Genomic DNA, 144,179 nt, shown 5'->3' with positions numbered 1-144,179 from the left:
ATGCGAAACGAACGTTCTGCACGCGTGTTTTCGTGATGTTAGTGACGTAGTGACGTTAGTAACGTCAGTGACTGTGGCTAGCAAATTAGCCACCGTTAGCTTCACTTTTCGCCACAAAAACTTAACTTGAGCCTAAACCATGCAACGGAACGTAAATAAAAATACAAGCAACTCAATCGCTACCAAGACGAAACTTGACACCTAGGTTGTCTATGTAGGCCAAATATTGACGAAGATGTAGGGGGGCAAAAAGAAATACAAATAATAATAATATATATGTGAGAGAACAAAGGTTGTGCCCTTGCCGAAGGCAAAGCACACCCAATGATAACGTCAGTTGTTTCCACTTCTGTTGTCGAAGCAAACTGGATTGACTTAGGTGGGTAGAACGTTACATCTTATAGCAACCAAACTATATCGTGATTCAACTCAGCTTAAGTTAGCTAGCTCTAGACATCTTGCTGAAAAATAACCTGACAAAGATCTGGACAAGCATGCATCGTGAATTGTAGATTTACATAACAACACGGGTTATTTATTTGAATGAAAGTCAGGAACATGAAACAACGTTAGCCCCATTGCCAATAAACTAGGCTAAATCATCACACATTCTACCTATGCTCTTGCGTTAGCAAGCTAAACTAGTTTACAGTACATGCCTACAGTCTAGGTGTTTTCGCTATCTAGCTGTTCTTGCATTCCTTGCAAATCAGCATTAATAAAAAGCAGATGAGCTAGAGTCTAGCTAACATTGACTAGACGGGCATGGCTGATGTTTGTCTATACTGTAGCGTAGAAGATCCCTGTGCAGTTCGACCCTCGACACATTTGCGCGAACCATTTCACCAAGGACGGTTTTGAAAACCTGGGACAATGTAGCTAAAGCAGGATTTGCTATGAAGCTGTTGCTGAAAAGAGGTGCGTTCCGACCTTACGTTCATCACAACCGCAAGCTGTAGTATGATTTTGTCAGTAACAGTTATTAGCAATGCTAACGTATCCTGTATCTAGCACCTGCCTTTCTACAGTTCTTTCAAATAGATAATCTAGACAGGCGTCTAGATTAGCAATAGGCCAGACTGCTATTTGTTTTTTGGCAATTTTTTCGGAAGCTTCCCTTCTAATGCCGACTACAGCTAGTCTAGCTAGAGTCATTTGCTAAGTAAGCTAAATACGTTTCTAAATACGTAGAAAGCTGAATACGTTTCTAAACACATCAACATACTGATGTGTTTAGAAACGTATTTAGCTTTCTACCTATGCTAGATACAGCAGACGTTAGCATTGCTAATAACTGTTACCGACAAAATCATACCTACTTGCGGTTGCAATGAGCGTACGGTCGGAACAGCACATCTTTTCAGGTTCAGCTTCTTAGCAAATCCTGCTTGAAATTGTCCAAGGTTGTCAAAACTGTCTTGGGTGAAATGTTCAGAGCAAATGAATAATTGAGTGTCGAACTTCGCCGGGATCTTTTCATAGACAAACAGCAGCCATGCCTGTCGAATGTTTGGCTCCTTGGGAAGACTATGAGTGTTAGCCTTCCCTGTACAGCCTGGAACACAACGACCGTGGTCCATTTTCAATATCCTTGTTATACTTCAAAACGTTATTTTTTGTAATTGCTTAGAAGTAGCCTACACAGAGCAGCGCGCAGCTAAACTAGCATCGGAGATCTACGCTACCTCGGACTGGGCAAGAACACCAGTGAGTGGGCTGGTCTGGATGTAAATTTTGGGGCGTGACAAAGATACAGACCAGAGCCAAAAAAGGCGGTCCCCGGACTGACGTCAGTCCGGTGGCTTTGTTGAAAAGCTAGCGTTTTACAGCCACATTTTTTCAATTTGAGATTTGCATAGGAAAGAGGTGTCAATGGACTTTGAGGTTCACTGTATGTTCATTTTACCCACCGAACTGTCGTTATTCAACTATGACAAGGTAAAATCGTTTTTGCAATCAATCACCCCTTTAAAGGTGATGATGTAAAAAGACAATGAAGTTGTCGGCTCTATACCATGTTTTGTTTAGCATGAGAATTCCTTGAGTCTTTCAGCCACTCCTCCAACTCCTCCACTTCAAACATGGTGGCCAGTGGGAAACTCATACTTTCCGGCATCTCAGCCACTGGAGTTTCTGTACCCACTCTTGCAGCAAGACTGTTGACAGCAGCAGCAACTGTGTTCCAGCAGGGTCAGGATGTGCAGCTGAGCCGCTACAGAAACAATTAAAAGTGTTGTTACTTTTAGCTGTTACATGCTATTCCTGCTATCTGTCTATCTCTCTATATCTCTCTATCTATCTTATGGAGTATGATATAGTTTCAAAGACCACATAATGTAAGTACAAATATTTGTTCATGTTGACTCTGTGCTTCACGGAGACATGGCTGTGCGATTTGATCCCGGACACCGCATTACATCTGGCAGGCTTTCAACTCGTGAGAGCTGACCGGGACACTGCACTCTCCGGCAAAACCAAAGGCGATGGTATTTGTTTCTACATCAACAGTGGCTGGTGTGTAGATGTAACAGTGATTCTGCAACATTGTTCTCCGGATCTGGAATAATTTTTTATAAACTGTAAACCTTTTTACTCGCCAAGAGAATTTGCGTCACTCATTTTGGTCGGAGTCTACATGGCGCCGGGTCCACAGGTTAAAGAGGCCCAACGCATGCTCGCCGACCAGATTCTGAGTGTGGAGCAAGCAAACCCGGATTCCCTTGTTATCGTACTCGGCGACTTTAACAAAGGTTATCTCAGCCACGAACTCCCTAAATACAGACAATTCATCAAATGCCTAACCAGAGAAGAGAACACTTTGGATCACTGCTACACTACAGTCAGTAGAGCCTACCATGCCGTCCCTCGTGCAGCACTGGGTCACTCTGACCATACCATGGTCCATCTGATTCCTGCATACAGGCAGAAATTAAAGCTCTGTAAACCTGTTGTGAGGACATCAAAACAGTGGACCAGTGAGGCTATGGAGGATCTGCGGGCGTGCTTGGACTGTACTGACTGGGATATGTTCACGACTGCTACCAATAGTCTGGATGAACTCACAGAGGCTGTGACATCATACATCAGCTTCTGTGAGGACTGCTGTATTCCAACACGCACCAGGGTGAACTTCAACAACGACAAGCCCTGGTTCTCAGCAGAGCTCAGAAGGTTGAGGTCAGAGGAAGCATTTAGGAGTGGGGATAGAGACAGATTCAAGGAGTCGAAGAACAGGTTTAGCAAGGCGGTGAGAGAGGCTAAACGACTGTACTCAGAGAGACTGAAGTGCCAGTTCTCTGCTAACGACTCTGCTTCTGTCTGGAGAGGGCTCAGGCAGATTACCAACTACAAGCCCAGAGCCCCCCACTCCACTAACGACTCCCGCCTGGCCAACGACCTGAACGAGTTCTACTGTAGATTTGAAAGACAATTGGACTGTCCTGATCTACCCCCTCCCACCTAAGAGGCCTCCTCCCTCCCCCCCTCTACAGTGACGACTCTCTCCATTCTAGGGGTGTCACGATACCAAAAATTCAGTAGTCGGTGCCAATACCAGTAAAATAACACGATTCTCGATGCTGATTTCGATACCACGTTAAAAAAACGTTTTTCTAAGATTCCATGCACTTGAACTTCTTTATTAACCCGTAAAGGAGTAGCGTCGCACATATGTGATCGTTCGAATGCGGGTCTCACATATGCGATTTCAAACATTCCAACTGAATATTTTCCGATTGACAAAAACTATGCGACAAACGCTTTGGCTTCAAAATGTACTAATGAGAAGGCAAATTCAACCAATCCATCCGTCTGTCCGTAACGGAGTCGGAGAAGTATAATTCGGCATTAACAAGTAACACTAGCATGGTAGTAGAATTGCTACGAGTATTATGCTAGCTAATTTAGCCAGGAAGCTAACGAAAGCTAGCTAGCTACTGTACCGTTTCGGATAAATAACTTGTGCTGTGTGGACCGTCGGAAATATTTAGAACTCACGTCTAAAATACTTGAAAAATATCAAAATGTCATAACAATACATAAAAACATGTGCAATATAGCATAGAACAACATAATAAAGTGCAATTAATGCTTATAGTGCAACAAATACTGGAACACTGAATCGTATGCTGCCCCCATCAGTTCCGGAACCGATGCTGCTAACACTGGTCGTCGCTAACGGTGCCTACGGTGCTTCAAAAAAATGGGCATCGTCGGTGTTTTGACACTTTAGAACCGGAAGGTATCGGTAGTATCGGTTCTCGTGACATCCCTACTCCATTCAGGAGAGTGAAGTTAACAGACTTTTCAAGAGGCAGAACCCCCGCAAAGCAGCTGGGCCGGACTCTGTCTCTCCTGCCACCCTCAAGCACTGCGCTGACCAGCTGTCTCCGGTGTTTACCAACATCTTTAACACCTCCCTAGAGACATGCCATGTGCCAGCCTGTCTCAAGTCCTCCACCATCATCCCTGTGCCCAAAAAGCCAAGGCCAACAGGACTCAATGACTACAGACCCGTCGCCCTGACCTCTGTGGTTATGAAGTCTTTTGAGCGCCTTGTGCTGGCACACCTCAAATCCATCACCGACCCTTTCAGAGCCAACAGGTCGGTGGATGACGCCGTTAACATGGCCCTCCACTTCACCCTACAGCACCTGGACTCCCCAGCATCCTACGCCAGGATCCTGTTTGTGGATTTCAGCTCTGCCTTCAACACCATCATCCCCGCCCTGCTTCAGGACAAGCTCTCCCAGTTGAACGTGCCTGACTCCACCTGCAGGTGGATCACAGACTTCCTGTCTGACAGGATGCAGTGCGTTAAGCTGGGAACACAAGTCTCTGACTCCCGGTCCATCAGCACCGGATCTCCTCAGGGCTGCGTCCTTTCCCCTCTGCTCTTCTCCCTGTACACCAACAGTTGCACCTCCAGTCATCCGTCTGTCAAACTTCTGAAGTTTGCGGACGACACCACCCTCACTAGCCTCATCTCTGACAGGGACGAGTCTGATTATAGGTGGGAAGCTGACAACCTGGTGACTTGATGCAGCCAGAACAACTTAGAGCTCAATGCTCTTAAGACAGTGGAGATGGTTGTGGACTTCAGGAAGAATACAGCCCCACTCACCCCCATCACCCTGTGCGACTCCCCAGTCAACGCTGTGGAGTCCTTCCGCTTCCTGGGCACCATCCTCTCCCAGGACCTCAAGTGGGAACTTAACATCAGCTTTCTCACCAAGAAAGCACAACAGAGGATGTACTTCCTACGGCAGCTGAAGAAATTCAACCTGCCAAAGACAATGATGGTGCACTTCTACACAGCCATCATTGAGTCCATCCTCACCTCTTCCATCACCATCTGGTACGCTGCTGCCACTGCCAAGGACAAGAGCAGACTGCAGCGTATCATCCGCACTGCTGAGAAGGTGATCGGCTGCAATCTGCCTACCCTCGAGGACCTGCACACTTCGAGGACCCTGAGGCGAGCGAGGAAGATTGTGGCCGACCCCTCCCACCCTGGCCACTCCCTGTTCCAGCTACTCCCCTCCGGCAGAAGGCTGCGGTCCATCAGGACCAAAACCTCACGCCATAAGAACAGTTTCTTTCCATCTTCTACTGGCCTCTTCAACAAGGCCAAGGACTCCCATTGACATTCATTCATTATTTAACCCAGTATCTGATTGCACTATTGCACTATGTTGACCACTCATGCTGCTCATTCTTATTCTTATTTTTATATATATTTTATTTTATATTTAAATTGTTTTATTCTTAGATTGTTTAGTTCTTAGGAATAGTTAAACTTACTACCTTTACTTAATTTAAGATTCGTTTATGTTTAGTGTTTGCACCTCCCTGCCACAGTAAATTCCGTGTTTGTATAACATACATGACGAATAAACCGAATTCTGATTCTGATTAACCTCTTTTTATGGTCACAGTCTGTTTTAAAATGACTGTACCAGAGCAAGGAACAGATCCAGTGCCGGTCTTACCCAGTCTAAAGCTTGTAGGGCTGAACGATTTCGGAAAATAACATAATCGCAATTAATTTGCAATTGCGATTTAATATGTGATTATTATATGATGTAGGCCTATTATTAATATAGATATATACTAGCCTACGGATCTCCAGTCAGCAACATAACACACAAAGTTCAGAAAAACTAAGGAGAACATACCATCTATAGCCTACCTCCATAGAAAATATTTTGGTAAATCAAAGCTAAACTAGAAACGTATACGCTTTAGTTGCAGTTTCTTAACTACAGCTAGCTAGCTAGCTACCGTTTCGGAAAAATAACTTGCTCTGTGGAGACAGTCGGAAATATTTAGAACTCACGCATCTAAAGGTTAAATCTTAGAAGAAAAAGAAACATTGTCTGAACATTTCTGATCCAGTCAGTAGCCTAACAGAAACAGTATGGCACGGTCAGCCATAGTGATCCTACTGTTTGTGTATCACCGAGGGGCATCATATCTTTTGTGATGAACGCTGTTACTGCTTGAGTAATTTAGTAGTACATTAATATGGAGTTAGGCCTTGAAACATTTCGATCAGTGATCCTGTCGGGTATTATTAGGCTTATTTGACACACTGGTGTTCAGCATTTTAGCTATGCATCGTACATGGCTTTGTGGTGGGGTTTTTTGGGCCGAATTAGGTTGGTAGTGTTGCCCCGTGAGGTAGCAACGTTAGCCAGGCAAGTTTTGCACAATACTTTTTTAAAGGGCAAAATTGGCAAAGTGTCTGTAGTGTCAGGTTCTGTCGAGCCTGAGGCCATCGTACAGGTCAAGGTAAAGTGTAACGTGCAAAGTTGATCCTTCGTCTGCAAACTGCGTTACTCTCGCATGTCACGTGACCAAAGGTTGTGACAAAATCTTGTTTTGTCACAACGCGATATTATCGCAAATGCAATTAATCGTTCAGCCCTAAAAGCTAGGGACGAAAAGGTGGTCTTGGCAATCATCTGACAGCGGGGTGGCAGACATCCGGCACACAGGACTACTGTCAGAGTCTGTATCACCAAAAATGATCCTAACAAGCAAAGCAAAACAGCTAACAATCTGGTATGTGCAACATAAAAGCTAGTCATTGGCTCAATAATTATCCTAATTAAAAACATCATGCTACAGATTAAAATTAGCATTATTTCAAACTCGTTTTAGTACTTTCCAGGCTCATAATTTCTTTGAAAATAATAGCCCTAAATGTTTTCCATTCATTAATTGTCTGTCTTTGTAGTAGTTTGTATTGTTGTTATAGTCTGCCTTTCAACACGTAATTCGCTATCCCTGGCAATTGGATGCTGATTGACATTTAGTTTATCTTGTTAAAAGAAGCGTTTCTTTTGACCTATGGCAGCGCATTTTTTCAATCGAGGATATTTCCACAGTTCACCAATCAGTCCCAAATCACTACACCAGCGTCTGATACAGCGCCAGCGACGGAAGACAAGAGCATCATATTAGTTATCGTTTTAAGGTTTAGCATTGGGTTTGAGGCTTCCTGAACAAAATGTTATAAAAGTTGGGTTGCTGGGCCGCAGAGCCATAGAAAAAGATTCATATTGGCAATTAGGTTCCATAACAGATTTAGATAAGAGAAATGCCTCTGTTTTTGTTTAGCACTTAGCACTACCTTAGTATTCAGGATTATAGGGGCCAAAACTAAATAAATAAATACTTGGATAAATAAATAATTATATAACACAAAGCTTAAATAAATTACTAATTATTAGGGCTGTCCCCACTCAGTCGACTAGTCGATTTTCTGGTCGATATGCTCTTGGTCGACTAAGATTTTTTCAGTCAAGCTGCCGTATGGCATTGTGAGATCTGATTCCCGCTTGTGTCATCATTGCTGAATTAACTAAATGTTCTACAGAAATTGTAGATTATATTATTTAAGACAAATAAAGCAACTCTAAAAATATATAATTTAAAAGAAAAGGTGTTACTGTTTTCCCTTTCGTTAATCTGCGCTTTGTTTTGTTTTGGTATTTTGCACACGGCACGAACACAATTGGCTGCCGAACTACAAACTCTGCCATAGCCTACTTTGTCTGTGTTATTAGTCAAAATGGCAAATAAATCTGTGGTATGGCAGCATTTCATTAAAGTACATTTACATTTACAAAGTACCGGGTGACTCGAAAAACGTTGAATGCAAACTCTGCCAACAACGGTTTATTTTTCATAGTTCGACGTCGAATATGATGTAGCCTACCACCTGAAAAACGTAAGTTGGCATCGTCGTAAGTTAAAAAAACAAAAAACAAATTTCGATTAGTCGATTTTCAGACGTTTTAGTCTTGGTTTTAGTCTTGGTCGACCAAAGAAAATCTTAGTCGGGGACAGCCCTACTAATTATATAATGAAATTCCTAATTGACATATAAAATATATAAATTACAAATTAAATGAGACACTAAATATATAAATGTTACATGTATTTGTGTGTATATATATATATATTTACGTTTTAATGTGTTCACATTTATTTATTTATACTTACATTTATTTATTTATCCTTACATTTATCCACGGTGTAACTTGCTGCAGCAAAATAAATCCGTCGTCTACGTCACCAAGTAAAGGTGCGGGTTAAAGCCTCTGATTGGTGGTTCAACTTGAATCAACTGCTTTTGACTCATTCAAGATGGCAGCACCTAGTGTGGATTCAATGAATGAAATATTGCATGCTACAGTGGTCGAAATGTTGTCGGTAGCTGAAGAGATGGAGGCAACTGCCAATTGTGGGCGAATTGTGGGGTGGGCGAATCTATCTCAAGACCGATAGTATCGATACCAACGTTGGTATCAGTAGCCTATTGATTGATACTGGCGTGATAAGATCGATACTTAAGTTTCAATTTCTGTTCTCTACATTCAGTACACATTTACATTTAGTCATTTAGCAGATGCTCTTATCCAGAGCGACTTACAGTAAGTACAGGGACATTCCCCCGAGGCAAGTAGGGTGAAGTGCCTTGCCCAAGGACACAACGTCAGTTGGCATGACCGGGAATCGAACTGGCAACCTTTGGATTACTAGCCCGATTCCCTCACCGCTCAGCCACCTGACAAATACACAATTCCCTTTACATCATAGTGGTTGTAACTTGTGCAAACGCCGTCTAACTTCGCTCAAGCTCACTTTGCCCCTCCCCTGCTAGGCTGTGAGTTGTTGCCGGCGTGTACGTGCAGTAACACGACTCAGCGGCACACACTAACAGTATTTTTGACAAAACTCTTTGTCCTGTGTTTTATTATGATCATTATCACGAACAAGTAATTAAAGGAAAAATCATTAAATGAATATGTAAATTCAAATTGTAAATTTTAATTCACATTTTCATATTGATGTTGCATTCACAATTATGAGGCATTGCGCCCTCGACCCGAAAGTAGATAAACTGCTTTTCTAAGTAAAAAGTAATATTGCAAATCAGCAGTATTGGCAGGGGCGCCGTATGGCCCTGTATTTACTCCTTGGTATCGGATCAATACCACATTTTGCAGTATCGCACAGCTGCAGAGTGAGGCGATAGAGGATCCATCGAAGAGAGCTTGATCGACTGGTTGAGCCTGCCTGGTGTGTAATACTGTTCATTCACCAATCAGAGGCTTAAACCCGCCTCCTGACTTGGTGACCTAGACGACGGATTTATTTTGCTGCAGCAAGTTACACTGTGGATAAATGTAAGGATAAATAAATAAATGTAAGTATAAATAAATAAATGTGAACACATTAAAACGTATATATATATACACACAAATACATGTAACATTTATATATTTAGTGTCTCATTTAATTTGTAATTTATATATTTTGTATGTCAATTAAGCATTTCATTATATAATTAGTCATTTATTTAAGCTTTGTGTTATATAATTATTTATTTATCCAAGTATTTATTTATTTAGTTTTGGCCCCTATAATCCTCCATACCTTAGTAGCTAACAGCGCAGTTCCTACTGTGACGTAGTTGATTCAATTTCATTTTCATTTATATAGCACACTTTTAAAACAACAACAGAATCATTTAGCCATTTAAGGAACAATCGTCCAGGCATAAGATGAAGTTCCCAAATTGCCGTTTATTAAACACACGGTACACAGGCTACTAGTAAGCCAAACAGCTGTTTGGCCCTAGCCCACGCTAAATAAAATAAAGGTAGCCCACAAAACAATAGTGAACGTCTCTTGTGAAACCCAGACGTAACAGAAAGAACAGACGCTAAACCTGGTCTAAACTTCGAATGCGCCATCCCCCCTCAATGCACTTTCCCCGACCACCAAGATGCCCGGCATTCGAACATTCCGGGCATTCCCGTGATTGGAAGACAGCAGGTTGATTGGCATGTCGGACCCCGTGAACAGTACTGGTAAACAACCAACTAACAGCCTAACATATAACACACGTCTTTCTGTGTGGGTCGCTACACTATTTTTGTACTTTAACTGCTAAGATTCCTTGATGAAATGCCTTATCAATCTATTCTATCTAATACCATTTCACCAACATACCATCATGCGCTGCAAGAGAAGCCGTGTGTTGGTGAACCCCGTCTGTCTCTGGTCCATGTTAAAACTGTCCGCCGTGAAATGGTCAGTGGCGCAGAGGCGGCTGTTGGAGTTTATCCGAAGCTTTCCATGAGCGTGGCTCTTCACAAAATCTATCCACCTATTTTTCCTTTCATTATCAACAGGGAACTTAACCCTCGTGCTGCCTTCGGGTCACATGACCCAAAGGTTCATAACGAACCATCGTTGTGTTTACCCAATTTTACCCAATACAAAAACAAATACAAATAATTTTCTTTTAACCATTCCAATGTGGGGGGTCTGAGACAGCCCGACAGTTAAAAGAAAATGCTTCACTTTGTTTTTGTATGAGGTAAATTTGTCGCAATACGACGGTGGGTCACAATGACTGATGGGTCAGAATGACCCGAAGATAACACAAGGGTTAAATGGCGTTGCAGCGCAGCTGGAGTTCTTGTATCCAGGGAAGATGCAGTTGTGGGTGTTGGGAGACATCATGAAGCTAGCTAGCTAGCTGATGTAAGCTACAATAACAGTACAGCAGGAGAAGCCATTCAGTGATCTGATGTAGATGGGGCGAAATGACGTAGATAGGGCATTTTTTGGCTCCGCCCATTAAAACTTGATCTGAAAACGGAAGAGAAACTGTTCTTCGGTCTAACTCCACATTTCAGTGCGACAAAGTTTTAGCGCTTTGCACATGCTTTCAGGAACTCATTTCACACGTATATAATGTACTTAAAACAAAAACATGGAATTTACTTTACAGGATCTTTAACATGTTTAACCATTTATTAAACACATCCTGGATATAAAAAGAACAAAAATGAAATCACATTTCTAGTGATAAAAAATTAAAAAGTAATAGTCAGCAAAACAATTGACTTTTAACCTCAAACATGACGTGCTCTCTTCCCTGCTGACAGCCATCTCTGCACTGAACTCTGTCCTGCTGAAACCTCTGGTCCCTCAATCCTAATATATAAAAGCTTCCATAGCATTTCATCAGTATGATACTAAGTACCCAAGTCGACACCATTCTTCTGCTGCAGTTCAATAGCCTGGGGGAACGAGGCAAACGGCTGGCCCGTCTTAATTACGTGATATGCGGTTGTTATAAGTCGTGCAATAACACGATGGGCATCTACATTTAAATTCCTGACCAGCATGGTCAGCGACCTGGAAGATGGATTGTCAACCATCCGCTTAGCTGTCAAGCAAACCAGGTGCCTGTCTGCTAGCATGGCTGGTCAGGGATTGTTTTTGAAAATTGTCGGTGCCTGTGTAAAAAGATCCACTTTTGTCTGCTTTAGACGGGAACATACGACAGACGACACAGTGCATCTTCGTTCCATAAAAAAAAGTTGCTTCTGTTTGAGCTCGTAGCTCTACTTTGCTGCCATCTTCACTTTATTGTCTCGCGCCAGTTGTTAAAAAATGTATCGAGATTAGAGAATTACAATTTGACAACCACTCGTCACTCACTACTCAACTCTTGATTTGCCAACTGTGCGCCCCACAAGCTGCAAAGTTATTTATGCATTTAGCAGATAGCAAAACATATGAAGGATGTTAACTTTTACAATGCAATTTTTTTTTTCAATCAATAATTTGCAGTGGCCCGATCGGCCAGTGAGTTGCTAGTTTAACTGTCCCGACGTTACTTTTTACTGGCCCCGGGCCATCGGGCCATCGTTATTGTTGAGCCCTGTCATCAGCAATCATATGAATAATTTACGCTTCTTAGATGCCAGGCTAACATTCTAAAATGTTTTGCTTTTCTTAACAGATGTATTTTCCGTATAAATCCAGATAAGGGGACCAAAGTGGAGAAGGGATCCAAGAAGGCGGTCAATGCCAAAGTTCTCTCCCTGATCCAAAAGATTTCAGATTATGAATGGAGGGAGTAGGAAACTGTAGTTTATAGGATGAGGCTAAATGTGATTTTAAAATTTATTGTAGCTATGTTTCTGTTAAAGAGCATGACCTATGCTATATGTTGTGCACACGACTTGTTTTAAATAAACACGTTAAATCGTGATATCTTGTTTTGGTTTTATTGTATTTTAAGGCTGAAGTGTTTTATTCGGGTACATTTCCAAAATTATACCACAGTTTCCAAACTATAGGATATATTACTATAGTAATACTGAAATACTCTGTGGAAAATATATATTTCATTAAATGAAGCAGTTATTACTGTTTTTAAAGATGGTCAGTGACCTTAACATGTCATTTCCAGATTATGAAAGAGAGAAAACCCTATTTTGTTATGTTTACTTAGTTTTAGGGGAACATATTTTTGTTGTTAATGTGTGTTATAACATGGGTTTATAATGTTAATGTACACAACTTGCATATATTTTTTTTTACAATTACAATTCGTTTTTTTCTAAATATCTGGTTCATTCAGGATAATATTACACATTTAAAATGTGTTTAATTAATAAAAGTAATATTTACCGGCAAAGAACAGCATGTAATGTAACAGTTGAATTTTTGGGGGGGATTAACATTGATTAGCCGTAAAATAAATTGTGATTTTCCAGTACCAAATATCTTGGAAAATTACAATTTATTTTACGGCTAATCAATGTTAATCAATAAAAAATAATCTACTGTAATTTAATGTTTTTTTTCTGGCATCCCAGCTGCCAGATGGTTTTTTTTTTACCAGAAGGACAAATGAAACATCAAAGGGCCCATGAATTGTCACGCCCGTGTGTGATTGTGTGTCTTGGGTTTTTATAATCCATGAGAAAGGGGGGGTATCTTTCTGAAGGTGAATCCTTGGTCAGTTAATCCAGCTGGAAGTCATCCTGAGATTCGCGTATTTGCAGGTAGACGCCCTTTCCAGCCGGACCGCTCAAAATATGGGAATTTATATTCCCATCCTGCCTTAAAATCTTCGCCGTCCAATCACCTATTTTATTTCTGAAAACTGCCAGATACTCATACATGACAACATAAGCTAAAAGCACATCTAATTTGGTTAAGGAGTCAGGTGGCTGAGCGGTTAAGGAAGCGGGCTAGTAATCTGAAGGTTGCCAGTTCGATTCCCGGCCGTGCCAAATGACGTTATGTCCTTGGGCAAGGCACTTCACCCTACTTGCCTCGGGGAGAATGTCCCTGTACTTACTGTAGGTCGCTCTGGATAAGAGCGTCTGCTAAATGACTAAATGACTAAATGTTAAGGGGTTACTGGGCGTGAATTAATTCATGTATCGTCGTCATCATCGAGGGTTAAGGAAATTTTTCAAATGTTAAATCATAAATAATTATAAATGTAAAAAAGTATCAGAATCTGTTCCTAAAATGGGCCAGTTCCGTATAATGACACTGAGAATGCGTACTTGTACTTGCACTTGTACCAAATCTGGAACAGATCCGCAAAACGGATGCGACTGTTACGCGGATCGGCCGGAACTTAGCCGGATCCGACCCGGAGTCAGTTGCTATCTGGGTGATTATGTACTAGTAGCACCAATTGTCCCTAGCTAGCTATCTGAGTGATTATCCACCAGATTAGCAGGCCTCATAACCTCTTTGAGACAAGCGAACTAACGTCCAGTACAGTAGAGCTAAAATCAAAAGAAAAGATCTACAATGTTCAATCCCTGGTTTAGGCAAGGATTGAATGGAGAATAGGTTATGATATAATTACTCGAGTGATATATTAAAAAGTGTTAATCTATCAGTCTTTAAGGTTGTAATTAATCTTCTAACTAGTAGCCCTCTTATGCACACATGCGTAGAATGCAGTCAATTGTCTATGAACCAAACGTTTAATAAACCAAAATACATTCATTTGTCCAAAGCTACATACATATGGCAAAGTAACCACATCTTAGTGCCCAGGCATGGTGAACAATAATAATAGTCCAGTGGCATGCAAAGGTTTTGGCATCCATGGTCAAAATTTCGGTTGCTATAAATAGCTAAGCGAGTAAAAGATGACCTGATTTCCAAAAGGCATAAAGTTAAAGATCATGACACATTTCTTTCATATTATTTTTTTTCACAGTTTTAAAATAACAGGAAAAGGGCCTACATTTTGTGCACCCTGCATGTTCAGTTTTCAGTAACACCCCCTATATTCAGTCAATAGGGTCAACAAGAGATTTCTCCACAGCAAACAGGTTCCAATCATAGTTCAGAGTGTAGATGATGCTTGTGGCCTGCAGACACTAATTGAAAGCAGTGGTGTCACTGTTGATAAAGAATTGAAACCAAAGGAGATCTGGCATCAGTCCTGGATAGGGAAGTGGATACAAAAATGTAATGAACCTACTTCTATGAATCTGAATCTGCTATGAATAATTACAAACGTCACGTATAAGCTTCTCAGAAGGCAGATAAATGTTCAGACAAGTCATGACATCAGAACTACCAGTTATATAATGTGCTGTAAACAATAGTGGTGGTGAAATTGACTGTGAAGTCTTAATATCTGGGTTGGGTGGAGTGTTCCCTATTTGGACACCATCCCATAGACCCCATGCTGATATCGCCATCTACATACTTTAGTTTTAATTGGTCTCTTTAGCTGTCAATCTAGGTTGCAGAATAATGAAGCAGGCCAGATCTAACTGTTGTCTTGCCTCTCCTTCCCCCCAGATGTGCAGCAGCTCTCTCTCCCGGAGACCCCACAGATTAAAGAGGAACAGGAGCTGTGGACCAGTCAGGAGGAAGAGCAGCTCCAAGGACTGCAGTCTGAAACTACAGACTCCATGTTCACTTCTTCCAGTGTGAAACATGACTCTGATCAGGAGGGCTTTTCTGAATGTTCACATCTTGACAAAACTGTTAAAGTGGAGAACAGAGAAGGAGACTCTCTACCCACCAACACAACTGAGGAGCAAATCAAAGCAGAGCCTGATGGACAAGACTATACAGCGCCAGAACCAGGCAGTGACTCTCAGCCCCTCTCTGTTGTAGCTCCAGACTGTCCTACAGCTCAGAGTTTGGAGGAGGAGGAGCTGCTTTTTCAGAACAGAACACAAAACAATGAGGCTCTGCCAAGGGAAAATATGCCACAGAGACGTCACACAGGAAAAACAATACATCAGTGTCAACAATGTAACAACACTTTTAGTCAGAAAAGTAATTTGGTTTCTCATATGAGGACACACACAGAAGGGACATTTTATCAATGTCAACAATGTAACAAACGGTATTCTCAAAAGGGTCATCTGGTTATTCATATGAGGACACACACAGGAGAGAAACCATATAAATGTCAGGAATGTAGCAAACTATTTGGTCGAAGTGGTACTCTGGCTGAACACATGAGGACACACACAAGAGAGAAACCTTATCAATGTCAGGAATGTAACAAAAGATTTTGTATTAAGTCAGATTTGGTTGTGCACATGAGGACACACACAGGAGAGAAACCATATCAATGTCAGGAATGTAGCAAACTATTTGCTCGAAGTGGTACTCTAGCTGAACACATGAGGACACACACAAGAGAGAAACCTTATCAATGTCAGGAATGTAGCAAACTATTTGCTCGAAGTGGTACTCTGGCTGAGCACATGAGGACACACACAGGAGAAAAACCTTTTCAATGTCAGGAATGTAGCAAACAATTTGCTCGAAGTGGTACTCTGGCTGAACACATGAGAACACACACAGGAGAGAAACCATATCAGTGTCATCAATGTAACAAATCGTTTCATCGTCCGTCTGTTTTCGTTGAACACATGAGGAAACATACAGGAGAGAAACCTTTTCAATGTCAGGAATGTAGCAAACTATTTGCCCGAAGTGGTTCTCTGGCTGAACACATGAAGAAACACAGGTGAAAAACCGTATCAATGTCAACAATGTAATAGATCTTTTGCTGTGAGGCTGAGGCCTATACTATGAAGCTCTTCTCCTGTCTGGCCCCCCACTGGTGGAATCATCTCACTACCTCCATCAGAGATACTGACTGTCTCTCCACCTTCAAGAAAAGGCTAAAGACGCACTTGTTCCTGGAGTACAACGGCATTTAGGAAAGATCAGATGTTAGTTGATTTCCTCCAGGAACACAATGACTCCTATTGAGGGACCTGTTGGTTATTTGTACTGATTTAACTACTTGTACTCGCTGTGAATTATATTATTGTTGCTTGCTTTCCTCCAGCACACTCTAGCACATGGGTCCCCAAACTACGGCCCACCAGCGCATTTGGACCAGCCCTCTGAACAATGCCAGACTTTTTTATTTTTTATTTAAAAAATTAAAATAAATCTGTTTACACTGATTAGTATGCATAAGTAAGTAAATGTTTTGATTTTAATAGCAATGAATATAAAAAATCAAATCAGTTTACACTGATTAATATGCATAAGTAAGTAAATGATTTGATTTCAATAGCAATGAATATGAAAAAAGGTCATTACGATAGTAATAATGCTCTTTTAATAGGCTATATATCCCTTGATATGTACGGATGTATGGTGCATAACAAAATAATAAACTAATCTAGCATAATTAATACATTTAAAATCATAATAAAATCTGAACAATAATACTGGTAGTCACTCCAGCCCATGTAATCTTCTGTTACAGACCGACCCGGCCCCACATTAAAGAAAGGAAATATTATCTGGCCCTCGCAGACAAAAAGTTTGGGGACCCCTGCTCTAGCACTTTCGAGGATCATGTTGTTTAATCGTAACTTGTTTAACTACATGCTCTTCTGGTTCTACCCATTGGCTCTCATTTGCTTTTCACAATGTATGCTTCATGTTTTAGCTACCCACATTGTTTTGGGGCTATCTCGTTGTTTATGATCATGGACCTATGCTCCTTTTGCTCTTTCTTGTAAGTCGCTTTGGATAAAAGCGTCTGCTAAATGTAAATGTATGAAGCAAGTTCAATATACCTGGTATATATTGTAGTTGGCTGTCTTCACTAAGCTTAACAACAGCAAACTATAACATTACACAAGTATAATTTTAAAAATATAATTACGGCTATTAGCAACACCATTGCTTTTGCCAAAAGCAAAAAGGCAAAAAGTTAACATGAGGACCCACACGAGAGAGAAGCCCTACAGCTGTGACCTCTGTGATCGAACCTTTAGCCAGGCTGGCAATTTCAGAGCTCACTGCAGGACCCACACAGGAGAGAAACCCTACTGCTGCCCACACTGTGACTATCTATGTGAAACAAATAGCAAATTAAACATTCACCTGCGTATCCACAATAGAGAAACTTCAAAGCAGTGATGTCTGGGGCCAAGCTGTCCCAGCAGTCACCACCTGAGAGAACTTCTATATGACCCACGGCTGGAAGAACTACTGGCCTACACCTACTGGGACAGCACATGCATTAACACCAGTTCTACAGTCCAACATGACAGGACACAGGGAAGATACTTTACCCCTGTAGTGATGTAGGAAAGCTGTGTCATACTGCATAGAATGTTGGTAAAACTATGACACTTTCAAATTTTAAACTACATGGATTTGTTTTGTTAAAAGTTGCTGGTAATGTTATTACAGGAGCTCTTGAAGGACATGTGTGTTGTTCTAAACACACCCTGAAAATGTATTAGCATTTCCAGGGACACCAGACTTGGTGGTTCTGATGCAGAGGGTTACTGTGTCTCACAAAGGGATCACTTGCTTTTGGTTTTCAGACTGTACTGATTATATTTCAGATGACACTGACTCCTGAATATGTTCAATCTGTCTATATTGACTTGGATCACCTACATACTGTTGTATACTATTCATGCTGTACTTTCTATATACAGAATTGATTCACGTTGATAGTGTTGTCTTCATAATCACTCGGTTTCAGTCTGTTGGCTTTGTTGAATTAGATAAATGCAAAGCCCTTTTGTAAGAATGTTTGTAAAGGTGATATACAAATACATTTGTGACCTACTCTCTCTGTCTTAGTTGAACAATGATTTGTGATGATTCACCTACATTGGGAAGAATTTTTCCAAGATACTTGTCAGCATGGAAAGGAAGTTTGTACATTTAAGTTACAATTGTGAGTATGATCCTGACATTGGAATTGAAAACAAATAGCTATTTTGGTGAAAATTCAATAAAACAACATATAGTCAGGCATAGGGTTGCACGATATTGACAAAATGTGATATTGCGATAATCAGCATGAATATTGTGACATCGATATTCATTTCGATATTCTTAAACATGTATAAAAACACAAAAGATACGGGAAAACACATCAAAATAGATTAATAGAATATCAAAACAAGTTTTCGTACATACAACACAAGGGTTTATTTAAACTGACAGTACAACCTGAATAAATAAAGACCATGTCTACAAAACACCGCCTTTCTGCACTGTTCGTATAACTGCGGGATAGCTACCTGTGAGAAATAAGTGCGGGATGGGATTGGTATCTTTTATCCAGTTCATTCAGAAGCTTCTTGAAGCCTTCTTATCATGTCTTTGGCCAAATAGTATGTTACAGCATTGGTGATTTCGTTATGTCTCTTGGAGCTCTTGTCGTAGCCTACTTAGTACTACTAGCAAAAGCACTCACTAGCAATGTTTTCTTTGCTAGCTCTGGCGTATTAACTGTGTCAGATTTTTTATGGGATATTACTGTGCACTCATCGTACAGTGTCTTTTGGTGGGTTTTTGATGTGAGAAAAAAGGTTGGTTGCATTGCCTCTTACTCGCTGTACCATACGGCACATTTACATAGTAGTACTTCCACGCTGGAGAGGAGGCATTATTTTTGGCTACTAACGTTTCCTCTTCAATCTCCATAATTTAGTCGTCTCCCTGAGCCACACTCATATTCTTACTTTTCTGTCTCTTCTTTCCTTTTTCCTGTCTCTATCTCCCTCTTCTGCTGTCGAAGTGTGCATGTGTGACAGGGCAACTGGCCAATGAAATATGCGGGCTCTAAATTGATCACAACACACAGCCCCCAGCGCATCTCTCCACAAAATAAACATAATATCGTATACTTTTCGGGAAATTTTCGATTTTGATATTGCACAACGTGATATTCCAAAAACGATATTGAGTCGATATATCGTGCACTAGTGCCCTAGTCAGGCAGCACATTCACAAGTTAACAAGCTAGTTCTTTCTCTGTATTGATGTATTTAACTACTTATTCATAAATTAACAAATACAATTGTGTTCAACTGCCAATTTAGCTAATTGTTGCTAAAATATTATATTTATTAATTTTTCTTTTATGGTTGAAAGGGTTATGAGACAGTTTCTAACCTCAACGTTTTCATAATGCTTTTAGGTTAGGCTAACATTTTATTTAGAAATACCTCCTATGAGTTAAATATATGCAATACCTGTGTAGTGCCAGTCAAATAGATTGAATACAAATTGACATGCATAAATTACATAAATATCTAGGCTATGATGCAATTGAAAGAAGAAGGATTCCTGGTGGAATCTTTAATTTGCCATTTTTGTTGTGCACATGAGGCACATGATGACGAAGCTTCCCTCTTCTCATGCATAACACACACACACGCAGACCTTCTTGCCGTGAGGCAACAGTGTTAACCTCACCTCTCAAGTAAACCTTTCACATTCTTCAATCGATTAAAAAGGTTGATCATTATCTACTCAATCATATTACTAGGCTATATGTTGGTTTATAAACTTGGTGAAGGTCCACAATGTGTCACAGCCTTCACATACTGACTGTGTGTGGTTTGGTTTCGCAGCCTAGTGTCTCCAGGTTTGAACATAACACTTTCCCATTTCCCAATATGCCTCATCCAGTCCTATCACCAGAGGGTGTTATAGTCCAACACGAGGCCCCTAACCCCTCACCAGAGGGTGCCATAGTCCAACACTGTTGCTGGTTATCTTCTGGGCTATACCACACAGGAAGCGCAGGAACATCACGTATGGCGTATGGGCTGAAAGGAGCAGTCATTGACAAACAGTTTGCTCACAAGGGTAATCTGGTTGGACACATAAGGAGGCACACAGGAGAGAAACCTTATCAGTGTCAGAAATGTAACAAACTATTTGCTCAAAGTAGTAATCTGGTTGAACACATGAGGACACACAGTAAAGAAACTGTATAAGTGTCAACCATGTAACATGAGGACACACAGGAGAGGAAGCTCCTGTGATATACCTGTGATATCTAGTAGTTACCTGGCTTCACTAAGCCTAACCAGGGTTTCTCCTGGCTCAGAATGAACCTTTGAGGAGTGATATGAAGCATGATCGCTCACCGGTTCTGTTAAACGTTCGTGTGGGCTCACAACGAGTATGTGTGTGCGGCGCTGACCGGCTTTCGGGCCAGCCCCTCAACTGTCTCGCCTATGACCCAAGTCACGCTCTGGGTCTCACGGTTTCCATAGGTTGCGTGCGCGGAGATCACACGTTTAGTTTTGGGTTGGCTAGAGACTCCCTTGCGAGAATCCAACTACACCCAACCAACCGGTGTCGCAACGTCACTGGGCTTTTAATATAACATTAAGGGATCTTTTATAGCAGCATTAATGTTTTTGGCCTTTTATGACATTATAATTTATCGATCCCTTATATGCTTTCCTTATCTAGGTCATGCAGGGCACCTGTTCCTATGCACAGGAAACCTAGAGACTACTTCTCCAAATTTGGACAATGGACATGACGCATGTAGCCAACTGTCACGTATACTTCTATGTGGTCAGTCTCTAACATATCCTGTGTTCTAAGAAACCTATAGCTCCCTGTGTTCTCTCTATGCAAGACGTTTTCTAACCACATCCTATGCAGGCAGTTTCTAATAAATCCTACGCAAAAAAATTCTAGCTGTCATACAGAGGCCTCCTGTCTGAAACTTTACACAAGACGTTTTAACACATCCTATCTAAAATGCACATCAGCAAGCAGTTTCGGATCCATAACAGAATGGAAAAGAGTTCTAAAACATATTGCAAGCTATTGCTAATCCATCCTGTCTAAATACACATATGGAAGCAATTTCTAACACATCCTATGCAAATACACATTTTATCTAGTAAGCATTTGTATTCATTATTTCTCCAAGGAGCATTCAAACGAAGGATCCTTAAGGATCCTTTGACAGTTCCATTATGGAAGAAATCTATGCATGTTCTATTTCTGACCATTTGATAAACAAAAATTGATATCTTTCTTGAATAAACAAAACCACAAACAAAACCATTAGAGCTGGCTCTGCTACAGCTGGTCGGAGATGGAGAGAGAGAGAGTGGTAGGGGTGAATGAGCAAGGGAAACCTTAACTATACGTTGACTTAGTACAAGAGTGTGTGTATGCGTGCGTGTGAGAGAGTTACTTCCTGATAGGATGAATCTTTCTGTCAGAAGGCAGGCCAGAAGGAGGCACGACAATGAAAAAGGGTTCACTTTGTTTTAATAGACGAGCTCGGATCATGTGAGTGCAGAGTGGTCAGCATGAGTGGGGCAACAGGTCTCCCAGACGTTCTATATACATTAGCTGGGCATGTTCAAACATAGACTGTACAGAATCGTTTCCTTACATGGTCTAGCATGGTCAGTACATTGATACGGTAGAACAGGCAAACAGGTGATGGCATCGTAACTCATGTAAGCTCTGTTTATACATGTTTCCTCCTTCCTGTCTCCCAAGAGTCTGGACACATGTTCATTCCACGTCTATATTCGTTCTGTAAGGGGCCTCACTGTATTACCTCTTGACCTCACCAAGAGACAGTCTCTGATGTAGGAAAACTCTGCATATCAACGACTGCTACCAATGATCTGGATTAACTCACAGAGGCTGTGACGTCAGAGACACTGACAGTCTCCCAACCTTCAAGAAAAGGCCAAAGACACACTTGTTCTGGGAGTACAACGGAATGATTTGCTGGATCTGATGTTAGTTTAGTTTATTCCCTCCAGGAACACAATGAATCTTATTGAGGGACTTGCTCTTGTTGGTTAGTTGTAACTGATTTAACTTCTTGTACTTGCTCTGAATTATATTATTGTTGCTTGCTTTCCTACAGGTACACTCTTGCACTTTTGAGGTTCATGTTGTTTAATTGTAACTTGACTGCATGCTCTTATGTTTCTTACCATTGGCACTTATTTGCTTTTCACAATGTATGCTTCATGTTTTGGCTACCCGCAATGTTTTTGGGGCTATCTCGTTGTTATGATCAGTGACCTATGCACTTTTGTAATGCTCTCTCTTGGAAGTCTCTGTGGTAATTAAGTCTTTTGAGCGTCTGGTGCTGGCACACCTCAAAGTCATCACAGACCCTCTCCTGGACCCCCTGCAGTTTGCCTACAGAGCCAACAGGTCTGTGGACGATGCAGTTAACATGGCCCTCCACTTCACCCTTCAGCACCTGGACTCCCCAGCATCCTACGCCAGGATCCTGTTTGTGGATTTCAGCTCTGCCTTCAACATCATCATCCCCGCCCTGCTTCAGGACAAGCTCTCCCAGCTGAACGTGCCCAACTCCACCTGCAGATGGATCACAGACTTCCTGTCTGACAGGAAGCAGTGCTTTAAGCTGGGAACACAAGTCTCTGACTCCCGGTCCATCAGCACCGGATCTCCTCAGGGCTGCGTCCTTTCCCCTCTGCTCTTCTCCCTGTACACCAACAGCTGCACCTCCAGTCATCCGTCCATCAAACTCTTGAAGTTTGCAGACGACACCACCCTCATTGGGCTCATCTCTGGTGGGGATGAGTCTGACTATAGGTGGGAAGCTGACAACTTGGTGACCGGGTGCAGCCAGAACAACTTAGAGCTCAATGCTCTTAAGACAGTGGAGATGGTTGTGGACTCCAGGAAGAATACAGCCCCACTCACCCCCATAGCCCTGTGCGACTCCCCAGTCAACACTGTGGAGTCCTTCCGCTTCCTGGGCACTATCCTCTCCCAGGACCTCAAGTGGGAATCAGCTCCCTCACCAAGAAAGCACAACAGAGGATGTACTTCCTACGGCAGCTGAAGAAAAACCTGCCAAAGACAATAATGGTGCACTTCTACACAGCCATCATTGAGTCCATCCTCACCTCCTCCATCACCATCTGGTACGCTGCTGCCACTGCCAAGGACAAGAGCAGACTGCAGCGGATCATCCGCACTGCTTAGAAGGTGATCGGCTGCAATCTTCCTGCCCTCGAGGACCTGCACACCTTGAGGTCCCTGAGGTGAGTGAGGAAGATTGTGGCCGACTCCTCCCACCCTGGTCACTCTCTGTTCCAGCTACTCCCCTCCGGCAGGAGGCTGCGGTTCATCAGGACCAAAACCTCACGCCACAACAAAATTTTCTTTCCATCTGCTACTGGCCTCTTCAACAAGACCAAGGACTCCCACTGACATTTATCTAATATCTTATATCTATAATTGTTCTACAGGTACACATGAGTGTGTGTGTGCTGCCGTTCCTCTGTCTAACGCCTGGGACACACTGCCTGCGATCTGCTGCGACGCGCCTGGAAGCGCCTCCTTTTTTCTTTCAGCGCCCATGTTATCAAATGGGACCGACCACACTGGCTGCGAAGCGCTGCGATTGCCTGCGATCGCCTGCGATCTGCAGCGATCGTTTCGGCAGATGGTCGAATTTTTCCGCGAGACGCTTGCGAAATTGGCTGCAGGATGATGAAATACACCATATTAGTGGATATATTTGAATAAAAAACATGTTATTAAGATTTTACTCCATTAATTGTAGACTACGGTGAACATTTGTAAAGTTGTAGACTTTATAATTACACAATGTTGGTAACGAACGTCCTTTACATGTGGTTACCCTGATGAAAACGAATGAAAATAAACTGATTGATCCGTTGAGCTAGCATGCCCGTAGTTGTTTTGTTTGTTTGAGAGAAACGAGTTGTCACGCGTTGCACACAACACACACGCAGACATAGCCTACCGAGAGAGAACCCCCAAGTCGATTTCTAAAATCAGCGTCAAATGAATTCTCGAAGTTGAAAAGCACAGGGAGTTGTTGTATGTCAGCAACAATTTTACAAGGACAACGTAGATAAGGATCAATGCTGGGATATTGCCAATGCCATGTTTATTACATTTACATTTACATTTAGCAGACGCTCTTATCCAGAGCGACTTACAGTAAGTACAGGGACATTCCCCCAGAAGCAAGTAGGGTGAAGTGCCTTGCCCAAGGACACAACGTCATTTTGCACGGCTGGGAATCGAACTGGCAACCTTCAGATTACTAGCCTGACTCCCTCTCCGCTCAGCCATCTGACTCTGGGGTTTATGTACCATGTCAGCATAAAGGAAAGCTCAGAGTAGCTGAAAGGCTTGGTGACCGGCGCGGAGAAATGCGCGTCTGGTGTGAACAGCTTTTGCTCAGTCGTAGCCGATCGTAGCCGATCGTGGCGCTGCGCGGCGCGTCCAGGCGCTTCGCAGCCAATGTGTCCCAGGCGTAACAGTCCTGATCTGGAGGAGGGATGAGTACTTATGCTGGGTACTGAAGGATTGAAAATCTTTGTGTCTATTCCAATATGTAATGATGGTATTCAATGACACAAATCTGTGTTCTAGAAAGAGCGGTCTGGAGTCGCAGAGGTCCGATAATATCAGCTTTAATGCAGCAGTTGGAAATCAACAAGTACAGAGCTCTGGGGTTGTCTAAGTTTCCCTACCCGCAACAGAGTTTGGGCTGGTTCACAAAGTCCAACTGGCTATCTTTCCCTGCCCCAGCATATCATATACAATGCAATTGACACACAAGTATCAAAAAGGGTTCAGCTTGTTCTCTCGTGCGTCAGGGAGTTGTTCTTGCCTACGCGCGTCCCACCTGCTCGGGTGCCATCTCCACCCAGTTTCAAGGTTGTTTCTGAAAATGAAGAGATAGAGACACAAAGAACAGCCTGCTTCCCACACTCAGTGTGAGACCCTGTGTTTAAGCCTGAGCACACTTCTAAGTTTCATAAGACATAACTTTAATAAGCACAATACATAACTTTAAGACATGCATCCTTCATAAAGTCGTACGAACATTGTTCCTGTTGTTATATCCACTTGTGCACAGTGCCCGTGATGCATTCAGTGATTAAAATGCCACACATATTAATAACTGGGATTATAGATAGTGCCGTGCCCGATATGCAGCTGGTGATTACAGTTCTAGAATTGTGCTGTAATGTATTATACATTCTTTAGTACACACAAAAATATTTTTTTAATCTTTTAAGATTTTCTAAAATGTGAGAGACCACAAACATGAGGACAAAAAAAATCCTAGATTTAATCGTTTTGCTCCTGTGGTGTTTGTCCTCGGGGTTCCCCCAACACATAAGGATTTCTGATCGTAAATATTCAACATGTTTAATATTTACGATTTGCTATTGGCGCGGCTCCGACGTTCTTCCGAGCAAGTTCGGTCACTCTTAACACACCTCACACCTAGGGGAAATCTGATCAAATAATCTGTAGATAATCTGGACATTACCTAGGATTGTCGGATATATATATATATATATATATTGTGGTGTGTACATGAGCCACTCTCTCCAGTGATCTACAATGGCCACAGGTAATGAAGAACACCTGTTGGGAACTCAGGAGAAGCTCGGGGAAGACAATCTGAAGACGTTTCAGTGGTTCCTGCAGAAGGAAGTTCTGGATGGGTTTGATCCCATCCCAAAGAGCAGGCTGGAGGGAGCTGCCAGAACAGACACAGTGGATAGGATGGTGGAGACATACAGACTTGAAGGAGCTCTGAAGATCACTGTGGAGATTCTGGGAAAGATGCATCAGAATAATCTTGCTAAGTGGCTGATGAGTAAGTGTTCTATGTAGGGCTGCACGATTAATCAAATTTTAATCCCGATCACGATTTCGGCTTCCCACGATCAAATTCGCGTGATCGAGCGATATTTAAAATGCGTCATTCTGTTCATAGAACGCTCCGTACCAAAGTTGTTGTTAATTCTTTTTGCAAAGCCAATTTAGCTCTCCTTAAACCAATAGGTGCGTTTGACATTGACTGTTGCTGCTTGCAGTTGGGGAGGAGTTATAAACGGCTCCGTAAAGTCGAAAATGTTGTCATGTATTGGGCTATGTTAAACTCTTTCTACAACCTGCAGGCAGACGGCTGCGGCGCTGCATTGAGTCGAATACACCTACTGTCAGATCACGTGCCTCCATGAGCCAGTCGGTCAGACGGTCACAACAGAGTAACGTGAGAAAAATTCCACAACAGATAGTAGTTGGTCAAAAGGCTATAAACTATCATAACAAAGAAAACAAAAGAATGTCTAACGAGAATCGGATCGTCGTCCGTTGTGTGGAAGCATTTTGGGTTCAAGGCAAGTGACACAAAACAAGAACAGGTCATATGCAAAGTGACGTAAAGTTGCCACTCAAACAAACACCATAACGTTGTAGATGAATTTATGAGGGCCAAGAAATGCGTTGCAAAGACTAATCTAAACACAATATCAACTCAGGCATCCATCGAACGAGCCTCTTTAGCGCATCACCATACCCATCCACCTCCCAAAGACACAGTGAAATAACGAATGCAGTTGCATTACATTTGGCCAAAGACATGTGCCCAATAAACACGGTGACAAACGAAGGTTTCAAATTCTTGATAAACGATACGTGATCCCCTCGCGCAATTATTTTTCCAACCTGCGATGTAAAACGCAGAGGGGAAATAAAGAGTGAATCTTTCTAAAAACCTGTAAACTAGTATTTTCTGCATAGTTCTGAAACATTCTCATTTGGTTACATTCTGTTATGGGAATATTTGTTTTTTATTGATTGTATATTTTGAGTTTTATTCACATCCATTATGCAGGTACAATGCATTAAGACAATAACATTTGTTTAGCTTAAAATCAACAAATAATCGTGATAATTAATCGTGATCTCAATATTGATCAAAATAATCGTGATTATCATTTTGGCCATAATCGTGCAGCCCTAGTTCTATGGGTATTATTATTATTTAATCCCAAATTGGAAACAAAAACAACATTGAAGTGATAATGCTGCAATGTCATAAGGTGGTATACATTATATTTACATTTACATTTAGTCATTTAGCAGACGCTCTTATCCAGAGCGACTTACAGTAAGTACAGGGACATTCCCCCCGAGGCAAGTAGGGTGAAGTGCCTTGCCCAAGGACACAACGTCATTTTGCAGAGCCGGGAATCAAACCGGTAACCTTCAGATTACTAGCCCGACTCCCTAACCGCTCAGCCACCTGACTCCCTCGACTACGAGACAGCTTCTATCTCCAGGCCATCAGGCTCCTGAACAGATAACTCCCCACCCCCCCACCCCCCCACCTCCCTTCTGAAACAGACTGTTATTACCCCGCACCTTCTTCCTGCAAATCACGATTTTACAGTCTGAGTACTGCACTGCCCAGCAAAGACTTTGCACATTTGCACTTATTATAACCACCTTGCAACTGTTTCATTACATTGGTGATAGTAGAATTTTTCTTTCGAATATTTCTTTTAGCTCTACTGTACTACATCATTCGCTTGTCTCAAAGAGAAGGTTATGAGGTCTGCTATTCTGGTGGATATCACAGTAGGGGCTAACTCACAGTAGGGGCACAGTAGAGTCTTCGCATGGACGGACAGCGATGACAGAGATGTTGAGGGCCATCCCTGATTAGCATGGACGTCTGTCGCTAGGGGGAGCCAAGAGCATGGACGGACGGTGATGGCAGGGCCGTCCCTGTTTTCCATGGAGGGACGGCGCTAGCACCTGAATGGTTGTTATATCTAGAACTAGAGAGGGTACAATTTCTGGGGAAATTGTAGGGTGTGCTTGCATCGGTTGCAGAGGGGTCCGTTTTTAATGACATTTTTACCACTGATATTTCTGTATATTTTATATAAAAATGCATACTTATTATTTATAAAGATGACATAGATTTAAAAGCATATTTTTTTTGCTGCTCATTTACAACTCAAAATACGAGTGAAGTGTAGAATGAAATAGATGTCTTCTCATTTGCAAGAGGCAGCCTCATAGTTGAATCAAAACGAATACATTTGGCAGACCGGTGTAAAAATGTACCTAATCTCTATGACTTAAACGTCCTTTTAAGTTTTTCCCTTCTCGTGATATTTTCAGGCATTTAGCCTACTCATATTGCATTCATTCATTAATAAATAACCCCCTTTGAAGATTTTTCTACGACGTTACCGGCAGTAGAAGATGGAATCGCGATTCAAACAGTACCATCTGCTAACTGAAAATATGCCCCCAAAAACGTAAATAAGCTTGACATTTATTTAGTGGAAAATCGCTCATTCAAAAAAAGCTCACTGGTAGCGATCATTGTCAGTAACAACGCAAAATGCGATATAGCCCTGTGTGGAGAAGCTGCCCCGGTAAATTGTACTACTACAGTACAGTAGCCTACTAGTGGATCTCATCCTACCTGTCGGGAAGATCCTACCAGGTCTCCTGGGGAGGCAAAGTGTCAGGACTCCGCCAGCTCTCCACTGGTGTCCCATAGGGCTCTGTCCTTGGACCCCTCCTCTTCTCCCTGTACACCACCTCACTTGGACCAATCATCACCTCCCATGGTTTCTCCTACCACTGCTACGCTGACGACACGCAGCTGTACCTGTCGTTCCTCCCGACTGATCCGGGGATCTCAGCTTAAGGCGCTGAATTTAAAAGACCCACCGAAGTTTCCTTTTGTCTGCTCGTATCACTTGCAACATCAAGTGTGTAATAAGAGATAAACTAGCTAGGTTATATTTTAGTATGTTTTAGTATTCTCGATGTATGATATTAGTAGATACAAGATTATAACCAAATGTATGGGCATGGCTGTGAGCAAAACAACTGCTGCAGTGCATCTAAATGTAATGTAAAGCTTTTGAAACAACGCAGCATTAAAATTATTTAATAGTATTTCTAATTGCCATTAGATAGGAGGGAAGATTACTAGTGCACACCCTATATCGTGTAAGTTTTAACACCTTGCATAAAGCTTGTACCAAAGACCCTTGATGAAAAAGTTGTTACTATTTATTATTACAGCATAATTTGTATAATTTGTCAATCATACATTTGCAGTTTATGGCTAATAGCAGAGACCTGATGTAAAAACTAGAGCCTCAAGTAGATAAACAAGAAGCTAACGTTCTACTGCTAACAATGTTAGCTGGTCGGTTTTGCGGGGGAATCTCAAATACATGTACTGACTGTAAAATTAATCAAACGACTGAATTCTAGAGGACCTAAGCTTTCAAACAAAGTATAGCAAATGCATATGCCCTGGGCCCTAACCCTAACCCTGCAGTGAAATCTTTAGAACATCTTATGTTTGTGGCTAATGTAACTTATCGCAGCGATCTGAACGGGCAAACAAATTATTTAAACACTTAAAAGTCGTTTTCAAGCCATCCGGTGAAAGGGTGTATTGCTGACTTGTTGTAGCACACGAACACAGCACATCTGGCACAAATCGACCTAATTATTTAATATTTTAGCAGCGGGACTTCTCGGCAGTTCTCCATTGAATTGAATGATATCCCCGGTAAACAGGAAGTGCCAATACAACGGAAGTGCAACAAGATGAAAACAGTGGGCGGGGCGAAATAAGATCAATACAGTCTGGTCCACAGTAGCCTATATCTGAGAATAGGTGTGTTCGACAAGGACTGCGGCTGCATGAAACGACCGGCGAGAGTAGCCGCTTGCAGTCGGGGAGGAGTTGAAAACGGCTCTGTAAAGTCAGACATTCCAGCTTCTCGTGGTTTGACGTCAGTCATGGCCGATCAAGCGCTGTTTGCTTACTTTACTTTATTTATAATTAAACGTAGTCTTTCCGTTAGTGAAGAGGCGGACTAAAACCCTTTCTTCAACACATTTTTTATTCAATTAAACTGTTTGGTCCGGATTTGAGCGTTGGCGAAACTGAAGGTGTCAGAATAATTACAAAACACACGTCAAAGTTGTCGTGTGTGAGTCTGGCCAATCATGAAATATCTGTGTCGTCATTAGAACCCTTGCAGTTGCTCTTGAGAAAATGCGCTCGGCTACACAGCCGGCAGTTCTCGAACCGATCTCACGGTACTTTGATGGCTACGTCACAGTGACCTAGCCTCGGCGCCGTCTCAAGTCGGACAAAAATTCTAACCAGAATTCACTGTTTCAAGTCAGCCGCCTGCAGCCGCCTGCAGCCGGCTGCAGCGCTGCAAAACAAATACACACTGCTGGGTGTTAGATTTTTTTAAAGTCGCCTTTCTGTTCTAAAAAGCCTTTTAAAATGTCATTGACGTCATACACATCGTACGACCAGAGATATTGTTTTACGGCAAGCTCTAGTCACTTCCTTTGTTCTCTCAAGCTATCGACAACACAGTTGACAGGTTAGGCTTTCCTTGTCAATAAACATGCTAGAAAGAGTTTTGGGTTGCTAATGTTGTTGCTAATGTTGCTAATGCTCTGACATTCTGTTTCGGATGCCATCAAGCGGGATCTCTGGTCGTAGTCAGTCCTTCACTAACCAATCAGCATTCATTAGCAGAATGCAAGCGTGTTATGGGCACCAACGACTCACCCTGTAAGAAATAGAAAGGACATAAGTGCTCGTTCATTCAATTTTCGACCTATAATCCATGTTGAACATGGAAACTACAATAAAATCTGAGATTTCTCAACGACAATCAGGTGAAAGAGACAAATTTAGCTGTTTAACTCCATAGACTCCCTTTCATTCTGCACTCGACCGCGATCACTCCCAGTGGAACTGGTGGAACTGCAACAAAATTCGGTACAATGGGGCTTAATAGGGAGTGGCCAGGCTCTCCTTAAACGAGTAGCATGTACCTGCAGAGCTGGAGAGCTGCAGTTTCAGGACCGCAGTTTCAGGACCGCAGTTCTAGGACCCTCGTTTTATCTGACAGCGCCATCTAGCGAATTGGATAACCATGGACCGGAACAAGATAATCAATATTTTCTTGCAGTAGTGAATGCAGGTTACGGCTCGACATTAAATTATAACAAGAAGAAGAGGAAGTGATGTAACGTTAGCTTGTTTCATGACAAGATGGACGAGAATCAGAGTGTAAGTAGCTAATTTGAATCATGTGTGGTTATGTATAAAACAATTCTGGTGTCTTGAATTGGACAATAAAGTTAACGTTAGCTAGCTAACTTCAACTTTGCTGTCGAAATCATTTCAAGACACCGGAGTGGTTTTATACATAACCACACCTGATTCACATTAGCTACTTTTACCTATGAGCTACACTGATTGCCAAACATACAACTGTTAACAACCAAGTTGAAGACAGAAATTACTGTTTGTGGGGAATACTGCTTTGGTCGCACTCTTTTTGGTATTTTGGTGGTCGCGAAAATCTAGAAATCCTTCAAAATGTTGCTGGTTGATGGGGTGGAGGGAATTATGAAGAGTTGGATGGAGCGATGCAGGTGTATTTAGTGGAGGGTGGATGGATGTGATACTGCGATTGTTATTGTTTATTATTGTATATATATTTTAAATATATGCATATCTGAATAATCAAATTCCCCAGTTTTCCTTGTTTCTTGCCTCTCTCAAACCATTCAAATAGCCTACCTTGTTGTGATCTAGTGACACGTACTCAATAGTATATTTCGTCATCCAATTCGCTAGGTGGCGCTGTCAGATAAAACGAGGGTCCTAGAACTGCGGTCCTGAAACTGCGGTCCTGAAACTGCAGCTCTCCGGGTCTCCGGCTCTGCAGGTTCATACTATTGCCTTAAACAGGCTCGAATGATCAAACTCCACCACAGCAGATGGCGCGAAGGTTCGAAGAAGCCGGTGAACTGATCACCGGAACAGCTTGAGTTGTTTACATCCGGCTAGAAAGAGCTTGAAGAAAAAAGCTAACTTGCTCGAGCTACAATTTCGTAAACTATTCGAGTTCTTCACCATCAAAATGTCCAAACTAGAGGTGTTCAGGGATTTTATCACTGAGCGATTAACAACGGCAGTTTTTGAGATATTTAGGGCAGCTGAAAATGCGTTTGCCGAGTTTGAAGAGGAGATTTCTCGTTCGAAGGAGGAGAGCGCGCGACTGCAACGGCTGTTGGACATTGTCATTCAACCTGAAATCAAGATTCACCGAGCAGGTTCGATATAAGAACTACAGTTGATTATAATCTTTTTTGATGTTGCACAGTCAGACCCAGATGTCTTGTCAAAATTGGGGTCGTAAACAGATACAGTTACAATCTGAATGTAGTGAGTCCCATTTATTTTGTGAATGGATGTTATGTAGAGCTACTAGTAACAGTTGTCCGTAGACTCACGGTGTTCCGTACAAACTCGGACGTATAGCGACTTTAAATGAGCCTGCAACGGTCAAAAATAAGGCTACAGCTGATCTGATAGCATCGTAGTTGCCGGTGTTACGTCCCAACTGGTTCCCAATTTAACTGGTTCCCCAGCTGTGCGTGCACCTATCAGTCTGCCTCTATCACCAGATTCGTCACAAATTCACAAACATATTACTGGCGATTTTCAAGTCGGATCTCATTTGCTGCGGCAAATATGAAAGTAGGCCTATAGGCTACGTGCGCACTACGTTAGGCTACCATTCGCGACAAAATAAATGGAGACAAAATAAAACATTTGCAGGCTCGCATGAAGTGGGATTCGATGGCACTAGAGCAAAAACACGTGCGCACCATAGTCCATTGATTTACACAGCGAGCTATACAAGCTCATAAGTTTTGGCTAAATCGTTACGTATTTGTTAACTACGTTGGCCTTCAGGTAACACTTTGATTTGGCTTCTTCTGAATCAACTGGTTCCCATAGACACTACCCGAATGTAAGCTACTATGCACGTATTTGGGGTTGTTTTCGAGGCAATAGCCGTATTTTCCACGACATCACAGCTCCTTCTGACACCACATATTAAAAATTCATACTAAGAACGTCGCTGCAGGGGCGGTTTTAGCTAGTTGGAGGCCCAGGGCAAAGAACAATTTTGAGGCCCCCCCCCCCACAAAAAACAAAAATGCTCCTCAATGGAAATACCCACATTTTCTTCACAGTTTACAATGCGCATTACAAGGGATAGCTGTTCAGTATGGCTGTTGTCTGGTGTACAGTCCATTATGACAGCAAAGTACTTGGCTCTCTTTATCAGAGATACAACAGCATCTGTGGTCTTTTGTGCTATTACAGATATGATCTCATTTTGTATCTGTTTGCTGAGGTAATGATCTTTGCATTGCTGGCTTTGGATTCTTCTCAAGTGTTCATTCATTACTGGGTCGAATTGGGCCATTAATTCAACCTGACCCAGGAAGTTCCCATTTCTGGGTTGGTACAGGTGTTCAGTGTGTCCTCGAAATGCTAAATTTCGTTCAGCCAAATGGCATACAATGGCAAAGAGTCTCCTCAGCACCATTTTCCAGTGGGCAATTTCTTTATTTATCAACTCTTGGTTCACGGAGTCAATTGTGGTGTTTAGTTTCAATCTTGCCACTAGTTGGCGCCAATTCTCCATATTATCGACATGCTCCCTGCTGCGCTCATGACTTATGAGATGTTCTCCGATACGTTTCCATGCACTAAATCCATTGTTGGTGAGTGCGATTTTGTATTTTCCAAAGATGCGGCATGCAAAACAATAAACTGCATCTGCACTGGTTGAGTAGACTAGCCACTTCCTTGTAATTTGTTCCCCGTTTTTCATTTTCATTTCAAAGTTTTCAACCGTGAATCTCCTTGGCGGGTTATCTGTGTTTTGGGGGAATCTAAAGTTCCGAATTTGTACTGGTCCTGTTCTAACAATTTCAATTCTCTCACTATCTGTTATTATGTCACGCCATAATGCTGGGTCTTCACTGATCACTGTGTCATTAGGGTTATTTACATTGCTGACATCATCCAGCTGTGCTTGTGTTTGAGCAGGGACGATGACCATGGCAGTATCATGTGCCTCCTCAATGCAGGTGTCAGCTTCAGGGATATGGGCAGATGTGGTACATGATGGCTCATCGTTTTTAGAAGAAAGGCCGGCAAGGCTAGTTGGTGTTGAAATGGCTGTGGCTGTTTGTTTGCTGCTGCTAGCAATAGGTCTACCTGAACTTGGCCCAGCAGCACTTGAAACGTCTTCATCTTCAACGGACGCATTATTTGATTTGAAAAACTGCGTTAGCTTAGGTATTTTCTCAATTAACATCTCCTCCCCCCTTTTCTTATTTCTTTTTTGACTGCCACTTTGAAATCGTTTCATGTTTCGGCCATATGACGTTTCTGCCGGGAGAATTTGTTGTGTGGTGGAGTATGTATGATCGCGGAAATTCACACTCTCCCGACAGAAACGTCGTATTGAATTATGTTCCATGATGAATTAGAGAAACATTTAGCGTGGCAGAAACAGCAGAAACTATTCGATGACATTGCATCAAGGCCCAATTGGAGCAGAAGTCATAGGATATTTACAATTGTAGTAGGCCAATAGATCTGTTTTAAAAGTTCAGGGGTGTAATTTGTTGGATATAAAAGGTAAAGCACAGACAAAAGGGAAATCAGATTTTCCTGGCGTACAACAGAACTGAAAGCGTAATTTAGGTGGGGGGAGGGAGGGTTGGGGCGTGGAGTGTTACTTGCACGGGTGTGATTGATACCGTCTGGCACTTTTGGCCTTGTTTGAACACACACTGGAGCCCCGTCTTGTAATGTTTCTAATATATTTTAAAGAAACTTCATATATATTAAAGAAACTTGTGTTCATCGAAGATTTATTAACTAAGTAGCAACTAGCAAACGTGGTCAACATGTGCCTTCAGTTTGGTGTGTGTGTCTTCTCAGGGCTCTAGAGTGCGACCAATTTGATCGCACAATGCGACCAAAATGTGTACGGGTGCGACTAAATTTTTTCCTAGGTCGCACCGGTGCACCTAACCTCCTCGCATCCGCTGTCTCTCCACAAACGAAGCGTTTGTTATCCTAAGACGGAACTGACACTCATGGTTGGATCATATCGTGGTCTAAACCAATCAGAGACAGAGATGGGGCGGGTCTTTGCCTCTGATTGGCTGTGGTCCAGATATTCCTGTAGCTCCGTGCTGTGTGATTGAAATTACGACTTGAGCACCAGAGTCAGTATAGCAGACCTGGGCATTGTATGGCCCGCGGGCCATAACCGGCCACAGGCTGTCTCAATCCGGCCAGCGTGAGGTAAATCAAAAATTTAAAATAAATAAATGTGTTGAGCGGTAGTAAATATGTAGTCCTGAAAGACTACAGTGATCAAGCGATTTACATATGTGCGCTTGCGCAACCTCACCGACAGGAGAGTTAGCTGTTGGTTAGCCCTCGAAAATGAAAAACTTTGACACTGATTAACTTTTAACAAGACATGGACTTCTAAGTATCTGTTTACTGAGGTCAAAGTGAAAGCTGTGAAGAAAAAAAAACTAACGCGGACATAATAAGAACTTGACTGATTCAGTGGGCGCGGGCTGATGGTTTGCTAGTTGAACTGCAGACCCTGATCATTACCTGTCAGCTGTCCTTCGCATATCCACCTCAGACATTCAGACAGATTTCGATGCACTTGTTCAAGCCCACTGGATTTCTCTCACAGAACAAAATGAACTGAAAAAACGTATAGCTTTTTGTATAAAGTTGATCAATTCCACATCTTTAACATACTGCAAAACAACTGTTCAGTGTTTGTGAAGATTAACTGGTTACAAATAAAATGAAACACTGTTGTTGTCGTTTATACTGTTTATTACTTCTATAATCTTTCCTATTTGACCTACACCAAAATCTAAAATATTTAGATAAATATTTACAGAATATCCTTATTCTTCTGATAACCAGTAGCAGCTAATCAAAATATATACTTTACTGCTTTTTACAATGGGAGAAAATGAATAGTGAGCAAATTGATGAGGCCCTCCAACACATTTCAGGTTTCTCATGTGGCCCCTTGTAAAAATGAATTGTGGACCCCTGAGTTACGAAGCTGGGCCATGGAGCTAACCCATGGAGCTAGGATTTTGATGCTAGGGAGAGTGTGGCAAGATGATTTAGCCAAGGCCATAGGGCAAGAAGGCCAAATTACAGGCGTTGGCCATCTGAAGGGCATGCGACAGCAAGGTGGGACCCGCTATAAGACTTTGAGCCATGAAATGTTAGGTCTCAGTTCAGGGAAGCACTTTTAAACAGTAGCACTTTCTATTTTGAAATGTTTTATTTTGCTTAAAATGTTTTAGTTTGGTAGCTCAGTGAAGCACTTAAAATATATTTTTTTATATATACAGTATGATTGTGCTTCAAATAAAAAATATATTTACCTACACCTTATTCTTGTTTAAGATCATTTACATAATATATATGAATGTATATGGAGCGTGATAAAAAGGTGACCTTGAAATTGTGGCGACGCAAGGAAAAATTTTGGTGCACCTAAATTTTGTGCTGGTGCACCTAAATAAAAAAGTTAGGCGCACCAGTGCAACCAAGGCAACAAGTTAGTCTGGAGCCCTGCTTCTACTAAAGAACCTGCTGCCATGTCTTCAAGATTGTAGGCCTGCAGATCACAGGAACATTTTTTTTAAAGCTAGTCGTTGCTCCCCTCTGGTGTTCGCAAGTAATAACACCCCCAATAGTTTCACATTTCTCCCCCTCTCTCTTTTTCACTTGTGCCAGTATGCATAATACGGCCGATCAAACAAATGAGTAAATGGCTCGTTATACCGTTTGTGTTATATGGTTATTCCGTTATTCCAAAATAAAACAAAACAACGGAAACCACGCATTTCCCCATCATCTGGTTCTGACTTCCGAAATGGACAAATCGATATTACGAGCCTATTTTTCATCTTTTGCAGATATCAGCATAAAGGATATGGAATAATCAAAACAACGATTAATGGCTCGTTATACCATTTGTGTTATATGGTTATATCATTATTCCAAAAAAAACGAAACAACCAAAAACAAGCCATTTCATTAAATGTGTGTTCGATTTACTAAAGTGACAAAACGATATTACGGCCCTATTTTGCGTTTGTCAACACGGGTTGCAAATTAGAAAAACCAATGGCCACAAGGTACACGGAACCTGTGTACCTTGCAGTGGGAGTTTTGTTTAACTACAGCAAGCTACCGGAACCACGTGACAAAAAAGCTCTAGCATTTTTCCTGTGTTTCACTGGCAGTGAGTGTTCACAATGTTGTATTTCACTCCATTCTACACCAAACACGTCAGGGAGGACTGCCTTTTGTATTTACGAGTCTGCTGAAGATAGCCAGAATATCTGATTTATTTAACCGAGCCTGTTTCATTCATCATTTTCCTGAGAAAGTGACTTCCGTTGGCCAGCTTCATTGAAAACCATTCAAACCGGTTGACAGCAGTGGGGTTTTTTGGAACTACAGCGAGCTACATGAACCACGTGATCACGTGTCGGCGAGATCAAAGCGTGTCGCAACTCTCTTTTTCTATGGCTCTGATCATGACTAGCTCACGGTGTTCCGTTTTCCGATATTATTTAACTCATGGTGTAACGTTTGCTTCTTTCCACCAGGGGTCCAACAGATAGAAACATTTTTAACTGACAACCACAACGATAAAACATTTAAAGACACTTGTTAGACACATAAGAAACTTATATGTGTTTATACTCACAATATAATATACACAATATGCATATGTATAATATGGATAATATTATATGGATGATAATAATATGTATAATAACCTAATATACATTATACTATCCATATAAATTACATTAAGTATGTATATTACCGACCATTCTAATTGCCCATTATTGTAATAACCAAATAAGTCACTTAGATTTGCTTTTGCTTCTGAAAGGCAACACATTACACTTTCTTTCATCGCAAGAAAGTTGTAATAGGAGATAGTATTTGTGTGGTTGTATCAGTTATTCGCTAGCACACAGGTTTTCAGGGATACTTTATGGGCACACAGTGGAAGCTCCTGTGATTCTAGAGGTTACCCCTTACCTTGAATATGAGTGTCAAAATGAAAGCTGGTGGAAAGTTGGCGTCCGTCACAGGGTTCTCAATATTTCTCAAAAGTTTGGCGTGAGATTACCATTGGCTATCCATCAACTATTGTAGCGGGACAAGTTATTCCTTAGGCAAGGCTACTTCTCAGCATTAGAAATACAAGGTGTTGTGAAATGGACAAATTATATGTGGACAAAGCGGCCCTCCATAATTGCATTCACTCTTTATTTCCATAGTTATTGTGGTCTCAAACTAGCATAACTACATATCCTACACATACATATAGAATTGTAAATCAATTGGAGCCCTGCCTTCAACTGGTAGCCGCTGGTCTTGGCGGTTGGCCATCACTGGGGGCATTAAAATGTCTCCCCACTTGGCTGAGACCAGACCTGCTCTCACTAAAGGATTGGATTGAGCAGGTCGATGGCAGGTGCAGGTTGGGCAGCAAGGGGCTGGGCCGGGGCTGGGCCGGTGGAGGGGGCTGGGCCAGTGGTGGGGGCTGGGCCAGTGGTGGGGGCTGGGCCAGTGGTGGTCGCCATGGTGGGGACTGGGCCGGTGGTGGTCGCCGTGGACGGGGCTGGGCCGGTGGTGGTCGCCGTGGAGGGGGCTGGGCCGGTGGTGGTCGCCGTGGAGGGGGCTGGGCCGGTGGTGGTCGCCGTGGTGGGTGCAGGTCTGACTTTGGTCAGCTGGGTCTTATCATACCCTCCCCTGTTGCAGGGGAAGAGGCCTGTCCTCCTGAAGGCTGCCCTGATGTTCTCAGGCTTGGCAGCCTTAGGCCAAGCCTCCTTAAGGAGGGGGGAAACTTTTTTCCCCCCCAAAAAAAACATCTCCCCTCACCAGGCCAAGGCGGGCAGCATCCCGGTCAAAAATCCTCTTCAGAGGACCAATCACCCCCACATCCAGCGGCTGCATCACGTGAGTGGTGTGCGCAGGGAGGCACACAACCACCACCATGTTCTCCCTGCAGAACCGGATGGCTTCCCTGTTCTTGTGGGGTCCGCTGCTCCTTGTGGTCCGCCACAAGGAGCAGAGGCCTCTCTGGGGGGGCATGTTTGATAAAGTGGCCTAGTCACTTCAGCCACAGGCCACTGTCCATATAGCCCTTTTCGGACCTGCCATAGATGGCACCAGGGGGGCCTTCCAGGGCATATGGAGCACTTGGGAGGCAGCCAGTGAAGATGACAAAGGGGGGTATGTCTGCCCCTGCAGCACTGATGCAGCAGTGCACAGTGATGTGCTCCCGGGTGGTGACTTGCTGCCTGTATATGTGCTTTTTGCCTTTCGGCGCAAGCACCCGCTCCCTGGACTTGGGTTTGTCCCCAAACCCCGTCTCATCGGCATTGTAAACCAAGTGCGGTTTCATGTGGAAGCCATGCTGTTGGAAGATTGGCTCGTATAGATCAAAAAAGCCATCGATGGCTTCTTCCGTGGCCGCAAATACCCTGGCCCTGTCGATATGGCTGGGGATCCTGGTAGACAGCTCCGGGTGGCGAGCCCGGAACCATGACCACCAGTTGTCGCTCAGGCCCCGCTCCAGATTAAGGAGAGATGCCCTCCCTGAGGTTCTGACCATCTCCAGCGCGTACACCTTTATGGTGGCCCGGCTCAAAGGCCACCCATGGTCTGCCATCCACAGGGAGTACCTGATGAGCTCCTCTTCCTCATCCGGAGTGATGGCCAGGTTGGTGTGGGGCCCATGGGTGTACTTACCAGTCACCCAATCCTGGAGGGTTGTGGCAGGCTAGGGCTGGGCGGTATGGCCTAAAATGTTTATCACGGTATAATTCGTAAGCACTGACGGTAACGGTATATATCATGATATATTAGTTATTCTTAAAATGTCATGACAATCCACACCGCACCGCAGCAGCTAATCTACCGCACTCGAACGGATTTGGATTGGGTAACTCCGGTGTGTCGCATGAGTTGAATTTTCCAAATGTTGCAATGTTTAATTGCCATGCAGACCGACTTCTCAGTAGCCTACGCGTTCAACAGTAGCCTACGTTTATGGGATCGCAAGAAAACTCTGTAAAATATTTGTTGTGAGTTAGCTCGAGCTATAAACAATTATTACATGGCTGAAGAGGACACTTCGTCGCGTCACCGGGGGGGGGGGGCTGGTCATGTAATGCATGCCGCACTATCTGATCAAAATGACATTTCTCTCTACAGTCAGAGCTCGCGCAAGAAGGTGGAACGTAAGGGAGATACCCTTTCCAAAACTTATAAGGGCGTAATAGTTTGTGAAAGACCCAGAGAAACACAAATATCTGACGAGGCAAAATCCCGGACAGTTTTGGAATCCCTGCCCGACGCATTTTTTAGGTCTCGAAAAGAGGACATGTCCGGTTAAAAGAGGACGTCTGGTCACCCTAGCTGAATGGCTACAATAAACATTTCACGATTCTAACCAACCTGGCATTGGATTTGTCAAATGCATTCTGGTAGATTGTTCATATTCGCGCACATGCATGGCTTTGAGGTAGTGAAAAAGATAGTGTTTCCACCTTTGGATAGCACAATTCGACGACACAAATTACAGAGCCTATAGGCTACTGTTTGTTGGTCGATGTCGGATAACCGGTGAGAACTATCACTTGACTTATATTTTATACCAAACAGAAACACTTAACTTAATACATTTATTAATATATCGTGATATCCATGATATGGCAAAATCCATATCATGGCACAACGCAATACCGGTATTCGCGTTCATACCGGTATACCGCCCACCCCTATGGCAGGCATGCCACTTTCCTTGGCCACTTCCCTCACACTCCTCCCCCCCCTCACCTCTGCCACCCTTACCTCCATCTCCTGAGGGATGTAGGTCCTCCTCCTCTTGGACTCTTTTGATGTCATAGCTGTAGAAATAGACACAGAAAACGACAATCCTTTATTTTTAGGCCTATCTCACACATTGTGAACACACGTGTGGATAGTGGTGGAGAACACCAGGGGACCAGACCTAGTGCTTCACATGTCCTGACAAGGGACACAGGCAGGAGAGCAATCTGAGAATGTTGGAATGTTTAGAACTACAGTACTGTACAATAATTAGTCCAATGCAAAGATTTTCGGTGGCGTAGCCGGTACTGTAGGGTAATTAGTCGCGCTTGTAAATGGGAGTTCTCGCCTCAATCTCTCTGCTCGGAGAGATTGAGCGGAGAGATTAAACTGAGACCAACGATTCACAGGCGCAACTACTTACAGTTGCATTAGATATGTGTGTGATTCCGACGAGCAGTGCAGCTGCCTGTTAAACTTGCATTATCATTTGTGGAATAATAGATGAAGCTCGAGTTCTTCTAGATATTGTTTTTGCTGGTGCACCACGGTTAGGCTATAATACAGTATATTGAGGATCATATATATTGATCATGTTAAGTCTACTAATAAAGGCAAAAGACACCACAGGGATTTGAACCCCGTCCTGACAAAGCAGGAGTGCCACCACTGGAGTCAAAGCCACACAGTATTAGACCCTACTGTACCTGTTTTCTATTTCATAATATATTAAATAAGGTTGACTATCTCATAAGTAATAACTGTTCAGTAATTTTATTTGAAGTAAGAGAAATATCACGTCCTAACAGTAGTGTTCAGTCGAATGATTTTAGGTTGCGGCTGCATAAGACGCAACATGACAGTTAATGTCTTATTGGGTAGTTTTGATAATGATTGTAAAGGAATACATTGGCATTAAATAAAATAAGATCAGTTTGACGTAATTCAATAAATAGTAATACGTTTATATTGGTTTCGCTCAAAAAAGACGCGTCATGACAGTCAATTTTCATGCCGTGATTCTAGCATTAAACCATCGCGTAATCAAGACTGTAAAAAGTCATTTTAAAACAACAAAATTGTATGAAATGATATGTCAAAACATACTTTAATATGTTTTTGTTTAATGTAGACATTTGTAAGTTGATAAAACAAGGCTTAGAGAGCAGTTTCCCTTACGGAGATATGGCTCCACCTAGCTAATTGCTATGCAAATTCCTCTCCCGGCACCATTTTTAAAGCCAATGATTCAACGGTAGGCGGAGCTTGGCTACGTACTGTGCTCTTGTTGACAGGAGAAGTCCAACTGATGTCAATTTGACTTTGCTGGAAGCGGGAGAAAATTAACTTTGTAACAGTATCGATTACACATTTTTCCAGGAAGTATTTTTTATTGGCTGGCGTGTTCTATGTGACGTGTACGGAACACCGTGAGTCTACATTAGCTCTATCTATCGTGAAATGAATTACTGTTTCCGAAAAAGAAAATTTTATAATAATATCAGCGTACATCGTAGGCCTACTGTACATTACATCTCACTATTGTGTTTATTATCATAATGTTAAATGAGCAAAACGTTCAGTTTTGCATTTGTTGACGCTTGGAACTCTCCGTTGTGATTACATTGCGAGCAGAACGTTTGTCCTCTCTGTTAAAGCCGAAATATACTACTCCGTTTTCACGGAGTAGTATATTATTTGCTACATGGTTCGATAGCCAAACACATGTCCTGGTGCACGTAACTCTGTCAGGCAATTGCATTTTGTACTTCTGTCGATCAATTTCTTGTTAGTTACTGCATCCATTCAGTGACAAAGTGTAGTACCAACCCTTTCCGTTTTGAGTTAATGTATTGTGTTTTTGAGTTAATGTAATGTTGTTTCCCATTTGGGGGAGCGTGTCCTTGTATTGGGGGGAGTTGAGCAAGTCATCCTATTTGGGTGGAGTTGACTCGTATTTGGGGGGAGTGTTTTCATTTGGGGGATGCACTCATGTTAGTGGTTGTGATTTGCACTTCAGGGCCACCGTACGTACTGCCTGTGGCCTGTCTGTCAGGAAGTTCAATATCCAGCTGCACATGGAGGGACTGATGTTCAGGTTTTGTAGTTTCATGATGAGCCTGGATGGTACTATGGTGTTAAAGGCAGAGCATAAGTCGATGAAGAGCATCCGCACGTACGTGTTGTTCTGATCCAGGTGAGAGAGAGCAGTGTTCAAGGCCAAAGCTACAGCATCATCTGTAGACCTGTTCGGCCTATATGCAAACTGGAGTGGGTCTAATGCAGGTGACAGGCAGGATGTAATGTGGTCTTTGATTAACCTCTCAAAACATTTCATCACAACAGAGGTGAGTGAGACAGGGTGGTAATCATTGAGACAGCTCACAGATGGTTTCTTAGGGACTGGGATGATGGTGGCCCTCTTGAAGCTATTGGGGATGACAGACTGGGACAGGGAGAGGTTAAAGATGTCAGTGAACACCTCTGCCAGTTCAGGAGCACAGGCCTTGAGAACACGGCCAGGGATGTTGTCAGGTCCTGGAGCTTTATACACATTCACTCTCCTGAATGACTTGCACATGTAGCCGGTGTGTGGTGAAACTCACTCCTCAATTATGTAACAGGCCACCCACGTAAAAGAATTGCTAGCTTTTCGTTGGCGTAGTTGGTAGTGGTGGCGCTTGGGAAGTCAGAGGTGGTCGGTTCGACTCCTGGTCGGAGCGGACAGTGGCCCGTATACCTCTGACGGAGCTTGCAAGACCACGTCTGTTACACACACATCAGTCACAGATACCTGGAGAGGGCAGCTGTCTTTCTCCAGCAGTACCTCTGACCTGGTGTGAGACTCAAATCAAGCATAAAAGGTGTTCAGCTCTTCTGCAAGAGAAACAGAGACCTCTGCTTGATGGCTCTTTCCTTTATAATCTGTGATAGTCTTCAACCCACTCCACATGTCTCTGGTGTTGGATCCTGTGTAATAAGACTTCACTTTCTCTCTGTACTGTCTCTTTGCCAGCTTGATGGTTTTTCTGAGTTCATATCGGGCTATTTTGTACTCACATAGGTCTCCAGAATGATAGGGCATATCGGGCTTTGAGTGCTGAAGACACTTCTCCATTCACCCATGGCTTCTGGTTTGGAAAAGTTCTGACATTCATTTGCTGTACAACGTCATCAATGCACTTATAGCCTAATACAAACTCAGTTGATCAGACTATTGATATCTGGTCAGATGATATGAGGATATTTTGAAGTGTAGCCTACACGGCAACCACAAATTCTGATCAATTTAGCAAGCTCTAGCTAGCAGCGGCGAGTGTGTCAGACGGGTCAAACTAAGGAACTTGTGTAAATGAATGTAGACGTAGCTCTAATCATTTAAATTTTAATCCAGTGTTGTAACATTACATAAGTAGCCGGGTAACTAACCTAGCAGGTCACAAATACATTATGTAGATTGCATATCATTGAAATGGTGCGGTCTAGTTTAGAAGCATGGTTATACTACTGTAATACTCTGCAGTTAGACCGACACAGGTGAATCTCAGTAAATTAGAATATCATGGAAAGGTTGGTTTATTTCGATAAGTAAATTCAAAAGGTGAAACTCATATATTATACAGAGGCATTACACACAGAGTGAAACATTTGAAGTGTTTATTTCTTTTAATTTGGATGATTATGGCTTACAGCTAATGAAAACCCAAATTTCAGTATCCTAGAACATTTGACTGAAAAAGTTAAATATTGTAGACTCATGATGTCCCACTGTAATCAGATGATTATCTACAAAACACCTGTTAAGGTTTCCTAAGCCTTTAACCCTTGTGCTGCCTTCGGGTCACATGACCCAAAGGTTCATAACGAACCATCGTTGTGTTTACCCAATTTTACCCAATACAAAAACAAATACAAAATATAGCTTCAAGCAGCAATGGAGGGGCCAAGCAGTCCAGAGCAGGACATGGCCTCCATAGCACTTGTGCAACAATTAAGTCACAACAACCTGTTGCACTCATGCAACACACCAAGTTTGGTTAAAATATATGTTTGCGTTCAAGAGTACTGAGAGTTCAAAGTTATTTTTCTGGTATAACACTGCAGGCCTCCTCTGCTCCTCATGGGAACGATGGAACCCAAGTCTGGTGACAATCGCGCAAATGGTTGCTGAGATATGCTCTTGCGCCTCGTTTGGCGGCTTTGCCACCGCTTTTGATCGTCTCTACCGAACAAACGTTTTTGGAAATTGAAAATTCATCTTATTCCTTTTGTGAAACTAGGTCTAAAGATCATCTTTGCCAAATTTGGTAAACATTGGACAAAAATTGGGGCGTGCAAAAGGTTTTTACACTTTTCCATGAAATCCAAAATGGCGGCCACGTCCATTCGAATTTCATGAAAAGTTATTAATAGTCAGGCTTGATATCTCACAAGACATCAACAGACAAAGAAATTACTTTAGTAAGGTAAAAACTTAAACAGTTATTAGCCAAAACACGTTTATGCTTCCGGCCACGCCCCCTTTTAGTCACATGACACAATTCTTGGAGGACATCCTTAGAATAAAGTTCCGAGTAGGCGTACCAACTTTGGTGTCACTGCCTCAAAGAACTGCTGAGATATGGTTTCGCTTCCTGTTTGGCGGCTTTTCTGCAGAATTTGATTGGCTGTACCGGAAACACGGTTGTGAGGATCAAAATTCTTTTCGATAACTTTTGTGAGGCTTGGTCTGAAGATCATATCTGGTAATTTTGAAGAAGATTTGACAAAATTTCTAGGAGGAGTAGGCTTTCAAAGGTTTTTGATAAAACCGGAAATAGCGGAAAATCTATATAACCGGAAATTGACGTCATAGGGTGTGTTGAACTCGGCTTGATCCAGGGAATCCAATGGTACCTCATTTTTGAAAATGGGTCATACGGTTCAAAAGTTGCGTGTGTAAACACAACTCCAACTTTGACCCATTGGTGGCGCTAGAGTGCCAAAGTATGGGACATGAAACTTTGTGAATTGGACCAGGGGACTGTCCCCAATGAGTGTGCCAAATTTCACAACGTTCGACCAAGTGCTTCTAGGGCCTGCCATAGACACCCAGTCTTAAGAAGTATAATAATAAATATAGCTGCAGGCAGCAATGGCGGGTTCCTCCTCAGCATTGCAAACCATTACAAAATTGACATGACACAGACATGTATTTCATACATGTACACAACATTTCAATACAATTGGATCAATGGCTGATTTGAAGTCATTTTTTGAAATTCTTCACAAATTGTCACTGTAGAGAAATATCCATGCTGCCGACATTATGGGTTCTTGAGACTTCTTTGTTCCCCATTGGCAATAAGGCATGCGTACCAACTTTTAGACATTTTGGACTGACAGGGTTAAAATGCCACCCTTTTGAAAGTGACAACTTTGAAGCGTGTTCTGTCAGGCCACCTGTGCTCTGGTCAGGCCCATCATGCAGAGATCCATTCTTTAAAAGCTTTGATTACAACAATAACTTTATGAAAGTCAGAATACACTTTAGTAAAGGACGTGTGTAGTTTATGTACTACTACTGCTTGCTCTGCCCACACACTTTCCCCATCCATGCTGTTTCCCTCTTTGCCAGTGCGGGTGGTGCGGTGGCCGCATGAGGTTTAGGTGTAGTCCAAAAGTTGCCTCCCACAATCAAAACATATTAACCGCAACATTGTTTTCAAACTTTCTCAAAGATGGCTTGAAAACCACAGATATTGACTCTCTTCTTGAGTAGATCTCTTTCCAGAATCTCAGTCAATCCAGAATCAAGATTAGCCTCATAGGCAATTGGTCTGGTCTAGGGCACAGCCCACGTTCAGCTCCTTGCAAGTATAGCCTGTGATAGTAAAATGGCCGACTCTCTGTTCCCATTAAACTACACAGCATGCACACTCAAGGTGACCAACAAGATTATATTAACTAACAAACAATGGCCGGGTTTCCCAGATTCGTTAAGAAGCTCTTAACGCTAAGAGCTTCTTAAGAGCGTTCTAAGAACGCTCTAGAACGCTCTTAGAACGCTCCTAAGAAGCTCTTAGCGTTAAGAGCTTCTTAACGAATCTGGGAAACCCGGCCAATAACATTACAAACATCTAACTGAACGAACACAACAACTGAAATCCCTTGCGTAGCTGTTGTTTTTTTAACATGCCGCACTGCATGCTGGGTACCCAAGAGCGCTGACGCTGATTATCTAGCTGTGCTCCGACTGCGTGATATGACGAGATGCTAGTGGTGCGCTGAGGTCTCAGAGTCTCCTGCCCGAGTTCAAGTTCTGCCCGATTAGCAAGCTATTTTTACTAATGTTTTGTTAGCAATTGAATGGTAATGCAAGCTAGCTAAAAACAATGTTAGTTAGCTTGGCTAAACTGGTTTTCATAGCAACAGAAATCAACAAATCAGATCAGTCGAACTTTATTCAGAAATGGGGGGATGGCGGGAACATTAAAGGTGTAGGTACAGTAAAAGTGAAATGGAACGCGTCTTTCTGCCTTGAAGCTGCGTGCGCATCAACAAGACCCCATCTATATGTAAAGATAACATCCAAGCTAACAATTTCGCCAAATCTGACTGCAGCATTGTATACCATATGTACCGTGTTATGGTTGTTTGAGTTAAACAACTTGCTAAATGAATTAAATGTCAAATCCAACTATAAATGTATAAAAGAGAGTTCCAATCAAATCTGAATTTGTTTTAAACCTAGAGGTTTAAAAGGTTACCTTTGCCTAAACTGACATGCACCAACTCAGTTTCAACAGCCATTTACACATTTAGTCTCTATTTGTTACTCTATTCTTAAGGCATGTTTAACTTAATGTCTGCACCTCTCTGTCACCAACTGTCTCTGCAGTGGGGGCTTCACAGGGTGTCTACAGGTATAAACAAGTTAAATGTAAGACCTTTTAATACCACTTCCAAATGAAATTAAAGACCAAACTTACGATGGAAATACAAATCAAAAGTGGAAATATACAGTCATCTTCCCAAGTAAACACTGATGTCTGTTCAATATGAACAGTATGGTAAAATGACAATAATCGGTTGAGTTTAAGAACATTGACTAAATGTGTGTAATGCGGAAGGATAACACAAAAATGTAATTGCTGTCCTAAATTATACTTATTATTACACTAGGGTGGAAATGGTGGAGCAGAAACTAACAATTCCATGAATCCCATGGAAACAAAGGCAAATGTGTGAGATGTACTGATGTGGAGCACAAATGCTCCAAGAAGCAGTACTTCTCTTGAGTGGTTTTTATTCAGATGAATAATCATTGGATTCAGGTCAAAAGTCTATCACTTGAACTAGTTTCATCACTTAAGACACAAAGTCAGCAGCTTGGCATACTGGCACATGGAAAGGATTAAACATTTAGACTTTCATCAAAGTAATGCTGGCTTGTCCTTTTTCATCAATGTCCTCAAAAAAGCAGGCTGCAGAGCTACTGTGTCTGTGGGGTGACTGTCTCTGGAGGGCTGGCAGGCAGGGGCAAGCAGGGCCTGCAGGCAGGCAGGCCAGCTGGATCAAGCTGTTCTGGGGTCAGGGCTGAAGAGAAGCTGTCCAGCTAGAGAGGGGTAGTCCAGCAAGGGGTCTGTGTGGATCTCACCATCCTCGAGTCTGTTGCATCCTCTGTTGAACTCTGTTGAGCAGGCCTCTGCATGACCCTCCAGACCTGTCAAAGTGAAGAAAGGGTCCATGTCAGTTGTGAAAAATGAAGCTTTTCCCATCTACACTTGATACAGACTTCAGTTTTGACTGTGAAATGCAGTGTCATTACTTGAACTTGAATCCAAATGTGTTGACGTCATGGAGACCCATGCAGTCACTCAAAACACAGGTTCGATTCCAGGCTCTGGCAAGAGTATTTACCTCTAAACTGGTCAATATATACACATCTGACAAAAGACCAGCTCGACCTTTGCTTGTAAACAGTGATTCTGACTGTAAGAGACCTTTAAATAGCCTGACTTACCGAAATTGGCAAAACTAGCCTGGCTAACGTAGGTCGCTTTCTCAGGGCATATGACGAATGAAACAGGCTCGCCTTGAAAAAGTCTCCCTGCCGCATAGGCTTATTACAAAGACTTTCACGCCAAAAATCACCATTATGAGCCGACAGGTCTGTGGGGAATTGCTTTTTCTCCTAAAGGCTGCTCTCCTCGACTTTTTTGATGAACAATTCGCCGAGATGCAAAATGACTCACTAATTAAAAACACAGAGGAAAAAAGCTAGAGCTACAGTAGCTACTTTTCGAGTTTGGTTTTCCGTCACTTCAGAATCACGATCTATAAGGTCTAAAAGTGCTAAACCTTCACCATAATTCAAGAGTAGTGTACTTTCACAAACCCAATCATTAATTCTAGCTTAAAATGTGTAAAACCAGGACTTACCGAAAGTGGCTGCCTCCAACACGGCTTTCACGGGAGACGACTTTCACGGGACACGGGAAACAACAATGGCCGCCGAAAAATAATTTGTATTCGTAACAGCGAGCTGCGATTGGAAGCGAAATGAAACAGGGGCTAAAAAACGAGGGTGGGGGCTTGGTCAGCACACATTTTCAAGAAAGCATGCGTGTGTCAAGGGGCTCTGGCCCCTTGTGTGTGAGAGAATGTGGAGCACGCGCGCACAGGAGCAAAGGGAGAGAGGATTTGGGGAAACAGCCCTAGAAATTAGCCAAGCATGCATGTTTCAAATATTCACTAAAAATCGAGTTTTCATGTTACAGTCAACTTTTTCTCAGATTTGTGTACTCAACATTCTCAAGAGTCTTCATATGAACTAGTGATTGAATCAGAGTATCAGTTTTTGGCCGGCGGATGTGTAAAGCATTATTTTAGCATTAGCAATAAATTCAATTTGCTTTATATCAATCATTTTTAGAGGTATGAAGTTGCCTTTGCACATGGTAACATGTTGTAGTGTCTTCCACGTGACATACCAAGTTTGGTGTTGATATCTCAAAGATTTGCTGAGATTTGACCAAACGTCCTGTTTGGTTGCTTTGTTGCAGATTTTGATTGGCTCTACCGGACAAACGGTTTTGAAAATCAGAAATCCCTACGATAACTTTTGTGAGGCTCAGTCTGGATATCATCTATGGCAATTTTGAAGAAAATTCGACCAAAAATGTAGGAGGAGTAGGGAAAAAACGTGTTTCCTTAATCTTTATTGTACAGACAAATCCAATATGGTGGCCGTTATAGCTTCTTGAGGCTTTTTTATTCCTCATGAGAAATAAGGCATATGTAATGAATTTCAGAATTTTGGGACTTATGGCCTGCAAATGGCATCAATTTGAAAATTGACATATTGGGGCGTGGCCTGTAGCGTCACCTATTGTCTCACATGGCCCATGTTTGGTATGGTAGTTACTAATGGTCTGCAGTTTCAACATGCCAAATTTCACAACTTTTTACGGTACTGGTCTAGGGGCTGCCATTGACTCCCATGGGTAAAAAATAATAATACCACCAATAACAATAGGGTTCTCCTACCGGAGGAACCCTAAATATAGCTGCAAGCAGCAATGAGGTGGCCAAGCAGTCGAATGACCCATAAAACATGTTGTACATCCTCAGAAGAGGGTTACGAGTACACGCAACAAGTTTGGTGTGAATCCATCAAAGATTTGCTGAGATACGACCCAACTTCCTGTTTGCTGGCTTAACGGCACATTTTGATTGGCCGTACCGGGCAAACGGTTTTGAAAATCCAAAAAACATATGATGGCTTTTGTGAGGCTTGGTCTGAAGATGATCTCTGCCAAATTTGGTGAAGATTGGAAAACATTTGTAGGAGGAGTACAGAAAAAACGTTTTTTCAGTAATTCAAAATGGCGGCCGCATCAATTCGGCTGTTATCACAAGTTATCATGTGTCACACACGGGATGTCCCAAGATATCATGAGACAAAGGAATCACTTAATAATGGCAAACGAATCAACAGTTATTGGCCAAAACACATTTTTGCATCCTGCGGCCACGCCCAGTGATCACATGACACCAAATTGTTTGGACATCCTCAGATGAGGGTTCCGAGTCATCATACCAAGTTTGGTGTTGATTTCTCAAGGATTGGCTGAGATATGACCCAACTTCCTGTTTGGTGTCTTTGCTGCCGATTTTGATTGGCTGTACCGGACAAACGGTTTTGAAAATCAAAAATCTTTGGATAACTTCTGTGAGGGTTGCTCTGACGATGATGTGTGCCAATTCTGGGGAAGATTAAAGAAAAATTGTAGGAGGAGTAGGCTTTCAAAGGTTTTCGATAAAACCGGAAATGGCGGAAAATCAATATAACCGGAAATTGACGTCATAGGGTGTGTTGAACTCGTCTTGACCCAGGGAATCCAAAGGTACCTCATTTTTGAAATCGGTCATACGGTTCAAAAGTTACGTGTGTAAACACAAGTCCAACTTTGACCCGTTGGTGGCGCTAGAGTGCTCCAATGGGAGACATGAAACTTGGTGAATATAAAGAGGGGACTGTGCTTAATGAGTGTGCCAAATTTCACAACTTTTTACCATACGGTTCTAGGGGCTGCCATAGACTCCAATGGCAGAAGAAGTGTAACTAGAGAGGGTACAATTTCTGGGGAAATTGTAGGGTGTGCTTGCTTGCGTCGGTTGCACAGGGGTCCGTTTTTGAATGACATTTTTACAACTGATATTTCTGTATATGTTATATAAAAATGCATACTTATTATTTATAAAGATTACATAGATTTAAAAGCATTTTTTTTTGCTGCTCATTTACAACTGAAAATATGAGTGAAGTGTAGAATGAAATAGATGTCTTCTCATTTCCCCTGCAAGAGGCAGCCTCATCGTTGAATCAAAACTAATAAATTTGGCAGACCGGTGTAAAAATTGACCTAATCTCTATGATTTAAACGTCATTTTAAGTTTTTCCCTTCTCATGATATTTTCAGGCATTTAGCCTACTCATTGCATTCATTCATTAATAAAGAACCCCCTTTGAAGATTATTCTACGACGTTACCCGGCAGTAGAAGATGGAATCGCGATTCAAACAGTACCATCTGCTAACTGAAAATATGCCCCCAAAACGTAAATAAGCTTGACATTTATTTAGTGGAAAATCGCTCATTTATAAAAAGCTCACTGGTAGCGATCATTGTCAGTAACAACGCAAAATGCGATATAGCCCTGTGTGGAGAAGCTGCCCCGGTAAATTCTACTACTACAGTACAGTACTAGACTACTGCTGTGTTCGTCTTGGTACTGTAGCGATTGCGTTGGTTGAATTGGATTTAACGTTCCGTTGTACGGTTTAAGATTAAATTAATTATTTTCATGAACAGATTGACAACGTTTAGGCTGTGGCAATGAAGTTCAGGTTAGTAGTTAGATAGACTTTTGATTTAAGTAAGGGGAGTGCCGAACATGTTCTGTCGCCGTTTGACTTCCTAAACAGCTGTGTAAGTTAGATGTTTTTGTCGTGTGTCTCGCGTAAGCTACAGCGTTGCAGTGAGCTACACTGGTTTGAAACCACAGGTAATGGTAATTTCACCAACAAATCGTTTACTAATGTCAGAATAAATCCTACAACGAAAATGTATATGTGAGGAATGTTTATTTTAACGATTGAAAACAGATAACGCTACATCATAGACCACTGTAGTATGTGTTGCCGGGCAACACAGGCTAATGTCATGATGCTAATACTTCAGTAAAATAGTAGACTACTGTTTCCGAAAGTAGATGTACTTCCTTAATAATATCAGCTTATACTGTACATTACACATCACAATTGTGTGTCATATCACAAAGTAAAATGAGTAAATAGTTATCACCCTGGCCTCTTTGCTTGTGGCGTTTCTGCAGCTGCCTTGCAGTAAAGCTATAGTTAGCCTAGCTATCCCCCAAGTTAACAGATGCGAAACGAATGTTCTGCCAAAGGTAGTCACGCGTGTTTTCGTGACGTTAGTGACGTTAGTAACGTCAGTGACTGTGGCTAGCAAATTAGCCACCGTTAGCTTCACTTTTCGCCACAAAAACTTAACTTCAGCCTAAACCATGCAACGGAACGTAAATTCCAATAGAAGCAACTCAATCGCTACCAAGACGAAACTTTTGACACCTACGTTGTCTATGTAGGCCAAATATTGACTGAGTTTTAGGGGGGCAAAAAGAAATAAAAATAATAATAATAATAATATATATGTGAGAGAACAAAGGTTGTGCTCTCGCCGAAGGCTTGAGCACACCCAATAATAAATACAGCTGCAAGCAGCAATGAGGTGGCCAAGCAATCGAATGACCCATAAAACATGTTTTACATCCTCAGAAGAGGGTTACGAGTACACGCAACAAGTTTGGTGCGAATCCATCAAAGATTTGCTGAGATACGACCCAACTTCCTGTTTGCTGGCTTAACGGCACATTTTGATTGGCCGTACCGGGCAAACGGTTTTGAAAATCCAAAAAACATATGATGGCTTTTGTGAGGCTTGGTCTGAAGATGATCTCTGCCAAATTTGGTGAAGATTGGAAAACATTTGTAGGAGGAGTACAGAAAAAACGTTTTTTCAGTAATTCAAAATGGCGGCCGCATCAATTCGGCTGTTATCACAAGTTATCATGTGTCACACACGGGATGTCCCAAGATATCATGAGACAAAGGAATCACTTAATACTTCTGTGAGGGTTGCTCTGACGATGATGTGTGCCAATTCTGGGGAAGATTAAAGAAGAATTGTAGGAGGAGTAGGCTTTCAAAAGTTTTCGATAAAACCGGAAATGGCGGAAAATCTATATAACCGGAAATTGACGTCATAGGGTGTGTTGAACTCGTCTTGACCCAGGGAATCCAATGGTACCTCATTTTTGAAAATGGGTCATACGGTTTAAAAGTTGCGTGTGTAAACACAACTCCAACTTTGACCCATTGGTGGCGCTAGAGTGCCCGAGTATGGGACATGAAACTTTGTGAATTGGACCAAGGGACTGTCCCCAATGAGTGTGCCAAATTTCACAACTTTCGACCAAGCGCTTCTAGGGCCTGCCATAGACACCCAGTCTTAAGAAGTATAATAATAATAATAATAAATATAGCTGCAAGCAGCAATGGAGGGGCCAAGCAGTCCAGAGCAGGACATGGCCTCCATAGCACTTGTGCAACAATTAAGTCACAACAACCTGTTGCACTCATGCAACACACCAAGTTTGGTTGAAATATATGTTTGTGTTCAAGAGTACTGAGAGTTCAAAGTTATTTTTCTGGTATAACACTGCAGGCCTCCTCTGCTCCTCATGGGAACGATGAAACCCAAGTTTGGTGACAATCGCGCAAATGGTTGCTGAGATATGCTCTTGCGCCTCGTTTGGCGGCTTCGCCACCGCTTTTGATCGTCTCTACCGAACAAACGTTTTTGAAAATTGAAAATTCATCTGATTGCTTTTGTGAAACTGGGTCTAAAGATCATCTTTGCCAAATTTGGTAAACATTGGACAAAAATTGTGGCGTGCAAAAGGTTTTTACACTTTTCCATGAAATCCAAAATGGCGGCCACGTCCGTTCGAATTTTATGAAAAGTTATTAATAGTCAGGCTTGATATCTCACAAGACATCAACAGACAAAGAAATTACTTTATTAAGGTAAACACTTCAACAGTTATTAGCGTAAACACGTTTATGCTTCCGGCCACGCCCCCTTTTAGTCACATGACACAATCTTTGGAGGACATCCTCAGAATAAGGTTCCGAGGCGGCGTACCAAATTTAGTTTCACTGCCTCAAAGAACTGCTGAGATATGACTTCACTTCCTGTTTGGTGGCTTTTCTGCTGATTTTGATTGGCTGTCACGGACAAATGTTTGTGGGTATCAAAATGCTCTACCATAACTTTTGTGCGGCTTGGTCTGAAGAGCATATCTGGTAATTTTGAAGAAGATTTGACAAAGATTGTAGGAGGAGTAGGCTTTCAAAGGTTTTTGATAAAACCGGAAATAGCGGAAAATCTATAAACCGGAAATTGACGCCATGGTGTGCATTGAATTCGGCTTGATCCAGGGAATCCAATGGTACCTCATTTTTGAAAATGGGTCATACGGTTTAAAAGTTGCGTGTGTAAACACAACTCCAACTTTGACCCATTGGTGGCGCTAGAGTGCCCGAGTATGGGACATGAAACTTTGTGAATTGGACCAGGGGACTGTCCCCAATGAGTGTGCCAAATTTCACAACTTTCGACTAAGCGCTTCTAGGGCCTGCCATAGACACCCAGTCTTAAGAAGTATAATAATAATAATAAATATAGCTGCAGGCAGCAATGGCGGGTTCCTCCTCAGCATTGCAAACCATTACAAAATTGACATGACACAGACATGTATTTCATACATGTACACAACATTTCAATACAATTGGATCAATGGCTGATTTGAAGTCATTTTTTGAAATTCTTCACAAATTGTCACTGTAGAGAAATATCCATGCTGCCGACATTATGGGTTCTTGAGACTTCTTTGTTCCCCATTGGCAATAAGGCATGCGTACCAACTTTTAGACATGTTGGACTGACAGGGTTAAAATGCCACCCTTTTGAAAGTGACAACTTTGAAGCGTGTTCTGTCAGGCCACCTGTGCTCTGGTCAGGCCCATCATGCAGAGATCCATTCTTTAAAAGCTTTGATTACAACAATAACTTTATGAAAGTCAGAATACACTTTAGTAAAGGACGTGTGTAGTTTATGTACTACTACTGCTTGCTCTGCCCACACACTTTCCCCATCCATGCTGTTTCCCTCTTTGCCAGTGCGGGTGGTGCGGTGGCCGCATGAGGTTTAGGTGTAGTCCAAAAGTTGCCTCCCACAATCAAAACATATTAACCGCAACATTGTTTTCAAACTTTCTCAAAGATGGCTTGAAAACCACAGATATTGACTCTCTTCTTGAGTAGATCTCTTTCCAGAATCTCAGTCAATCCAGAATCAAGATTAGCCTCATAGGCAATTGGTCTGGTCTAGGGCACAGCCCACGTTCAGCTCCTTGCAAGTATAGCCTGTGATAGTAAAATGGCCGACTCTCTGTTCCCATTAAACTACACAGCATGCACACTCAAGGTGACCAACAAGATTATATTAACTAACAAACAATGGCCGGGTTTCCCAGATTCGTTAAGAAGCTCTTAACGCTAAGAGCTTCTTAAGAGCGTTCTAAGAACGCTCTAGAACGCTCTTAGAACGCTCCTAAGAATCTCTTAGCGTTAAGAGCTTCTTAACGAATCTGGGAAACCCGGCCAATAACATTACAAACATCTAACTGAACGAACACAACAACTGAAATCCCTTGCGTAGCTGTTGTTTTTTTAACATGCCGCACTGCATGCTGGGTACCCAAGAGCGCTGACGCTGATTATCTAGCTGTGCTCCGACTGCGTGATATGACGAGATGCTAGTGGTGCGCTGAGGTCTCAGAGTCTCCTGCCCGAGTTCAAGTTCTGCCCGATTAGCAAGCTATTTTTACTAATGTTTTGTTAGCAATTGAATGGTAATGCAAGCTAGCTAAAAACAATGTTAGTTAGCTTGGCTAAACTGGTTTTCATAGCAACAGAAATCAACAAATCAGATCAGTCGAACTTTATTCAGAAATGGGGGGATGGCGGGAACATTAAAGGTGTAGGTACAGTAAAAGTGAAATGGAACGCGTCTTTCTGCCTTGAAGCTGCGTGCGCATCAACAAGACCCCATCTATATGTAAAGATAACATCCAAGCTAACAATTTCGCCAAATCTGACTGCAGCATTGTATACCATATGTACCGTGTTATGGTTGTTTGAGTTAAACAACTTGCTAAATGAATTAAATGTCAAATCCAACTATAAATGTATAAAAGAGAGTTCCAATCAAATCTGAATTTGTTTTAAACCTAGAGGTTTAAAAGGTTACCTTTGCCTAAACTGACATGCACCAACTCAGTTTCAACAGCCATTTACACATTTAGTCTCTATTTGTTACTCTATTCTTAAGGCATGTTTAACTTAATGTCTGCACCTCTCTGTCACCAACTGTCTCTGCAGTGGGGGCTTCACAGGGTGTCTACAGGTATAAACAAGTTAAATGTAAGACCTTTTAATACCACTTCCAAATGAAATTAAAGACCAAACTTACGATGGAAATACAAATCAAAAGTGGAAATATACAGTCATCTTTCCAAGTAAACACTGATGTCTGTTCAATATGAACAGTATGGTAAAATGACAATAATCGGTTGAGTTTAAGAACATTGACTAAATGTGTGTAATGCGGAAGGATAACACAAAAATGTAATTGCTGTCCTAAATTATACTTATTATTACACTAGGGTGGAAATGGTGGAGCAGAAACTAACAATTCCATGAATCCCATGGAAACAAAGGCAAATGTGTGAGATGTACTGATGTGGAGCACAAATGCTCCAAGAAGCAGTACTTCTCTTGAGTGGTTTTTATTCAGATGAATAATCATTGGATTCAGGTCAAAAGTCTATCACTTGAACTAGTTTCATCACTTAAGACACAAAGTCAGCAGCTTGGCATACTGGCACATGGAAAGGATTAAACATTTAGACTTTCATCAAAGTAATGCTGGCTTGTCCTTTTTCATCAATGTCCTCAAAAAAGCAGGCTGCAGAGCTACTGTGTCTGTGGGGTGACTGTCTCTGGAGGGCTGGCAGGCAGGGGCAAGCAGGGCCTGCAGGCAGGCAGGCCAGCTGGATCAAGCTGTTCTGGGGTCAGGGCTGAAGAGAAGCTGTCCAGCTAGAGAGGGGTAGTCCAGCAAGGGGTCTGTGTGGATCTCACCATCCTCGAGTCTGTTGCATCCTCTGTTGAACTTTGTTGAGCAGGCCTCTGCATGACCCTCCAGACCTGTCAAAGTGAAGAAAGGGTCCATGTCAGTTGTGAAAAATGAAGCTTTTCCCATCTACACTTGATACAGACTTCAGTTTTGACTGTGAAATGCAGTGTCATTACTTGAACTTGAATCCAAATGTGTTGACCTCATGGAGACCCATGCAGTCACTCGAAACACGGGTTCGATTCCAGGCTCTGGCAAGAGTATTTACCTCTAAACTGGTCAATATATACACATCTGACAAAAGACCAGCTCGACCTTTGCTTGTAAACAGTGATTCTGACTGTAAGAGACCTTTAAATAGCCTGACTTACCGAAATTGGCAAAACTAGCCTGGCTAACGTAGGTCGCTTTCTCAGGGCATATGACGAATGAAACAGGCTCGCCTTGAAAAAGTCTCCCTGCCGCATAGGCTTATTACAAAGACTTTCACGCCAAAAATCACCATTATGAGCCTACAGGTCTGTGGGGAATTGCTTTTTCTCCTAAAGGCTGCTCTCCTCGACCTTTTTGATGAACAATTCGCCGAGATGCAAAATGACTCACTAATTAAAAACACAGAGGAAAAAAGCTAGAGCTACAGTAGCTACTTTTCGAGTTCGGTTTTCCGTCACTTCAGAATCACGATCTAAAAGGTCTAAAAGTGCTAAACCTTCACCATAATTCAAGAGTAGTGTACTTTCACAAACCCAATCATTAATTCTAGCTTAAAATGTGTAAAACCAGGACTTACCGAAAGTGGCTGCCTCCAACACGGCTTTCACGGGACACGACTTTCACGGGACACGGGAAACAACAATGGCCGCCGAAAAATAATTTATATTCGTAACAGCGAGCTGCGATTGGAAGCGAAATGAAACAGGGGCTAAAAAACGAGGGTGGGGGCTTGGTCAGCACACATTTTCAAGAAAGCATGCGTGTGTCAAGGGGCTCTGGCCCCTTGTGTGTGTGAGAATGTGGAGCACGCGCGCACAGGAGCAAAGGGAGAGAGGATTTGGGGAAACAGCCCTAGAAATTAGCCAAGCATGCATGTTTCAAATATTCACTATAAATCGAGTTTTCATGTTACAGTCAACTTTTTCTCAGATTTGTGTACTCAACATTCTCAAGAGTCTTCATATGAACTAGTGATTGAATCAGAGTATCAGTTTTTGGCCGGCGGATGTGTAAAGCATTATTTTAGCATTAGCAATAAATTCAATTTGCTTCATATCAATCATTTTTTGAGGTATGAAGTTGCCTTTGCACATGGTAACATGTTGTAGTGTCTTCCACGTGACATACCAAGTTTGGTGTTGATATCTCAAAGATTTGCTGAGATTTGACCAAACGTCCTGTTTGGTTGCTTTGTTGCAGATTTTGATTGGCTCTACCGGACAAACGGTTTTGAAAATCAGAAATCCCTACGATAACTTTTGTGAGGCTCAGTCTGGATATTATCTATGGCAATTTTGAAGAAAATTCGACCAAAAATGTAGGAGGAGTAGGGAAAAAACGCGTTTCCTTAATCTTTATTGTACAGACAAATTCAATATGGCGGCCGTTATAGCTTCTTGAGGCTTTTTTATTCCTCATGAGAAATAAGGCATATGTAATGAATTTCAGAATTTTGGGACTTATGGCCTGCAAATGGCATCAATTTGAAAATTGACATATTGGGGCGTGGCCTGTAGCGCCACCTATTGTCTCACATGGCCCATGTTTGGTATGGTAGTTATTAATGGTCTGCAGTTTCAACATGCCAAATTTCACAACTTTTTACGGTACTGGTCTAGGGGCTGCCATTGACTCCCATGGGTAAAACATAATAATAATACCACCAATAACAATAGGGTTCTCCTACCGGAGGAACCCTAAATATAGCTGCAAGCAGCAATGGCGGATTCCTCCAAAACATTGCGAACCATTGAAAAATGTATATTCTTCACAAATTGTCACTGTATAGAAAAATCCATGCTGCAGACTTACCAATGGGATACCAAATCTGACCAAATCCAAATATAGCTGCAAGCAGCAATGAGGTGGCCAAGCAGTCAAATGACCCAGAAAACATTTTAGACATCCTCAGAAGAGAGCAACGAGTACACACAGCAAGTTTGGTGTGAATCCATCAAAGATTTGCTGAGATACGACCCAACTTCCTGTTTGCTGGCTTAACGGCACATTTTGATTGTCTGTACCGGGCAAAGGGTTTTGAAAATTAAAAAACCATGTAATGGGCTTCGATAACTGACAAGAGTCATGCGGGCAACTGGACCACGGTAGAGCTAATGTCTATCTATATGTAAAGATAACATCAACTCTGGAGTTGGAGGTGGGGCTTCTTATCCAACAAATTACACCCCTGAACATATTAATGGCCTACTACAATTGTAAATATCCTTTGGACCTCTTTTGCAATTGGGCCTTGATACTATCTAATGTAAAATCTAATATTTTCTGGCCATTCTGCAGTTTGTAGGGACTTTCCACACCAGCACACTGTTCCTTTCCTGTATTCTGCATTATTACACTTTTTCTTTGAAACTTTCATATAGGCCCATACTATAGCAGTTACGGATATACATAGAGGAAACTCAGGAGAGTGAATTTGAGATAATGGTAGTGGGAGGATGTTGTACCTTTGTGCTTCTCTTTTTTGCCAGTCCTATGAAACATATCTGGGCACCACTGCTTTTGCCTGCTAGTGTTTGCAATGCTGGGAAGAAAACTACAGTTTTTATTTGATTATACGTTGCCCTGGAATAAACGCTGCACCAAAAATGAACATTATGTAATAAATGGCACCCTCGATTAAACGCCTCCCCCCAAAAATCAGAAAACGGTTATTTAATTGGTTTAAATTAAAACACAGTATTTATTACACAAGTAATTCACAAGTGTAGTGTACTATAATTCCCATGAAGCACTGGCAGGCACAAGTGTCTTACTTGCTACAGGTTTATTTGAAGCTTCTTCTCCAAATCCAACGTTAAAACTAAACTCACGCTGTAATGAGAAAATAAAGACCACATTAGCTTAATATGAACATACAATGACATGTGCAGCATGTAAATAACGTTCACCAAAGTAAAATACAGACACAAAACAACATACTTTGTTTGCTGGATGCTGTAGTGTACACAAGGGAATAGAGGTTTCCTTAGATTTCTAACAACCTCTATAACAACCTTAAACTTATCACTTAGAGTGAATGTGCATAAAGCTCCAGGACCTGACAACATCCCTGGCTGTGTTCTCAAGGCCTGTGCTCCTGATCTGGCAGGGGTGTTCACTGACATCTTTAACCTCTCCCTGTCGCAGTATGTCGTCCCCAATAGCTTCAAGGGGGCCACCATCATCCCAGTCCCTAAGAAACCATCAGTGAGCTGTCTCAATGATTACCGCCCTGTTGTACTCACTTCTGTTGTCAATGCTTTGAGAGGTTAGTCAAAGACCACATTACATCCTGCCTGTCACCTGCATTAGACCTACTCCAGTTTGCATATAGGCCGAACAGGTCTACAGATGATGCTGTAGCTTTGGCCTTGAACACTGCTCTCTTTCACCTGGATCAGAACAACATATACGTGCGGATGCTCTTCATTGACTTCAGCTCCGCCTTCAACACCATAGTACCATCCAGGCTTATCGTGAAACTACAGGACCTGAACATCAGTCCTTCCATGTGCAGCTGGATATTGAACTTCCTGACAGACAGGCCACAGGCAGTACGGCTAGGTAACATCACCTCAACCAGTCTAACACTCAGCACTGGTGCCCCACAGGGTTGTGTGTTAAGCCCACTGTTGTACTCTCTGTTCACCTATGATTGTGCAGCCACTAACAGCTCCAACACCATCATTAAGTTTGCTGATGACACCACCATTATCGGCTGCATCAAGAATGGTGATGAGTCTGCCTACAGAGCAGAGGTGGCAACAATGACATCCTGGTGTCAGCATAACAGCCTGTTGCTCAATGTAGCAAAAACCAAGGAGTTGATAGTGGACTACAGGCGGCTGCAGGGAGAACATGCACCCATTCACATCGAGGGCACAGCTGTGGAGAGAGTCAAAAGTTTCTGATTTTTTGGTATCAACTTCAGCGAGGACCTGAGTTGGACCACCATATTGGTGTGGTTACAAGGACAGCGAAACAGAGGCTCTTTTTTCTGCGGTGACAGCGGAAACTTGGCACGGATTGCACTATACTGACCAATTTTTACCACTGGACCATTGAGAGCATACTGACTGGTGGCATTACAACATGGTTTGGCAACAGCACTGCCTAGGACAGGAAGACACTACAAGAGTGGTCAAATCTGCACAGCGTATTACAAGGACTGCATTCAGGACCTTTACAGCCAGCACTGCAGGAGAAAGGCCAAGTGAATCATTTTTTGACCCTAGTCATCCCTGCCACAGTCTTTTCTCCCTCCTGCCTTTTGGATGGCGATAGAAGAGCATAAGGACTTGTACCAGCAGATACAGGGATCGTTTTTACCCACATGCCATCTGGATGCTGAACTGTCCTTGAAATATCTTTTTGCACTACAATTTTTCTTATTTTTTTATTATCAAACGCTGCACCACAAATGATAATTGTGTAATAAACGCTGCAGCGTTTAATCAAAGGAACATGGTATATGACAGCAATAATGTTTAATGTAACTGGCCTTTCTAACATTACAAGTGGCCCCAGCATTGCCCCTTATGGTCTAGGTGCATTGCAAATGAAGACAAGAGCCTTTTCTTGAGGTTGTCAAATCTCCCATGCAAAGTCACTCAAAACACAGGTTCGATTCCAGGCTCTGGCAAGAGTTTTTACCTCTAAACTGGTCAATATATACACATCTGACAAAAGACCAGCTCGACCTTTGCCTGTAAACAGTGATTCTGACTGTCAGAGACCTTTAAATAGCCTGACTTACTGAAATTGGCAAAACTAGCCTGGCTAACGTAGGTCGCTTTCTCAGGGCATATGACGAATGAAACAGGCTCGCCTTGAAAAATCAGATGTACTGGCTATCTTTAGCAGGCCCTCGTCTACAAAAAGATGTCCTCCCTGAGGTTTTTGGAGTAGAATTGAGTGAAATACAAAATTGTTTACACACTGCCAGTGGGCGAGCCGATCCTGACTCTGAGGCTAACGTCAAAACCCAGTACCCCCGGTCCACAAATCACAAAAATAATCGGAGCATCTGGCTAAAAGCACAATTCCCACATCTCCTAACGGCTTCCCTCCTCGACCTTTAACGTGTACACGTAACTGTAAAAAGGTTGAACTTATGAACATGATGCGCCCAAGGAATGGCTGCCGCCTATGCGGTCTCCCTGCCGCATAGGCTTATTACAAAGACTTTCACGCCCCAAATCAAAATTATGAGCCGACAGGTCTGTGGGGAATTACTTTTTCTCCTAAAGGCTGCTCTCCTCGACCTTTTTGATGAACAATTCGCCGAGATTCAAAATGACTCACTAATTAAAAACACAGAGGAAAAAAGCTAGAGCTACAGTAGCTACTTTTCTAGTTCGGTTTTCTGTCACTTCAGAATCACGATCTAAAAGGTCTAAAAGTGCTAAACCTTCACCATAATTCAAGAGTAGTGTACTTTCACAAACCCAATCATTAATTCTAGCTTAAAATGTGTAAAAACAGGACTTACCGAAAGTGGCTGCCTCCAACAGGGCTTTCACGGGACCCAGTTGAAAACAACAATGGCCGCCGAAAAAGAATTTATATTCGTAACGGCGAGCTGCGATTGGAAGCGAAATGAAACGGGCTAAAAAACGAGGGTGGGGGCTTGGTCAGCACACAATTTCAATAAAGCATGCCAAGGGGCTCTGGCCCCTTGTGTGTGTGAGAATGTGGAGCACGCGCGCACAGGAGCAAAGGGAGAGAGGATTTGGGGAAACAGCCCTAGAAATTAGCCAAGCATGCATGTTTCAAATATTCACAAAAAATCGAGTTTTCATGTTACAGTCAACTTTTTCTCAGATTTGTGTACTCAACATTCTCAAGAGTCTTCATATGAACTAGTGATTGAATCAGAGTATCAGTTTTTGGCCGGCGGATGTGTAAAGCATTATTTTAGCATTAGCAATAAATTCAATTTGATTTATATCAATCATTTTTTGAGGTATGAAGTTGCCTTTGCACATGGTAACATGTTGTAGTGTCTTCCACGTGACATACCAAGTTTGGTGTTGATATCTCAAAGATTTGCTGAGATTTGACCAAACGTCCTGTTTGGTTGCTTTGTTGCAGATTTTGATTGGCTCTACCGGACAAACGGTTTTGAAAATCAGAAATCCCTACGATAACTTTTGTGAGGCTCAGTCTGGATATCATCTATGGAAATTTTGAAGAAAATTAGACCATAAATGTAGGAGGAGTAGGGAAAAAACGTGTTTCCTTAATCTTTATTGTACAGAAAAATCCAATATGGCGGCCGTTATAGCTTCTTGAGGCTTTTTTATTCCTCATGAGAAATAAGGCATATGTAATGAATTTCTGAATTTTGGGACTTATGGCCTGCAAATGGCATCAATTTGAAAATTGAGATATTGGGGCGTGGCCTGTAGCGCCACCTATTGTCTCACATGGCCCATGTTTGGTATGGTAGTTACTAATGGTCTGCAGTTTCAACATGCCAAATTTCACAACTTTTTACGGTACTGGTCTAGGGGCTGCCATTGACTCCCATGGGTAAAAAATAATAATACCACCAATAACAATAGGGTTCTCCTACCGGAGGAACCCTAAATATAGCTGCAGGCAGCAATGGCGGGTTCCTCCTCAGCATTGCAAACCATTACAAAATTGACATGACACAGACATGTATTTCATACATGTACACAACATTTCAAGACAATTGGATCAATGGCTGATTTGAAGTCATTTTTTGAAATTCTTCACAAATTGTCACTGTAGAGAAATATCCATGCTGCCGACATTATGGGTTCTTGAGACTTATTTGTTCCCCATTGGCAATAAGGCATGCGTACCAACTTTTAGACATGTTGGACTGACAGGGTTAAAATGCCACCCTTTTGAAAGTGACAACTTTGAAGCGTGTTGTGTCAGGCCACCTGTGCTCTGGTCAGGCCCATCATGCAGAGATCCATTCTTTAAAAGCTTTGATTACAACAATAACTTTATGAAAGTGAGGATACACTTCACTAAAGGAAGTGTGTAGGTTATGTACTACTACTGCTTGCTCTGCCCACACACTTTCCCCATCCATGCGGTTTCCCTCTATCCCAGCGCAGGTCATGCCAAGGCATAAATGCGGCAGCCGTATGAGTATTAGAAGTAGCCCAAAAAACATACCATACACAGTCACACTGTTTTCAAAACTGAAACTGGTTACAAGACCATGGCTATTAGAACTCTACCTGAATTGAGCTCTCTCTAGAGTCTCAGTCAAACAACTGTCAAGAGTCATGTAGGGAACTGGACCAAGGTATAGCTAATGTCCAGCTGTTAGCAAGTGTACCTTGTGATGGTACAGCAGCTTAACAATACTTTGTCATGGTCAGACTCTCTGATCCCATTAAACTACACAACATGCACAATCAGGGTGACCAACAGTATTATCTTAAGTAAAAAACAATAACATTACACACATTTAAGTGAACGAACACAACAACTGAAATCCCTTGCACAGCTGTTGTAACCAAACTATTTTCCACAGCTATTTGCGTTTTTGGTGTGCACTGCATGCTGGGTACCCAAGGGCGCTGACGCTACAATATTTATTATCTAGCTGTCTTCCGGCTGTGTAATATGACGAGATGCTAGCGATGCAAACATGAAAGCTTGTCTCGGGGGGTCATGCATGTGATCTCACTACAAGCTTTTGATTACACGTGAGGACTGTTAGCAAAGTATTTCTATTCGTGTTTTGTTAGTGATTGAATGGTAATGTCAGCTAGCTAAAAACAATGTTAGTTAGCTTGGCTAAAATGGTTTTCATAGCAACAGATATCAACAAATCAGATCTATCTAACTTTATTCAGAAGGGGGGGGGGGGGTGGGAACATATAAACTAGAGGTGAAATGGTAGGCATTGTTCTGCCTTGAAGCTGCGTGCGCATCCTCATTGTTTGTAACCACCAACCCATCTATATGTAAAGATAACATCCAAGCTAGCAATTTCGCCAAATTTGACTGCAGATTTTTTACACCATATGTACTTCGTTATGGTTTTTGAGTCAAACAACTTGCTAAATGATTAAATGTCTGTTAAATGTCAAATCCAACTTTAAATGTATAAAAGAGAGAATTAAACCTAGAGGTTGAAAAGGCTACGTTTGTCTAAACTGACATGCACAAACTCAGAGCACTGAGTTTCAACATCCATGTACACATTTTGTCTCTATTTTTTACTCTACTCTTTAACGCATGACTATGTTTAACTTAATGTCAGCACCTCTCTGTCATCAATTGTCTCTGGAGTGGGGGATGGGGGCTTCTTATCCAACAAATTACATCCCTGAACTTTTAAAACATATCAATGGCCTACTACAATTGTAAACATCCTTTGGCCTTCCCATGCTGGGAAGAAAACTACAGTTTTTCTTTGATTAAACGTTGACCTTGAATAAACGCTGCACCAAAAATGAACATTGTGTAATAAATGGCACCTTCGATTAAACGCCTCCCCCAAAAAATCAGAAAACGGTTATTTAATTGGTTAAATTAAAACACAGTATTTATTACACAAGTAATTTACAAGTGTAGCATACTATTATCCCATGAAACACTGGCAGGCACAAGTGTCTTTCTTGCTACAGATTTATTTGAAGCTTTTTCTCCAAATCCACCGTTAAAACTAAACTCACGCTGTAATGAGAAAATAAAGACCACATTAGCTTAATATGAACATGCAATGACATGCGCAGCATGTAAATAACATTCACCAAAGTCAAATACAGACACAAAACAACATACTTTGTTGGCTGCATGCTGTAGCCTACACAAGGGAATAGAGGTTTCCTTAGATTGCTAACAACCTCTATAACAACCTTAAACTTATCACTTACAGTGAATGTGCATAAAGCTCCAGGACCTGACAACATCCCTGGCTGTGTTCTCAAGGCCTGTGCTCCTGAACTGGCAGAGGTGTTCACTGACATCTTTAACCTCTCCCTGTCGCAGTCTGTCGTCCCCAATAGGTTCAAGGGGGCCACCATCATCCCAGTCTCTAAGAAACCATCAGTGAGCTGTCTCAATGATTACCGCCCTGTTGCCCTGTTGTGATGAAATGCTTTGAGACGTTAGTCAAAGACCACATTACATCCTGCCTGTCACCTGCATTAGACCCACTCCAGTTTGCATATAGGCCGAACAGGTCTACAGATGATGTTGTAGCTTTGGCCTTGACCACTGCTCTCTTTCACTTGGATCAGAACAACATATACGTGCGGATGCTCTTCATCGACTTCAGCTCCGTTTTCAACACCATAGTACCATCCAGGCTCATCATAAAACTACAGGACCGAACATCAGTCCTTCCATGTGCAGCTGGACAGGACACAGGCAGTACGGTTAGGTAACATCACCCCACCAGTCTAACACTCAGCACTGGTGCCCCACAGAGTTGTGTGTTAAGCCCACTGTTGTACTCTCTGTTCACCTATGGTTGTGCAGCCACAAAAAGGTCCAACACTATTATTATGTTTGCTGATGACACCACCATTATCGGCTGCATCAAGAATGGTGATGAGTCTGCCTACAGAGCAGAGTTGGCAACAATGACATCCTGGTGTCAGCATAACAGCCTGTTGCTTAATGTAGCAAAAACCAAGGAGTTGATAGTGGACTACTGGCGGCTGCAGGGAGAACATGCACCCATTCACATCGCGGGCACAGCTGTGGAGAGTCAAAAGTTTCAGATTTTTTGGTATCAACATCAGTGAGGATCTGAGCTGGACACCATATTGGTGTGGTTACAAGGACAGCGAAACAGAGGCTCTTTTTTCAGCGGCGACTGTGGAAATTTGGCATGGACTGCACTATACTGACCAATTTTTACCGGTGCACCATTGAGAGCATACTGACTGGTGGCATTACAACATGGTTTGGCAACAGCACTGCCCAGGACAGGAAGACACTACAAAGAGTGGTCAAATCTGCACAGCGTATTACAAGGACTGCATTACCATCCATTCAGGACCTTTACAGCCAGCGGTGCAGGAGAAAGGCCAAGTGGATCATTTCTGACCCTAGTCATCCCTGACACAGTCTTTTCTCCCTCCTGCCTTCTGGAAGGCGATACAAGAGTATAAGGTCCTGTACCAGCAGATACAGGGATAGTTTTCTCACACATGCCATCAGGATGCTGAACTGTCCTTGAAATATCTTTTTGTACTACAATTTTTCTTATTTTTTCTACCCTTTTTCTCCATTCTTTAGTATTGAATTTTTTTATTCTGCAAGTTGAACGGACATTGAGCACAAAGAATTTCATTACTTATAAATTCTGTTTATGAGTATATGATAATAAACTTGAACTTGAAACTTTTATCAGAGCTTTAAATTGTCTGTGCTTCGCTTGCTGTTGTCGACTCTCTCACTCATGAGCGTCCCAAAAGGCCTTCAAAATAAAGTCACGTAATAATTCTGAATACAATTATATAATTCTAAATTAAGACATTGCTTGAAAAAAAATTATACATTATTATAATGCAATTGCGACAATTGCATTCAGGCCTATAGATAGTTATACATATTGTATACAATATGGCGAGGTAGCTGACTTAACCATTCCTGAATGTGCTTTTCATCAACACCAAGTTTGCGTGCTATAGATCTGTTGCTGGTGGTGAGTGCTTTCTGCACAGGTTTCTGTTTGAAAGCTGTAAGAATGTTACGGCATGCTGCGTCAGATTTGTACACAAAGTAGAGACACGCGCGGCATACATTTTACACTGGGCTTTTGTTTGACTTCCTTGTCTATTCTGTATTTGTCTATGGCTGCACTGCAGCTACAATTCACTGAATCTCTCTTACCAATTAAACGTTGCCCTTGAATGAACGCCACCCTCGAATAAACGCTGCACCACTAACTGCTCTATTAAAAGGGTTCACTATGAAGCAAACCATTCTAACAAAATAATAACATTTACAATGATTTCAACAAGAAGTCTCTCTGACTTGACAACTCTCTAAACAAGCAACTTTCCAAAGCAAAAAGCAATCTCTGACCAGTGTGGTAATTTTATGTTGACAACTAAACCGCTGATTGGAAGTGCGCAGCTGATTGCCAATCACGAGATAGGGAGACTGATAGCCAACCGCCAACAAACGCTGACTAGACCATACCTGCATGCAGCGAATAGAAAGAAAGAAGGGAGAAAAGAAAAAACACACAACCACAACTATACAGACTGAATTAGGACATTTTAAACATGGGTCCGTAACAAAGACATTGTTAAAAATGCTCATTCACATTCATTTTTCTCAATTAATCTTATCACTTAAACACACTGGTTTAGCATTTTTTCCCACAAGGAAGTCTAACCTCAACAGTGGATCCTTGGTCCCTGGATCTCTTGCTGGAACATGGCATCTAAAAAACACATAGAAAAACCATCAAAAACTATGAAATGTAACATACCACACTACTGCTTAACAATTTCATAGTCTTACATTATCATAACTTCATACTCAACAGTTCTAGTATACAGACCTTTAAGAAAATATTGAAATGGTTAGGATTCTCAAAACACCAATCTCTGTACTTAAAAATATTTAGACATCCATTATTTACCTTTATTCAATTTACACTGTCTACATTCAAATTTAAGTCTGTAAAATGTAAACAGAGAAACGGACTCGACTATAAATACAAATTAAGACCAATTGAGAACAATTTATCTTGCAAATGGTTTTTACTTTAAATTCATGTTTCACCAAAAGAATCATCACAGTTTAACACAAATAACCAAACCTTACTGTTAAAATACTGCCAAGCCACTGACTCACATTAGAAAATTAAAACAAATAAACATAGCCTAGAAGATGTACCTGTAGGTCAATTACATAATCAAGAGCATGGAGTAGGAATGGATGGATGACAAAATACCCCGCCGAGCCCAATCCATTAAATATTTCCTACCCATAAGTTAATTTCCTGAAATGCAATAATTCACCAACATTTTGACAATTTCATGCTCCAAACTTTGTGGGAACAGTTTGGAGATGGCCCCTTCCTGTTCTAACATGACTGTGCAACAGTGCACAAAGCAAGGCCCATAAACACATGGATGAGCGAGATTGGTGTGGACGAACTTGAGTGGCCTGCACACAGTCCTGACCTCAACCCAATACAACACCTTTGGGATGAATTAGAGCAGGGACTGCGAGCCAAACCTTCTTGTTCCACATCAATGTTGGACCTCACAAATGCACTTCTGGAAGAATGGTAAAACATTTCCATAAACCTCTTAAACCTTGTGGAAAGCCTTCCTAGACGAGTTGAAACTATTACAAAGGGTGGTCCGACATCATATCCTATGGTTTAAGAATGAGATGTCACTCACGTTCATGAGCGTGTAAAGGCAACCGAGCGAATACTTTGGCAATTTAGTGTATAAAATTGATACAAATATAAAATGTTATCAAGAGATAGGAAATCGTGCAGCATGGTACAAAATGCCGATTACAAACGTATTGTAGGTCTATAGGCTTTCAATGGAACTCCTAAACGATCAAACCATGAACCCAAACAAAGCTAGCAAGCAAAACAACCATGGTACCATTGCTACTTGCTTATGCTAGGTAGCTCTAACTGTGCAGCAAACTAGGCTACCTAGCTACAGTTTCAAAAAGAATAACTTACAATGTGAAGACCGTCAGAAAAACTTGGAACGAACAAACAAAATTACATCAACAATGACATGTAGCTAAAGATAGAATAACCCAACCGTAGGTAGGTACAGTACATAAATTTGAAACGCCGTCCACAAAAGCAAAAACTAGCCTTAAGGGTTATAGCTTGCTCGGCATTTATCTGACCTCCTTGTCTATTTGTTTGTGTATGGCCGCACTGCAACTACAATTCACTGAATCTGTCTTACTAATTAAACGTTGCCTTCGAATAAAAGCCGCACCACAAATGATCATTGTGTAATACACGCTGCAGTGTTTAATCGAAAGACACATTTGGAACTCACCGTACTAATTTAAATTACATCAACAATGACATGTAAAAATAGAACAACCCAACCGCATAGTCACGCACAGTATACAAATTTCAAACGCGTCTCACAGAAGCAAGTATAATGTTAAAGATTTTACGACTTGCTAGCCTGTAATACTGTCTGTACAAAGAGATATTCTTAGCTCAGCTAGCCTACAGTAGATAGATTAGCTGCTATCCTGTTTACGACAGTATAAAAGTCTTCAAGTTATCATACGAATACAAACGCTAAAATACATGTTTTGTACTGCCATTGTAGGATCTTATTACTCACTGTCAAATGTAACAATGAAAATCTCTGAGGGCTGCAGGAGTTCTCCAACGATAAAATAAAATGGTCGTCTTCTTGTGCGTGTACCAAGCTCGCGCGTGTGTCAAGGGGCTCTGGCCCCTTGTGTGTGAGAATGTTGAGCACGCGCGCACAGGAGCAAAGGGAGAGAGGATTTGGGGAAACAGCCCTAGAAATTAGCCAAGCATGCATGTTTCAAATATTCACTAAAAATCGAGTTTTCATGTTACAGTCAACTTTTTCTCAGATTTGTGTACTCAACATTCTCAAGAGTCTTCATATGAACTAGTGATTGAATCAGAGTATAGTTTTTTGGCCGGCGGATGTGTAAAGCATTATTTTAGCATTAGCAATAAATTCAATTTGCTTTATATCAATCATTTTTAGAGGTATGAAGTTGCCTTTGCACATGGTAACATGTTGTAGTGTCTTCCACGTGACATACCAAGTTTGGTGTTGATATCTCAAAGATTTGCTGAGATTTGACCAAACGTCCTGTTTGGTTGCTTTGTTGCAGATTTTGATTGGCTCTACCGGACAAACGGTTTTGAAAATCAGAAATCCCTACGATAACTTTTGTGAGGCTCAGTCTGGATATCATCTATGGCAATTTTGAAGAAAATTCGACCAAAAATGTAGGAGGAGTAGGGAAAAAACGCGTTTCCTTAATCTTTATTGTACAGACAAATTCAATATGGCGGCCGTTATAGCTTCTTGAGGCTTTTTTATTCCTCATGAGAAATAAGGCATATGTAATGAATTTCAGAATTTTGGGACTTATGGCCTGCAAATGGCATCAATTTGAAAATTGACATATTGGGGCGTGGCCTGTAGCGCCACCTATTGTCTCACATGGCCCATGTTTGGTATGGTAGTTACTAATGGTCTGCAGTTTCAACATGCCAAATTTCACAACTTTTTACGGTACTGGTCTAGGGGCTGCCATTGACTCCCATGGGTAAAACATAATAATAATACCACCAATAACAATAGGGTTCTCCTACCGGAGGAACCCTAAATATAGCTGCAGGCAGCAATGGCGGGTTCCTCCTCAGCATTGCAAACCATTACAAAATTGACATGACACAGACATGTATTTCATACATGTACACAACATTTCAATACAATTGGATCAACGGCTGATTTGAAGTCATTTTTTGAAATTCTTCACAAATTGTCACTGTAGAGAAATATCCATGCTGCCGACATTATGGGTTCTTGAGACTTCTTTGTTCCCCATTGGCAATAAGGCATGCGTACCAACTTTTAGACATTTTGGACTGACAGGGTTAAAATGCCACCCTTTTGAAAGTGACAACTTTGAAGCGTGTTCTGTCAGGCCACCTGTGCTCTGGTCAGGCCCATCATGCAGATATCCATTCTTTAAAAGCTTTGATTACAACAATAACTTTATGAAAGTCAGAATACACTTTAGTAAAGGACGTGTGTAGTTTATGTACTACTACTGCTTGCTCTGCCCACACACTTTCCCCATCCATGCTGTTTCCCTCTTTGCCAGTGCGGGTGGTGCGGTGGCCGCATGAGGTTTAGGTGTAGTCCAAAAGTTGCCTCCCACAATCAAAACATATTAACCGCAACATTGTTTTCAAACTTTCTCAAAGATGGCTTGAAAACCACAGATATTGACTCTCTTCTTGAGTAGATCTCTTTCCAGAATCTCAGTCAATCCAGAATCAAGATTAGCCTCATAGGCAATTGGTCTGGTCTAGGGCACAGCCCACGTTCAGCTCCTTGCAAGTATAGCCTGTGATAGTAAAATGGCCGACTCTCTGTTCCCATTAAACTACACAGCATGCACACTCAAGGTGACCAACAAGATTATATTAACTAACAAACAATGGCCGGGTTTCCCAGATTCGTTAAGAAGCTCTTAACGCTAAGAGCTTCTTAAGAGCGTTCTAAGAACGCTCTAGAACGCTCTTAGAACGCTCCTAAGAAGCTCTTAGCGTTAAGAGCTTCTTAACGAATCTGGGAAACCCGGCCAATAACATTACAAACATCTAACTGAACGAACACAACAACTGAAATCCCTTGCGTAGCTGTTGTTTTTTTAACATGCCGCACTGCATGCTTGGGTACCCAAGAGCGCTGACGCTGATTATCTAGCTGTGCTCCGACTGCGTGATATGACGAGATGCTAGTGGTGCGCTGAGGTCTCAGAGTCTCCTGCCCGAGTTCAAGTTCTGCCCGATTAGCAAGCTATTTTTACTAATGTTTTGTTAGCAATTGAATGGTAATGCAAGCTAGCTAAAAACAATGTTAGTTAGCTTGGCTAAACTGGTTTTCATAGCAACAGAAATCAACAAATCAGATCAGTCGAACTTTATTCAGAAATGGGGGGATGGCGGGAACATTAAAGGTGTAGGTACAGTAAAAGTGAAATGGAACGCGTCTTTCTGCCTTGAAGCTGCGTGCGCATCAACAAGACCCCATCTATATGTAAAGATAACATCCAAGCTAACAATTTCGCCAAATCTGACTGCAGCATTGTATACCATATGTACCGTGTTATGGTTGTTTGAGTTAAACAACTTGCTAAATGAATTAAATGTCAAATCCAACTATAAATGTATAAAAGAGAGTTCCAATCAAATCTGAATTTGTTTTAAACCTAGAGGTTTAAAAGGTTACCTTTGCCTAAACTGACATGCACCAACTCAGTTTCAACAGCCATTTACACATTTAGTCTCTATTTGTTACTCTATTCTTAAGGCATGTTTAACTTAATGTCTGCACCTCTCTGTCACCAACTGTCTCTGCAGTGGGGGCTTCACAGGGTGTCTACAGGTATAAACAAGTTAAATGTAAGACCTTTTAATACCACTTCCAAATGAAATTAAAGACCAAACTTACGATGGAAATACAAATCAAAAGTGGAAATATACAGTCATCTTTCCAAGTAAACACTGATGTCTGTTCAATATGAACAGTATGGTAAAATGACAATAATCGGTTGAGTTTAAGAACATTGACTAAATGTGTGTAATGCGGAAGGATAACACAAAAATGTAATTGCTGTCCTAAATTATACTTATTATTACACTAGGGTGGAAATGGTGGAGCAGAAACTAACAATTCCATGAATCCCATGGAAACAAAGGCAAATGTGTGAGATGTACTGATGTGGAGCACAAATGCTCCAAGAAGCAGTACTTCTCTTGAGTGGTTTTTATTCAGATGAATAATCATTGGATTCAGGTCAAAAGTCTATCACTTGAACTAGTTTCATCACTTAAGACACAAAGTCAGCAGCTTGGCATACTGGCACATGGAAAGGATTAAACATTTAGACTTTCATCAAAGTAATGCTGGCTTGTCCTTTTTCATCAATGTCCTCAAAAAAGCAGGCTGCAGAGCTACTGTGTCTGTGGGGTGACTGTCTCTGGAGGGCTGGCAGGCAGGGGCAAGCAGGGCCTGCAGGCAGGCAGGCAGGCAGGCCAGCTGGATCAAGCTGTTCTGGGGTCAGGGCTGAAGAGAAGCTGTCCAGCTAGAGAGGGGTAGTCCAGCAAGGGGTCTGTGTGGATCTCACCATCCTCGAGTCTGTTGCATCCTCTGTTGAACTCTGTTGAGCAGGCCTCTGCATGACCCTCCAGACCTGTCAAAGTGAAGAAAGGGTCCATGTCAGTTGTGAAAAATGAAGCTTTTCCCATCTACACTTGATACAGACTTCAGTTTTGACTGTGAAATGCAGTGTCATTACTTGAACTTGAATCCAAATGTGTTGACGTCATGGAGACCCATGCAGTCACTCAAAACACAGGTTCGATTCCAGGCTCTGGCAAGAGTATTTACCTCTAAACTGGTCAATATATACACATCTGACAAAAGACCAGCTCGACCTTTGCTTGTAAACAGTGATTCTGACTGTAAGAGACCTTTAAATAGCCTGACTTACCGAAATTGGCAAAACTAGCCTGGCTAACGTAGGTCGCTTTCTCAGGGCATATGACGAATGAAACAGGCTCGCCTTGAAAAAGTCTCCCTGCCGCATAGGCTTATTACAAAGACTTTCACGCCAAAAATCACCATTATGAGCCGACAGGTCTGTGGGGAATTGCTTTTTCTCCTAAAGGCTGCTCTCCTCGACCTTTTTGATGAACAATTCGCCGAGATGCAAAATGACTCACTAATTAAAAACACAGAGGAAAAAAGCTAGAGCTACAGTAGCTACTTTTCGAGTTTGGTTTTCCGTCACTTCAGAATCACGATCTATAAGGTCTAAAAGTGCTAAACCTTCACCATAATTCAAGAGTAGTGTACTTTCACAAACCCAATCATTAATTCTAGCTTAAAATGTGTAAAACCAGGACTTACCGAAAGTGGCTGCCTCCAACACGGCTTTCACGGGAGACGACTTTCACGGGACACGGGAAACAACAATGGCCGCCGAAAAATAATTTGTATTCGTAACAGCGAGCTGCGATTGGAAGCGAAATGAAACAGGGGCTAAAAAACGAGGGTGGGGGCTTGGTCAGCACACATTTTCAAGAAAGCATGCGTGTGTCAAGGGGCTCTGGCCCCTTGTGTGTGAGAGAATGTGGAGCACGCGCGCACAGGAGCAAAGGGAGAGAGGATTTGGGGAAACAGCCCTAGAAATTAGCCAAGCATGCATGTTTCAAATATTCACTAAAAATCGAGTTTTCATGTTACAGTCAACTTTTTCTCAGATTTGTGTACTCAACATTCTCAAGAGTCTTCATATGAACTAGTGATTGAATCAGAGTATCAGTTTTTGGCCGGCGGATGTGTAAAGCATTATTTTAGCATTAGCAATAAATTCAATTTGCTTTATATCAATCATTTTTAGAGGTATGAAGTTGCCTTTGCACATGGTAACATGTTGTAGTGTCTTCCACGTGACATACCAAGTTTGGTGTTGATATCTCAAAGATTTGCTGAGATTTGACCAAACGTCCTGTTTGGTTGCTTTGTTGCAGATTTTGATTGGCTCTACCGGACAAACGGTTTTGAAAATCAGAAATCCCTACGATAACTTTTGTGAGGCTCAGTCTGGATATCATCTATGGCAATTTTGAAGAAAATTCGACCAAAAATGTAGGAGGGGTAGGGAAAAAACGCGTTTCCTTAATCTTTATTGTACAGACAAATCCAATATGGTGGCCGTTATAGCTTCTTGAGGCTTTTTTATTCCTCATGAGAAATAAGGCATATGTAATGAATTTCAGAATTTTGGGACTTATGGCCTGCAAATGGCATCAATTTGAAAATTGACATATTGGGGCGTGGCCTGTAGCGCCACCTATTGTCTCACATGGCCCATGTTTGGTATGGTAGTTACTAATGGTCTGCAGTTTCAACATGCCAAATTTCACAACTTTTTACGGTACTGGTCTAGGGGCTGCCATTGACTCCCATGGGTAAAACATAATAATAATACCACCAATAACAATAGGGTTCTCCTACCGGAGGAACCCTAATAATACTAACAATAACAATAGGTGCCTCGCAGCTTCGCTGCTTGGCCCCTAAATATAGCTGCAAGCAGCAATGGAGGGGCCAAGCAGTCCAGAGCAGGACATGGCCTCCATAGCACTTGTGCAACAATTAAGTCACAACAACCTGTTGCACTCATGCAACACACCAAGTTTGGTTAAAATATATGTTTGCGTTCAAGAGTACTGATAGTTCAAAGTTATTTTTCTGGTATAACACTGCAGGCCTCCTCTGCTCCTCATGGGAACAATGGAACCCAAGTTTGGTGACAATCGCGCAAATGGTTGCTGAGATATGCTCTTGCGCCTCGTTTGGCGGCTTCGCCACCGCTTTTGATCGTCTCTACCGAACAAACGTTTTTGAAAATTGAAAATTCATCAATAATAATAATAATAATAAAACTAACAATAACAATAGGTTTCCTCCTTACGGAGGAATCCTAATAATAATACCACCAATAACAATAGGGTTCTCCTACCGGAGGAACCCTAATAATAAAACTAACAATAACAATAGGTTTCCTCCTTACGGAGGAATCCTAATAATAATACTAACAATAACAATAGGTGCCTCGCAGCTTCGCTGCTTGGCCCCTAATAATCTTTGTATTTGTTTTTTTTTTAAAGCCAGGTAAAAAAAGAAAGATCTGTTACTTCATAAATCACTTCATATGTTTTCTCAAAAGGCCTGAATCTTTCAGGTAAAAATTTGGGTTGTAATTTCGGGAAAATATAACAATATGAGTCCAACGTAATGTTTATATTACATAAAGCTCAAAAAACTATTTTGCACTGAATCTAATGCAAAAAATCTCGTCTGGTTTTGGCCATTACACTCCCGGGCTGAAAATGGGTCCCATTCTGTCCCTGATAGTATTTATATATATAAACTTTATTACAGGCTCAAGGCCCACATGGTAAAAAAAAAAATAAGAAAAAAAGAAAACACAAAAAACAATAAATACATACAAATAATTCATTAAATAGAAATATGCACGGAAAGAAGGGCTAAAAAAGGCACTCATGCCAGTGTTCCCAGATCTTAGAGGTGTACTTGACAGAGCTACGGCCAGGGTCTGTCATCAGATCAATTATAAAATGAGCAGAGCGGTCAAGCCGACTCATAAACTTAAAAGTAAGATTCCTCAACAAGGCCACGAAGGTGGTTAGACCCACATTGCAGAACAGCTCTAGTACTCCTGGGTTTCTTCAGGAGTATCCTAAGACAGTCATTATAGGCTACTTTCAATTTACGCAAGCTCTCTTTCTTGTAATTCACCCAGAGTGGAGCTGTATAGAGAGGGGTGCAGTAGGCTCTAAACAAATGAATTTTAACGTCAAGTGTACAGTGGTGGAATTTTCTAACCAGCATGTTAGCTTGGACATAGAGCAATCTCCTCTGTTTTATATATATAAATATATATTAATAATTGCGCAGCTCCCCCTGTCAATGATCTAGCACCCCCTCAGCACATGCATCAAAAATTCTCTGCCGCCGCCCCGGGTATAACAACACTAGCTCTATCCGTAGCCAGCTATCTGAGTGGTGTCCACCAGAATAGCAGACCTCATAGACTCTTTGACAAGTGAACGAATGTCCAGTACAGTAGAGTTGAAAGCAAAATTCAAAAGAAAAGATCTACAATGAGTGATATATTAAAAAGTGTTAATCTATCAGTCTTTAAGGTTATAATTCAATTTCTAACAAGTAGACCTCCTATGCACACATGCATAGGCTGCAGTCAATTGTCTATGACAGTGGTTCTCAAAGTGGAGTCCCCGGACCCCTAGGGGTCCGCGAGCCATAGCCAGGGGGTCCGCGAAATAATTTGCCATAAATTATAAAATTGTAGAATTGTGGCATATCATTAAAAAGTGAAAACATTTATAATAATCAACAGATGGGTGACCATTGCACCAATAAAATAAGCATATTGTGTCCATTTAAGAGCAAAGGCAAGCCTCTACAGTGCGCGAATGTGTGCGAGCATGGAAAAGTATTTGGGCGCACGGGTGCGAGCGAGTTTTAACCATAGACATACAGACTGTTTTTAACATATTGCAGCTGTCAGTTACGTGAAAAGAAATTATAGAACCCGAAAATGCTTACACCATTATTTGCAACGGGAAACTTTTTCTTTTTTCTACTAATAATTGCGACTCAGATAAACCTCATAGGCTGCGTTCTGCGATAACCTACTGAATCTGTCCTGCGATCTAGCTAGCTAACCTTCACCCTCAGTGTGAACAATCAAACTAACCAAACTAACAGCCAACACTACACATATCAAATGAGTTCAACAATAGAAACTTAAACAATGCTTCCGTCAACAAAATTAACACCCCAACTGAGTCCCCTTCTGTCCTGCCGCAAGCCATGCAGAAAACCAAGAGTGCAGTTGCGACCCTACATGAACACCAGTGCGAATAGCTACAACTAAATTTCCCATTAATAGGTAGTTTGAACCCATCCACCACCGAGGACCTCATTCGGATCAGTAGAGTGGGGCCCTCCCTGGAAATGTTTGATGCCTCTAAATGTGCTGAAAACTGGCTGTCAGCTGGAAAAAGATCAAGATTCCCATGCTACAAAGCATTGTTTCAGTTTGAAACAATGTTACAATGAATCTTTTTTTTTTTTTTACTTGACCTTCCAGGGGGGGCGGGGCGCCCCCCTAATATAATGGTAGGGGAAACACTGGTGTTAATGTGAGAAGTTTTTTAAGTAAAGATAGGTCATTAGGCCTCATAATTGTTTGTGTAGTCATGAGGTCAGTCTTTAAGCGAGGCCAGTTGTAAGGTCCATTTGTTTAAATACAATAATAAGGATATATAGTAGTGAAGTGATCAACATCAAATGTTGAATTGTGATACAATAAACATGATCTTGACTTTGAAAGTACATGCAACAGTGTAGCCAATGGTTTACTTTTACTCAATACACACTAATTGCCTGCTTCATGGCTGGTGATAATTTCACAATTTTTCCATTTTTAAAATGTTCTCTGGTTTTAAGTTAAGGCTTCCCTAGCTGTCTGCTTTATTTCACTGTTGCAGTTAACAGATAATTAATGCAAACTTGAAAAATAATTTACGAGCACAGTGCATGAGTGAGGGGCTGTTGTCAATACAAGGAACAACAGCGCGATGAAGTGAAGCATACCATTGATTTCACATGGAAAGCAAGTGACGGGGTCGCGACTGCACGATGTGAACATAGCATGATGGAGAAATTTGTCACTAGATTTGCATTGGTCTCTATGGGGCTAGAGTTGGACTTTGTCTCGCTCTTGTGGGGCTCTGAACAAATGTGTAAGTCTGTTGGATTCCACAGACAACTGTCTACGACCAGCACAAAATTAGCTATCTATTGATCCAAAAAAGAAGCATGAAGAGTAGAGGTGTTGAAATTAATCGAATAATCGATGCATCGCGATGCGGACATGGACGATGCTGCATCGATGCAGTGGCCGACCATAATCGATTATAACGCAATGATGTCGCTCGTAAGTTTTTCGTCCGCGGCATAAACATTCAAATGAAAAATAACAGTAGTAGCCTAACCCGTTTCATCTAGACCTATGATAGACTCTAGTCTCATTTACCTGACGTAATTTGTCGCGATTCGCATACGTGCCACAGCAAAATGGCTGAGGGTGGTTGTTGTAATATCTATTGTGACTGTTTGTCACACGGTGCCTACCGTAGTCGTATGTTCAGAAATTACGTAATGACGTCAGTTGTTGAAACCCGGCAGAATAAAGAGTACGGAATGAAGTCGGTCGTCGGCCTGAGTCTATACTAAGTGTATATGTTAAGTTTGTGTGCCAGAGGGCAACACATTACATGGTGTCAGAAGTGGGATAAAGTACTTACCGCGAGCAAAAAATTGATGCATAGGGCGTGTCAGTTCCAAGTATGGATTGGGATGCTAGCAACTTACCTGAGGCATGGCGACGGTTTTGGCAGACGACGGAGCTAATATTCAAGGGACCCCTGCGTCAGAAGACCGAGAGAAGTGCAGCTACCTCTTGCTGTGGATAGGAGAAAAAGGGTGCAATGTCTACAACACTTGGACAATCACCGAGGATCAGGCCAAGATTCTGATTCTGAAGAAGCAGGACACGTACTACGATAGACACAAGGAATACATCACACCGAAAGCCAACCCCATCTATGCGAGGTACCGTTTCCACGGAAAGATGCAAGGAGAGTGGGTCTTTTGAACAATATATAACGAAGCTGAAGTTACTGGTGAAAGACTGTGGATACCCTAATGACACTAGTGACGAAATGGTCAGGGACCGCATCGTGTTCGCCACCAACTCGCCCCGGGTAAGGGAAAAACTTTTATGCCAGGGAGCTGACCTGACACTGGAGAGAGCCATAGACATAGCTCTTCGTACGAATTAGCCCAGCAGCAGTTGAAGTCAATGGGCCAGAGTAGCAAAGCACACAAAACAGTGCACGAAATTAACCGGAAACTAACCCTAGAATATACGCCTTGGACTACGGTAGGCACCGTGTGACAAACAGTCACAATAGATATTACAGTTGTGAGATCGTCCTTAAAAACGCTCCAAGCGTTTTATAAGCTGAGATATGGAACTTCATTTCGGATTTTACCAACAGGCTGGGAAGCACAACCTGGATACATCGCATGCGATATGCAAAGCCTGTCACACCAAAATTAAATATGTTGGTAACACTACCAATTTTAGGAATCACGTTAGCTGTTTCCATCCTGAGTTGCTCGCAACAACACCTGCCGCGGAAAATACAAATTCTGGGCCAGCAACTCCGAGGATTGATGCAACTCTGTTTTCAATACTGCTAATAATGCTGTCTGTTGTGCTCAGACTTTGTAAAACAAATTGCATAAGCATTTGAAAAAAACTGTACGAGGATTTGAAAAAAAACTCCATTGGAAAACCATGTTAAAAATATTATGAATATTGAAATATTAATTAAAGCATAAGAGGTAAAAAGCTGAAAAGTCATAGCACTCAGCCTGAAACTGCTGAATTTTTTGATAGCTGAACGTATTAATAGCTGAAGATTTGAAGGAGCTGAAAGGTGTCACAGAAGAAATAGAAAAATAAGAATATGAAGAAGTTGAATAAAGATTCGAAGAACAATCGTTTTTCTGAAGCAGCATTACAACAACTAGCAAAATTCACTGAGTATCCTAGTTTAATCTAGTTACAAATGAATATGCAATTGTTTTGTCAAAACACGATTACCCCCCAAAACTTTTTTTTACGATGCCAATACTTGAGTTGTAACTCGATTTAAAAGACAATTTGCGAGTGACAGAAATGAAATGTAATTGCACTTTATCATGTTGTTCTATGCTATATTGCACGTTTTATGTCTTGTTATGACATTTTGATATTTTTCAAGTATTTTAATAAAGACGTTCACATTCAAGTACATGGAATCTTAGAAAAAAATACATTTTTTATCGTGGTATCGAAATCGGCATCGAGAATCGTGTTATTTTACTGGTATTGGCACAGACTACTGAATTTTTGTATTCGTGACACCCCTAATTTGGACGACCATCCCATAGACCCCATGCTGATATCGCCATCTACATACTTTAGTTTTAATTGGTCTCTTTAGCTGTCAATCTAGGTTGCAGAATAATAAAGCAGGCCACATCTAACTGTTGTCTTGCCTCTTCTTCCCCCCAGATGTGCAGCAGCTCTCTCTCCCGGAGACCCCACAGATTAAAGAGGAACAGGAGCTGTGGACCAGTCAGGAGGAAGAGCAGCTCCAAGGACTGCAGTCTGAAACTACAGACTCCATGTTCACTTCTCCCAGTGTGAAACAGGACTGGGATCAAGAAGGCTTTTCTGAATGTTCACATCTTGACCAGACTGTGGAGAACAGAGAAGGAGACTCTCTACCCAGCAACACAACTGAGGAGCAAATCAAAGCAGAGACTGATGGAAAAGACTATGCAGCATCAGACCCAGGCAGTGACTCTCAGCCCCTCTCTGTTGTAGCTCCAGACTGTCCTACAGCTCAGAGTTTGGAGGAGGAGGAACATGGAGGAGTGCTGCTGTTTCGGAACAGAACACAAAACATTGAGGCTCAGCCAAGGGAAAATATCCCACAGAGACGTCACACAGGAAACAAAATACATCAGTGTCAACAATGTAACAAAACCTTTAGTAAAAAAAGTAAGCTGGTTATTCATATGAGGTCACACACAGGAGAGAAACCATATCAGTGTCAGCAATGTAACAACACTTTCAGACAGAAAAGTAATCTGGTTACTCATATGAGGATACACACAGGAGAGAAACCGTATCAATGTCAGGAATGTAACAAACGTTTTTCTCAGAAAGGTCATCTGGTTATTCATATGAGGACACACACAGGAGAGAAACCATATAAATGTCAGGAATGTAGCAAACTCTTTGCTCATAGTGGTTCTCTGGAAAAACACATGAGGACACACACAGGAGAGAAACCTTTTCAATGTCAGGAATGTAGCAAAAGATTTAGCGTGACGCCTCATTTGGTTGAACACATGAGGACACACACAGGAGAGAAACCATATAAATGTCAGGAATGTAGCAAACTCTTTTCTCATAGTGCTTCTCTGGAAAAACACATAAGGACACACACAGGAGAGAAACCTTTTCAATGTCAGGAATGTAGCAAACTCTTTGCTCAAAGTGGTTCTCTGGAAAAACACATAAGGACACACACAGGAGAGAAACCTTTTCAATGTCAGGAATGTAGCAAAAGATTTAGCGTGAAGTCTAATTTGGTTGGACACATGAGGACACACACAGGAGAGAAACCATATAAATGTCAGGAATGTAGTAAACTCTTTGCTCAAAGTGGTTCTCTGGAAAAACACGTAAGAACACACACAGGAGAGAAACCTTTTCAATGTCAGGAATGTAGCAAAAGATTTAGCATCAAGTCTAATTTGGTTGGACACATGAGGACACACACAGGAGAAAAACCATATCAATGTCAGGAATGTAGCAAACTCTTTTCTCGAAGTGGTTATCTGTATAATCACATGAAGACTCACAGGTGAAAAACCGTATCACTGTCAACAATGTAATAGATATTTTGCTGTGAGGCTGAGTCCTATACTAGGAAGTAAGTTCAATATACCTGGTATATATTGTATTTAGCTGATTTCACTAAGCTTAAAAACAGGGAAATATAACATTAAACAAATATAACATAACAATGTTACAATATAATCACGGCTATTAGCAACACCATTGCTGTTGTGAAAAGCAGGAAGGAAAGCTGTCTAAAAGTTAACATGACGACCCACACTGGAGAGAAGCCCTACAGCTGTGACCTCTGTGATCGAACCTTTAGCCGGCTGGCAATTTCAGAGCTCACTGCAGGACCCACACAGGAGGGAAACCCTACAGCTGCTCACACTGTGACTATGTGAAACAAATAGCCAATTAAACATTCACCTGCGTATCCACAATAGAGAAACTTCAAAGCAGTGATGTCTGGGGCCAAGCTGTCCCAGCAGTCACCACCTGAGATAACTTCTATATGACCCACGGCTGGAAGAACTACTGGCCTACACCTACTGGGACAGCACATGCATTAACACCAGCTCTACAGTCCAACATGACAGGACACAGGAAAGATACTTTACACCTGTAGTGATGTAGGAAAGCTGTGTCATACTGCGTATACTGTTAGTAAAACAATGACTGACACTTTCACATTTTTAAACTACATGGATTTGTTTGGTTAAAAGTGGCTGGTAATGTAAGTATAGGAGCTCTTGAAGGACATATATGTTGTTCTAAACACACCTTGAACATGTATTAGCATTTCCAGGGACACCAGACTTGGTGGTTCTGATGCAGAGTGTTACTGTGTCTCTCACCAAGTGATCGCTTGCTTTGGTTTTCAGACTGTACTGAATATATTTCAGATGACACTGACTTCTGAATATGTTCAATCTGTCTATATTGACTTGGATCACCTACATACTGTTAGACTTAGAACTATGAACTTTCATGCTGTACTTTCTATATATATATATATATGCTTTGTTGAATTAGATAAATACAAAGCCCTTTTGTAAGAATGATTCTAAAGGGAAATAAAAATAAAGTTGTGACCCACTCTCTCTGTCTTAGTTGGGATTTGTGACGATTCACCTACATTGGGAAGAGTTTGTTTCCAAGCTACTTGTCAGCATGGAAAGAAAGTTTGTACATTTAAGTTACAATTGTGGGTATGATCCTGACATTGGAATGACAGAAAACAATTAGCTATTTTGGTGAAAATGGAATAAAACAACATAGTCAGGCAGCACAATCACAAGATAACAGGCTCAAGACGCACTTGTTCCGGGAGTACAACGGTACTTAGGAATGGTTCGCTTGACCCGATGTTAGTTTCCTCAAGGATCACAATGACTCTTGCTCAGAGACTTGTTGCTCTTGTGGTTAGTGGTAACTGATTTAAATTTTTTGTACTCGCTGTGATATATTGTTTTTATTATTGTTGCTTGTTTTTTCCACAGGTACACTTGCACTTATAGCGGTTCATGTTGTTTAATTGTAACTTGTTTAACTACATGCTCTTATGGTTCTTCCCTTTGGCACTTACTTTGGTTGTTCACAATGTGTGCTTCATGTTTTGGCTACTCGCAATGTTTTGTGGCTATCTTGTTGTTATGATCAGTGACCTATGCACTTTGTAAAGCTCTCTCTTGGAAGTCGCTTTGGATAAAAGCGTCTGCTAAATGAATAAATGTAAATAACAAGCTAGCTCTTTCTCTGTATTAACTATGTATTGATAAATTAACAAATGCAATTGTTTAACTGCCAATTTTGCAAATTGTTGCAAAAAATATCAGTATTTTATAAATTTTTCTTCAATTTTTACATAATAATTTGAGGTTAGGCTAACAGTTTATTAAAGGGGTGATTGACTGGGTTTTTGGGGTATTTCACACTGTTCCTTAGGGTCTCCGAATAGGGTATGTAACATTGGTTGGGTTGAAAATGGCCCGGGTGCTGTTCTATGCCCCCTGATAGATCCTCTGAAATTTTCCCGGGAAAAAACACTATCTTTTCTCCTTTTATGGTATGCTCATTAATATTTAGATGAGCTGCTGATTGGTTGGTTTTCAACGAGTGAAGCTGGGGAGCAAAAACGCAACACAGCCAACAGCACTCACTGAAACACCGAAGGTGGAGACTTGAAATAAAAACGCGCAAATAAATCTATTGTGTCTACACAACACTGTTTTCAACCGATTGACTAGATATAATTTGAAATGATAACGTTAGTTGTTTCCACTTCTGTTGTCGAAGCAGACTGGATTGACTTAGGTGTGTAGAACGTTACAGCTTATAGCAACCAAACTATATTGTGATTCAACTCAGCTTCAGTTAGCTAGCTCTAGACATCTTGCTGAAAAATAACCTGACAAAGATCTGGACAAACATGCATCGTGAATTGTAGATTTACATAACAACACGGGTTATTCATTTGAATGAAACAGTCAGGAACATGAAACAACGTTAGCCCCATTGCCAATAAACTAGGCTAAATCATCACACATTCTACCTATGCTCTTGCGTTAGCAAGCTAAACTAGTTTACATGCCTACAGTCTAGGTGTTTTCGCTATCTAGCTGTTCTTGCATTCCTTGCAAATCAGCGTTAATAAAAAGCAGATGAGCTGGAGTCTAGCTAACATTGACTAGACGGGCATATGATGTTTGTCTATACCGTAGCGTAGAAGATCCCTGTGCAGTTCGACCCTCGACACATTTGCGCGAACCATTTCACCAACGACGGTTTTGAAAACCTGGGACAATGTAGCTAAAGCAGGATTTGCTATGAAGCTGTTGCTGAAAAGAGGTGCGTTAGCCTTACGTTCATCACAACCGCAAGCTGTAGTATTATTTTGTCGGTAACAGTTATTAGCAATGCTAACGTATCCTGTATCTAGCACCTGCCATTCTCCAGTTCTTTCAAATAGATAATCTAGACAGGCGTTAGCAATAGGCCAGACTGCTATTTGTTTTCTGGCTATTTTTTCGGAAGCTTCCCTTCTAATGCCGACTACAGCTAGTCTAGGTAGAGTCATTTGCTAAGTAAAGTATGTTCAATCACCCCTTTAAAGGGGCGATTGATTGCAAAACCGATTTTACCTTGTCATAGTTGAAAAATGACAGTTTGGTGTGTAAAATAGACATACAGTGAACCTCAAAGTCCATTGAAACCTCTTTCCTATCAAAATTTCACTTTTTGAAACTGCAACTTGCAAACGCTAGCTTTTGAAACTGCAAGTTGTGACGTCGCTAACGCTAGCTTTTCCCAGCATCAACTTTGTCACGCGCCAAAATTTACATTTACCCGCCCTCTGGTTTTCTTGTCCAGGAACAAATGGAGGTCGCGTAGATCTCAGACACTTTTTTAGCTCACTGCGCGCTGCTCGGTACTTCCACAGGAATTACAAAAAAGTTCATAAGTTTTCAAGATATTGAAAATGGAGCGCCGTAAATGCAGTGTTCCAGGCTGTACCGGGAATCCTGACACTTTTCACTATCTTCCCAAAGAACAAAACACTAGACAGGCATGGCTGATGTTTATGAGAATATCCCTATTAAGTACGACGCTAAAGTATTAATTTGCTCGGACCATGTCACCGAGGACACTTTCGAAAACCTGGGACAATGTAAAGCAGGATTTGCTATGAAGCTGTTGCTGAAAAGAGGTGCTGTTCCGACCTTAGGTTGATCACAACCGCAAGCTGTATGATGTTGTCGCTAACAGTTACTAGCAATGCTAACGTATCCTGCCTGTATCTAGCATCGGTAGAATGTGTGATGATTTAGTTTATTGGCAATGGGGCTAACGTTATTTCTTGTTCCTGACTGTGTTTCATTCAAATAAATAACCTGTGTTGTCATGTAAATCTACAATTCAAGATGCATGTTTGTCCAGATCTATTTTTCAGCAACATAGCTAGAGCTAACTGAAGCTGAGTTGAATCACGATAGTTTGTTTGCTAAGATGTAGCTAGTGCTAACGTTACCCACCTAAGTCGATCCTGTTTGCTTGCACAGGATCTTCTCAAAGTAGTAACACATGAGGACACACAGGAGAGGAAGGTCCTATGATATACCAGGGGGCTATTGCACAAAAGTAGAATAAAGATATCCAGGATAACTGAAAAGGCGCCGCTTGACTTAGTGTGATCCGCTCATCGCGGCTTAATCGGTTGCACGTTTGCCGAGCCAGGATGAGAAGGTGGAGCTATGTCAATCCAGGTGTACATAGTTGGGATAAGTGCAGCTTCACGGATTTCTTAAATAGACCACGGTATTGATCACAAATTTACGGATGCAGAAATGGAGAAGACGCGTGCGGCATATTTCTCACCCGCTGAGCAGCAATTATTAATGTAACTAGAAAAGGCTGTTCCTGCGAAACAGCAGTGAGAATGCTGAAAACCTGAATGGGGATAGCTGACCATGCTAAAAAAGCTGAAAATAGTGAAAATTTAGTAGAAAGTTATAAGCTGAAGCTTCAAAGCAACCGAAAGGTATTTTTGAAAGGGACTGGAGCAGCATTCCAACAATGATTTGAAAGGATTTACCATTACTTTTAAAGGGAGAATAATTTGCACAAAAACCTTAATATTTTAAAAAGTATAAAAGTGAGAAATGAGAAAATACCCGCAAGCTGAAATGAATTTCAAAAATGTGTGAGTCACACAAAAGAGGCAGTGTGGAAGCTGAACTGCATCATCTTAACAAAGCTAAGAGCTAAAATAGCCTACAATGTGGGAGAAGCTGAAAGCTGAACTGTTAAACAGAAGAAGTAGGCTAGCTAGTCGTAACAAGAATATTATCGTTTTAACAGATTAAATTATAGTTGGGATAGTATTAGCAGTGGCAGATGTAGCCTATGCGTTTACTCGGCTTTCTTAGTTGGATTCAATGTGTTGATGGAATGAAACATACAGCAGTAGGGCCGATACGGGAAGACACGGCGACACTTTGTTGCAGAAGGATGATGGTGCAAGTTTTGTCCGTGGAGCATACAACGATTAATAAAAAAGAATCATGTAGACGCGTTTATTGAGTAATCGCATAACTAATTACACATGTAAACGGAGTAATCGTATTATTGGCATAAACCGACAATTGCTAGTAATCGTGTTTCTCATGGTCAAGTAAACGTACCAATCACCTGTGTGAGAGACTGAGTGGTGCGTGTCTGTCGTTACGGTGATGGTGCAGCTATGATTGCTAATGCGCTGAGGGCAGAGAATAAAAGAAATGTAGCTAGAATCCACACCTCAAACAAGATAACCTAGACGCAAAACTGTACGTCCAATCCAAAATATAAGGATATTTTCCGAGACCCAAGACTCTGCCGAAACCAGAGATATTCTTTATATGTATGTGTAGTCAGAAATACGACTCTACCTGCAGTTTCAAAAACGTGTTCCTTCTGCTTTCCTGGTGCGTGTTTGTTTGGTTGCCACGGCGATGGAGCAGCTATGATTGCTAACGCGCTGAGGGCAGAGAATAAGAGAAATGTAGCTAGAATCCACACCTCAAACAAGATAACCTAGACGCAAAACTGTACGTCCAATCCAAAATATAAGGATATTTTCCGAGACCCAAGACTCTGCCGAAACCAGAGATATTCTTTATATGTCTGTGCAGTCAGAAATACGACTCTACCTGCAGTTTCAAAAACGTGTTCCTTTTGCTTTCCTGGTGCTTGTTTGTTTGGTTGCCACGGTGATGGCGCAGCTGTGATAGCTAACGAGCTAGGCAGAGAGAAAAACGAACATTTACCTAGCATCCACACCTCAAACAAGTTGACCTAGACGCAAAACTATACGTCCAATCCAAAATATAAGGATATTTTCCGAGACCCAAGACTCTGCCGAAACCAGAGATGTCCTTTATATGTCTGTGCGGTCAGAAATACGACTCTATCGGCAGTTTCAAAATCTTGTTCCTTCTTGCTTTCTCTGACTGATTTTACTCACCTCTCCATTGAAGTTAGTGAGAGAATTTGAAAGGCTGCTCTCGCTTCAAGGCTCATAGCTGAAAATCTGTAAATGTGAGCTCTTTAGTAGTTACATTGGCTGAAAGAGGACAATTTTCCCTACATTTTAAGGTATAACTTGTTTCTGTAAGTTAAACTATATGAACGTTAGAGGAATTTGTTTGACAAATTAGTTGAATATCAGAAAAAGAGCAGCAAGCAGTGTGCCACTCTGCTTGCTGCTCATTCATAAAAATCAAGAAGGAGCAAACATTTTAATGTATTTCAAACTGTCATAATTCAAAAGTGGCTGAACATTTGAAAAAGCTGAATCATTTGGGAATAGCTGAATGTCTTGTGAACATTTTAAAGGTTGAATGGTGTCTCTAGCTGAAAGTAAGCTGAAGTAGTTACGTTTGAAAGAGGAGGAAGCTTTTTAATGATTTGAAAGGATTTACCATTACTTTTAATGGGAGAATAATTTGCACAAAAACCTTAATGTCTTAAAAAGTATAAAAGTGAGAAATACCAAAAGTCATAGCCATCATCTCCTGAAGGAGCTGAACGTTTTGATACAAAAGTTGTAGGAATCGGTTAAAGTATGCAGAACGAGTTAAAGGCCAAAAAACGGCAGAAGAACTGAGAAGTTGAAAAACAATAGTGAGAATGCTTAACAGCATTCTCACAATAATAAAGAGAAACAGGAAAACAATAGTGAGAATGCTTAACAGCATTCTCACAATAAAGAGAAACAGGAAAACAATAGTGAGAATGCTTAACAGCATTCTCACAATAATAACTAGAAAAGGCTGTTCCTGCGAAACAGCAGTGAGAATGCTGAAAACCTGAATGGGGATAGCTGACCATGCTAAAAAAGCTGAAAATAGTGAAAATTTAGTAGAAAGTTATAAGCTGAAGCTTCAAAGCAACCGAAAGGTATTTTTGAAAGGGGCTGGAGCAGCATTCCAACAATGATTTGAAAGGATTTACCATTACTTTTAAAGGGAGAATAATTTGCACAAAAACCTTTATATTTTAAAAAGTATAAAAGTGAGAAATGAGAAAATACCCGCAAGCTGAAATGAATTTCAAAAATGTGTGAGTCACACAAAAGAGGCAGTGTGGAAGCTGAACTGCATCATATTAACAAAGCTAAGAGCTAAAATAGCCTACAATGTGGGAGAAGCTGAAAGCTTAACTGTTAAACAGAAGAAGTAGGCTAGCTAGTCGTAACAAGAATATTATCGTTTTAACAACTGAAATTATAGTTGGGATAGTATTAGCAGTAGCAGATGTAGCCTATGCGTTTACTCGGCTTTCTTAGTTGGATTCAATGTGTTGATGGAATGAAACATACAGCAGTAGGGCCGATACAGGAAGTCACGGCGACACTTTGTTGCAGAAGGATGATGGTGCAAGTTTTGTCCGTGGAGCATACAACGATTAATAAAAAAGAATCATGTAGACGTGTTTATTGAGTAATCGCATAACTAATTACACATGTAAACGGAGTAATCGTATTATTGGCATAAACCGACAATTGCTAGTAATCGTGTTTCTCATGGTCAAGTAAACGTACCAATCACCTGTGTGAGAGACTGAGTGGTGCGTGTCTGTCGTTACGGTGATGGTGCAGCTATGATTGCTAACGCGCTGAGGGCAGAGAATAAGAGAAATGTAGCTAGAATCCACACCTCAAACAAGTTAACCTAGGCGCAAAACTGTACGTCCAATCCAAAATATAAGGATATTTTCCGAGACCCAAGACTCTGCCGAAACCAGAGATATTCTTTATATGTCTGTGCAGTCAGAAATACGACTCTACCTGCAGTTTCAAAAACGTGTTCCTTTTGCTTTCCTGGTGCTTGTTTGTTTGGTTGCCACGGTGATGGCGCAGCTGTGATAGCTAACGAGCTAGGCAGAGAGAAAAACGAACATTTACCTAGCATCCACACCTCAAACAAGTTGACCTAGACGCAAAACTATACGTCCAATCCAAAATATAAGGATATTTTCCGAGACCCAAGACTCTGCCGAAACCAGAGATGTCCTTTATATGTCTGTGCGGTCAGAAATACGACTCTATCGGCAGTTTCAAAATCTTGTTCCTTCTTGCTTTCTCTGACTGATTTTACTCACCTCTCCATTGAAGTTAGTGAGAGAATTTGAAAGGCTGCTCTCGCTTCAAGGCTCATAGCTGAAAATCTGTAAATGTGAGCTCTTTAGTAGTTACATTGGCTGAAAGAGGACAATTTTTCCTACATTTTAAGGTATAACTTGTTTCTGTAAGTTAAACTATATGAACGTTAGAGGAATTTGTTTGACAAATTAGTTGAATATCAGAAAAAGAGCAGCCAGCAGAGTGTGCCACTCTGCTTGCTGCTCATTCATAAAAATCAAGAAGGAGCAAACATTTTAATGTATTTCAAACTGTCATAATTCAAAATTGGCTGAACATTTGAAAAAGCTGAATCATTTGGGAATAGCTGAATGTCTTGTGAACATTTTAAAGGTTGAATGGTGTCTCTAGCTGAAAGTATGCTGAAGTAGTTACGTTTGAAAGAGGAGGAAGCTTTTTAATGATTTGAAAGGATTTACCATTACTTTTAATGGGAGAATAATTTGCACAAAAACCTTAATGTCTTAAAAAGTATAAAAGTGAGAAATACCAAAAGTCATAGCCATCATCTCCTGAAGGAGCTGAACGTTTTGATACAAAAGTTGTAGGAATCGGTTAAAGTATGCAGAACGAGTTAAAGGCCAAAAAACGGCGGAAGAACTAAGAAGTTGATATAACTAGAAACGGCTGTTCCTGCGAAACAGCAGTGAGAATGCTGAAAACCTGAATGGGGATAGCTGGCCATGCTAAAAAAGCTGAAAATAGCGAAAATTTAGTAGAAAGTTATAAGCTGAAGCTTCAAAGCAACCGAAAGGTATTTTTGAAAGGGACTGGAGCAGCATTCCAACAATGATTTGAAAGGATTTACCATTACTTTTAAAGGGAGAATAATTTGCACAAAAACCTTAATATTTTAAAAAGTATAAAAGTGAGAAATGAGAAAATACCCGCAAGCTGAAATGAATTTCAAAAATGTGTGAGTCACACAAAAGAGGCAGTGTGGAAGCTGAACTGCATCATCTTAACAAAGCTAAGAGCTAAAATAGACTACAATGTGGGAGAAGCTGAAAGCTGAACTGTTAAACAGAAGAAGAAGTAGGCTAGCTAGTCGTAACAAGAATATTATCGTTTTAACAGATTAAATTATAGTATTAGCAGTAGCAGATGTAGCCTATGCGTTTACTCGGCTTTCTTAGTTGGATTCAATGTGTTGATGGAATGAAACATACAGCAGTAGGGCCGATACAGGAAGACACGGCGACACTTTGTTGCAGAAGGATGATGGTGCAAGTTTTGTCCGTGGAGCATACAACGATTAATAAAAAAGAATCATGTAGACGTGTTTATTGAGTAATCGCATAACTAATTACACATGTAAACGGAGTAATCGTATTATTGGCATAAACCGACAATTGCTAGTAATCGTGTTTCTCATGGTCAAGTAAACGTACCAATCACCTGTGTGAGAGACTGAGTGGTGCGTGTCTGTCGTTACGGTGATGGTGCAGCTATGATTGCTAACGCGCTGAGGGCAGAGAATAAGAGAAATGTAGCTAGAATCCACACCTCAAACAAGTTAACCTAGGCGCAAAACTGTACGTCCAATCCAAAATATAAGGATATTTTCCGAGACCCAAGACTCTGCCGAAACCAGAGATATTCTTTATATGTCTGTGCAGTCAGAAATACGACTCTACCTGCAGTTTCAAAAACGTGTTCCTTTTGCTTTCCTGGTGCTTGTTTGTTTGGTTGCCACGGTGATGGCGCAGCTGTGATAGCTAACGAGCTAGGCAGAGAGAAAAACGAACATTTACCTAGCATCCACACCTCAAACAAGTTGACCTAGACGCAAAACTATACGTCCAATCCAAAATATAAGGATATTTTCCGAGACCCAAGACTCTGCCGAAACCAGAGATGTCCTTTATATGTCTGTGCGGTCAGAAATACGACTCTATCGGCAGTTTCAAAATCTTGTTCCTTCTTGCTTTCTCTGACTGATTTTACTCACCTCTCCATTGAAGTTAGTGAGAGAATTTGAAAGGCTGCTCTCGCTTCAAGGCTCATAGCTGAAAATCTGTAAATGTGAGCTCTTTAGTAGTTACATTGGCTGAAAGAGGACAATTTTCCCTACATTTTAAGGTATAACTTGTTTCTGTAAGTTAAACTATATGAACGTTAGAGGAATTTGTTTGACAAATTAGTTGAATATCAGAAAAAGAGCAGCAAGCAGTGTGCCACTCTGCTTGCTGCTCATTCATAAAAATCAAGAAGGAGCAAACATTTTAATGTATTTCAAACTGTCATAATTCAAAAGTGGCTGAACATTTGAAAAAGCTGAATCATTTGGGAATAGCTGAATGTCTTGTGAACATTTTAAAGGTTGAATGGTGTCTCTAGCTGAAAGTAAGCTGAAGTAGTTACGTTTGAAAGAGGAGGAAGCTTTTTAATGATTTGAAAGGATTTACCATTACTTTTAATGGGAGAATAATTTGCACAAAAACCTTAATGTCTTAAAAAGTATAAAAGTGAGAAATACCAAAAGTCATAGCCATCATCTCCTGAAGGAGCTGAACGTTTTGATACAAAAGTTGTAGGAATCGGTTAAAGTATGCAGAACGAGTTAAAGGCCAAAAAACGGCAGAAGAACTGAGAAGTTGAAAAACAATAGTGAGAATGCTTAACAGCATTCTCACAATAATAAAGAGAAACAGGAAAACAATAGTGAGAATGCTTAACAGCATTCTCACAATAAAGAGAAACAGGAAAACAATAGTGAGAATGCTTAACAGCATTCTCACAATAATAACTAGAAAAGGCTGTTCCTGCGAAACAGCAGTGAGAATGCTGAAAACCTGAATGGGGATAGCTGACCATGCTAAAAAAGCTGAAAATAGTGAAAATTTAGTAGAAAGTTATAAGCTGAAGCTTCAAAGCAACCGAAAGGTATTTTTGAAAGGGGCTGGAGCAGCATTCCAACAATGATTTGAAAGGATTTACCATTACTTTTAAAGGGAGAATAATTTGCACAAAAACCTTTATATTTTAAAAAGTATAAAAGTGAGAAATGAGAAAATACCCGCAAGCTGAAATGAATTTCAAAAATGTGTGAGTCACACAAAAGAGGCAGTGTGGAAGCTGAACTGCATCATATTAACAAAGCTAAGAGCTAAAATAGCCTACAATGTGGGAGAAGCTGAAAGCTTAACTGTTAAACAGAAGAAGTAGGCTAGCTAGTCGTAACAAGAATATTATCGTTTTAACAACTGAAATTATAGTTGGGATAGTATTAGCAGTAGCAGATGTAGCCTATGCGTTTACTCGGCTTTCTTAGTTGGATTCAATGTGTTGATGGAATGAAACATACAGCAGTAGGGCCGATACAGGAAGTCACGGCGACACTTTGTTGCAGAAGGATGATGGTGCAAGTTTTGTCCGTGGAGCATACAACGATTAATAAAAAAGAATCATGTAGACGTGTTTATTGAGTAATCGCATAACTAATTACACATGTAAACGGAGTAATCGTATTATTGGCATAAACCGACAATTGCTAGTAATCGTGTTTCTCATGGTCAAGTAAACGTACCAATCACCTGTGTGAGAGACTGAGTGGTGCGTGTCTGTCGTTACGGTGATGGTGCAGCTATGATTGCTAACGCGCTGAGGGCAGAGAATAAGAGAAATGTAGCTAGAATCCACACCTCAAACAAGTTAACCTAGGCGCAAAACTGTACGTCCAATCCAAAATATAAGGATATTTTCCGAGACCCAAGACTCTGCCGAAACCAGAGATATTCTTTATATGTCTGTGCAGTCAGAAATACGACTCTACCTGCAGTTTCAAAAACGTGTTCCTTTTGCTTTCCTGGTGCTTGTTTGTTTGGTTGCCACGGTGATGGCGCAGCTGTGATAGCTAACGAGCTAGGCAGAGAGAAAAACGAACATTTACCTAGCATCCACACCTCAAACAAGTTGACCTAGACGCAAAACTATACGTCCAATCCAAAATATAAGGATATTTTCCGAGACCCAAGACTCTGCCGAAACCAGAGATGTCCTTTATATGTCTGTGCGGTCAGAAATACGACTCTATCGGCAGTTTCAAAATCTTGTTCCTTCTTGCTTTCTCTGACTGATTTTACTCACCTCTCCATTGAAGTTAGTGAGAGAATTTGAAAGGCTGCTCTCGCTTCAAGGCTCATAGCTGAAAATCTGTAAATGTGAGCTCTTTAGTAGTTACATTGGCTGAAAGAGGACAATTTTTCCTACATTTTAAGGTATAACTTGTTTCTGTAAGTTAAACTATATGAACGTTAGAGGAATTTGTTTGACAAATTAGTTGAATATCAGAAAAAGAGCAGCCAGCAGAGTGTGCCACTCTGCTTGCTGCTCATTCATAAAAATCAAGAAGGAGCAAACATTTTAATGTATTTCAAACTGTCATAATTCAAAATTGGCTGAACATTTGAAAAAGCTGAATCATTTGGGAATAGCTGAATGTCTTGTGAACATTTTAAAGGTTGAATGGTGTCTCTAGCTGAAAGTATGCTGAAGTAGTTACGTTTGAAAGAGGAGGAAGCTTTTTAATGATTTGAAAGGATTTACCATTACTTTTAATGGGAGAATAATTTGCACAAAAACCTTAATGTCTTAAAAAGTATAAAAGTGAGAAATACCAAAAGTCATAGCCATCATCTCCTGAAGGAGCTGAACGTTTTGATACAAAAGTTGTAGGAATCGGTTAAAGTATGCAGAACGAGTTAAAGGCCAAAAAACGGCGGAAGAACTAAGAAGTTGATATAACTAGAAACGGCTGTTCCTGCGAAACAGCAGTGAGAATGCTGAAAACCTGAATGGGGATAGCTGGCCATGCTAAAAAAGCTGAAAATAGCGAAAATTTAGTAGAAAGTTATAAGCTGAAGCTTCAAAGCAACCGAAAGGTATTTTTGAAAGGGACTGGAGCAGCATTCCAACAATGATTTGAAAGGATTTACCATTACTTTTAAAGGGAGAATAATTTGCACAAAAACCTTAATATTTTAAAAAGTATAAAAGTGAGAAATGAGAAAATACCCGCAAGCTGAAATGAATTTCAAAAATGTGTGAGTCACACAAAAGAGGCAGTGTGGAAGCTGAACTGCATCATCTTAACAAAGCTAAGAGCTAAAATAGACTACAATGTGGGAGAAGCTGAAAGCTGAACTGTTAAACAGAAGAAGAAGTAGGCTAGCTAGTCGTAACAAGAATATTATCGTTTTAACAGATTAAATTATAGTATTAGCAGTAGCAGATGTAGCCTATGCGTTTACTCGGCTTTCTTAGTTGGATTCAATGTGTTGATGGAATGAAACATACAGCAGTAGGGCCGATACAGGAAGACACGGCGACACTTTGTTGCAGAAGGATGATGGTGCAAGTTTTGTCCGTGGAGCATACAACGATTAATAAAAAAGAATCATGTAGACGTGTTTATTGAGTAATCGCATAACTAATTACACATGTAAACGGAGTAATCGTATTATTGGCATAAACCGACAATTGCTAGTAATCGTGTTTCTCATGGTCAAGTAAACGTACCAATCACCTGTGTGAGAGACTGAGTGGTGCGCGTCTGTCGTTACGGTGGTGGTGCAGCTATGATTGCTAACGCGCTAGTGATGGGTCGTTCGCGAACGGTCGAGTATGATTTCATTTCATAATTTAATCGAATTGTTTTCACACCTATCATAGTCAAATTCATAGTTAAAACATGTATTTTTTAAAGAGCCGTTAGGGAGCCAAAAGAGCCGGCTCTTTTTAGTGAGCTGAGCCATACGAGCCGGCTCACGAAAAAGAGCCGGAATGCCCATCACTATAACTCGCTGAGGGCAGAGAATAAGAGAAATGTAGCTAGAATCCACACCTCAAACAAGATAACCTAGACGCAAAACTGTACGTCTAATCCAAAATATAAGGATATTTTCCGAGACCCAAGACTCTGCCGAAACCACAGATATTCTTTATATGTCTGTGCAGTCAGAAATAAGACTCAACCTGCAGTTTCAAAAACGTGTTCCTTTTGCTTTCCTGGTGCTTGTTTGTTTGGTTGCCACGGTGATGGCGCAGCTGCGATAGCTAACGAGCTAGGCAGAGAGAAAAACGAACATTTACCTAGCATCCACACCTCAAACAAGTTGACCTAGACGCAAAACTATACGTCCAATCCAAAATATAAGGATATTTTCCGAGACCCAAGACTCTGCCGAAACCAGAGATGTCCTTTATATGTCTGTGCGGTCAGAAATACGACTCTATCGGCAGTTTCAAAATCTTGTTCCTTCTTGCTTTCTCTGACTGATTTTACTCACCTCTCCATTGAAGTTAGTGAGAGAATTTGAAAGGCTGCTCTCGCTTCAAGGCTCATAGCTGAAAATCTGTAAATGTGAGCTCTTTAGTAGTTACATTGGCTGAAAGAGGACAACAATTTTTCCTACATTTTAAGGTATAACTTGTTTCTGTAAGTTAAACTATATGAACGTTAGAGGAATTTGTTTGACAAATTAGTTGAATATCAGAAAAAGAGCAGCCGGCAGAGTGTGCCACTCTGCTTGCTGCTCATTCATAAAAATCAAGAAGGAGCAAACATTTTAATGTATTTCAAACTGTCATAATTCAAAATTGGCTGAACATTTGAAAAAGCTGAATCATTTGGGAATAGCTGAATGTCTTGTGAACATTTTAAAGGTTGAATGGTGTCTCTAGCTGAAAGTAAGCTGAAGTAGTTACGTTTGAAAGAGGAGGAAGCTTTTTAATGATTTGAAAGGATTTACCATTACTTTTAATGGGAGAATAATTTGCACAAAAACCTTAATGTCTTAAAAAGTATAAAAGTGAGAAATACCAAAAGTCATAGCCATCATCTCCTGAAGGAGCTGAACGTTTTGATACAAAAGTTGTAGGAATCGGTTAAAGTATGCAGAACGAGTTAAAGGCCAAAAAACGGCGGAAGAACTGAGAAGTTGAAAAGCAATAGTGAGAATGCTTAACAGCAAGCTGAAATGAATTTCAAAAATGTGTGAGTGACACAAAAGAGGCAGTGTGGAAGCTGAACTGCATCATCTGCATCATCTTAACAAAGCTAAGAGCTAAAATAGCCTACAATGCGGGAGAAGCTGAAAGCTGAACTGTTAAACAGAAGAAGTAGGCTAGCTAGTCGGAACAAGAATATTATCGTTTTAACAGCTGAAATTATAGTTGGGATAGTAATAGCAGTAGCAGATGTAGCCTACCATTGAGTGCGTTTACTCGGCTTTCTTAGTAGGATTCAATGTGTTGATGGAATGAAACATACAGCAGTAGAGCCGATACAGGAAGACACGGCGACACTTTGTTGCAGAAGGATGATGGTGCAAGTTTTGTCCGTGGAGCATACAACGATTAATAAAAAAGAATCATGTAGACGCGTTTATTGAGTAATCGCATAACTAACTAGAAAAGGCTGTTCCTGCGAAACAGCAGTGAGAATGCTGAAAACCTGAATGGGGATAGCTGACCATGCTAAAAAAGCTGAAAATAGTGAAAATTTAGTAGAAAGTTATAAGCTGAAGCTTCAAAGCAACCGAAAGGTATTTTTGAAAGGGGCTGGAGCAGCATTCCAACAATGATTTGAAAGGATTTACCATTACTTTTAAAGGGAGAATAATTTGCACAAAAACCTTAATATTTTAAAAAGTATAAAAGTGAGAAATTAGAAAATACCCGCAAGCTGAAATGAATTTCAAAAATGTGTGAGTCACACAAAAGAGGCAGTGTGGAAGCTGAACTGCATCATCTTAACAAAGCTAAGAGCTAAAATAGCCTACAATGTGGGAGAAGCTGAAAGCTGAACTGTTAAACAGAAGAAGAAGTAGGCTAGCTAGTCGTAACAAGAATATTATCGTTTTAACAGATTAAATTATAGTTGGGATAGTATTAGCAGTAGCAGATGTAGCCTATGCGTTTACTCGGCTTTCTTAGTTGGATTCAATGTGTTGATGGAATGAAACATACAGCAGTAGGGCCGATACAGGAAGACACGGCGACACTTTGTTGCAGAAGGATGATGGTGCAAGTTTTGTCCGTGGAGCATACAACGATTAATAAAAAAGAATCATGTAGACGTGTTTGTTAAAATGTAAGCCTATTTTTTTATGTTCTCAGGTTACATGACTGTAAATATTATTTACTCTTAGCGACACAAGAGGGCGCAAGAGCACACAATAATTAATGTGATGAATGTTCATGTATTGTATTGTGACCTAATGGACTTCCCGTACATGGACATTTTTATGCGTAACGTCTTTACTTTAAAAAAGTTAGTTCGCGATCAACCCAACTGGCAGATGGCCACATTTCATTGTTCTGAAATAAATGTCCTATAATGAGAGAAGTCGTCAGCCTCCTTCATACGCATCGTCAGCAGCACCACTCTGCTGATAAAATTCAACAGTGTTTATTGAGTAATCGCATAACTAATTACACATGTAAACGGAGTAATCGTATTATTGGCATAAACCGACAATTGCTAGTAATCGTGTTTCTCATGGTCAAGTAAACGTACCAATCACCTGTGTGAGAGACTGAGTGGTGCTTGTCTGTTGTTACGGTGATGGTGCAGCTATGATTGCTAATGCGCTGAGGGCAGAGAATAAGAGAAATGTAGCTAGAATCCACACCTCAAACAAGATAACCTAGACGCAAAACTGTACGTCCAATCCAAAATATAAGGATATTTTCCGAGACCCAAGACTCTGCCGAAACCAGAGATATTCTTTATATATCTGTGCAGTCAGAAATACGACTCTACCTGCAGTTTCAAAAACGTGTTCCTTTTGCTTTCCTGGTGCTTGTTTGTTTGGTTGCCACGGTGATGGCGCAGCTGTGATAGCTAACGAGCTAGGCAGAGAGAAAAACGAACATTTACCTAGCATCCACACCTCAAACAAGTTGACCTAGACGCAAAACTATACGTCCAATCCAAAATATAAGGATATTTTCCGAGACCCAAGACTCTGCCGAAACCAGAGATGTCCTTTATATGTCTGTGCGGTCAGAAATACGACTCTATCGGCAGTTTCAAAATATTGTTTTTTCTTGCTTTCTCTGACTGATTTTACTCACCTCTCCATTGAAGTTAGTGAGAGAATTTGAAAGGCTGCTCTCGCTTCAAGGCTCATAGCTGAAAATCTGTAAATGTGAGCTCTTTAGTAGTTACATTGGCTGAAAGAGGACAAATTTTCCTACATTTTAAGGTATAACTTGTTTCTGTAAGTTAAACTATATGAACGTTAGAGGAATTTGTTTGACAAATTAGTTGAATATCAGAAAAAGAGCAGCCGGCAGAGTGTGCCACTCTGCTTGCTGCTCATTCATAAAAATCAAGAAGGAGCAAACATTTTAATGTATTTCAAACTGTCATAATTCAAAATTGGCTGAACATTTGAAAAAGCTGAATCATTTGGGAATAGCTGAATGTCTTGTGAACATTTTAAAGGTTGAATGGTGTCTCTAGCTGAAAGTAAGCTGAAGTAGTTACGTTTGAAAGAGGAGGAAGCTTTTTAATGATTTGAAAGGATTTACCATTACTTTTAATGGGAGAATAATTTGCACAAAAACCTTAATGTCTTAAAAAGTATAAAAGTGAGAAATACCAAAAGTCATAGCCATCATCTCCTGAAGGAGCTGAACGTTTTGATACAAAAGTTGTAGGAATCGGTTAAAGTATGCAGAACGAGTTAAAGGCCAAAAAACGGCGGAAGAACTAAGAAGTTGAAAAACAATAGTGAGAATGCTGAACAGCATTCTCACAATTACACATGTAAACAGAGTAATCGTATTATTGGCATAAACCGACAATTGCTAGTAATCGTGTTTCTCATGGTCAAGTAAACGTACCAATCACCTGTGTGAGAGACTGAGTGGTGCGTGTCTGTCGTTACGGTGATGGTGCAGCTATGATTGCTAACGCGCTGAGGGCAGAGAATAAGAGAAATGTAGCTAGAATCCACACCTCAAACAAGATAACCTAGACGCAAAACTGTACGTCCAATCCAAAATATAAGGATATTTTCCGAGACCCAAGACTCTGCCGAAACCAGAGATATTCTTTATATGTCTGTGCAGTCAGAAATACGACTCTACCTGCAGTTTCAAAAACGTGTTCCTTTTGCTTTCCTGGTGCTTGTTTGTTTGGTTGCCACGGTGATGGCGCAGCTGTGATAGCTAACGAGCTAGGCAGAGAGAAAAACGAACATTTACCTAGCATCCACACCTCAAACAAGTTGACCTAGACGCAAAACTATACGTCCAATCCAAAATATAAGGATATTTTCCGAGACCCAAGACTCTGCCGAAACCACAGATGTCCTTTATATGTCTGTGCGGTCAGAAATACGACTCTATCGGCAGTTTCAAAATCTTGTTCCTTGCTTTCTCTGACTGATTTTACTCACCTCTCCATTGAAGTTAGTGAGAGAATTTGAAAGGCTGCTCTCGCTTCAAGGCTCATAGCTGAAAATCTGTAAATGTGAGCTCTTTAGTAGTTACATTGGCTGAAAGAGGACAATTTTTCCTACATTTTAAGGTATAACTTGTTTCTGTAAGTTAAACTATATGAACGTTAGAGGAATTTGTTTGACAAATTAGTTGAATATCAGAAAAAGAGCAGCCGGCAGAGTGTGCCACTCTGCTTGCTGCTCATTCATAAAAATCAAGAAGGAGCAAACATTTTAATGTATTTCAAACTGTCATAATTCAAAATTGGCTGAACATTTGAAAAAGCTGAATCATTTGGGAATAGCTGAATGTCTTGTGAACATTTTAAAGGTTGAATGGTGTCTCTAGCTGAAAGTAAGCTGAAGTAGTTACGTTTGAAAGAGGAGGAAGCTTTTTAATGATTTGAAAGGATTTACCATTACTTTTAATGGGAGAATAATTTGCACAAAAACCTTAATGTCTTAAAAAGTATAAAAGTGAGAAATACCAAAAGTCATAGCCATCATGTCCTGAAGGAGCTGAACGTTTTGATACAAAAGTTGTAGGAATCGGTTAAAGTATGCAGAACGAGTTAAAGGCCAAAAAACGGCGGAAGAACTGAGAAGTTGAAAAGCAATAGTGAGAATGCTTAACAGCATTCTCACAATAATAATAATAATAATAATAATAAAGAGAAACAGGAAAACAATAGTGAGAATGCTTAACAGCATTCTCACAATAAAGAGAAACAGGAAAACAATAGTGAGAATGCTTAACAGCATTCTCACAAATATATGAAGAGGTGGAACACATAATATGCAAAAAGGGAAATACGGCAGCTGTTATAAAACAGAGAGAAAACGCCTGGCAGAAAATCGCGGACCAACTGAATGCGTGAGGATTTTAAAATGTCTACTTTGAACATTGTACACTGTTTTAATTGGGTGTGCTTTGCCTTCGGCAAGGGCACAACCTATGTTCTCTCACATATATATTTATTGTTTCTTGTTTGTTTTCGCACCCCTAAAACTCAGTCAATATTTGGCCTACATAGACAACCTAGGTGTCAAAAGTTTCGTCTTGGTAGCGATTGAGTTGCTTGTATTTTTATTTACGTTCCGTTGCACGGTTTAAGTAGAAATTGGGTTTTTGTGGCGAAAAGTGAAGCTAACGGTGGCTAACTTGCTAGCCACAGTCAATGACGCTACTTACGTCACTAACGTCACGAAAACTCGCGTGACTACCTCTAGCAGAACATTAGTTTAGCAGCTCGTTAACTTCTGGGAGATAGCTAGGCTAACTGCTTTACTGCAAGGCAGCTGCAGAAACGCCACAAGCAAAGAGGCCAGGGTGATAACTATTTACTAATTTTACTTTGTGATATGACACACAATTGTGATGTGTAATGTACAATATAAGCTGATATTATTAAGGAAGCACATCTACTTTCGGAAACAGTAGTCTACTATTTCACTGAAGTATTACCCAGCTAACAGTTACGTTGCCCTTACGCTGCCGCAACGTCATTCGATGACCAAACATACGTTGCCGCAACGTCTTTGGCGACGTCCCAAAATCACGTTGCCAGTCCGTAACCGCGACGTCGTGGCAACGTTATTTTCCGACGTTGCCAGTCTGTAACCGTGACCTCCTAGCAACGTCATTTTCCGACGTTGCCAGTCCGTAACCGCGACCTCCTAGCAACGTAATTTGGTGACGTTGCCAGTCCGTAACTGCAACGTTAACTAAGTAACCTATATTTCTCAATTCTACTGCTTATATTGGGGCGGTTCATATGCAGACCTCATTTGCCCAAAATGCTACTTGTTCTTGTATAATAGGCTACATGGTAGCCAACTTTAGGAGGACTATGTTTGTGTGATGTGTAGCCTAACTCCAGCTAATCATAAACAAGGCAGCATTTCCATGTTACATTGTCATTTTATTTCAAACAAAGTGCCAAACAGTGAATTAAAATCTTCTGCCAGTCCCCGCTACAGGTCTTGTCTGTTGGCCCTGACAATGAAGCACAAAATAAGTTAGTGTTCTATCAACATAATTGCACGTGTAAAAAGGGGCTATACAAGTCATAAAAAAATCACATCTAAAATAATATACATCATCAAAAAAATATGTGATTCTAGATTTTTGTCACATAGCCATGTGAAAGGTTGGATATGGAAGCTGCAATCATGATTCATTCACCTGGCTTGTTTTGAATGGGCTGCCGGGGTGTGTTTGAGTGTCTCCTCTATGAGGAGCTCCACAGCTTTCTCTCCCAGTCCCGTCTTCCACTTCATCACAGCGTCTGGAATTAGAAGTCATGAACTTATTGTCAGCACCAATGTGAACGTTGAACGCTGCGTGTAAGCCATAGTTCATGGCATCTCCAAGCACTTACCAGTCTCTTTCGCAACTCCAGCACCTTAAGGCGCTCCTCAAGGTCTTGGAGTTCAGCCTGTGTTTGGGCCACCTGTAGGTCCATCACTGGCACCTCTTCAGTGTTTCTGCCCTGTAGTCGCCTGAATAGGAGAGCCTCTCGCTGGTTCTCCTCCAATGTCTCCATCTTCTGGAGCATAACCTATAATGTGTCTGTCATTAAAGACAAGTAAAACAAGTTTACAAGAGTTTGCATGATTGGCATACACTGTGGTTCTTCTAGATTAGCTGTAACATTGATGTAAATAACAAATGTTACCTTGAATGGTTGTATACAAAGCATTAGTATGACAACATTTGTTGTTTTGACAAATATGTACCCCCCCCCCCCCCCCCCCCCGCCACGATCAGAACAACTTAGGTATGCCTTACAATGAGTTGGCAATGCTATTGAGAAGCTTTGAGTATTTTTTGAGTGTCTTATATTTGCACTTGCCTGGCTGCCAGCTGTTTTCCTGGGCCCCCAATGGGTTCACCTCCACCAGACCAGAGTTGACATCTTGGGGTATGGCATCTGGTGATGCAAAAGTTTTAAGTCATGCTTTTGCTTCAAAACATAGGCTTTAGGGTTGCCATGGCTCATACAATTATTTTCACTGTTATAAACGGTCATTCATTACTTTACCATCATTTCCCAGGGACACAGTGCTAGGCCGTGTGACGGTGGTAGGATATCTGTACAGAAATGAAAGTGGAATGTAGTTTATGTACATAGTTTTAGCATATTGATATTGATATTAAAGGAGTAGCATTGCACATATGTGATCGTTCGAAAACAGGGCCCCACATCGTAGCGTCGCACATGTGTGATTCTGAACATTCCAGCCGACTATTTTCCGATAGACAAAAACTATATGACAAACGCTATAGTATGGCTTCAAAATGTACAATTAGTAGGCTAACAAGTAACACTAGCAGGTAGTAGCATTGCTATGAGTATTATGCTAGGTTGCTAGGTAACAGAAGCTAATTAAAGCTACTTAGCTGCCGTTTTGGAAAAATAACTGGTGGAAGCGTCGGAAATATTTAGAACTCACGCATCTAAAGGTTAAAACGAATAACCCAGCTAGAAATTGTACGTTCCAAGAACGTTCCCGTTGGTGTAAAGGACGTCGCCTTATAACGTTCCCAGAACGTCCCATATTGGTCTCTGTGGAGTTCTTTAACCGGTAGGAGGACGTTATTTCGGGGCCTTTCAGGACGTTCTGGGAACGTTTAGGGAACCATTACAGGACCTTTCCTCTGTATCAATGCTAACCTTTGCAGAACCTTTTAGTGACATATCAAACCTTCTGGGGACCAACCTATAATGTGTTTTCGGTCCTTATCCCGTTACCTGAACCACTATTGGAACAATATTGCTTCATCTTTATAGAAAATGAACACGTATAGGCTACATCAACTTTGATAGAAATAGGAGACCACCATGGGCTATTAGCAGTACTGTAGCTACTTGATTCAACCTGGATTTTCGTGTGTGGGTATTAAAATGAAGAGACACAATTCAAGTTAATGATATTTTATTATCAGAATGGATGTTGATGCCATCAAGCTCTTAAAAGAACTCCAACACAGAAAAGAGAGAACAACGGAACAGAGAAACATAAGTTTTGCCTACAGTTCCGCGTCTTCCATTGGTCTCCGCCGCCCTCCGACTGCCGAAATTAGAAGAAAGAAATTCCGACATCACTGTTAAACCAGAATGTGTTAGCCTATGTCTATGTATGCCTAGTTACTTATTACAATACAACGCTTTGACATAACATGTATATGTTTATTTTGCTCTATTAGCTACATCCCTTTAACATTTCTGACCAGTGTGTCGAGAGCTAGCCTACTGTACTGTACTGTAGCCGGTTGGGGTCCCTTGCGCTAGCTATAGCCTTTTACACGTTGTTGTAGGCATAGGCTACAAGCAATACTTATCGCAAAACGTTTTGATATTTTTCTACTTCCATTTACTTACCTAACAACGAATAATACTGCTCCTTCACCTAATTGCATCGGTTGATTTTCCAAATCCTGTTGATAATGACATGTGCAGCACGCTCCCTTACAAATGCACTGCTTGAACTATGAGTATCGGTGTACCTCAGTAAATTAGAATATTGTGGAAAAGTTTGTTTATTTTGATTAGTAAATTCAAAAGTTGAAACTCATATATTATACAGATGCATTACACACACAGTGAAATACTTCAAGCGTTCATTTTAATTTTGATGATTCTGACTTTCATCTAATGAAATCCCAAAATTCAGTATCTCAGAAAATTAGAATATTACACAAGACCAATAAACCTAAGGATTTTTAATACAGAAATGTCAGCCGACTGGAAAGTATGTTCATATAGGCATTCAATACATGGTCTGGGTTCCTTTTGCATGAATAATTGCATCAATATGGCATGGAGGCGATCAGCCTGTGGCACTGCTGATGTGTTATGGAAGCCCAGGTTGCTTTGATAGCGGCCTTCAGCTCGTCTGCACTGTTGGGTCTGGTGTCTCTCATCTTCCTCTTGACAATACTCATAGAGTCTATGGGTTCAGGTCAGGCAAGTTTGCTGACCAATCAAGTGATACCATGGTCATTAAACCAGGTTCTGTTACTTCTGGCAGTGTGGGCAGGTGCCAAGTCGTGCTGGAAAATGAAATCAGCATCTCCATAAAGCTTGTCAATGGAAGGAAGCATGAAGTGCTCTAAAATGTCCTGGTAGATGGCTGCATTGACTTTGGACTTGATAAAACTGTGGACCTACCAGCAGATTACATGGCTCTGCAAATCATCACTTGGAAACTTCAAACTGGACTTCAAGCAACTTGGATTCTGTGCCTCTCCACTTTTCCTCCAGACTCTGGGACTTTTATTTCCAAGTGAAATGCAACATTTACTTTAATCTGAAAAGAGGATCTTGGACCACTGAGCAAGTCCTTTCCCTTTTCTCCTTCGCCTGGGTAAGACGCTTCTGACGTTGTCTCTGGTTCAGGAGTGGCTTGACACGAGGAATGCGACAGTTGTAGCCCATGTCCTGGATACATCTGTGCGTGGTGGCTTTTGATGCACTGACTCCAGCCTCAGTCCACTCCTTGTGAATTTCCCCCAAATTCTTGAATGACCATTGCTTCACAATCCTCTCAAGGCTGCAGTTATCCCTGTTGCTTGTGCACCTTTTTCTACCACAATTTTCCCTTCCACTCAACTTTCTATTAATATGCTTGGATACAGCACTTTGGGAACAGCCAGCATCTTTAGCAATGACTTTTAGTGGCTTACCCTCCTTGTGGAGGGTGTCAATGATTGTCTTCAGGACAGCAGTCTTCCCCATGACTGTGTAGCCTACTGAACCAGACTTAGAGACCATTTAAAGGCTTAGGAAACCGTTACAGGAGATAATCAGCTGATTAGAGTAGGACATCATGAGTCTACAATATTTAACTTTTTCAGTCAAATGTTCTAGGATACTGAAATTTGGGTTTTCATTAGCTGTAAGCCATAATCATCCAAATTAAAAGAAATAAACACTTCAAATGTTTCACTCTGTGTGTAATGCCTCTGTATAATATATGAATTTCACCTTTTTCCATGATATTCTAATTTACTGAGATTCACCTGTGTCGGTCTAACTGCAGAGTATAGTAGTATAACCATGCTTATAAACTAGACCGCACCATTTCAATGATATGCAATCTACATAATGTATTCGTGACCTGCTAGGGAAGTTACCCGGCTACTTATGTAATGTTACAACACTGGATTAAAATCAAAATGATTAGAGCTACGTCTAAATTCATTTACACAAGTTTCATAGTTTGACCCGTCTGACACACTCGTCGACACGAGTGTGGATTGCTATGGCATAATGCTTGTCTGAACGTCCCGCCCTGATGAACATACTTTCCAGTCAGCTGACATTTCTGTATTAAAAATCCTTAGGTTTATTGGTCTTGTGTAATATTCTAATTTTCTGAGATACTGAATTTTGGGATTTCATTAGATGAAAGTCAGAATCATCAAAATTAAAATGAACGCTTGAAGTATTTCACTGTGTGTGTAATGCATCTGTATAATATATGAGTTTCAACTTTTGAATTTACTAATCAAAATAAACAAACTTTTCCACAATATTCTAATTTACTGAGGTACACCGATACTCATAGTTCAAGCAGTGCATTTGTAAGGGAGCGTGCTGCACATGTCATTATCAACAGGATTTGGAAAATCAACCGATGCAATAGGAGCTGTATTCCAATTTAAGAATGTCTTCAAGAATCTCTTTAAGAATGTCTTCATACCCTTCATGTGTTGTCATTAAATTTAACTTGGAAACAAGTAGTTTGTTCTGCATCTTTATTTAATCTTTCCCTACTATATAGTATCATTTTATGCATGTGTAGTGCACAATGATTAAACCTCAAGGACTTGGTTGTGAAAGGCTACAGTACAACTACATGATAGTCAACATGACTATTCAAATATGTACACATGTTATTTTAGTCTCTGCTATGAAAAGAGTGTAAAGGGTGACACAATAAAGGTAACGCTTTTGTCTACACCGCGCTGTCTTGGTCTTGCACCTAGCATCTTGGATTTCATAATGGTTGGGTGTGATGCATGGGGATGTATTGCATGCTCCAAATAGGGAGTCGTGATGTAGGCTACGGCTTCCCAGCTGATAGTGAGAGGAGAAAGAGGTGGTTTGATAAAGTCAACAGGAGCAAACTCAATATAACTCAATAACGACCACAATTAAAAGCATAGTAATGACAAAAATACTGTGGTTTAAATATAAGACAGCCCACTCCATCACATTTTCCCTCATCCAGAAATCTCTCATCCAGTGGTCTCCCATCCAGCGCTCCTTCAACTAGTGGTCTCCCATCCAGCGCTCCTTCCTCCAGTGGTCTGACATCCACCTCCAAGGCACTGGGCCTCCTTTTCAGCTCACATCAACATCAGTAGCAATGCCAGACTGCAAGGGCCATAGACACACACACATAAACAGACAGTAAGCTGTAATGATAATCACATGATGGACTGAATGTTACAATGGTCTCTAACTCATAGTTTGCTTAGTAAACATTCACTTTATGAATAGATTAACCATGTTGTACTATGTTCTTTGATGGTTCCTTGACACTGTATAATATCATCCAATTTCTTACTGTACCAACCCCCAGACTATGGTGCAAATAAGCGACCACAGTAACGGATTAATAATTAAATACAGCTTTCCTCTCACACAAACTTGTTTGTAGGCATTAGTTTCTCAATAAATATAAATAGTGCACTAAATTAGCTAGCTACACTGATCATTACATAACCAGGTCATCACTCACTTCGTAGCACATTGTTTTTGCTACGTTCTGGCTTCTACATGTCTAGCTAGCATCAAAAAATCTCGGCACTTTAAGATACTGAAATGTTAAATGTACTAGATGCCAGAAAATGGGCCAAGAACTTCCACATTCTTACCTTGGCACAACTCCATCATACAGTACAGTACAACTGTTCCTCAACGACGATGCTGCTGTGTTTGAAACTGATGCTAGCTCGCTCTAGTTCTAACTAGCCTACAGTACAGTACAGTACCATGAACGTAAAGGCAATTGACGCAACTCTTTCTCTTTATGACTCTGCAGGCAGCTAAATGGTACAAATTGGTATCCAGAGCCTCAACGCGAAAAAGTTAAACATCTTGACTAGCACTTTTTTTAGCAAGGTTAGCTAGCCAAAACTCTCATATCTCGCTATGTACTGCGTGTGTGCAGTCTTTTGTTTACTAAGGTAGTCATAGCAAACCCAGGCATGGAAAGTCCATCTTCACACTCTGATACCGATCAACCAATGGGGTTAAGGTGACACCGTGACATACATTGATTGACAGCTTACCTCATTAGCTTAAGGACAAGGAAATACAGAAATAAATGTACACAGAAATAAATAAATACAGAAATAAATGTACACAGAAATAAATAAATACAAAAATAAATAAATACAGAAATAAATGGCCATGTAAATAAATAAATACCTAATTAAGATGTTTTCATACATTTATTTTTATATATTTACATTTTTTTATGTATAAATACATTTTTTTATACATTTATTCATTTATTTGTAATTTTGGCAGGTTTGGTCCTCCATAGAATATAGCGAAAGTTGTATGTGACCATAAAATAACCAAAACAACGTTCCCCCAATGTCATACACAGAACGTCCCCGTGTGACTATCAGGGAACTATATGGGGACATTCTTTAAAAGTCCCAAATGTCATATTTGTAATGTTTGCGGTGTGACCACAATATAACGAACATGGAACGTCTCCAACGCCCACAGTCTTTGCAAATTCAGGGCTAAATAAACTATTTTGGGACAATGTTTTGTCTAACAGTTCTGAACGTTTATTTTCACTGATTCTTTTGTGGGTGATTTGTGAGACGCTTAACTTTGATGTATGTATTTTCAGTATTTCAACATAACTTTCTGGAGGGTTTAACCCATTACCTCGAGGTAGTACCTAGATCTAGCTAGCGAAATCCTAACGTAAACAATGTGAATCTGATAGAAGATAACCAGGTTAAATAGCCTCAATTTCAAACCTATACGTAATATCATGCCCCATCCAATTTCTGAAAATACGTTTATATATTTAACACTATTTCTGTAAAGAAACTCACCTTTGAAGTAGCTAATTTCCAGTTGAAATCCAATGCGTAGTCCTACAAGACGGTTGAACCCCTGAAAAATATCTTCTGAAACCCCAGTTTCAGCGATGTGTTGAAATGGGCATGCGCAAAGTGGGGCAGACTGAGGGGCAGGTTTGCTAAGGAAGAATTGTAATATTCTGTGATGACTTGTCTTTGGAAATTAAACTCTAAAGAGTCGCTTACCTTTTGGTCACATTTAACAATTTGTATTACAAAATTATTGGAGCACAAATTTGCATTGTGTGTCATACAGCTTTGGTGTGCTGTACAAAGAATGTTTGCTTAATCATGTTACACATCACACATTGATTGCTTTTGTACATGTTTATAGTAAAGAATGAAAGACTAAATTATATTCCAAATTCAGTCTTTTATTTATTAAAGCTATGTTCCTGCATATGAGAAAATTGATGACCAATGACATGCTGGGGCTGAGATGCACATGAATTACATACATTGTCTACATTTATACATGCTGGGTGCAACATTTAATATTGTGTGTGATTGAAATTCATGTAGACTATGGCTACATTACAAAAGTGTCAGAACTGAGAGCAGTCCAGTGTGATCTCCATCTCTGGATAAACCATATTGCACTCGAGATCCGTTGTCCTGCGACCAAAGAGCGACTTAACGGCAACTTAACCCATGGTACCAAAATGAATGTATCCAGCCGACCAAGGTACAACGCCACGGCAACGTTGTCCACGGGACCCAAAATAACAGTATCCAACCGACCAAGGTACGATGTCGCGGCAACGTTGTCCACGGGACCACAAATAACGTAACCAACCGACTACGGTACGACGTCGCGGCAACGTTGTCCATGGGACCAAAAAATAACGTAACCAGCCGACCAAGGTACGACGTTGCGGCAACGTTGTCCACGAGTCTAAAAATAACGTAACCAGCCGACCAAGGTACGACGTCGTGGCAACGTTGTCCATGGGACCAACTGGCAACATTCCCTTTATAATGTTGCTACGACGTTGCCACAATGCTGCCAGAAGGTAACGTCGCGGGTTACCAACTGAGCACTTACTGGCAACGTTGCCGCAACGTCATGTGTTAGCTGGGATTAGCATCATGACATTAGTATGTGTTGTCCGGGCAACACACACTACAGTGATGTATCTGTTTTCAGTCGTTAAAATAAACATTCCTCACAAATACCTTTTTGTTGGTAGGATTTATTATGTACGGTGGCCAACATGTGCAAACGCACTGCAAATTATAAAACACATGCAAATAGACAAAACACAAGCAAACTAGAGAGGGTACAATTTCTGGGGAAATTGTAGGGTGTGCTTGCTTGCGTCGGTTGCACAGGGGTCCGTTTTTAATGACATTTTTACAACTGATATTTCTGTATATTTTATATAAAAATGCATACTTATTATTTATAAAGATTACATAGATTTAAAAGCATCTTTATCTTGCTGCTCATTTACAACTCAAAATACGAGTGAAGTGTAGAATGAAATAGATGTCTTCTCATTTCCCCTGCAAGAGGCAGCCTCATAGCTGAATCAAAACGAATACATTTGGCAGACCGGTGTCAAAATAGACCTAATCTCTATGACTTAAATGTCCTTTTAAGTTTTTCCCTTCTCGTGATATTTTCAGACATTTAGCCTACTCATATTTACATTTTACATTGTCATTTAGCAGACGCTCTTATCCAGAGCGACTTACAGTAAGTACAGGGACATTCCCCCGAGGCAAGTAGGGTGAAGTGCCTTGCCCAAGGACACAACGTCAGTTGGCATGACCGGGAATCGAACTGGCAACCCTAACCCTGACTCCCCATATTGCATATTGCATTCATTCATTAATAAAGAACCCCCTTTGAAGATTATTCTACGACGTTACCGGCAGTAGAAGATGGAATCGCGATTCAAACATTACCATCTGCTAACTGAAAAAATGCCCCCAAAAACGTAAATAAGCTTGACATTTATTTAGTGGAAAATCGCTCATTCATAAAAAGCTCACTGGTAGCGATCATTGTCAGTAACAACGCAAAATGCGATATAGCCCTGTGTGGAGAAGCTGCCCCGGTAAATTGTACTACTACAGTACAGTATTAGACTACTGCTGTATTCGTCTTGGTAGCGATTGCGTTGGTTGAATTCGGTTGAACGTTCCGTTGTACGGTTTAGGCTGAAATTAATTATTTTCATGAACAGATTGACAAAGTTTAGGCTGTGGCAATGAAGTTCAGGTTAGTAGTCAGATAGTTTCACCTATTGAAAGACTTGATTTAAGTAAGGGGAGTGCCGAACATGTTCTGTCGCCGTTTTACTTCCTAAACAGCTGTGTACTGTAGATGTTTTTGTAGTGTGTCTCGCGTAAGCTACAGCGTTGCAGTGAGCAACACTGGTTTTACACCACAGGTAATGATAATTTCACCAACAAATCGTTTACATGTAATGTAATGTCATAATAAATCCTACAACAAAAATATATTTGTGAGGAATGTTTATTTTAACGATTGAAAACAGATGCATCATAGACCACTGTGGTAGCTATGTGTTGCCCGGGCAACAGAGGCTAATGTCATGTTAATGCCTCAGTGAAATAGTAGACTACCGTTTCCGAAAGTAGATGTGGGCCTACTTCCTTAATAATATCAGCTAATATTGTACATTACATTTCACAATTGTGTTTCACATCACAAAGTAAAATGAGTAAATAGTTATCACCCTGGCCTCTTTGCTTGTGGCGTTTCTGCAGCTGCCTTGCAGTAAAGCTATAGTTAGCCTAGCTATCCCCCAAGTTAACAGATGCGAAACGAATGTTCTGCTACAGGTAGTCACGCGTGTTTTCGTGACGTAGTGACGTTAGTAACGTCAGTGACTGTGGCTAGCAAATTAGCCACCGTTAGCTTCACTTTTCGCCACAAAAACTTAACTTGAGCCTAAACCATGCAACGGAACGTAAATACAAGCAACTCAATCGCTACCAAGACTAAACTTTTGACACCTAGGTTGTCTATGTAGGCCAAATATTGACAAAGATTTAGGGGGGCAAAAATAAATAATAATAAATATATATGTGAGAGAACAAAGGTTGTGCTCTCGCCGAAGGCTTGAGCACACCCAATAATAAGAAAAGGTAGAAACACTTAAGTGGCTTCGCCGCTTCGCGGCTTGGCCACCAAAAATAATATATATGTGAGAGAACAATGGTTGTGCTCTCGCCGAAGGCTTGAGCACACCCAATAATAACTAGATACGGCTGTTCCTGCGAAACAGCAGTGAGAATGCTGAAAACCTGAATGGGGATAGCTGACCATGCTAAAAAAGCTGAAAATTGTGAACATTTAGTAGAAAGTTATAAGCTGAAGCGCTTGAAAGGTATTTTTGAAAGGGGCTGGAGCTGGACGAAGGTATAAAACTACATAAAAGATAAGAAAAATGCAAAAATAGAAATAATTCTGAAGAATTTGAAAATTTAGCAGAAAATTATTTGCTGGAGTTTCAAAAGGCCTGAAATGTATGTTAGAAAGGACCTGCAGCAAGATGAAGGCAGAAAACAGAAGAAAAGAAGAAAATGCAAAACAATAAGGGCAAAAATTCAGAAAGATGAGCGGCAGGAAAATTTGAAAATTTAGCAGAAAACCAGTTGCTGAAGTCTGGGTTGAACGAATTTGAAGGTAAAAGGACAACACTGGAATGACTTGAACTTGCTGGAAAAACAGAGCAACCGTTGGTCATTGGCAACAGACTGGCAACATTTCTAACCTAGAATCTAGGTTTCAGGTTCAAGACGGAGGAGAAACTAATCATGTGTGCCTGCACGCCCAGTCCTGTTCAGACACTTAATTTAAGATGACATTTACATTTATGCATTTAGCAGACGCTTTTATCCAAACGACTTCCAAGAGAGAGCTTTACAAAAGAGCATAGGTCACTGATCATAACAACGAGATAGCCCCAAACATTGCGAGCAGCCAAAACATGAGGCATACATTGTGGAAAACCAAATAAGTGCAGAAGGGAAGAACCATAAGAGCATGCAGTTAAACAAGTTACAATTGAACAACATGAAACTCCCCACAAGAGTGCACCTGTAGAAAAAACAATCAACAGCAAAATATTTCACAGCGAGTACAAGAATTTGAAACCATTACAACTAACCAACAAGTCTCTCAATACGAGTCATTGTGATCCTGGAGGAAAATAACAACAAGTGCGTCTTGAGCCTTTTCTTGAAGGTGGGGAGACAGTCAGTGTCCCTGATGGAGGTGGGGAGTTGATTCCACCATTGGGGGGCCAAACAGGAGAAGAGCTTGTGTTGGGACCGGGCGCTCTTGAGCGGTGGGACCACCAGACGGTTGTCAGAAGACCGTAGGTGGCGGGGGGGGTCTAAGGCTGGAGGAGAGACTTGATGTAGTCGGGTGCAGTCCCGTTGACCGCTCGGAAGGTCAGTACCAGAGTCTTGAATCTGATACGGGCCGTGATGGGAAGCCAGTGGAGGGAGATGAGGAGCGGGGTAACATGGGAGCGTCTGGGTAGATTGAAGACCAAACGGGCCACCGCGTTCTGAATCCTCTCGAGAGGGCGGGTTGCGCTGCTGGGAGACCGGCGAGCAGCGAGTTGCAGTAGTCCAACTTTGAGAGGACAAGTGCTTGGACTAGCATCTGGGTGGAATGCTCAGATAGGTATCTCCTGATCTTCCGGATGTTGTAGAGGGTGAATCTACACGACCGGGAGACCGCAGCAATGTGGGCTGTGAGGGAGAGCTCGTCATCCATGGTCACCCCGAGGTTCCTGGCAGAGGATGAAGGGGTCACCGTCGCCGATCCCAGGGTGATTGAGAGATCGTGGGAGATGGAGGGTTTGGCCGGGATGATGAGGAATTCTGTTTTGGCGAGGCTCAGCTGGAGGTGGTGCTCGGTCATCCAGGCGGAGATGTCTGTGAGGCAGGCCTCGATCCTAGCTGAGATCCCCGGATCAGTCGGGGGGAACGACAGGTACAGCTGCGTGCCGTCAGCATAGCAGTGGTAGGAGAAGCCATGGGAGGTGATGATTGGTCCAAGCGAGGTGGTGTAGAGGGAGAAGAGGAGGGGTCCAAGGACGGATCCCTGTGGGACACCAGTGGAGAGCTGGCGGGGGCCTGACACTTTGCCTCCCCAGGAGACCTGGTAGGATCTTCCCAACAGGTAGGATGAGATCCACTGAAGTGCAGTGCCAGTGATGTCCATCTCAGAAAGTCTGGCCAGCAGGATTTGATGGTTAACCGTATCAAACGCTGCAGAAAGGTCCAGCAGAATGATGACGGATGACCTCGAAGCCGCTCTGGCAGACTGGAGGGCAGTGGTGACTGACAGGAGGGCAGTTTCTGTGGAGTGGCCAGTCTTGAAGCCCGATTGGTTGGGGTCAAGCAGGTTGTTCTGAGAGAGAAAGTTTGACAGTTGGTTAGATATGGCGCGTTCAATTGTTTTAGAAAAGAAGGGTAGTAGTGATACCGGTCTGTAGTTCTGGAGGACAGCTGGGTTACTGGAGGGTTTTTTGAGTAGAGGGCTAACTCTGGCCTGTTTGAAGGCAGAGGGGAAAGTGCCGGAAGTAAGAGAAGAGTTAAGGACATGGAGAAGAAAAGTTATGATGGAGGGAGAGATGGTTTGAAAGAGAGGGGAGGGGACTGGATCAAGGGGACAGGAGGTGGGGCGATGAGAGAGAATGAGGTCAGAGATCTCTGCCTCGGACAGGGGAGAGAAAGCGTTTAGACATTTAGTTGGGTCAGTCATAGAGGGTGAGTGGGTAGGAAAGGTGGGTTCAGGGAACCGACTGCTAATGTCAGCAACTTTTTTCTCAAAGAAGGAGAAGTCGTCTGCTGTCAGGGTGGAGGGGGAGGGTGGGGGAGGTGGGTTAAAAAGGGTGGAGAAGGTAGAGAAAAGTTTGTGAGGGTTTGAGGCAGAGTTCATTTTGTTCAGGAAGTAGTGGGTTTTAGCATCAGTTATGCGGGCAGAGAAGGATTTGAGGAGGGAGTGATACTTATCGAGGTCCAGACCGTCTTTGGACTTGCGCCATCTCCTCTCAGACATCAAAATAATAATTCATAGTGCAGGGTTGCCAATGTTGTCGTTGTCCCTGGTGACTTTTTTATACTTAAATAATAAGATCATGCTACATGTAACCAGAGGATCATTTCTTGCAAGTGTGTCAAAGTGGTATTTTTACAGACTGTATTAACACCGTAGGCTTGAATAATAACCGAAGGCGTGGAGCTAGAGAGAGAATGCAATGGAAAATTTCCTACATAAGCTAGATCTACTGCTTCAATCAATAAAATGAGGATATTTTCCGAGACCCAAGACTCTGCCGAAACTAGAGATGTCCTTTATATGTCTGTGCGGTCGGAAATACGTCTCTACCGGCAGTTTCGAAATCGTCTTCCTTCTTGCTTTCTCTGACGGATTTTACCCACCTCTCCATTGAAGTTAGTGAGAGAATTTGAAAGGCTGCTCTCGCTTCAAGGCTCATAGCTGAAAATCTGTCAATGTGAGCAGTAGTTTAGTAGTGTAGTAGTTACATTGGCTGAAAGAGGACAATTTTTCCTACATTTTAAGGTATAACTTGTTTCTGTAAATTAAACTATATGAACGTTAGAGGAATTTGTTTGACAATTTAGTTGAATGTCAGAAAAAGAGCAGGCAGAAGTGTGCCACTCTGCTTGCTGCTCGTTCATAAAAATCAAGGAGCAAACATTTTAATTTATTTCAAACTGTCAATTCAAAATTGGCAGAATATTTGAAAAAACTGAATCATTTGGGAATAGCTGAATGTCTTGTGAACATTTTAAAGGTTGAATGGTGTCTCTAGCTGAAAGTATGCTGAAGTAGTTACGTTTGAAAGAGGAAGCTTTTTAATTATTTGAAAGTATTTACCATTACTTTTAATGGGAGAATAATTTGCACAAAAACCTTAATACATAAAAAAGTATAAAAGTGAGAAATTAGAAAAGTCATAGCACCCATCTCCTGAAGGAGCTGAACGTTTTGATTCCAAAATTGTAGGAATCGGTGAAAGTATGCAGGACTAGTTAAAGGACAAAAAACGGCGTAAGAACTAAGAAGTTGACAACTAGAAAGGCCTTTCCTGCAGAAAATGCGTTGGAATGCTGAAAGATTAAATTATTTTTTTTAAATTGCAGAAAATACAGAAATGAGAAAATACCCGCAAGCTGAAATGAATGTCAAAAATGTGTGAGTCACACAAAAGAGGCAGTGTGGAAACTGAACTGCATCATCTAACAATGCTAAGAGCTGAAATACAATGCGGGAGAAGCTTAAAGCTGAACTGTTAAACAGAAGAAGAAGAAGTAGGCCTAGGCTAGCTAGCCATAAAAAGAATATTAGTCTTAACAGCTGAAATTATAGTTGGGATAGTAATAGCAGTAGCAAATTTAGCCTATCATTGAGTGCGTTTACTCGGCTTTCTTAGTAGGATTCAATGTGTTGATTGAATGAAACATACAGCAGTAGGGCCGATACAGGAAGACACAGCGACACTTTGTTGCAGAAGGATGATGGTGCAAGTTTTGTCCGTGGAGCATACAACGATTAATAAAAATAATCATGTAGACGCGTTTATTGAGTAATCGCATAAGTAATTACACATGTAAACGGAGTAATCGTATTATTGGCATAAACCGACAATTGCTAGTAATCGGGTTTCTCATCCTCAAGTAAACGCACTCAATGGCGTAGTAGAACAAAACAGTTCCATTAGCAATAGTAGTAATAGAGATATTAGCAGCATCTAATGAGTCACCTCTTGTAAATTGTATACGGTTGAAATACTATCAAACTGTCGTGTGACTCCACTAATAAGCTAATACCAATCAACTGTGTAAGAGACTGAGTGGCACATGTCTGTGTGGTTGCCACGGTGATGGTGCAGCTATGATTGCTAACGCGCTGAGGGCAGAGCGAATAACTACCGGCAGTTTCAAAATCTTGTTCTTTTTGCTTTCTCTGACGATTTTGTCACCAGATTTGCATTGGTCTCTATGGGGCGAGAGTTGGACTTTGTCTCGCTTTCGTGGGGCTCTGAACAAATGTGTACGTCTGTTGGATTCAACAGACAACTGTCTACAACCAGCACAAAATTAGCTATCTATTGATCCAAAAATGAAGCATGAAGAGCGGAAATTGTGGCAAAGCTGGCAAACTAGAAATACTTTTTGAAACTGATTTCGAAGCTCCCCGAGGCTTTCACGTACACACCCATGTAGATCTCAGAAACGGCTTGAAAAAGTAATGAAACATAATCAGTGATATTGAAAAAAGTTGATTTGATATCAAAAAGCTGAATTAAAAAAAATAGTTTAGGGTTTTTTCAACATTTTAAAGTTTAAATGGTGGCTGTAGCTAAAAGATTGAGGAAGAAGAAGGATTTGAAAGTTGAAGAAGTTTAAGAGGATTGAGAGGATTTGAAAAAAACTCCATTGGAAAACCATGTAAAAAATATTATTAATATTGATTTATATTAATTCAAGCATAAGAGGTACAAAGCTGAAAAGATATAGCAGTCATAGCCTGAAACTGCTGAATTTTTTGATAGCTGAACGGTTTTAACAGCTGAAGATTTGAAGGCGCTGAAAGGTGTCACGGAAGAAATAGAATAATAAGAAGTTGAACTAGAAAGTGCATTTCCTGCAGAAAATGCGTTGGAATGCTGAAAGATGAATTATTTGTTTTAAAATTTCTGAAAATAGGCTACAGAATTAGAAAATACCCGCAAGCTGAAATGAATTTCAAAAATGTGTGAGTCACACAAAAGAGGCAGTGTGGAAGCTAAACTGGATCATCTAACAAAGCTAAGTGCTTAAATACAATGCGGGAGAATAAGTTTAAACGTTGTGAAGCAATCGAAGAAATAGTAGAATTTCAAGAGGCAGTGTGGAAGCTGAACTGCATCATCTAAAAAAGCTAAGAGCTTAAATAGCCTACAATGCGGGAGAAGCTGAACTGTTAAACTGTAGAAGTAGTAGAAGTAAAATTACTAAATGTAAGTAGTATATTCGTTTTAGTAGCTGAAATTATAGTGCTCTTAGTCTTTTAATGAGACGAGTTGACTGAATAGCTCCGTGTTGCGACTCCACTAATCAGCTAATACAAATCACCTGTGTGAGAGACTGAGTGGTGCGTGTCCGTCGTTGCCACGGTGATGGTGCAGCTATGATTGCTAACGCGCTGAGGGCAGAGAGTAACAGAAGTGTAGCTAGAATCCACACCTCAAACAAGTTAACCTAGACGCAAAACTAGACGTCCAATCCAAAAAATAAGGATATTTTCCGAGCCCCAAGACTCTGCCGAAACCAGAGATGTCCTTTATATGTCTGTGCGGTCAGAAATACGACTCTACCGGCAGTTTCAAAATCTTGTTCTTTTTGCTTTCTCTGACGATTTTGTCACCAGATTTGCATTGGACTCTATGGGGCGAGAGTTGGACTTTGTCTCGCTTTCGTGGGGCTCTGAACAAATGTGTACGTCTGTTGGATTCAACAGACAACTGTCTACGACCAGCACAAAATTAGCTATCTATTGATCCAAAAATGAAGCATGAAGAGCGAGAATTGTGGCAATGCTGGCAAACTAGAAATATTTTCTCAACGACATCCGAAGCTGCCCTCCACTCTAATATGGCAAGCCGTTTTAACATTTATTTCTACAAACGTACTAGTCACTATTTTAAAGTTACTAGTACTTATTCTTTAGTTACTAGTAACTAATCCAATAGTTACTAGTATCTATTCCCGTTTTACTAGTAACTTTCATTAGATACTAGTAACTATTCTTTAGTTACTAGTAACTAATCCAATAGTTACTAGTATCTATTCCCGTTTTACTAGTAACTTTCATTAGATACTAGTAACTATTCTTTAGTTACTAGTAACTAATCCAATAGTTACTAGTATCTATTCCCGTTTTACTAGTAAGTTTTCATTAGATACTAGTACCTATTTTTTAGTTACTAGTAACTATTCCGACATATCCCGAAACCAATAAGTACTAGTAACTATTGCCAACAAGATATCTAGTTAACATGCAAATTAGCTTTAGAAGATATCTAGTTAACATGCAAATGAGCTTCTAAATATATCTAGTTAACATGCAAATTAGCTTTAGAAGATATCTAGTTAACATGCAAATTAGCTTCTGAAGATATCTAGTTAACATGCAATTTAGCTGCTGAAGACCACACCTCACAGAAGACAGCACCACAGAGAAAATATCAACGAACCGATTTGAGAAATGGCACACCTATGTGTAATTGAAGAAATAGGACGAAAATGCAGAGCATTAGAAAGAGCTTTCCAACAAGCTAACATAAGCCACGCACGATTGATGCCGATTGAGTCATCACTTGTGAATTTAAGAAGACTGGACGGTATTTTATCGGTGGAGACAATGCAAGAACCTTTTGCTAGCCTTGAAGAACTCCGAGCTCTCATCACCACCACACATGCGATGTCAGGAGAGCACAGCGAAGACGCCTTTTCAGCCCCTCGTATGCCCTCAGGTAACGTTTGGATTTCACTTTTAGAATAACATTACTCGTACAATGGTAATATGGTGGTTAGCCAAATATACCTTGTATTAGAGATCCCTGTAGGTTATTACTTAAGATAGCTTGCTAGCTGTCGAGCGCCGATGTTATCTACCTTGACTTTACAGTATTGTCTTTATTAGCTACATTAGTTGCTAACGTTTCCTGACCATCTCTGCCCAACTTGTATCTCTAACTTATGTTCTCAGGCCAGCGAGGGAGACCTAAAATTGCCATAAAAAGGCAGCAAATACAGTTCCTCGTGGGTCAAGGCTACAGTCAAGCGGATGGGACAGCTGCTGAAATGTTCAGCATCTTTTTTATATCAGAAAACCAGAGCGCTTGGATTACCAATTAGGAGTTCCAGGTCAAGAACCATAACCAATGAGGAACTTGAAGATCATATAAGAAGACTTCAAAGACAGTTTCCGAGATCTGGAAATGAGGTGACATTGTTATAAGTGTATTATAACTAATCAGTATTTTTGTAACATATTCTAGCATCCTGGCCCGTGTGATGTAGGCTAGCCTACACGTTTTCATTCTGAAAGTTTGTTGGCCTTTTTGTTAGCATTAATAAATAGACAGTGTTCATGCACTACCGCTCAAATGTTTAAGAACACCTAGGGTTATTAATGTTTTAGATAGAGTTTCACTAAGGTGACATTAAATTGATTAAAATAGATATCCAATACCTTACCAATGTTGCAAATATCTATCACTGTTGTAAATGACTGATTCATGATTACTAATGTAAATACAACTGCAGAGACATTTTCCTTTTAGCTCATTCATAATTAATTATGTTTGACTATTATTTCTGATATATTTAATGCCACCTTGGGGAATGAAGATTCAATTTTCTATCAAAACACGTCAATTTAGTAAAAAAATGTTTTACCAAAGGTGTAAGTTGCCTGTGGTTTCAGATGATGAGGGCATTGCTGCGAGCAGGATTCTTTGTAACACGACAGAGTGAGAGCGATGCTGACTTATATTGACCCAGCGGCTGCTGCGCGAAGATGGAGTGCTACCGTGGCAAGAAGAACATACCATGTGCCATATCCCAACAGTCTGTGGCATATGGATGGAAACATGCGTCTCATCAGGTATTCAGTTGTATTTGACAATTAAATATGCACTGTTGTACCAAGCAAACTACTTTCTTCTTCAGTAACCAGCTTCCAAAAGCTGTAGAACATGTATTCCCTGATTATCAGAAATTCAGCATTTATAAGATGGTCAGCTGGAAAGAGAAACTAGTTTGTTTCTTCTCATATTCTACAAATGGCACCATTAAAGATGTATTGTATATAACTGAGAAGTACTAATTTTGTTGACCAATAGTTTTTCCTTTACAGGTGGGGCTTAGTTGTTCATGGAGCCATAGATGGATACTCACGCCTAGTAACATACCTAAACTGTAATACAAACAACAAAGCTGTCACTGTACTTACACAGTTCTTGAAGGCAACATGCCTGTATGGACTCCCATCCAGAGTTCGCTCTGATCATGGTGGGGAGAACACACAAGTAGCATTGTTCATGAATATTGTCCAGGGTGTAGAGCGCAGTAGTCACATAACAGGGGAATCTGTTCACAACCAGAGGATAGAGCGCCTCTGGAGAGACGTGTTCCTGCAAGTTCTACACTACTTCTACAATGAATTCTACAGCCTAGAGGATGCTGCCATACTAGATCCAGAAAATGACATCCACAAGTTATCACTACACCTGACCTATCTACCAGAAATTCAACGTAGGTTGAACATGTTTAGAGAGGCATGGAATCAGCACAGTCTAAGGACAGAAAACAACCGAACACCCTCACAGATCTGGACAGAGGGCATGCTGACCAACATAGAGGCAGACAGCACTCCCATCAACAACGTATTTGGTGATGACCCATATAGGGAGGACAGTTTAGAGGCCCTTCTAGCACAACATGGCATCAACAACTTTCGAACTGACATAGAAGAACAGTTCCCAGCTGTAGTTGTCCAACAACTCAATGTAAATCTTAACCACCAACAACAGCAAGACATTTTGAGGGCTATAGAGGGAATTGTGGACTTGAAAGTGAAATATCAAACATGCTGCACTGAAATTTCTAATAAGTTGAATGAGCCAGCCAGGGGACTGCCTTGAATCACATGACTAATGCATGTCTATGCTCTCTTTTTAGATTTGCCTTGCAATGTGCTTGATTCATAGATCTAGGTGATCACTTTTATTGTACAACCCTTCCGTCACATTTAGTTGAACAACATTTTTGTACAATTGTAAATTACGTGTGAGGTTCAGAAACAAAAACTTGGTTTGAATTTGTGAATTAAAGATGAACAGTACCAAAAAACAAAAAGCCTATTGACAGTTTCCTTATACCATTTCATTCTAAGCCCTACTCTTGACCAAAGCCCTGTGTATTGCAAATACCAAAGTCCATATTGTACTTAAAGGCAGTGTAATCCTTGTGCAAAGGTAGACGCAAGCAGTTCACACATGTGTTTGCTGTGGAAACTTCGCCCTCTGTTGAGTGTCCCCAGGTAAAAGACCGTCAGTGTGCAGGAACTCGATGGATGGTTCCGGCTTCAAGCCAATGGCAGGTAGCGCACTGCATCCAGTCACAAACATTAGAATTTCCTCCAACGAGCAGGGGGAGTTACCTTCTGTAAAGAAAGAAATGTTATAAGGAAGCCAATTCAAGCTGCCCTATGCAACTTTCCATAAAGTGATCCTGTCAGCCTTATACTAGTTATTACTGAACATGGTAATACAGGGACAATAACCAATTTCTGAAAATGCACATTATTAATTTGTCCATGATATGCATTATTTTCAAGTTGATGTCGATTTAGCCATTTTATTGTCGTCTATAGTTTGTATTACCGTATTGTTCGCACTCAGGCGCACTGTCAATGAATGGTCCATTTTCGATCTTTTTCATATATAAAGCGCTCTGGATTATAAAGCTCAGTTTTTATTTTTTATTTTAATTAAAGGCTTTTAAGTGTGCCTTATAGTCCGGAAAATACGGCAGTCAAATTAGTATTTTTCAACCACTGGATCCAATATACTAGTTCCTACCATTTACACAGTTTATATATATATTTTGGGGGGGTTTTCAAAAAGTTATAGTGCAGGTTTAAGTGGTGTTCAGAATCATGCACTAGAGTATTAAGTTAAGCGTCAGCGAGCTGTAGTGTGTCTAACTCCTCAGTGGCCGGGGTTTGGATCATGTGTGTGACATTCAAGCTATGCACGGGCAGGCCCAACTTGCCTGGTAAAATTATGGTAAACTAAATAAAAAGCAAACTGATCTATTACTTGCCCTCTGCATCTAGAAGGTAGTCTCTCCAAAAGCCCACAGCAATGTTTTCCTGTACTCGTCTGTTACTTCCTGCACTGGAAAAACAGATGACAAACAGGTGATCGAGACCATCTGCGCTAAGGGTCTGTGGTGGGCTGCAGAAGAGAGGACGAAAGGCTTCTGGCTGTTTGACAACCTCCTCCAACAATCCTAATGTCCTCAGGCCTTCCTTGAACCTTGAAGAATTAAAAGTGGATAGATCCAGTAGGTGAGTGAGCTCAAGCCTGAATTGTCACATTATACAAATGTATCATTGAAAAGCAAACTAAAATTGTGTACTGTAAGAACAGAACTTAAACATTTCACGTTGTGTTACTGTGTAACCAGGCACTGCATAGTGCAGGGAATCATTATCCCGTATAAATATCTTTCATGGGATAAATGAAAATTTACAGCATTTGTACGCTGGTTGCTTTACAATGAATGTTAGTTCCAATGTTAGAGCTCAAATCGACAAACAGCACTTTTAAAACAATGCTCAATTATACCGTTCGAGTGGACCATGGAGTCGGTTTACGACTTGGAACTGGAGGATGTCCTGCAAAAGCAGGTCTTTGTCCTCCAGACATTTTACAGCTCGTAGGCAGCCTGCATTAGACAGGTAGTCACTGTGACTGGACACAACTGAACGCAACTCCTCCATGGACTTGGCCTCTGATACCTGGCAAAATCAGATATTTTAGCACGAATAGGTCAAGTAAAAAATAAAAAAATAAACTGAAATTACCTGTATGATTTTAGCTAACAAGTCAAGGTCGTGCACATCATCGATGGTGGGTGAGACGTTATCTTTCACAATGCAATCAAATAAAGTGGGAGAAAAGAATCCCGGTGATGGCCCCCCATGAACCATACTGACTGATATAGCCTTCCCCATGATATAGTACTTGTCTTCTGACAGCTGGAGAGTAAAATTGACATGATAACATTACTCCAAAGTAGTCTTACATGTAATAGCCAATTATCCATGATTACTTCATTTTATTCAAAACTTCCAAGGCAACCATTCCATCTTTTGCCAGTGCTACTGAAATGAAAATGTTAACTGAAAATGTAGACAAAAGGGCTCACCAATCGAGTCAAGAGCAAGGTTTTTTTTGTCCATCTGGACCTGTCAGCATCGGGGAGCGCTCAATGTCTTCCATTAGTAGACTTAAAAGCTCTCGTCTTGGACCTCCCAAATCTATTCCTTCCTCAACATGTCCAGTTTCATCAGAAAACTTAACAGAAATTCTCTTAAATGGATTGTATGATTTCCGGTTGAATGCTCTAAATGCACCATCGAGTACATTGTTTCGGTTGATGTTAAATCTGCAGCTCAAGTTGTAGTTAATATTTTTCCCAAGTTCCAAAAGAATTTCTTTTGGGGAACAGTCAAAATCTTCTGTGCATCTGCAAACATTTTAATATTGTAAATATTAAAATGCAGTAAAGTCCAGCCCCCCCAAATGCATTCAAAGTCACATGCCAAAATCTATATTTTCATCTAGAAACAACTGACCATAGACTGGAAACGCTACAACAAAATATGTACAACTCACTGAATTTCGATGTTATCCGTTAGCTGCATCTCATCTGGCTCTGACATCTCAGTCTCTAGCATGATGTCAAGGTAATCTATGTAGATTTCCTCTGCAGGTCCACACTGTGTAGGCCCAAAATCACTTTGGACAACCTCCATCAAATCAGGCACTTCAGCAGAAACTGTTTTGCTGCTGGTAAATGGTCTTCAGAAAGTGATAAGTTGTAAATACACAAAGATAAAAGATTACATCTATTACATTGATTTCGGAGCTAAAACTTAACACCTTTGTAAATCTTTACTTTCAAAAAAGTAAATTTTAATTCAAAGGTAATCTAATTTAGTTCTATCCACAACAATGTTAACCAAATCACACTTTCAAATTGGTAAATGAGCTTTGAGGTCTAGCATGCAATGCATTAAACAAGTGTTGAATGAAGTTGTAACTGCTGCTTTAATACCAAAAGGTACGTTACACATGAGTCATTGCAAATCCTGTGTTAAAATTTATTTCACAGAAACATAAATGAGGCTGTCCAAAACACAAGTGATAAATACCCACCCCACTACTTGTATTATATTATTCACCTGCACTTCCTCCATGTCCATCCATCGAACATGGAGGTTCAATGGAGAGGTGATGTTGTGGTCCAGAAGAGTCCCAGACACCATGTTGATGACTGTGGTGCCTGACGTAGTTTCTCTGATGTAAAAATACTCAGTGGCTGAGGCATGTGATCCAACAAAGTCAAACAAGGCCTGAAATAAAATATGTACTTATTTACTAGCCGGAAAATATCAGTACAATGACAATCAAGGTTTATTACTGCCGTTTTGACATGACATCCTTGCTGTGTTTATATATTTTAAATATATAAAACTATAGTGTTTAAACCAAAAAATACAATTGCACTATATGCAAAATGTGGGTAACATAGTACCATATTTATAGTATAGTCAGTAGCAGGTAACGCAGTCTCATTTACACACCAGTGGAGGGCGAGTAGTAAAATGTTAAGGTTTTTAGTTTCTAGAGTTATGAGGCCTGCTTGCAGGCACCAGTAGATGGTCAATTTAGACAACAAGGACAAACCATGTCTATGTAGGGATGAGGAAATTGATATGATATTACATAATGTCATCATGTGTTCAGAGGTTTAATTAGGTAACCTCATACAGTGCGGAATGCTAAGCACTCAATTGAATGATTTTGCCTTCTGTAAAAACACAGCCTTTTCTTTGAAAAGCCGTTTTCATATTTGAGATGAAAAACCTTACAGATCTACATGCTTCAGATGGGTCATGGTTTTTGGTTGGAAAATGCCAAATTTTACAAATCCAGAAGAATCACATCAAAATTTTTTTGCAAATTAAGCATTTATACATCTGTACATTCAACAATGTTTACCTGCATAGGATCAGATGTATGGAACCGTCTGATCTTCATTGTGCCATCTGGAAAACTGACTTTCAGAGGTATGCCACCAGCAGGTTCCTCAGTTGTCCTCATGAGTCTCTCATCTATTGTCTGAGAGACAGTGAGTTTGTAACAGGTTGAATATGTGCCTTCTACTGAATAGATGCTTACGGAGATGATAGTACCTTCAAACGCCTCTCCTCGTAGTCGCAGACAGCTCGTCTGCTCTGATCCTGTCATCAAATAAAAACCATCAGCTTCAGAAATTTTAATCACCATGAAAGTTTGCACAGACAAGGAATTGATGTTGGCAGGAAGGTGCATGCGTATGGGGATACATAAGTGGTGTTAAGTTTAAACAAATCTAACTATACTAACAAGGTACAAAGCCAACTACTACGGGGAAAGGTATGCAGAATAAATTATAATGTATATAGTTAATATACACAATATAAAAGGCCCTGGGGACTTGAGGTGCAGCCGTTGGTGTACAAGGAGAAGAGCAGAGGGGAAAGGCAAATACCTACAGTTAAATGTTCCAAAAAAATATACCTTTTCTTGGTCAGCTCTCAATGACAGATTGTATTCAATGTCTTGTTGTTGCCGTACAGTCCTCCACTCCTGTTAAAACAATTATTAAAACCAGGAAGCAAATGCTATAACACTTTTTTATAACTATTGTTTAAATGACAATGGTGAACAATTAATTGAAATTGCTTGGGTTTTAATTCAAGTTGCACATTACTACAACAAACCAGAGTCAAGGATAGAGACAACAATGAGTCATAGAAAAAAAAGAAAAAACCCTTGACACAGCAGATAAATGTATTTGGATAGGTCCTCCAACCCCTCTATGTAAAGTTAGGAAAGAACAAGTTACCTCTACATCATGTTGTGTTCCAGGTATAGGCAGTACAACCAGTCCTGGACTTTGAGCTCTCTCAAGGTTTTCTACAGTCTCAGTGCTGGTCGGATGTAGACTCTGATGATGACTGGACGAGTCAGAGGTGTACCCCTGCAATTCAGAAAAGCAAATAGGACATGTGGTTACGCATTTGCTCTGATCCGCCAACCCCCCTTGTGTTCATATAAATAGTCACGGATGAAATCCAGTCCAATAGTAAAGAATTAAGACAGCAAGTTACCTACCTCTACATCATTTATTGTCACAGGTACAGTGAGGACTTCTGCTCTTGGACTTTGAGGCCTCTCAAGTGCTGGGTTGCCTTGTGCTTCATGTATGGTGTCAGGTGGTATGGGTAGATCCTGTGTCTGAAGAGACAAATCAGAATATTTTGTGAATTATGCACTTGGACACATGGATGCAAATACAGTGAATAGAAACTGCACTGTACCTGCCCCACTTCAGCACAGGGGACAATGTAGAGTCTGCTCTTTCCCATCACTTTCTTCAGGGCTCTCACAGAGTTGGCTTGGACCTTTTTGATTTTTTTGCCCTTGTCTACTTTTGCCAGCTCAAACCCCACCAGGTTCAAGCTAATCATTGGGAATCTCTGACAAACAAAGTGGTTCAATTCTGCCAGACTCCAATTCAGCTCAATGGTGGACAGTTGTCCATCCACTGACTCCTGCACTGGTACTCCTAAAATAATATTGAAAACAAATGAATAAAAGACATAATCCTCTATAACTGATAAACCATCCACTAGATTGACTATGCCTGTATTGGCTTGCAATACTAGTTTGATTACATACATTAACTTTTTTTTAAGGATTGACAAACTGCAAATGCATTATCCATTTGATCATTTTAAAATTACAAAAGTTTCTATTATATTATATTACCAATGACATACAAGTTAATATTAATTTTTGTCAAACACATTTCATTGCTTCTACCTAATAACAGTGCATGATGTACCTAATCCATTATTTGTTAGAGCCTGACGCGCAGAAGTTGATGGCAGAGACTGGATATCTGGTCTTGGGAGCAGAAAGAGGCCCACCTGCCAAGTCGAACGTCCCCTTCTGGAGGATGAGGAATTGAGCTAGGAGATTTCATTGGCTGAATAAAAAATAAAAAAAATGGTGCGGTCTTCTGTGAGGTGTGGTCTTCAGCAGCTAATTTGCATGTTAACTAGATATCTTCTAAAGCCAATTTGCATGTTAACTAGATATCTTGTTGGCAATAGTTACTAGTAACTAAAGAATAGTTACTAGTATCTAATGAAAAGTTACTAGTAAAACGGGAATAGATACTAGTAACTATTGGATTAGTTACTAGTAACTAAAAAATAGGTACTGGTATCTAATGAAAAGTTACTAGTAAAACAGGAATAGATACTAGTACCTTTTGGAATAGATACTAGTTGGAAACAAATAGTAGATATCTGTACAGGAGAGCCCCATAGAATACAATTGTAAAATTGGTCAATTTGTTACTAGTAAAACGGGAATAGATACTAGTAACTATTGGATTAGTTACTAGTATCTAATGAATAGTTACTAGTAAAACGGGAATAGATACTAGTAACTATTCTTTAGTTACTAGTAACTATTCCGACAAGAGATATCCCGAAACCAATAAGTACTAGTAACTATTGCCAACAAGATATCTAGTTAACATGCAAATTAGCTTTAGAAGATATCTGGTTAACATGCAAATTAGCGTCTGAAGATATCTAGTTAACATGCAAATTAGCTTTAGAAGATATCTAGTTAACATGCAAATTAGTTTTTGAAGATATCTAGTTAACATGCAAATTAGCTTTAGAAGGTATCTAGTTAACATGCAAATAAGCTTTAGAAGATATCTAGTTAACATGCTAATTAGTTTTGAAGATATCTAGTTAACATGCAAATTAACTGCTGAAGACCACACCTCACAGAGGACAGCACTACAGAGAAAATATCGACGCAAACCGATTTCAGAAATGGCACATACGTGTTATTGACGTGAATTTGAGAAGACTCGAAGGCATTTTATCGATGGAGACGATGGAAGAACTTGTTGCTAGTCTTTCAGAACTCCGAGCTCTCCACGCACTCGATGGCAATAAGAGAGCACAACGAAGACGCCTTCTCAGATCCTCGTATGCCATCAGGTAACTTTTGTATTTCGCTTTTAGAATAACATTACTCGTACAATGGTAATATGGTGGTTAGCCAAATATACCTTGTATTAGAGATCCCCGTAGGTTATATTCCTTAAACTAGCTTGCTTGCTGGCGAGCGCTAATGTTATCTACCTAGAATACAGTACCAGGGCTTGGTTTATACTTATCAAAATGTCTAGCCACAGGGTGACCAAAGGCAGGCTAGGGGAACTCATATTAATGTTAAATAATCTCATAAAGTGAAATGTTTATGCCTTGAGACCTTAACAAAACAATCACCATGGCAATGACTACACAATGGAACTTGCATTTAGCTTAGCTTAGTTCTAACAATAAGGGCCACCAGGGTTATGGTGTTGCATGACAAGTTATTGGCTATCCAATCAGAATATGCAAAATGTGTGTCATTCAACAGTTTGTTATGGTGCCCTTACCTGTGTTGCAGCTGGCTAGGGCACACTCTCATACTCTTGTGTCATGGCGCTCCCCACTGTCCTATCTGAGGCAAAGGCTACTATTTGACTGTAGTTCCAAATTTGTGTCCTGTTTTTCATTACTGCAGGTACATGGATGACCTCTGCAAAGCAGGACGACCTGCCACCTCTGCTGCTCACCAGGCTGCTGCGCTGCTTTTTGAAAATGGCGTGGGCACAGATTTGGACGTAGAAGCTGGGCAGTGCTCTGTGCCGTCACTGTCAACCAACACAGCGTACAAAGTAAACTTGTTACACTTCACGTGTGAGGAGTGAAGTGTGGAGAGGGTGGCGGGACTTCCGCTTCTTGGGGGTCCACTTACAGGACAGCCCATCCTGTAGTGTGAACACCTCTGAGCTGCTGAAAAAGACTGTACTTCCCGAGAACACTCAGGAGGAATAACATCACACAAAGACTGCTGGTGTCCTTCTACCGAGCCTCCATTGAAAGCATCCTCACATACTGCATATTCATTTGGTATACCAGCTGTACAGTGGCTCAGAGGGTCATAAACAGCATTGTTGGCTGCCCTCTCCCCGCACTGGAAGACCTACACAGATCCTGTTGTCTCAAAAAATGCCCAGAACATCATAAAAGACACTTCACACTCCTGGGCACTCCCTGTTTGAAATGTTGCCTTCAGGCAGACAATACAGATCAATCAAGGCAAAGACAAACAGACTAAAACAGTGTCTATCCAACTGCAATAACCACTGTTGCTGCTGGCAAAACATAATGTGCACAATGTTATGTATCATGTAATGACTGTGTGTGGTTCTTTACGGTACAGTCTTAGGTATATTTATTTGAGTAATTTTAGCACTTTAGTAATTTTATCCTGATTTTTAAGTCAATGAATGATCCACTGACCGGAAGCACTTTAATTTCTTTGTACCTGTGACAATGACAATAAAGATCTATTCTATTCATTTGTATAGTATGCAATTGTGTTTGGGGGCACAGCCTGGCCCAAGGAGAATGCTGTATACTGTAGTTACATGGAGATTTTTGTTAATGGACCCAGTAGTGTTTGTTATGGGACAGTTTATACATGAGATGATCAATAAAACTACCATACCTGAGAAATCCCCAGAACAATATAATGATCAATTCTCGCAACTGGCTGAGCCTAAAACATCAGAACAATGGCCATTTGGTCTCATAGACAGAAGTCCTTGTATTCCACACCTACACTGGTACAACATGATACTAGTGTGTCCATTTCTCTCAGGCAGACAGTCTGAGAGGTCAACCAGCCCAACACATATTTCCTACATTATCCTACACTAACTGCAGCTGAGGTGAGGCAGCGCAGATCAACCCTCGCAAGGCTCCTGGCCCAGGCGGTATATCAGGTAGGGCCCTTGGGTTGTGTTGACCAGCTAGCAGGGGTCTTCAGTGACGTCTTCCACCTCTCCCTCAGCCTGTCTGTACCCCCCACCGCTTCAAGATGACCACCATTATCCCTGTGCCCAAGAACACCAAGGTCACATGTATGAACCACTATTGCCCGATAGCACTGACCTCTGTCATCATGAAGTGCTTCGAGCGGCTAGTCAAATCATTCCTCTGCTCCTCGCTGCCCCCCACCCTGGACCCAATGCAGTTTGCATACCGGTCCAACAGGTCTACAGACGATGCCATCGCCCTGACAATGCACACCGCTCTCTCCCACCTGGACAAAGGGAATACGTATGTGAGGATGCTGTTCATTGACTACAGCTCAGCATTCAACACCATTATCCCCTCCAGACTTGTCTCCAAGTTTGTGGACCTGGGACTAAGCTCCTCCCTCTGCAAGTGGATCTTCAACTTCTTGACGGGGAAGCAGGTGGTGAGAATCGGTGACCGCACCTCATCCACACAGATCACCAACACAGGCACCCCCCAGGGCTGTGTGCTTAACCTTGTTCACTCACGATTGTGCGGCAGCCTCCTTGTTAAGTTTGCTGACGACACAACCATCGTGGGCCTCATCTCTGACAGTGTCAGCCTACAGAGAGGAGGTTGATGACCTGAAATCATGGTGTCAGGACAATAACCTCTCTCTCAACATCAGCAAGACCAAGGAGATGATTGTGGACTATAGGAGGCGGCAGGAAGAAGAGCATGCACCCCTACACATCAACGGATCCGAAGTGGAAGGTCAGCTGCTTCAAGTTCCTCGGGGTGAACATCAGTGATATGAAGATTTTCTATACATATGTGAGGTTGTCTCTTGCTGTGGTCAAGAGGTCACGCAGTGGGCCTTTGACAATACCCATATAGATCAGGGAATGTGCTCTGTTTAACCTTTGAGAAAAGTACAAACAATGAGTTATGACGCATCACCAGTGTGCTATTTCTCCTGTGCATTAAGTTGTGAAATGTGTACTGTTTAAGGGCATGTTTTGGTGGTTACTATATCTGTATGGGCCAGCTCATGTATATAATGGACCTCTGAGAGACTTGTTTCTCTCACATGCTATCCCTCTGTCATGGACTGATGGCATGATCTGACGTTGTTACTAATAAAACCGAGTCAACCCTTTTCTAATAGTCGTGCCTCCTTCCGGCTTGCTTGGAGACAGAGATCTCATCCTTACAATCAGCAATGATCTCACCTGGTCTGCTCACACTTACAAAGGTGGTCAAAGCGGCCTGTAAACGCCTCTTCTTCCTGTGGAGACTGAAGAAGTTCAGCATGGACTCAGTCATCCTCACTAACTTCTACAGATGCACTATAGAGAGCATACTGACTGGTTGCATCTCAGTGTGGTATGGGAGCTGCACAGACAGGGACCGCAAGGCCTTAAGTAGTGTGGTCTGTTCTGCTGAGTTCATCATCGGCAACACAATTCATGATGAATTCTCTTAGCCTTCATATATTACATCATCAAGAAATATAGCTATTCAATTGAATTGTACTCAAAACAGAAAATGTCATTGATAATCATCCAGCTTGTTGTAGTGCTGATACTTCTGGCTTGTACATTTTGCCATTGAACCACAACTTCCACCAGTTATTCTTGGACAAAATACATATGAGATATATTAATTATACAGGGATGATACCACACTGGTCCCATGGGAAAATACAAATAATCATTAAGATATATTGTCTTCTTTCTCTGGTGTCTCCTCCGCACGGACAGACCCCCACACTAGCATCATGTTGTACCAGTGTAGGTGTGGAATACAATGACTTGTGTTTATGAGACCAAATGGCCATTGTTCTGATATTTTAGGCTCAGCCAGTTACAAGAATTGATGATTATATTGTTCTCTGGATTTCTCAAGTATGGTAGTTTTATTGATCATCTCATGTATAAATTGTCCCCTAACAAACACTACTGGGTCCATTAACAAAAATCTCCATGTAACTACAGTATACAGCATTCTCCTTGGGCCAGGCTGTGCCCCCAACACAATCACATACTATACAAATGAATAGAATAGATCTTTATTGTCATTGTCACTGGTACAACGAAATGTAACTTTTTCCGGTCAGTGCATCATTCATTGACTCAATATCAATAAAAAGGATAAAATTACTAAAGTGCTAACATTACTCAAATAAATAAGAATTAATATACCTAAGACAGTGCCATGAACAACCACACACAGTCATTTCATAATACATAACATAACATTGTGCACATTATGTTTTGGCAACATTAACAGTGGTTATTGCAGTTGGATAGAAACTGTGTTTTAGTCTGTTTGTCCTTGCCTGGATTGATGTGTATCGTCTGCCTGTAGGCAACATTTCAAACAGGGAGTCCCCAGGAGTGTGAAGTGTCTTTTATGATGTTCTGGGATTTTTTGAGGCAACGGGATCTGTGTAGGTCTTCCAGTGCAGGGAGAGGGCAGCCAACAATCTTTTGAGCGGTGTTGATGACCCTCTGGAGCGTTTTCCTCTGAGCCACTGTACAGCTAGTATACCAAATGCATATGCAATATGTGAGGATGCTTTCAATGGAGGCTCGGTAGAAGGACCCCAGCAGTCTTTGTGTGATGTTATTCCTGCTGAGTGTTCTCAGGAAGTACAGTCTCTGCTGGGACTTTTTCAGCAGCTCAGAGGGGTTCACACTCCAGGATGGGCTGTCCTGTATGTGGACCCCCAGGAAGCGGAAGTCCCGCCACCCTCTCCACACTTCACTCCTCACACGTGAAGTGTAACCCAAGTTTACTTTGTATGCTGTGTTGGTTGACTGTGACGGACAGAGCACTGCCCAGCTTCTACGTCCAAATCTGTGCCCACGCCATTTTCAAATAGCAGCGCAGCGGCCTGGTGAGCAGCAGAGGTGGATAATGTCAGTCGTCCTGCTTTGCGGAGGTCATCCATGTACCTGCAGTAATGAAAAACAGGACACAAATTTGGAACTACAGTCAAATAGTAGCCTTTGCCTCAGATAGGACAGTGGGGAGCGCCAGGACACAAGTGTGAGAGAGTGTGCCCTAGCCAGCTGCAACACAGGTAAGGGCACCATCACAAACTGTTGAATGACACACATTTTGTATATTCTGATTGGATAGCCAATAACTTGTCATGCAACACCATAACCATTTATTGGCCCTTATTGTTAGAACTAAGCTAAGCTAAATGCAAGTTCCATTGTGTAGTCATTGCCATGGTGATTGTTTTGTTAAGGTCTTAAGGCATTCAAATGTCACTTTATGAGGTTATTTAACATTAATACGAGTTCCCCTTGCCTGCCTTTGGTCACCCAGTGGCTAGACATTTTGATAAGTATAAGCTAACGCTAAGTCCTGGTATTCTAGGTAGATAACATAAGCGCTCGCCAGCTAGCAAGCTAGTTTAAATAATATAACCTACGGGTATCTCTAATACAACGTATATTTGGCCAACCATGTCACCATTGTATGAGTAATGTTATTCTAAAAGCGAAATCCAAAAGTTACCTGATGGCATACGAGGGTCTGAGAAGGCGTCTTCGCTGTGCAGACATCGAGTGCGTGTGGTGATGAGCGCTCGAGTTCTGAAAGACTAGCAACACGTTCTTCCAATGTCTCCATCGATAAAATGCCTTCGAGTCTTCTTAAATTCACCAGTAATGAATCAATAGGCAATCAATTGTGCGTGGCGTATGTTGCCTTGTTGGAATTTGTTCAATAACACGTGTGTGCCATTTCTGAAATAAATTCGTGTCGATATGTCCACTGTGGTGCTGTCTTCTGTGAGGTGTGGTCTTCGGCAGCTAGTTTGCATGTTAACTAGATATCTTCTAAAGCCGATTTGCATGTTAACTAGATATCTTCTAAAGCTAATTTGCATGTTAACTAGATATCTTCTAAAGCTAATTTGCATGTTAACTAGATATCTTGTTGGCAATAGTTACTAGTACTTATTGGTTTCGGGATATCTCTTGTTGGAATAGTTACTAGTAACTAAAGAATAGTTACTAAAGAATGTATAATACATTATAACACATATTCTAGAACTGTAATCACCAGCTGCATATCAGGCACGGCACTAACTATAATCCCAGTTATTTATATGTGTGGCATTGTATAATACATTATAACACATATTCTAGAACTGTAATCACCAGCTGCATATCAGGCACGGCACTAACTATAATCCCAGTTATTTATATGTGTGGCATTTTTAATCACTGAATGCATCACGGGCACTGTGCACGAGGGAATATAACAACAGGATTTATGAAGGATGCATGTCTTAAAGTTATGTATTGTGCTTATTAAAGTCATGTCTTATGAAACTTAGAAGTGTGCTCAGGCTTAAACATAGGGTCTCACTGAGTGTGGGAAGCAGGCTGTTCTCTGTGTCTCTATCTCTTCATTTTCAGAAACAACCTTGAATCTGGGTGGAGATGGCACCCGAGCAGGTGGGACGCGGAGGCAAGAACAACTCCCTGACGCACGAGAGAACAAGCTCAACCCTTTTTTGATACTTGTGTTTCTATTGCATTGTATAATATATGCTGGGGCAGGGAAAGATAGCCAGTTGGACTTCGTGAACCAGCCCAAAACTCTGTTGCGGGTAGGGAAACGTAGACAACCCCAGAGCTCTGTACTTGTTGATTTCCAACTGCTGCATTAAAGCTGATATTATCGGACCTCTGCGACTCCAGACCACTCTTTCTAGAACACAGATTTGTGTCATTGAATTACCATCATTACATATTGGAATAGACACAAAGATTTTGAATCCTTCATTACTAGTATCTATTCCCGTTTTACTAGTAACTATTCTTTAGTTACTAGTAACTAATACAATAGTTACTAGTATCTATTCCCGTTTTACTAGTAACTTTCATTAGATACTAGTAACTATTCTTTAGTTACTAGTAACTAATCCAATAGTTACTAGTACCTATTCCCGTTTTACTAGTAACTTTCATTAGATACTAGTAACTATTCTTTAGTTACTAGTAACTATTACAATTCTTACTAGTAACATTATTATTCTTACTAGTAACAAATGCGTTTTTACTCGTCATTGCTTATGACGAGTAAAAATGACTACTTGATAGTACAATTTAAAATGTTACTAGTAAAACGGGAATAGATACTAGTAACTATTGGATTAGTTACTAGTAACTATTCTAATGAATAGTTACTAGTAAAACGGGAATAGATACTAGTAACTATTGGATTAGTTACTAGTAACTAAAGAATAGTTACTAGTATCTAATGAATAGTTACTAGTAAAACTGGAATAGATACTAGTAACTATTTGAATAGATACTAGTTGGACACAAATAGTAGATATCTGTAAAGCAGAGCCACATAGGATACCATTGTAAAATTGTCCAATTTGTTACTAGTAAAACGGGAATAGATACTAGTAACTATTGGATTAGTTACTAGTAACTAAAGAATAGGTACTAGTATCTAATGAAAGTTACTAGTAAAACGGGAATAGATACTAGTAACTATTGGATTAGTTACTAGTAACTAAAGAATAAGTACTAGTAACTTTAAAATAGTGACTAGTACGTTTATAGAAATAAATGTTAAAACGGCCTGCCATACTCTAAAGGCCGAATTATACTTCTCCGACTCCGTTACGGACAGACGGACGGACGGAGTCGGACGGATTGGTTCAATTTATAGTACTCCGAAGGCTGTGGGTGCTGAAAACAATTCACCGCCAGAAGAGTAGGTGGCACAACGTTTTTTTGTAAGTCGTCGTCGAGTGTTTATTTACCTAGGTTATCGAGAAGTCGGAGCAAATTTACAAATTAGCCGTTTCATCAATAAAATACGCACATTTTCAGAAACTACACTGCCCATTTCTCGTCACATTTTAATTCAGATGCTGATTTACATGTACTGTTTAGCTGAAATATGAATTGTGAAAACTTACAGCAATGGCGGTCAAAGGATTCTGTTCGTCCTGTTTATCCCGGCAACCCCGCCCCCGCCCCTGACGCAAGCGATTCTTAATACTGACCAATCACAGCCAAGGGGGTCTCCGTAGCTCTCCGTCGCTCACGACAGATAGTTAGAAAATTCAGGAGGTGCACGTCAAGCTCTCCGGGGCTCTCCGAGGGCTGACGGCGTTCCCATGTGTCCGTTTTTCGAAAAACGCAGAAGCATATATAAGCCTTTACTGTGAAGTCACCTAGGAGTCACCAGCAGTGATGGTCTGTAGTTAAAAACAGAAAGGAAACAGGAAAAGTGAGGAGAGAAATACATTATATTTCCACTCTTCTCCAAAAAACAGTGTATCACATCCTATTTCACTCTAGAACTTAAGGTTGGTGATTATTGTTAAGTAGGTAAGGGACAATTTGTGTCAAGACGGATTATTATGATGGGAAGACATTCTAAACTGTAAACCAATGTAATATCAGTTTAGTTCTAGCATAAACCATAACAATGTATGTGAACTTACTCTTCAGAGTCAGCCTGCAGGACAAAGGAGGGTGAGGGATGAAGAGGGAGAAAGAGACATTTTCAGTTCACTTCAGAAAACCAACCTCATAGCTCACTTTAAGGACTTTCAGGTTCTTTATTTATTATCAACATCACATGTAAAATGTACATTTAAGTGTGACTTTGAGGTAATCCTGTGTTGTCAACAGCATTCAATTGTATACCTTCAATATGTGTTACTGCATGTCAAGGACTTAAACATAATGCAACTGTCTCAGCATGGGACACAACATTAAAGCTGCCACGATCAATTATTACAATCAACTAGAGAGGGTACAATTTCTGGGGAAATTGTAGGGTGTGCTTGCTTGCGTCGGTTGCACAGGGGTCCGTTTTTGAATGACATTTTTACAACTGATTTCTGTATATTTTATATGAAAATGCATACTTATTATTTATAAAGATTAAATAGATTTAAAAGCTTCTTTTTTTTTGCTGCTCATTTACAACTGAAAATACGAGTGAAGTGTAGAATGGAATAGATCTTCTCATTTCCCCTGCAAGAGGCAGCCTCATCGTTGAATCAAAACGAATACATTTGGCAGACCAGTGTAAAAATGGACCTAATCTCTATGACGTAAACGTCCTTTTTAGTTTTTCCCTTCTCGTGATATTTTAAGGCATTTAGCCTACTCATTGCATTCATTCATGAATAAAGAACCCCCTTTGAAGATTATTCTACGACGTTACCGGCAGTAGAAGATTGAATCGCGATTCAAACAGTACCATCTGCTAACTGAAAATATGCCCCCAAAAACGTAAATAAGCTTGACATTTATTTAGTGGAAAATCGCTTTCATAAAAAGCTCACTGGTAGCGATCATTGTCAGTAACAACGCAAAATGCGATATATCCCTGTGTGGAGAAGCTGCCCCGGTAAATTGTACTACTACAATACAGTAGACTACTGCTGTGTTCGTCTTGGTAGCGATTGCGTTGGTTGAATTGGATTTAACGTTCCGTTGTACGGTTTAGGATGAAATTAATTATTTTCATGAACAGATTGACAAAGTTTAGGCTATGGCAATGAAGTTAAGGTTAGCAGTTAGATAGACTTTTGATTTAAGTAAGGGGAGTGCCGAACATGTTCTGTCGCCGTTTGACTTCCTACAGCTGTGTAGATGTTTTTGTAGTGTCTCGCGTAGGCTACAGCGTTGCAGTGAGCAACACTGGTTTGAAACCACAGGTAATGATCATTTCACCCACAAATCGTTTACTTGTAATGTAATGTCATAATAAATTCTACAACAAAAATGTATTTGTGAGGAATGTTTATTTTAAAGATTGAAAACAGATTCATCATAGACCACTGTAGTATGTGTTGCCCGGGCAAAAGAGGCTAATGTCATGATGCTAATGCTTCAGTGAAATAGTAGACTACCGTTTCCAAAAGTAGATGTGGGCCTACTTCCTTAATAATATCAGCTAATATTGTACATTACATTTCATAATTGTGTTTCACATCACAAAGTAAAATGAGTAAATAGTTATCACCCTGGCCTCTTTGCTTGTGGCGTTCCTGAAGCTGCCTTGCAGTAAAGCTATAGTTAGCCTAGCTATCCCCAAAGTTAACAGATGCGAAACGAATGTTCTGCTACAGGTAGTCACGCGTGTTTTCGTGACGTTAGTGACGTTAGTGACGTAGTGACGTTAGTAACGTCAGTGACTGTGGCTAGCAAATTAGCCACCGTTAGCTTCACTTTTCACCACAAAAACGCAATTTCTACTTAAACCATGCAACGGAACGTAAATAAAAATACAAGCAACGCAATCGCTACCAAGACGAACCTTTTGACACCGCCGTTGTGTATGTAGTCTAAATATTGACTGATCCTTAGGGGGGGCGAAAATAAACAATAATAAATAACTAGAGAGGGTACAATTTCTGGGGAAATTGTAGGGTGTGCTTGCTTGCGTCGGTTGTACAGGGGTCCGTTTTTGAATGACATTTTTACAACTGATATTTCTGTATAATTTATATAAAAATGCATACTTATTATTTATAAAGATTACATAGATTTAAAAGCATTTTTTTTTGCTGCTCATTTACAACTGAAAATACGAGTGAAGTGTAGAATGAAATAGATGTCTTCTCGTTTCCCCTGCAAGAGGCAGCCTCATCGTTGAATCAAAACGAATAAATTTGGCAGACCGGTGTAAAAAATTGACCTAATCTCTATGACTTAATCGTCATTTTAAGTTTTTCCCTTCTCATTATATTTTCAGGCATTTAGCCTACTCATTGCATTCATTCATTAATAAAGAACCCCCTTTGAAGATTATTCTACGACGTTACCCGGCAGTAGAAGATGGAATCGCGATTCAAACAGTACCATCTGCTAACTGAAAATATGCCCCCCAAAACGTAAATAAGCTTGACATTTATTTAGTGGAAAATCGCTCATTCATAAAAAGCTCACTGGTAGCGATCATTGTCAGTAACAACGCAAAATGCGATATAGCCCTGTGTGGAGAAGCTGCCCCGGTAAATTGTACTACTACGATACAGTACTAGACTACTGCTGTGTTCGTCTTGGTAGCGATTGCGTTGGTTGAATTGGATTTAACGTTCCGTTGTACGGTTTAAGCTGAAATTAATTATTTTCATGAACAGATTGACAACGTTTAGGCTGTGGCAATGAAGTTCAGGTTAGTAGTTAGATAGACTTTTGATTTAAGTAAGGGGAGTGCCGAACATGTTCTGTCGCCAATTGACTTCCTAAACAGCTGTGTAGTGTAGATGTTTTTGTAGTGTGTCTCGCGTAAGCTACAGCGTTGCAGTGAGCTACACTGGTTTGAAACCACAGGTAATGGTAATTTCACCAACAAATCGTTTACTAATGTCAGAATAAATCCTACAACGAAAATGTATATGTGAGGAATGTTTATTTTAACGATTGAAAACAGATAACGCTACATCATAGACCACTGTAGTATGTGTTGCCCGGGCAACACAGGCTAATGTCATGATGCTAATACTTCAGTGAAATAGTAGACTACTGTTTCCGAAAGTAGATGTACTTCCTTAATAATATCAGCTTATACTGTACATTACACATCACAATTGTGTGTCATATCAAAAAGTAAAATGAGTAAATAGTTATCACCCTGGCCTCTTTGCTTGTGGCGTTTCTGCAGCTGCCTTGCAGTAAAGCTATAGTTAGCCTAGCTATCCCCCAAGTTAACAGATGCGAAACGAATGTTCTGCCAAAGGTAGTCACGCGTGTTTTCGTGACGTTAGTGACGTAGTGACGTTAGTAACGTCAGTGACTGTGGCTAGCAAATTAGCCACCGTTAGCTTCACTTTTCGCCACAAAAACTTAACTTGAGCCTAAACCATGCAACGGAACGTAAATTCCAATAGAAGCAACTCAATCACTACCAAGACGAAACTTTTGACACCTACGTTGTCTATGTAGGCCAAATATTGACTGAGTTTTAGGGGGGCAAAAATAAATAATAATAATATATATGTGAGAGAACAAAGGTTGTGCCCTTGTCGAAGGCAAAGCACACCCAACTAGAGAGGGTACAATTTCTGGGGAAATTGTAGGGTGTGCTTGCTTGCGTCGGTTGCACAGGGGTCCGTTTTTGAATGACATTTTTACAACTGATTTCTGTATATTTTATATGAAAATGCATACTTATTATTTATAAAGATTAAATAGATTTAAAAGCATTTTTTTTTTTGCTGCTCATTTACAACTGAAAATACGAGTGAAGTGTAGAATGAAATAGATGTCTTCTCATTTCCCCTGCAAGAGGCAGCCTCATCGTTGAATCAAAACGAATAAATTTGGCAGACCGGTGTAAAAATTGACCTAATCTCTATGACTTAAACGTCATTTTAAGTTTTTCCCTTCTCGTGATATTTTCAAGCATGTAGCCTACTCATTGCATTCATTCATTAATAAAGAACCCCCTTTGAAG

The 144,179-nt window shown here is 41.0% G+C and overlaps 4 protein-coding genes, 2 long non-coding RNA genes and 1 pseudogene across 6 annotated transcripts; 3 read left to right on the top strand and 4 right to left on the bottom strand.

Moving 5' to 3' along the window:
* LOC134008506 (gastrula zinc finger protein XlCGF57.1-like) overlaps nucleotides 1–18,433 on the top strand; it is a 21,995-nt pseudogene extending 3,562 nt beyond the window's left edge.
* Nucleotides 18,434–32,315: 13,882 nt separating this feature from the next.
* LOC134008505 (zinc finger protein OZF-like) lies at nucleotides 32,316–85,115 on the top strand. The gene is made up of 2 exons (XM_062447916.1): nucleotides 32,316–32,613; nucleotides 82,825–85,115. The coding sequence occupies exons 1-2, from the start codon at nucleotides 32,421–32,423 to the stop codon at nucleotides 84,189–84,191; spliced, it is 1,560 nt and encodes a 519-aa protein (XP_062303900.1). The 5' UTR covers nucleotides 32,316–32,420; the 3' UTR covers nucleotides 84,192–85,115.
* Nucleotides 85,116–104,775: 19,660 nt separating this feature from the next.
* On the bottom strand, nucleotides 104,776–105,528 carry LOC134008528 (uncharacterized). Its single transcript, XR_009928137.1, has 3 exons — nucleotides 105,180–105,528; nucleotides 104,984–105,086; nucleotides 104,776–104,794 (listed from the first exon to the last, which is right to left on the bottom strand). It is a non-coding gene; the product is annotated as an uncharacterized LOC134008528 (long non-coding RNA).
* A 4,018-nt stretch (nucleotides 105,529–109,546) lies between these two features.
* Nucleotides 109,547–110,953, bottom strand: LOC134008526 (uncharacterized). The gene is made up of 2 exons (XR_009928134.1): nucleotides 110,673–110,953; nucleotides 109,547–110,183 (listed from the first exon to the last, which is right to left on the bottom strand). It is a non-coding gene; the product is annotated as an uncharacterized LOC134008526 (long non-coding RNA).
* Nucleotides 110,954–123,459: 12,506 nt separating this feature from the next.
* On the top strand, nucleotides 123,460–124,629 carry LOC134009126 (uncharacterized). Its single transcript, XM_062448849.1, has 2 exons — nucleotides 123,460–123,590; nucleotides 123,843–124,629. Exons 1-2 carry the CDS (start codon nucleotides 123,466–123,468, stop codon nucleotides 124,627–124,629), a joined length of 912 nt encoding a protein of 303 aa, XP_062304833.1. The 5' UTR covers nucleotides 123,460–123,465.
* A 94-nt stretch (nucleotides 124,630–124,723) lies between these two features.
* On the bottom strand, nucleotides 124,724–126,509 carry LOC134008518 (G2/M phase-specific E3 ubiquitin-protein ligase-like). Its single transcript, XM_062447933.1, has 3 exons — nucleotides 126,340–126,509; nucleotides 125,813–126,027; nucleotides 124,724–125,150 (listed from the first exon to the last, which is right to left on the bottom strand). The coding sequence occupies exons 1-3, from the start codon at nucleotides 126,492–126,494 to the stop codon at nucleotides 124,978–124,980; spliced, it is 543 nt and encodes a 180-aa protein (XP_062303917.1). The 5' UTR covers nucleotides 126,495–126,509; the 3' UTR covers nucleotides 124,724–124,977.
* Nucleotides 126,510–127,545: 1,036 nt separating this feature from the next.
* On the bottom strand, nucleotides 127,546–130,779 carry LOC134009125 (uncharacterized). The gene is made up of 9 exons (XM_062448848.1): nucleotides 130,673–130,779; nucleotides 130,146–130,393; nucleotides 129,940–130,062; nucleotides 129,671–129,805; nucleotides 129,343–129,411; nucleotides 128,976–129,023; nucleotides 128,782–128,901; nucleotides 127,962–128,132; nucleotides 127,546–127,578 (listed from the first exon to the last, which is right to left on the bottom strand). The coding sequence occupies exons 2-9, from the start codon at nucleotides 130,293–130,295 to the stop codon at nucleotides 127,546–127,548; spliced, it is 849 nt and encodes a 282-aa protein (XP_062304832.1). The 5' UTR covers nucleotides 130,296–130,393; nucleotides 130,673–130,779.
* Nucleotides 130,780–144,179: the final 13,400 nt, after the last annotated feature.

The sequence above is a fragment of the Osmerus eperlanus genome, chromosome 22 (assembly GCF_963692335.1).
Source record: "Osmerus eperlanus chromosome 22, fOsmEpe2.1, whole genome shotgun sequence".
NCBI lineage: Eukaryota > Metazoa > Chordata > Actinopteri > Osmeriformes > Osmeridae > Osmerus > Osmerus eperlanus.
This window is presented reverse-complemented; position numbering and strand designations above follow the sequence as displayed.

Bases quoted from the DNA above. Each gene is read 5' to 3' on its own strand.
- LOC134008505 (XM_062447916.1), top strand. From the start codon at position 32,421: ATGTCCAAACTAGAGGTGTTCAGGGATTTTATCACTGAGCGATTAACA. The intron at 32,614-82,824 runs GTTCGATATAAG...TCTTCCCCCCAG, and splicing joins AATCAAGATTCACCGAGCAG to ATGTGCAGCAGCTCTCTCTC.
- LOC134009126 (XM_062448849.1), top strand. From the start codon at position 123,466: ATGCTGACTTATATTGACCCAGCGGCTGCTGCGCGAAGATGGAGTGCT. The intron at 123,591-123,842 runs GTATTCAGTTGT...TTTCCTTTACAG, and splicing joins GGAAACATGCGTCTCATCAG to GTGGGGCTTAGTTGTTCATG.
- LOC134008518 (XM_062447933.1), bottom strand. From the start codon at position 126,494: ATGGAGGAGTTGCGTTCAGTTGTGTCCAGTCACAGTGACTACCTGTCT. The intron at 126,028-126,339 runs GTATAATTGAGC...TAATTCTTCAAG, and splicing joins CTCCATGGTCCACTCGAACG to GTTCAAGGAAGGCCTGAGGA. The intron at 125,151-125,812 runs GCAAGTAATAGA...CTTTCTTTACAG, and splicing joins CTACCTTCTAGATGCAGAGG to AAGGTAACTCCCCCTGCTCG.
- LOC134009125 (XM_062448848.1), bottom strand. From the start codon at position 130,295: ATGATTAGCTTGAACCTGGTGGGGTTTGAGCTGGCAAAAGTAGACAAG. The intron at 129,024-129,342 runs GTATATTTTTTT...ATTTGATGACAG, and splicing joins TGAGAGCTGACCAAGAAAAG to GATCAGAGCAGACGAGCTGT. The intron at 128,133-128,781 runs GTAAACATTGTT...ATTTTATTTCAG, and splicing joins ATACATCTGATCCTATGCAG to GCCTTGTTTGACTTTGTTGG.